At 42.8% G+C, this 112,928-nt stretch overlaps 1 protein-coding gene across 2 annotated transcripts; it reads left to right on the forward strand.

Annotated features, from left to right (window-relative positions):
* Positions 1 to 15,553: 15,553 nt before the first annotated feature.
* On the forward strand, positions 15,554 to 86,143 carry DCX (doublecortin; the record flags this gene model as incomplete). 2 transcript variants are annotated; one of them, XM_082003948.1, is made up of 6 exons in its annotated part: positions 15,554 to 15,932; positions 25,230 to 25,570; positions 70,004 to 70,106; positions 74,071 to 74,208; positions 84,127 to 84,221; positions 86,087 to 86,143. In XM_082003948.1, the coding sequence occupies exons 1-6, from the start codon at positions 15,569 to 15,571 to the stop codon at positions 86,141 to 86,143; spliced, it is 1,098 nt and encodes a 365-aa protein (XP_081860074.1). In that variant the 5' UTR covers positions 15,554 to 15,568. The 2 variants fall into 2 exon arrangements, with proteins under 2 accessions (XP_081860074.1, XP_081860075.1); XM_082003949.1 differs by having other exon boundaries at positions 15,566 to 15,932; positions 74,071 to 74,193.
* Between the last annotated feature and the right edge of the window lie 26,785 nt (positions 86,144 to 112,928).

Genomic DNA, 112,928 nt, shown 5'->3' on the forward strand with positions numbered 1-112,928 from the left:
ACATGTTCCTTCCCTTGTTCTCCCCTCTGTGTATACTGTACCTGCACTCATCGCTCTAACTCACCCGTGCTCTCCACCTCCTCTACAGCAGCAGAGCTATGCTGGCAATGGGCCATCTAGCACTCCAGATGGCTGGCACTTGCTGCTTCTGCCACAGGCTGAATGAGCTAGTTATTCCAGAAACAAATCCAATGCTATTTACTTCAGGGAGTAGTTATATGAGAATGAGTTGTTGCCTGCTTCATTTCTGAGGGATGTGTTCCCTGCCAGTTAAAACATCTTTCTTTAATGTCACTCTGAATCTACTTCCTGACTGAGGCATGGAGCAGACAGTTTTCTTACAAAGGTGTAGTAGCACCTGTCCTCCTTGGTGGTGTTAGTCTGATGATGACTGTTACTTTAGGATGGCTCACCTTTAGTTTTCTCCACCCCATTGCTGTTTTTTCTAACTGGTGTGCAGAACATGAAGAAACCAAAAGCTCTTTTGCCAGCCTGTGTGATGCAGCCCCTCCCAACTTGTGAGTAACTTACTGGTGGTTTTTTGGAATGGTATTACTTTACTCATATTGTGTTCTTTGTTTCAGTGCTCTAGAAATCTTAATTCCTTGGATCCAGGGCTTTAGGTCTTGTATGTCATGATTTTGCTCATGGATCCCATTGTATACCCTGTAGACACTTTGCAAATACAAGAGACTTTACAATAGGGCAGCCAAACCAATGAATTCTTTGCTTCTGGTGTATATGCTGCTTTGTATTCTGGTGAATACTTTGTTCCTGGAACCAGTTGTTATTGATGGGAAAGTAAGTAGAAGCATGTAGAAAGGTCAGTGCATGGGGGGCGTGCAGGGAGAGTCTAGAAAATCGTGTGACTTCTGGGGTTCTGCTGGATTGTGGCTGAACTGGAGACCAGTTTTGATAGGGAGTAGCAAAGTTGAAATTGGATAGGTTATTGCTTTGTATTAATGAGTATAATCTGGGTTAGAGCTATCTACATCCCTTTGGGGCAAAGGGGTGTACGAAGATGTTTGGGAAACACAAGACCGATAGAAGAGCTATTATGCAAATGATAGTCTCAGAAGCAGTTTTGCTGTGATAGGCCTTGAAGAAGTGTAAGAAAAATCTGAGATCTGCCTTTTCTGTTAAGAAGCAGTAACTTGAAGTTAGTATGAGAAGTCAGAAATGTGAGAGGCCTAAGAGGTTGATAAAAGGACTGCTATTTGTGGTGCTGCTTATGAGACATCAAGTGTGCTTGTCCTGGGACTTGTCCAGCTCCTCACTGTAGCAGAAACACAGATATGCCACCTTCCTCATCACCCAGCTGTGAGCTAGCATCCATCCTGGTCATTGCATGGGCTCACTCCTGCTCTGAGACCCACATGACCCCCGCTCTGCAACAAATCCAATGTGCACGGTGACACATCTGACATCCACAACCTACTAAATCCTGCAAGTGGATTAGAAATATATTTATAGGAGTGAGATGAATATTAATAAGCAGTCCCTCTCTGAAATCTAAATGTGTTTCCTAAAATTAGTAGCTTTCAGCCAACATAAATTAACATAAAACTACTGCTAATCTCTATCCTGGGTGAAGGGATGGAAAGCAACCCGCCAACACAGCAACTCCAGATACTAATTAAAAGTACCAGCTCCTTCAATGACTGGGACCTCCTGTCTCCTACACTACTAATTAGCTAGATGTTGCTGTAATCTCCTCCCTCACTAGGCAGATCACTCATACCCCCTTTAATGACTTTCAAATGGTCACTTCAAGTAGTCCTTCCCTATGTGTTTGTCCTGCTAGTTATCACCCTGTGTAGGGATATCTTTCAATTTTTCACCCCTTCTCAAGAAAACTCATGTTGGTGAAACACATACCTGGGTTTAGGGTTTGTCCAAGTGTTGGGAAGACTGAGCACTCTTCACAGTTTCAGATCTAAACTCTCCCCTTTGTAAATGCAGAAGCACAGGCTCAAGAACAGACTGGACTCTTCTTGAATTGATATTGCTCATTTGTGTAGGCCAGGCTGGTAAGGTGCAGTCAGCAAGCAGGCACCTTGAGCTGGGCTCTTTCTTAGTACAGAGCTGAGCTGTTGACAGAAGTATGGATGAACAGGATGTGGATCATGGGTTGTGGCTTGTATGAATTTGTGCTCTAGCTTCAGTCCTTGAGGTTCTGACAGGTCCCTGGGCACCCTGTTCCTGTGGCTGTGGGCAAGCACTGCTCTGGCAGAAGAGGCAGTGCGTTAGCTCTGTAGGGAACATCAGACCTACTACCTAACAGCCTTTGAATATCCAGGAAGACTCTAAATGCCTAAAGCAATACTGAAAATGTTTTCTGCATGTAAACCCTAACCACCTAATACTGTGAGTTGTTAAAGGAAGAGGGAAATGCACCTCAACAGTAATTCAGAGCATGAAGTAGGAGCTTTCCTAGAGCTAGCCAAAAGGAAATCCTGGCCAAGAGGACTTGTAGAAAATAGTCTGTGTGCATGTGGGTTTATGCTGCCTGAAATGCCAATGTGTGTGAACTCAGAGCTGTGCTTTGGCAAGCGCTGCTCAAAGGAAACCACTTGCATCTAATCTTCATCAAGGTTGTGGAAGTAAAAAGGGAGACTGACATTGCTAAGTCATAGCAGTCAGTGACCACGTGCACGTGGTGTGAATTTCCCATGTATTCGCATTGAGAAGCTAGTAAAAATTTTATGAAATGAGTTAAAGGCTATGGAAATGGGTTGCTCAGGGAATATCACAGAGGTGCCTCTACTGCAGAATGGCTGTCTAGAGCCTAAAACACCCAGCTGTTCTCTTTCATCACTGAGGTCCTTCAGAGATTTAATTGCAATGACATGGAACAACTTCTCTGATCCCCTTGCTACTTTGCTGAGGCAGGGAAGCTTTTGGCTGCCCATGCTGCTGGCGTGCATGGCTCAAACAGCTGTTAAAGACAGAAAATCTAATCGGATTGCCATCTGCTGGCACTGCATTTAACTGCTTTTTACTGGGGGTAGCAAAGAGAAGGACACCTACAAAAGGGGGTCAAGCAAGCCTAAAATGGAAGAGCCTGTAACTTACTTTCTTTAAGTGTTTTATAAGTCCTTCAAGCAATTGCTTGCACTGGCTTAGCAGACCCTGTATTACAGGGAAGAAAGCTGTGTTGTTGCGCAGGGAGCCTGTTCCTACTGTCCCAATTTGAAATGGTTTCTTACTATCATCACCCAATGGGCCACATGAAACAAAACAATAATTAGCTTCTGCAAAGCCTTCATTTGGCCTAGCTGTAGTGTGACTTATTTAATTCAAGTCAATGTTTCAATGCAGTATAGACGAAGCTAAAATTCCATCTCCGGGGCTTGTTTTCCCTAGAAATAGCTCAAATGATAAGCTAGTATAGTTTAAGCAAGGGTCATTCTGCTTTTGATGGTCCTATAAGGTGAAAACCAGAGTATGTGTTCCTTTTCCCCTTTAGGGATGGTAAATCCCAGTGTGCAAACTGAAAGGTGTGTATAAATCTATCTGCACCATTGCCAAGAAGCAGTGGTCCAGGCCTAACCATTCAAAATTATTTGAGATGCTCGAAGCTCACAGGCTCAGGTGAGCTTGCTGAGATTGAGTTTGCTTGTTAGGCTCTCTGAAGTGTATGCTTAGTCTGTTGTGGTGGCTTGACCTTGGTTGGAGGCCAGGTGCCCACCAAGCTGCTCTATCACTCCCCCTCCTCAGCTGGACAGGGGAGAGAAAAATGTGATGAAAGGCTTGTGCATCAAGGACAGAGGGAGATCACTCACCAATTACTGTCACAGGCAAAACAGACTTGACTTGGGGAAATTAAATTATTGCCAATCAAATCAGAGTAGGATAATGAGAAATAAACAAATCTAAAACCACCTTCCCCTTACCCCTCCCTTTCTCCTGGGCTCAACTTCACTCCCAAATTCTCTATCTCCTCCCGAGTGGCACAGGGGAATGGGGGCTGCAGTCAGTTTGTCACAAATTTCTGCTGTTCCTTCCTCCTCAGTCTTCCCCTGTTCCACCATGGGGTCCCTCCCATAGGAGACAATCCTCCATGAACTTCTCCAGTGTGGGCCCTTCCCACGAACTGCAGTTCTTCACAAACTGCACAAGTGTGGGGCCTTTCTATGTATCCTTTCCACAGGGTGCAGTCCTTCAGAAACAGACTGCTCCAGTGTGGGTCCCCTATGGGGTCACATGTCCTGCCAGCAAACCTGTTCCAGTGTGGGCTGCTCTCTCCATGAGGTTACAGATCCTGCCAGAAGCCTGTTCCAGCACAGGCTCTCCATGGAGTCACAGCCTCCTTTGGGCACATCTACCTGCTCTGGCATGGAATCCTCCATGGGCTGCAGGGGTACAGCCTGCCTCACCAGAGGAATCTCTGGTCTGGCACCTGAAGCACCTCCTGCCCCTCCTTCACTGACCTTGGTGTCTGCAGAGTTGTTTCACGTCTTCTCACTCCTCTCTGGCTGCTGCTGCACAGCAGTTTTTTCCCCTTCTTAACTATGTTGTCACAGGGGGCTACCACTGTTGCTGATGGGCTCAGCCTTGGCCAGTGGTGTATCCGTCTTAGAGCTGTCTGGCATTGGCTCTGTTGGACATGGGGGAAGCTTCTAGCAGGTTTGGTGGCCCCTGGCTACCAAAACCTTGCTACACAAACCCAATACATCTATGCTGAAACTTGTAAGATGAATAATTGTTATAGGAGTTGCACTGATAAGAGGAAGTTGAAACACAAGACTATCAGTTATCAGTTCCTTTGAATTAAATCCATGATCATTAAATACTAAATGTCTCATTCATCTTTACCTGAATTTCTAATCATAAGGGACCACTTTACTTCTAGCAGGATATAATGTCATGCTGAACAGACACTGCCTATTGATGATGATGAATAGCCATTAGAGTTGTCAGTTCTCTGGGTAAGGGTGAGCCCTATGCTACTGCTCACTGGGTTGGGGGGCAGCGGGTGTGTTTCAGAGCTTGCAGTGTCCTTGTGTATCACCAAGCCAAAAAGCCAGGATCCTTTCCTAGCTTCTTGCTGCCATGCCAAGGGAGTGGAAGGAGAGGTGACTCAGTTTTTTCTTGCCATAGCAGTTCATACAAAAGGTGGACTAGCTGTTGTTCTGTAAGTCCTTCCTGGGATTTCATGGCTCACAGCTACAGCAGTGCTGCTCCTAGAGCATGGTGACTGCTCATAGTCCCCATGTGCCCTTCCTCTCCTTTCTAGGAGCAGCAGCCGCTCCAAACTGATCAGCACCTGAACAAGGATCGCTGTTTCCACTCCTGATGCTGAGTTTTACCACGGGGTGGCATCGTTGTTGTCTTGCAGACACCTATGGCACAAGGAAGTGGCGCTCGGCACGAACCAGGGTTGCAGGGAGGTCCTTAGTGTGATCGCTGGCCGGCACATGAGCTCGCATGGGCGCTCTGCAGGTCTGTGCTGCTTTGCGAGGCACCGTGGAGGTACCCTTTGTGCACTGACTTTACGCGTCATCTGTGCCTCGCAAATGTTTCCTGTCGCGACTGCTAACCTCGCAGCGAGCTGATGTACGCTGGTGTTACTACATCTGAGTGGCATGTGTGCGATTGTGATTAGTGATGCAGGAAGTATAACTACACCCCTCTCTGCAGATCCCCCTTTCACACATCTATGGAAGAGGCAAGGAAAGAGGCCTGAAATGGATATCCCAAAGTGAAGTGAGGGATGAGTGCCATAAAGAAGAGGAGAGGATCTCTGGCATGGCCAGCCTGGAGATGACTGGGCTTGCGTGGGCTAAAAGTGAGACAAGCACTGCCTTTCATAATTCTCTTTCAGGGTTATGTCTGCAGACTTAGCCCACAAATTGGAGATTTGGGCCAGTCAGCAGTGCTGAGGGCTGGATCGTTGCAGGGTGACCACAATGAAACAAGTCATAACCATGCCCAGGAGACGTGCAAAGGCTATTCACGTTGTGGTATGGGCCTTGAGTTAACCTTGAATAAGAGATATTTGAGCAGTGTTCTCCATGTGCTTTCAGGGTTAGTAACTGTAAGGATCAAACTGAAAATATTTGTTGGGTTGCCTAGTGAGTGGAAGTCACCTAATCCAGCAATCAGTTTGGATTTCTAATTGGAAATAAAACTTTAACTCAGAGCAGCAAAGCACTTCATGGGTACAAAGAACAAAACAATGTTTCTGTAGTGGGGTTGCAGTGAGCTGATCTGCCTTTCTCTGGTGGTTAGAATAAAGCAGGAGATGGACAAAAGTAGTGGCTGTACCAATTATATAATAATAGCCCGCTATCCCGTGGTATAAAGGTGGGATGGTGACATCCTGCTGGGACTTAACAATGTACACACAGCACTGGGAGCTGGAGCCTGTTGCTGCAGAAGGGCGCTCGCCTTTGTAGTTTAGCTGATGCTAACAGAGGAGAGGACTGTGGTCCTCTATATAAGCAGTCCTTATAGCCCACAGGGTCCTTGGTAAAGCCAGTCTGCTCTTGATATCCTTTACTTGCAGCTAGCCAGGATAGATAGAGCCTGATTTGTGTGTGTGTGTGCGCTACTGCAGCATTTTATCAGTTGTTTTTTTGACTTGAGCCACTTGCTCCCATGCATCCCAAGTAAAGATTCTCACATTCACAATGAACGGAGAGCAGGTCCCATTTACACACTCAACAGTAAGTGGCTCTAGGGCTTGTTTCTCTGGAGCTTGAGGTCACAGGAAACATCCATATTTCCTTGTGGCTTGCAAGTAGCTGCCTTTTTGTTCTAGCTCTGTGGTGACCAACAACTGCTTAGAATTGAGTCTGAAATGGAAACCTGAGTGCCTGAGCTCCTACTATTCTTGTTCAATTTCAGTGTTTACATAGCTGGTTTTGGGTAGCCCTTATGAGAGCTCATTGAATCAGAAGTGTAGCTGACAGCACCTTCAGAAGAGACCAGAAGTTTCTTTTGATCTGGTTCTTGATGCAAACTCTACGACACTGGTTCTGATGTTCTGGTACAGTTCTTATTCTCCTGTTCAATTATACTGTGGCTCACAAAGTTTTCTAGGCTGGGAATTTCATCTAATGAGGAAGAATAAATAATCTGTGAGCAGTGTGTAATAACTTTTTATCTTACATTGGAAGGGTTTCCTAATGAACAGAACCTACATAATCTGAAGGTAAAATAGCATCATAATCAGCACTGGGGAGTTTCTGGTGTCAGCTTCTAGCCCAATAGCTCCCAAATCATCATCTAGTACTCCTCTGCAATGTTAAACAATGACCTGGTTTTCAGCAAGCTGCAGATGTTCAAAAGAAAAAAAAAAAAGTTACTGTTTTTTTTCCAAAAAGGTCAGCACCAAAGCACTGATAGTCAGTCTCCCTACTGGATGAGATGCTTCTCTCTAGTGAGTCTGCTCAGGAACATTAATGGAGCAGGAGGATGCCTGTGCTTGTCTCTTGGTGGTCACACCGTAAACACGGAGGAGAACTGTCCGAAGCCATCTCTCACTTGTCAGCACAACTTTGGTATGCATGGAGGGAACAGGGGAAGAGCTGCAGAAGTTCAAGTCAGAGTTTCAGTACTTGAAATAGAGCTATTTAGAAGGTAGTGTCTTACAATGTTTCTGTACTGTAACCTTTGTTTTAAAGATAAAACATACATATAGCTCTACATAGGTTCTCAGGAGGTATTTAAAATTCCTGGATACACCAATAGCAGCTGCTAGGGACAGGGCTTTGCATGTCAGCATGTTTTTGAAACCTGCTCCTTTCCCATGCTTGCAGTACTCAAGGGTGCCTAGTACTGGAAACAAACAGGGTATTGCTGGCTTCTGCATGTAAGACTCAGCTTTTAAAAGCCTAGTAGGAATTCTGCAAGAAGAATAATCCAGATTTGGCTTAATTTAGGATGGAGTTTGCAGTGTGGGCTCTGGTTGCTGAAGAAAGGGGATTGGAGATGTCAGTGCTGACCTATGTTATAGAGTATTTTATTGTTTTTCCATTCTGCCTGATCTTGATGAGTCTGCATCTTTCTAGAGTGAGACTGCAGTGATGCAAACAAGAAATTTCAGTTCATTGGTGTTTAAACAATGGTCTTTCAGTGTGCTCATGTATTCTAATTTGCATGAGACTTTGAGCAGATAGGTTTTTCTTTTAATCTAGCTAAATTAGTGTTTTCATTGCTGTATCTACCTTTAAATTTCAATACAGATGCAAAGCAATGATTATCAATAGTTTATTACAGATAAATATATGTGCCTGAAGAACAGTAGCAAAGTAGCTAAGCAGTATCTGCAGCCATGAAAAATCACCATTTATTACTGTTACCTGTGAGATAGATATATATATCTATATATTTTTTTTTTTTTTAGGATAAAACAGATTGGAACCATCCCTTGAAAACAATAAAACACCAGCACAAAAGCACTCTTTCCCCACTCTGCTCTCTTCTTTCCTGGAGAGTGTAAAAACCTTTGAGCTGCCTCTCAGCTGTTACTGCTGGTAGAAAGAGGTGAGTAAGCTAAATGACCATTATTCCTACTATGTAGCTGACAGCTCAAAGCTTCTACACAACAGCTGAGCTCAGCCAGAATCCACACTCTAAATACTGATTACTCATCTCCTGCCAAGAGACAGGTTTCCTTAGAGCTACGCTGGGAGTTTTCCAGTGCCTGCTGCTGCCAGAGGCCAGATGTGTTGGTACAAACACAGGCTGTGCCAGAGTGTGAGCCTTCTACCAGTAACGGAGTTGTGCTCCACAGGAGTATGGGCCTGAATTGAGAGTACCTATGGGCAACGATTTGGAGTTCATGGACCTGACAAATGCTTGTAATATTGAAGTTCAAAATGAGACTGAGATAGGCTATGAGAACTCAGGTTGGTGTAATTTGCCCTCTTGTGACCTCTGGTCTTTGTCCTATGTCATGCTTAACAGCAGAGTTCAAAAGCTCTTAATGTCTCCTAAGGCCACTGAAGGCATCTTTTTGTCTTCTATGTAAAATGCTGGTTTTGTAGATGACTTCCGTTCACTATTGGAGAATGAGAAGGTATTTGCCAAGGGCACTTGTATGGCTAATCCTGTAGCCTCTGTTGGGCTTGGTCTGGGATGACATTGACTGAATGTACTGAGTGGCGGTCTCTTGTGGAAGACAACTTCTGAAAAGGTCTATTGTCATGATTTCTAAGTTTATAAGATGGGCTGTTTGGGTATCTCCTACAAATGCTCCTCCAGTGTCACCTGACTTCACTGTCACTGCCCTGAGAGTGACAGAGACGATCTGTTTGAAAGGAAACATCTTGCATTTCCAACTTGAATGTGACATGATCCCCCACGATGGCTTTGGCATTTTCCTTTCCATCATTTAATATTCCATCAGGAAAGTCCTTCAAACCAGCATTACATTCAGCAGGCATTTTGAGAGTCTGGCAATTAAGTATTCAGAATTACTGTATAAAATGAAATTATCAAGAAGTTATTAAATTCTTGGTCATGAGTCTTCTAACTACTGTGATGCAGTCTATGGACAACCTCAGAGAAAGAAGACATCTGGATTTCTTGTGGTTCCGTTTGTCATGACCTTGGCTGGGTTTTGCTGACTATATATGATACATAATTTGGTCAGCAAAAACGTACTGACGACCTCTGGAGTTCTGCATGTCCCCCAGGGTACAGGCACTGCATGTGGCAGACATTTCCATGGCTTTCTGCAAGCTTTGCAAATTGCTCTTAAGGAAAAATGCTGCCACTGAACTGCCACCAGAATTTGGCTTGTGGAACTTGCTGGGTCTGGCAGGATTTACCCAAGATATATCATGGGGTGTGTGCTGGGGTGGGTGTCCTTCATTTTCTGCTATCAGGGAATTTGGTTTCAGCTGGGAAAAATTTATTGATTGTGGTGATTTGCTTGAGGGGATGAGCCAGAAGAAATCTAGCACAAAAGGTATTTTTTTTTGATGATTGTTGTGCATTTTAATGCTTTCTTGTATCTGGATGTGTTGGGAATGTCTTGAGTGACTTCATCGCATAACTCATTATGAGCTGCATTGTTTCCAGATACTTAAAGGGCTTATCAGCACTGGAAATGGCCTTTTCATTTGCAGCCTGCTTCCTGTTGATCCCTCAGAGGATGTAAAGGCCTCTTTCTCCCAAATTTCATCAGGAGCTTATCTGAAGCCAAACTAATCAGCTGAGATTGAAGGGATCTGCCAAGAGTGCACAAATGCACTGACTCAGCACAGCCTCTGGGGTCTGGAGGCTGGCTCTGGAGGAGTGACAGGTCTCATCCAAGAGGTACTGGTGTTGTGGAGCATAGGTAAGGAGCTGGACGTGGCCTTGGAGCCCAGCTTCTGCTTCCACCCCTTCCTCCTTCTCCACACTGAAAACTTTGTCCCTGCTGCTCCCTGCAGTTTCCAGTGATTCAGGCTGTAGGGTCCAGCTCTGACTTCAAGGTCTGAACAGCCTCTGCAGATGGTTACAAGGCTTGGAGTGGTGAAACTATGCTATGGAGGTATTCCTCCACCCTTCTCTCTCCAGCGGCTGAGCTGACTTTGGCTCACTAGCATTGTATTTAAAAGACTTTCAGATGTGTGTGGTCCCTGTAAAAATAAATCTCCAAAGGAAACAAATGTTATGTGGTGAAAGTCTGCCAAGTCCCTGTTGCTTATTAGCTCATAGTATTATGTAGGAGAGACTTAACTCTATAGTCTGATATAGGATAATTCTTTGATGCTCTTCTGTTCTTCATCAGCTCTTCTGAAGATTCAGGTTTAAAGCCTGTTGCTCTGTAGGGTCAAGGCTTTATGGGCTTTAGGTTTTGAGTGCCTTGACACATTTGACAGAGCCCTGAAATAGTAATTTGTCATTTCAGAGGGTTTTGGCATGTGAGTTCACATAAGCAAAGCTCTGAAAACAGTGAAATAAATAATAAAATATCAGGGATGATATTTTCAAAGCAGTCTGGAAGAACAGAGGTTAAAATAATAAATGTAATTAAATATATACTTCTAAATAGACTGACTTGAAAATGTTGATCCAAGACTTCCTTTAAAGGCAGTCATAACTAGATTTAAATTTTTCTGGAATTGTCATCTGTGTGCAGCCATACCTCAGCTACTTATCACCTTAACTTACCTCCTGGTTGGAGAACATGCTCTGCTATCGGATGCAATTTTTTAAAACAGTAGTCAGGAATGACGTATAGCAAAGCATATCAGGCATTGACATAGAGAGTACTTAAGACTGCAACTCCTAATGATGCTAGAAACTAGATTTTCCAGGTGTATGTGAAGAAGTTAGCACAAAGAAGTCACATCCCTTATACCTGTAGTCTGTCCCTTTCCAAAGTATCTCAGTTGCTCAGCAATATCAACAAACATGTCTTTATATGGATTTAGTTACACAGGCAAAAGTCTAAATGTTAGCTTCCTGGAGGAAAGATGAATCACCTGATTTAAAGCAGATAATTTAATCTGAAGAGCTAAATTTATCTTTCCTTTTTAGCTAGATGAAATTATTGATGGGAAGATGAATTTTCTTTCCAATTCTCAATCACTCATGCTGCTTAAAATAGTTTAGATTGTGGTGTCTCAAGGGGTGCGTCCGTTCTGATGTAAATAGGTTTTGACTAGCATTGATTCCTTAAGGCCAGTAGAGAAGACCTTGTGCCTGACCAACAAGAAATGAAGTCAGGAGCGGGCCCCTGCATTCATCAAGAAAGATATTTCTTTCTATGCCTTATTGCATAGCCCAGCCAATGTCTGTAGTATGAGGTGATCCTGTTCTCATTTGTAGAGAAGCAAATACAGTGCAATTCTACTGAGAACATGTGAAATCATTCTGGCTCCAGGGCTCTTCACCTCTGATGCTCTGGCTGCTGAGATCCTTCTTGCCTTGTGGCAGGATTAAAAGAGGACAACTGTACTGTGGGTGATTTGGGCATATTTCAGGAATAACTTGAGGTTTTACCCAAGATAAGCATTACCAGCATTGGCTATAGAAACCTTATTTGTTCCTTCAGTCAGGAACAAATACCAGGTCTCTTCACTTTTAAAAGGAAGTGCCCACGCTCCAAAAAGCTTCTGGCGGTGTCCCAAGCAGACATGTCCATATAGACATGTTTCATCTTCTCACCAGTGGGTATGGTCTCAGATGTGGAAAGAAGTCAAGAGCTATCTATCAATGCTGTTTGAGTCCCTTTGCTGTCTTCAGAACACTCCATACAAGTCAAACTAGGGAGATGAATAAGCTGTTGTACAATTCCACCGACTGCATGGGTTTACATCATCCTGTCAGGTTGCCCTGGATATCCAGACCCTTAGATATCATCCCAAACAGTCTGCCTCCTCTCTGTGAAAGCTCTGTGCACCACCAAAGACTGAATTTGGTTTCCTTTTCTCTGTTCTTGCTGTTACTGTACTTAGCACATGCATAATGACTTTGGCACATTTTAAAAGTATGAATAAATTTATATTTACAGCAGTATTGTGGTATAGGGAAGAATTGTTTATCCTGGACAGACGAAGCATGTGGTGGTGAATGGCCAGGTATTATCTAGTTCGGAATGGGATCTAATAGGAAGGAGAAGGCTTAAAGTCCCACCTCCCTCTTGCATCTGCATCCAGAGCCTACTGAAATATGGCCTGGAGAGCACAGACCCAGTGCTTTTCTGTGGTCCTCTCAACTGCCAATTCCTGAGGAAGAAGAGCAGATCTGTGGTTTCCTCTGTAGTGATCCCACCAACCACATAAGGGAGCAGCCAACAGCCTTAGTGGAGGATGCACAGGAGCTGTTGAATAAAAGGATGGTTTCAGGGAATATAAGAAACTCTTTACAAATGTCATGTGTAAAAGTTGGTGGCAAAGATGAGCTTTCAGTGGGTTTGTGTCATTGTTGCCTGGACTATCATGTACAGGGCAGACAAAGCTGGAATAAATACTAACTTTTTCTGTGTAAATGTGATACTGCTGTGATATGCCAAAATGACAACATCTGATGTTTTCATTCAAAACAGACAGTGTTGTTAGGAAAGATTTCCTTCTACAGATGGGAAGACCCTCCCGTTTCCAATTGGTGTTCTTTCCTAAAATAAAGATGGGACCAGCACCAGTGGGGTTAGGAGTGGGGTTAGTGGTGCTGCTCTTCTAACTGCAGGGTAGACATCTCCATCCAGAAAGCGGGTGAAAGATTTTCCTATCAAAGTGAAAGAGCCCAGTACAATTTTCTAACAGCTGAGTCCTCCTGCAGTGGGATCAGAAAATGAACTTCTCTTAGTTTGGGATATGAGCCAGGTTGAATCTGTTGGGTTAAGCTTACGTCAAATTGACTCCATCCTGAACCCCTTGGGGATTTGAATGAACTGGGATTCAGAGCTCTGGCTTTGGCTTGTGTCCAAGGTTAACAGAGAAAAATTATTCAGGGGCACTGCATGCTCAACCACCAAGTGAATTCTCCCTTTTTGTTTGCCAGTGTAAACCAGGACTGCTGTGTAAAAACCAATACAGGAGCAGGACTGTGCCCAGTTCCACTGGTCAACTTTTTTTGTAGTTGCTTTCCTAACACACAGCAGTCTCGTGCCAGCATTGTAGCACACTGTGGGATTGTAGCCGTGATCTCCCTGTACTGGTAATCCTATAATATTGGTGCATCAACCTGACTGTGCTCTTTCTTTCAGTGGGGCCAGATGCTTTCTTGGTGAAGTTAGAGCCAAGGGGAAATTTGCATCCTTCAGAACATCACCCCAAAGCTTGCCCCTTTAAACTTTTTGTTTACCCATCCGCTAACATACCCAGAGCTGGAACGAACACACCCTTTTTTCCCCTCAGATACAGAGACGACTACAAGCAGACGACTGATGATGAGAGTACAACCACTGAGGCAAAGCGAAGGGATCGAACAAGGCACTAGGACCTAGGAGGCGTCTCATCCACCCTGGCAGGAATTTCGTGCTTGGAGCTCAGACAACAAAGGCAGAGTGAGCCTGGTTTTCTTTCTCTCAGCATCTCCACCCTGCGCGCTGAAAACCGGTGAGTAGAGCTTTTTTGAGTGACTTGCATGCAGAAAAGTAACAGATGTCAGATAGAAAGGAGGAATCTTTCTCTTCATACCTTACAGCATCTGCAGTTCATTTTAAAATCAAAACCCCCTGCATCCTCTGATTCATTCCCGAAGTTGCTTGGATGTTTCATTGTTCACTGCGTGACACCAGACTGAATCTACCCCAATTGTCATCGTGGGGGAAATGTTCCCAAGTTGGGGTTTCTGTGCAGATGGCATGCATTGTCATCTTCTCCTTTAGTGCAGGCTGGGGACAATGATTTTTCTTGCCCAGGTCACGCTGACATTGTAAAATGCAGGGAAGGAGCTTCGTTCTGGCAAATGTAAGGGGTGGGGAAAGAGATAGCAACAGCTTTTCCCAGATTTATACCTGGCTGCCAAGTTCTGGTGTAAATCCCCTTTCTGCCCTGTGTTAACATGCAAGGAACATGCGTGAGTTGCATGTTCCTGGCTGTGCTGGGGGAGTGGAAGGGTCCTTCTGTTGCAGGATTGGGGGTTCCTCCTCCTTTTGTGTTGGGATTTGGTGCGGGAGGAAGGTTGTTCTTGAGCATAAGCTGGAGACTGTGCATAAATTGCTGCTTGCTGGGTGTCAGCTCAAGTCTCGGCTTTTCTGTGCCTGGCGCTGGGACCCCCTTGGTCAGAACAATGAAAGGTGAGGGAGCAGGGGCGGCCTGTCCCTTGGGCAGGGGCACTTCCAGGAATTAAATCACTTAAGGCTGGAAGGGGAGGGTGGAAATAGCCCCTTTATTTTCTCCTCTTTAAACGGGAGCAGAAATGCAATTCAGAGGAGACTCAGGCTGAAAAGAGCTTATCGAAGCCTCGTTTCAATGACAGATTTTTCTTCCCAGTCATTTCTTCTTAGAGATGTAGGCTGGTCCTGGGAATTGATTGATGGGCTAGGAGGGGGCTGCGGATAGGGGGAAGGGTGGGCTGGATCTCATTGCTAACCCTTATTGAACAGGCTGTCACAAAGAAACTGCTTATTCCCCTGTGACCATTCTTTCATAAATGGCAGTTTATTCTAATGTTAAACATTCAGATGCTCTGGTTTCTTCCGTGATTCGACAGATTGAAGGGCTGACTTAACTGGGATCGCCTTGTTTTCTGTTGCCAAAGGAGACCTCACACGGTTCAGAGGTTTAATTCATTGCCAACTGGTGCTTGGACGAGTTTTTTGGGGCTGAGTTATAGTTCCCATGTATCCCTTTGGCCCCAAATCCCAATTTACTGGACTTTGAAAACTCCCAGGTGCAGCAGCAGACGGCTCTCTAGAAACATGTTCCCTGCCCCCAGTAGTTGGATCCCTTTCAAAATGCGAGGACCCCTCCTACCCTCAGTCCCCAGGATCAATACAAATCTGGGTCAGTGGAGGGGGTGCTTCCCAAATACATCTGTCCTGCTCCAGACACAGCTCTTGCTTTAGTGTTGTTTTTCTCTGGATTGCAGCTCTGCTTGGCTCTAACCTGTCCCTTTGCACTCCTTCTCTCCCCATCTCCTTCCTGCTCAGCTTCAGATCTTTAGGGTTCACCAAACTATGGAACTTGATTTTGGACACTTTGACGAAAGAGACAAGGCGTCCAGAAACATGCGAGGCTCACGTATGAATGGGTTGCCCAGCCCCACTCACAGTGCTCACTGTAGCTTCTACAGAACCAGGACCTTACAGGCACTGAGTAATGAGAAGAAAGCCAAGAAGGTGCGTTTCTATCGCAACGGGGATCGCTACTTCAAGGGGATTGTATACGCCGTGTCCTCTGACCGCTTCCGAAGTTTTGATGCTCTCCTGGCTGACCTGACCCGGTCCCTGTCTGACAACATCAATCTGCCTCAGGGAGTCCGTTACATTTACACCATCGATGGGTCGCGGAAGATTGGGAGCATGGATGAGCTGGAGGAAGGTAATTAGCATCGCTGTCTGGTGCAGTGAGGAGGCGGGGTAGGAAGGGGGCTGCAGGGGCTGCATCACTGGGGTCTGCCGTTAAGGTCACGTTTCCTCGGGCGCGGGGCTGCTTCTGCCCCTCTGCGCCAAACCTGCATGTTCGCCTTCACCTCCGGAGAGATGCGGGAGAGGGTGGCTGTGCAGGGGCTGACACCCCTGGGGTGTCCCCCAGCATACTCGCTTGGGTGCAGATGTGGAGACAGAGGGGTGTGTCTTACTCTTGGCTAAACATGGCTGTGTCCATCACTTGGGGGGCTGTCTGAGGGTGTCCCCGTGTCTGTCCGGGCTGGGGGGGGCGGTCCCAGATGGGTGCAGGGCGTGGCTGGGGAGTGATGTGGGTTTCCCATTGGGGTGGGTGGGTGTGAATGGAAAAGCAAGGGGTGCTGAGGGATTCATGTAGTGCATGTGTAATGGGGGTGGGAGGGATTTATGCATTCTGTGTATGGGGGTGTTCTGGGGGGTTCATGCACAATGTGTGTGCAGGGGTGTGCACAGGTGCTTGAGTGTGTGTGGGATGGGGTGTTGAGGGTGCATGCAGTGCGTGTATGGTGGATGCGTGGAAGGCAGGGTGTTAGGGACTTGTATGGTGTTTGGGGAGTGCATGGAGGGGTGTGTTGGGAGTTCACACAGTATGTTCAGAGGGTGAAGTTAAGAAACAAGGTGTGTGCATGAAGAAGGGTGTTTCGGGGGGTTGCACTCGGTGAAATTTGTGTTTTGATACGTGTGTGTAGAAAGGTGTATTAAGAGAATTAATTGTAGAGGAGGTGTTGGGATTCCTTAAGGGGGTTCATGCACAGGATGTGTGTTGGGGTTTGTGCTTAGGGAGTGTCTGGAGGGGTGTTGGGTGTGTGTGTGTGAGGGGGGAGTCCTCGAGGGGGGTCTTGTGCAGAGATGTGTGTAGAGGGGCCATTGGCAGTTCATGTGCTGCGTCTGAATATGGTTCATGCAGGGTCTCTATGGAAGGGAGGTGTATTGAGATGTTCAGATGGGGTATGTGTATAAGGGGGTGTATTTGGGGGGTGTTTCTGCAGGGACTGCGTGTGGTGGCGTGGGTTGGTCTGACAGGTCTGTGGGGGAGTGCGGGAAGTCATCCCCTGCGTGGCAGGTCTGAGTGTATCCCTGTATCTAGAGAGGGTGTCGGTGTGCCTGTGCCTCCAAGTGTCACTTGGACTGTGGGATGAAGGATGAGTCAAATATCAGCCCTTCTGTCTGGAGGGGGTGGCCTGGGGGCAGGCTTGGTGCTGTGGAGCTCAGCTGCCAGCCTTGTCTGTGCCTGGGGAGCTGCCTCTGCAGCAGTGGGCTGCCGCCATGGGTGCTGCCTTTCTCTGGGAGTGTCAGGAGGACCCCCAGGGTGAAATGGCTACATGGCCAGTCCTGCTTCCTTGCCCAAGGCATGGTCGTGGGCAAGCTCTGCTGGCGGCGCAGCCCAAGTGGAGGATGCACAGAGGATACCCACAGCCACCCTGCTTTTCTCTTCCCTGAGCAATTCAGATATTCCGTTCTTTGTTTGGACCAGGAATATCCTGATTACTCTGTTGCAAGAGGGGGGTTGCTCTTCCCTGTTCCTTGATGTTTTCCTCCAAGCAGATCACCTGGCTGATTTGGTGACTACAGAAAACCCACAAGGCTTCTGCCTTTAATAGAAGACAATGGATTTGAGTGTGTGCCACTCAACTGCAGGGGCAGCCTCAGCAGTGAGTCATTGTGTGACCTTGACTAAAGCATCTCTCCCTAGAATTCCTTATCTGTCAAGTGGGCTACTCATTTCCCCAAAATACTTTGTGGGGACAAGCACACAGGATAAATATTGGTTTCCATAGAGGAGTTTTACTGGGAAGAATTTGCTGCCTTTGAGGGAGATGATGCAGTCCTTGTGGAGTTATTCTCAGCTTAGTTACAGCTGTCAAATGGAGGTGTGGCCTCCCTTAATTTTAGAGATTCTGCCATGTTTCATTCTGATCTCTTAATATGGCCACAGCCTTTCTTTAATGGCAGCACTTGGTCCTGCTTGTCCTAAGATTTATGTAAATCTTCAGAAATAACTCCATGGGAGAAAATGCAGTTCTTGATTTTCTTTTTATACTCTTTCTGCTTTTTGTCAGTGAAGTTAAGAAGCCCTTAGTTGTTATACCTGTTTACACTGGTTTATGCTGCAGGTAAGAAGGTACCTCATTCTTGAAAATATTTTTTACTGGTTAAGGTACAGGCAGGGGATGCTGGCATTTGGGTTCTGGCTTTGTTCTGCCAAAATGGTATCTGGAAACAGCACTGGAGAAGTGGCATTATGACAAAAATAGGATTCTCTGTGTGGCTGTGTCCTCAGCAGAGCATCAGCTAGGAATATACAATCTCAGAAGAGTGAAAACAAAGGAATCCAGTGTTTGAAAATGCAAGAGTAGATCTGCATGCTGTTATTGATAGTTTAATGATAACGATATTCACATATTTCTAGGGATGACCTAGAACCTTTGTTGTAGAAAAGCAATCTGGGAAAGACATTGCTTTTAGTTTATAATACCATGGTTGTAACCAACCTTGTGGTAACTTATACAAACACCCAAGCTAATAGTATAACTGTACTACATACATGCATGGAAAAACGGAACTTCAGAGTAATTGTGCTGTGACATACAAGAACAGTACATACACAAACAGTGTATGTTTGCCATATAAATTAGCTTTCTGGTTGGAGACTGAGGGTAACTAAACCAGTTCTAGTTGCTACAATGTGCCTAACTTATTGTAATTCCCAATAAACAAGTAGAACCGAGGAAAAGAAGTCATCAGAGAGGCTCATCTCAGTAGTTTAGTTGTAAAAACTGGTGGATTACTGATAATATTTCACATCATGTTCTAACTACTTGATTACTTCTGCATGATTTACAAATGTACTTCCAAGTCTGAATGTACTTCTGCAGGGTGGAGGATGATATTGCATGATACCAACACCCTCGAGACAGACATTTCAGGTGAACAAAAACCACTTGGTGTGCTGCTAATTAAATGGGACTTGGAAATCACCCTTTTGGTCTCCAGACCCAGACTTGGTAGTCTTTTCCCTTGCATTCAGGGTTGTTCTCATAAGGTTCTGGATGGATGTTTTATTTCCCAGTCTGTCCAAGATGGAACAAGTGAAGTCTCTCTTACTCTTTGATCACACCCCTCCTATCTGCCAGTTGAGATGTGCCTTTTGGTCCTTTCCTGTACTGAAGTCTAATGCCTCACATTTTGGAAGCTCACCAGGACTCTGAGTTCTTCCTCACCTGTCACTGGCTGCTTTTTCCATACTGCGTCCTGTACCAGAGAGCTGTTTATGTCCATGTCTCCCAATGACCTTCTCTCAAAATCCACCTCTCTGATCACTTTTTTTCTCCCTCCTTTCACTCATAATGGCCATCTTCTGTCACTGTAGTCATTGTCTTAATCTTGACTACTCCCTATTTTCAGCATTCAGGTTTATTATAAGTGGACTTTGGACCTGCTTCTAGTCAGTGGCTGATTTCATGTGAATTGTGTCCTTTACTGTCTATGGTCAGGGTCAGAAATACATGTGGAAATAAACCCATCAAATATAATATGGATTAGACATGGTCACTAAAGGTAGAAATGCGGACATAGATTAAAACTAGAACTTGAGAGACTCAACATTTAGTTGAAGCTGCAGACCTCTTCCCTTCTGAGCTCCTGGTATGCTCAGGCTATTAGGCAGGGCACAGCCCCCCTTGTATTGTGGTCAGAGGGCCCATTGAGGGTGGAATTATGCCCTTGTCCTGTGCTGGGCTACTTCTCTGAAATTTGTTCTTGCCTCAGATTAAGCACTAGAGAAAGCTGAATAGGATTTTGTTTTGCTTGGTGGGGTTTCATTACAGATGTTCTTGGGCTGTGTGAGATATTCCAGAAAGTATTTCCAAGCTTTTTGTATCCTGTCATGCCGTGGGGAATCTTTTCCAAAACCTTATCCAGGAGTGTTTAAAGTAATCATAGGAGGGGCTCCACCCTGGAGCTGTACAGAGCCTGGTGTGTGCTGGGACTGAGGGGTTTATAGGAAGTATATTGAAATCTCCACTCAATGTGTGCGTGTTCCGGTTTGCTTGGAAAACTGAAATTCTTGCAGTCCAATACTGAAGTCTTGGTAACCTGTGGCATTGTTTTCTATGGCTGTTGCCCTGACAGCTTGGCTAATTACATTCTACATAACAAAATGTATCCTTGTGGTTCTGTTTCATTTGCTTGCCCATCCTGGCTGCCACACTAAGACTGGTGTGGTCCCATAAATTCTTGATGGGCACTGTGTGGTTTTGAAGGCAGTTGAAGGCAAAATCACACATTTCTTTCACTTTTTCAACAAGAGGTCCTTTGCTGTCACAAGAGAGCTCCATGTAGAAAAGCCAAAGGAAGGAAGCTCTTCCAGAGTTCATTTTGCCATGATGGAGTAGGTCTTGAGGCAGAGGAAGATCCTTTTTAATGCAGAAAGTAGCAGGAAGTTCATGCATTTGAAACTAAAGGCCTACTTTTTAACATCATATGTAATGAATTCTGCAAGGTGTTAAGTCCATTTAATTCCTATTGAAGTCATAGTAAATCCCATGAAACGTGAAAGCTAGGCACAGTAGCACAATCTCAACTTTGCAACAGCAGAGCTAACAACCAAAATAATTGACGGCAGCTCACAGAGACTGTTTTTGGAATAACTGTTAGCAGTTACGCTTTCAAAATGGCCTCAATCCAGCTTTCCCGATTTTTCTTGCAAGACTTCTGCCTGCAGTTCATTATACTTGAAAACTTGCTGGTGCATGCTGAGAAAGGATAACTTTTTCTGAACGCGCAGCCTGTCACTTTTAGTATTGTCACAAGGAGCTGCTGTAAGAGGGTTGAGGGATTAGCGCTCATCTTGAGCTTAGAGTTTTTCTAAGAAACCTTCTCTAAGGCAAACCTTATCTTTGCTGAGATCATCCCTTCTTTAGGAGCTGAATAATCGCCTTGTGCTTCTACCAAATTGGGAGCACAGTGATGTGTAATGCACTTGTAGCCAGAATAATTCAGTGTGATACAAGCCATGGCTTCAAATGGCAAATATGCTGATAGTGACTTAAGGTCAAAGGTCTACAGTCAGCTCATTTATTGCTAAGGGCAGGATAGAAGGAATAAATAAATGCCTCGCTGCTTTGGTGGCACGATAGGAATTGTGACACCTCTGGAGCACACTGGCATGATGACAAGTGCACATCATCCTGCAGGGCTTTGGCTTCACAGTGCAGAAAGAGCATCCTGCACTGACCTGGCACTGCACGAAAAAAAAATGCTGTCGTTAGCACCACTGGTGTCATGCCCATAGTGTGGCCATCAGCAGCAGATTGGATCTTGTCAGCCTGGTGCTTCTCACTCTTACAAAAGCTTCCCACACCCAATACGTGAGTGTGTCTCTTTGGGGCTCCCATTTGGGGTTTTGTTTGGAAGTAATGACATGGGTGTTCATCATACATTCTCATGGCTTATAGCTGGATTTCTGCACATGTACACAGCTGCTTGCTGTCTAAAGACATCTTCCTGAAAATATTTGTGCAAAGATTTTTATGCTTAGGGCTGGGGGAAGCAATATACTTGGAGTTGTTTCTTTTGCTTTTGACAAAATGTCATACCCACTTCCTCGCCTTTCCTTCTGTTATGCTGTGCATGTCTTCTGCAACCATGCTGTGTTGTATTTCTTTTGTATTTCTTTGACTGGCACAGTTGTACACCTTGACTTCTCATTATAGACTTAGCATGGATAGATGTATCAGAGAAACCAAGAAATCACTCCTCTTTCCATGGTAGCACTATTCCCCATAAGATTTTTCTCTTTTGTGGTATTCTGGCCACAGTACACAGTTCAAAGCTGGAAAGGTCACAGGTTTTCAGCCCATGCTTGCTCAATCCTGCTACTACCTCAAGGTAAGGTTTGGGTAAAACTCAGCTGTGAGAAGTGAAATAGCACATGTTCCTGGCTGGCAAATGGTAAAAGGGATGTGCCTCACTGAGGAACTTCAGGGATAATTTTGCTATTATTTGAGGGCCATAAACTGAGTTTGGGAAGACATCAGTTGAAGTGATTTTATTAAATTAAGTTAAAGCTTCAGGTTATGTGTTTAGGCCAGGGAAGAAGGCAAGAAAAGCTCCTCTTCCCTGGAGCTATACTGCTATAACTGCAGAAGTGATGCTGAGAAGAGCTGCTATTCTGAACTGCTATTCTGAAATGTCACTCCAAGCAAATTTCTGTCCAGTTTTAGAATTTGATAAAATGTTTGCCAGAGTTTGTGTTAAATGAAACAAAGTGAGAAAGGGCAGATTATTTTTTCCACTTGTGACTGTGAGCATAACTTGAAAGGCCAGTGTGTATATATGCACAACTACCTAATGTAGTTCCACATCTGTGGAAACAAAGGCTAGAAAAGTATTGCCTTCGTGCCACTATTGCCTTCAGTGCGTGCTGTTGTAAATACGCTGGACAGCTATGGTGTGCAGTGAAGAACTTCAAACAATTCAGCTGGAACTAAGAGTAATAGTACTCTGCCAAACAGACCAATAATCTCTTCCGCTTACTTTAAAACATGGAACTTATTAATTATTAATGGACAATATGCCCCAACACCTCACGTGTTTATAGAACACAGCACAAATATATACTTTCTTTACTTTGGGATAGAAGACGCCACAAGGATTACATAAACACAGATGAAAGTCAAGCCTTGCAACACTTCAGTGGCAGATATTGCCACTTCTGTTTTTCAGGTAGGGAAGGAGAGATGCAGGTGAGGTCAGGAGCTTCCACAGGGAGGCTTGGGGCAGGGGTGAGAATAGTATTCAAATCACTCCTAGTATTGCATTTAAACATACAAATCCCTTTTCTCAAAGGATAATGCTACAGTTCTGTTGAGCATGCTTATAAAGGCTCTGCCACCCAGGGATTATGGGCTTGGGAGGGCTCAGGTTCTTAGGAGGGCTAATTCCCTGTGAGCATTTCAGGCTCCTCTTGCTGCACTTCACACTCACACTCAGTTCTGAAACTGGAGAGAAGTGTGAGCCCTTTCTGCACCAGGTGTTGCTTGGCTGAAGCAGGGGAATAAACCACAACTTATTAATCATAAGGATTTAAAGTATTCAATGCTTCTGGAAAACAATCAGTATCTCCAATGGGAATTCTTTATGATGTAAGGTACTTTGTGGGGTATCTTTATGCTTATTGAGTCAGATTCAAGAAATGTAAGGAATTAAGGAGCTTCAGCTATGGGTACTACATGGTCAGTTTGAGGGTTTTTGCTGGCAGCATACATGCCACAAACATAGATTTTTATTATTTGTTCAAGCCAACAGTACATCTTGGTGGTTGCATTAGTTTGGGGTACACTAGTTGATAAAATGCCCAACTGACTGTTCATCATGAACCTTGTTAACTCTCTTCTGCCTTCTGTATTTCTGGTCCATCTTCAGAAGGGAAAACAGAGTATCTGCTTCATGTTAAATTATTTTGGTCATGTTATGCAACTGGGGAGACAGAGAAAAGCTGCAGTTGGTGATATAAGCACCATAAGTACACATCACTTTCTGGCAAACTGGGTACAAAGTCGGGGTTAAAAAAAGTTAGCATCCTTCATCTTTTCTATGGCTGTTTGTGACATCAAACACTTAGCAGTAATAAGGACACAAATACTATACAGACAGTTGTTTTAAGCCTATTAAAGCCTTCTGCTTATTGTGTACCTGTTAGTGGTCTCCCCATATGTTCTATGAAGGGATTGTCTCTATCTCCATCAAAAATGCAATTTAGTCAGCAGAAGAATGACTATATGAACACTATACTGGGTATGTTACATGCTTGGACCATAAAATTCTGTGAAAATCAGTGGGCTGCTTGGAAATCCATATTTTCACCTTTGCCAATTAGATGTCAAATCCTGCCCTAGAGATCCTATAATGGAAAGCCAAACTCAGATGCCGGGTAGGCTTTTCAAAGATGTCCAGGCTCTGGAGTTTGCAGTAGGGAACAGGTAAGGAAATGTAGCCAGTCTGTTTATATGAAGAAGGATATTTTTCTTATTCAAAATAGTTAAACCTATATTTTGATTTCAAACCTATCTTAATATTTGAAGAACTTCATTCTGTAAGATGAGCCCAATAAAGCACTGAAAGAAACTCTGTAAGATCCTACAGGTACCCATGTTATGCCTTCAGTTCCTATTAAAATTTTATCTAATGGTGAGACAAAAGCTTCTTCCTCTAGCAATGACTGACTTTTTTTCAGTGCATCTTCAAATGCTCAGCAGTCTGAGTCATTTCAGACTAGACAGCTACATTCCCTTAGGGATACTGGTTTACAGTGTCATTCTAGTAATAACTCTTTTAGCATCCATCAGATTTGCAGGTCCAAAAGAATATCCTACAAATCCTTTAAGGTGCTCTTAAAACCTTAGATAGGGTCCTGTAAATTACAGACAAATCTTGAAACTAAGTTTGGATGGGATAGGGAAGGGCTTTTTTGTGACTTACTAACAAGACTGTCTAACCCTTCTCTACCATGTCTAAATTTGGATTTAATGTATTTTTAGTTGGTACCAGCCATATAAAAGCAAGCAGTGGTATTTGGTGTAGTGTTTTTTCTCAGCTGCCACTAGATCTGTCCTCTAATAAATGACTGACAATATAACAAAGCATATTTGTTATGCCTGCTAGATTTATCAAAGCTGCTTTTGGTAGAGACTCTTCAGTACTAGACTTTCATTATTCTTCAGGCATTACACAAAAGGTACTTTGTGGATGAATGTTGATACCATCTTGGCAGGGGATGACAGACTAAAGTGGTAGCTAGGTCTGAAGCTGGAGAGGAAGCTGGCAAATTTACAGAATCTTAGTGATTAAATGAATTTGGTGTTCAGGAGCCTTTAGATAGCTTAGTTGCATCTTCAGATATCTAAATACCTTTATAACTCTAAATCTTTTTTAACCCCTGGTTCATGTGACTGAGTGGTAGTGCATGTATTTGCCAATGTAACGTATGGCTGACTTGCTTACTTTGGGGAAATACTATTCATATTTTAAATAAGCATAAATATAAAATTTAAAATAGGACAAAATGTTTTAATAACAAGCTCTTATGAAAGTGCTAATGAAAACAGTGATTAGCGACTTATATGTTCCCCAGTTTATCATGTATAGTGGCTGTTTTTCAGCAGTCTTATGGTAATAACTGTAGAATTAGACTGGTGTTCGTTTCTTTCAAAAGGGGAGAGTTACGTCTGCTCATCTGACAATTTCTTCAAGAAGGTGGAATACACCAAGAACGTCAATCCCAACTGGTCTGTCAATGTGAAGACATCTGCCAACCAGAAAGCACCTCAGTCTCTGGCCAGCAGCAACAGTGCCCAGGCAAAGGAGAACAAAGATTTTGTGCGTCCCAAGCTGGTAACCATCATCCGCAGTGGGGTGAAGCCCCGAAAGGCGGTCCGGGTGCTCTTGAACAAGAAGACTGCCCATTCATTTGAGCAAGTTCTCACCGATATCACTGAAGCTATAAAACTGGAGACAGGAGTGGTCAAAAAGCTGTATACCTTGGATGGGAAACAGGTAGGAGATTTTTACAGATGTTACGTCTTTTTCTTTCTCTTATCTTGAGGCTTTGCTGACTCAGAACAATTTTTGAAGGCTAAAATTAACCTGAGATGATCACTGCCATCTGTTCTCTTACAAGTCAGACTTTTCATGCCAGTGGTTAAGTTACTAAATTTTCACTGATATTAATATCAAGTAAAGAATGTAGCCAACAGTCTGAGTGAAACAGATGCTCTGTCCTGCACGCCAGTGTGCAGTGCGTGTCTTCCGGACTAGCTAAATAAATAACATGGGGAGTTCGGCTTACAGCCACCAGTTGATTTGGCTCTGAAGTAACTGTAAGAACTCTCAAGCTTTGGATTCACTGAGTGAAAATGTGTTGCTTTGTTTTCCTTGCTTGAGTAACTGATCCAAGCATGCTCTTCTGTCTAGCTCAGTAATTAGCAGGAAAAGCACAGAGCTGTGTTGCATCTTCTTGACTAAATGCATGAAGAGATAACATGCAGAAAGGGATTTGGGTCAAAAATATTTAGTGGGTCATCATAATGTGCTTCATGTTTCCTTCAGTTCCAGGAAAATACAGACATCTGTCTCTTATTAGCAGCTACATAGTAATAAGCCATTTCATATTCCTGTATCTATGAAAACTTCTAAAGGAATGTGGAGGATAACTTTGGGGACGGGGAAGAGCTAGATTCTTCAAGGAAAATGCTGAGCTTGATTTAACAGTTCTGTGTTGTCTTTAACTGAGGGATGATATTTTTGTCACTATTTTTCTTGCTCCAGATTCTGGAGTGAGGCAGCACAGCTCTTGAGTTGGGGTTGGACACTGGCTATTCTAGGGACTGATGCTATTGCTTTAAGTTAACTTTCTTTCCTATCTCTAGAGAAAATTACCCAAATACTAGCTCTTGAAATACCATGCCAACCGTAGGCAATGCATCCAACTAACATGCAGACTTTACATATGAAAATATTCATCCTTCCAACCCCAAATATAGGCTCATAAAGTGTCCCGCGCAGTCCAGGTGCAGTGTCTGGTTCCTGAAAGTAAGCATGTCCCTCTAACCTGTCTGATATCCTTGCTTTGTCCCAACCTCTGTATATTGCACATCAGTTAGTAGCTGCTTCTAGCTTCAGATATACAAAATTATCATCTGCCTGGCAAAGCTTTTCTTTCTACTTGTCTCAACCCAGCACTTTTTCTTCATAAGATGTATAGTTTATACATGAGTGGGTGACTTTCCAGCTAGACTGTCCATAAATATAGTAGCATGATGTGATGTACTGGAAACTTTGGAAGTGGCTGGGGGAAGATGGAGTCAAATGATCAGTCCTCACTAAGGAGATCATGCATGGGCACATGACCATGTGTTTTGCATCACAGAAGCTTTGCAAAGGGTTTAATAGATGGATCTGGCCTGAAAGCAGTTACACGTGTGTCATGCTGACACACAGTCCTGTGGCACTCTCAGTTGTGAATGAGTATCTTAATCTGAACCTGTAAATTGCCTCAGTTCTTTGAGAACAGCCAGTGTTTTGGAGGTGAGATGTTGCTTTGGACGGTGTGCAGAAATAGGGAGGCCCCATGAGCTTCTAGCAAACTGTTCTGTTCTCTACCTTTAAGCTAGTTACAGGAGTAAGGGGTGTTTTCCTCTCCACCGGAGAGCAAGACTGAATCAGCCCAGAAACTGAACGGAGCTTGTGGCCTGGTGACTGGACCAGCCTGTGAAACTGTGTTAATCCCGAAGCAGGGATTTGGGAAATGCTGCTTGCTCTCGAGTCACAGGTGCTGCTGTGGGGTAGACTGCGATCTGTTGTTGGAGTGGCTGCCTGGGGCTACAGCTGAGCAAGGGGCACAAAGATCTGTGTAATTCAGCAATTCCTACTGCAAACTGTTGTCTGTAGCAGACACCACACCATACCTGACTCTTCTTGAATCAAAAAATAAAAGGCAACCTTGTTTTTCTTATGTCAGGCTCTGATAGCTGTACACTGACTGGTGCCTTAATTCAGCACTGTTTTGACTGGGGCAACCTGACAACTTCACCGTCAGTTTTTGTTGCAGAAATGTGATTTCAGTAAAGTCTGAGTAAAGATATCTCATTTAACTTGTTTTGCTGGCTTTAGTTCACCATTTTATGAAATGTGATAATTCATTGTGTTAAGAGACACCACTGGTAATTTCACTGTATGCAAATGTACATGCAGTATTGCAGTTACTGAAGAGTGAGATTTTGTGATTTCACAATAATGGCATGTTTCATATTTGTTTATGGCATCAATTACTGTTGAAGCTTCCTGAAGAGCAAACTTGGTTCACCAAGGCTTTGTTTTTATTGGAAAGTTTCCTTCAATGTTTGTTTTTATCTGAATTTATTTGAAATTTTCCACCTATGTGTGCTTTTAGTGTTGAAGCTAGAGATAGGAGCTTCTGCTGTTGGTGCAGTGTTTGCTGTTAGGATTTCCATGACATACTGCTCCATAAAATCTGACCTTCTGAGGTTTTTACATGCCTGATTCTGACATTAGAAAGAGATTCTTGAATGCCTAATTCTGACAAACAGTACTTTATTTTCAGGAGAAAATATTCATGCAAAAACACAAGCTGCTCAAAGCTGAAATACTGACAAGAATCCTGACAGTCTGTCTCTTTGAGTGTCATCAGAGGCATGTTACTCCCTCTGTTGTGAAATGATAAAATTTACAAAAGGAACGTACAAAGGAAAATCATCCTTCCTCAGCCCATGAGCTGTATCTTAATGAGGGAAGATGATTATTTTATTTATAGGCATTTCCACAGTGCTCATCAGTAGAGTAATCGATGCTTTAGAAGTACAGAGTAGTGACAATGATAGTGGTATGTAAATAATTGTATTTCTGTGCACTGCAGACCTGCTGCAGTTGGAGTGATAAAGCAGTTAATTGAGAGCTGGATGGAATGTGTTTGAATATATGTAACACTCAAAACAACAGTGAGGTTAGGTTTTTTTAAGGAAATTTTGTTTCTTTTTGTGTCTTGGTTGTCTGTAGAAATATTGCCCTTTTGAAATGGCTAAATTAGCATCTCGTGTTAAAGTAGCTTATTTAACTTGGTCTTGCACATATTTTTAATGCTTTGTGCTTTGTCTGTCTGTACTCAAGCTCCTTCCCTCCTTGGAGCATATGATCACCTCTTGATGGACACACCAGAACTCAAAAGGGGTTTCAAATTGTTGACCAAAACCGACGCATGTCAGAGAATCACAACAGAGATTTAACATTTGAGCTTCCATGGCCATATAGGAGATGGTATAGGTCAAAGCATTCAGTGTGTTAAATAGTGCAGTGGATCAAATCCCGCACTTGGTTTCATGACTACAACTGCTGTTGTGTTGAGAAGTGTGTGTGTATATATATGTAATTAATATATACATATGCAGGATTGAATTTGGTCTGATCTGTGGATCATGTTGGAAAACACTTGTTTTGATAGATTCTTTCCCTTTTTCAAACTCTTAGTTATATCCAGTGTCCCAAATACGTCTGGATTCCTGGAAGCACTGACTACTTTATAAACACGATGACAGTTTCTGCCTCATGTTGTTAAAAAATCAAATTAGAAAACGGAATTTGAGACTGTGGATGAAGTTGCATTCAAATATTTTGAATGCAATAGTCTGAACTAGACTTTGTCAATGTTGTATAGATTTACTGTCCTGTTTGTGCTTGAACTTCTTTCTCACCATGGTGTACAATATCTAGGTGTTTTTCTGGAAGAGGAGGCTGTTTCACCACTGATAGCCCAATGCCCATCATCTGCTTTCTGCACCTTGCTTTGCACGTGGTGTCTGTCTGCATTCATTCCCGCTTTTAAGAAGTGACCTGTAAAAGCTAATGCCTTCTGTACATATTGAACTTTTCTTTTTCTGTGCTGTCTTGTTTTCCAAAGTCTGTGAGTTCTTCAGCAATTATATGAAGAGATGTAATAACAAAAATCAGTCCCTTTTTTTTGAATTGGGGATTGGCTGAGTGGATGTTACTCGGGAGTGGCCAGAAATTCTTCAGGCATGTTCAATTATACTTTAGCATCAAGATATTTTCTGTGGTATGGAATTCCTTCTGCTTTTTCTCCAGCTGATGTTTTGCCATATCTTAACTAAATAACCCATTCTATGACCCATCAATTAGCATCACCAAATAAGCGGAATAAGGTGCTGCTCAGAGGGGAGAGAGCTTGTGTGCTTCTGTTACACATAGATATAGATATTCTGGTCAGCAAGCAGGGAACTGAATGTTTTTTTCACCATGATAACATGCAGTGATATCTTCTGGACTTTGAAATCTTCAAGCATAGGGAGAAGTCACACAAGTGCTATTCATTGGCTTTTACCTAGCCCAGACAAAGTGCTTCTGTTCCGAGTGTTGGCTGTCTCATCAGATGAAATTATGTACATTTTCATATATCAGGGCATTTGTGACTCTGCTCCCGAAAGAATTTCTAGTCTTAATAAAATGGTCCCCTCTAGCAGTCTTTGCTTTGATAAGGATTTCATGTGGCAGATGATGTGAAGTTCATCTTTCTGTTTGCAAAGCTGATGCAAATGCCTAGGAGGCCAGCCCACTTCTCCTGTCCAGAGAAGTTGTTGCCATTTTATTTTAAATGACTTGCATTGAGGAAGGACAGCAGCCGCAGAGGGAGAAGCAGGATGACTAAGCTCACAACAAGTTAAAGGTTGGGATAATGTTGTTAATAAAGCAGCTCCTAGTATTGCACTACTAGTAAAAAAGCTACCTTAGATGCATCTCTACAAGTTGCACTGGAGAAACCAAACCAAACTTTGGTTGGTCAGCTGCTGTGCTGATTTTAAGCTGGTATTTGGAAACAAACTAGTAAAAATTTAATTGCTCAAGTGCCAATGCTAGCAGTGGACCAAACTTTGCCAGCATAGTGTAGCTTTATTGATTATATTAATGAAATTGTATCAGTGTGACATAGAACAAGGTTTGTACCAAAATATACAAATGCCTCCAATGGCTGTAATCTGTAATTGATGATCAAGAAGGTGGATACTGCCATGATGTACCTAGTAACATCTGCATTGCTGAAAGATCAGTGGGAAAATATTCCCTCGAGAGCCCTGGAGATAGTTAACTTATACCCTGAGGCGTGAGGTTCAAGGTTACAAAGCAAGCAAATTGCTTTGTGTTATTACACGTGTCGAGGGGTAGGATGTCAGAAACTTCTTGTCCTTCCGGGACTTCCTAATTGACTGCCCTTTTGGATGCTGAAAAGCTGCATTGAAGTAACCCCCAGAACAAAGCAGTTTCATGCACTTGCATAAAGTCAAGTCCATGGATTTAGCCCCAAAGCAAATAGGAGGGAAGTGCAGGAGATGGGTGCAAGTGTATTTTGTATCCTCATGCAAAATGCTCTGTAGCAGCTGGTGCTAACAGGGGAGCGGCAAGCCCCATCTTCCTTCCCTGCTGCATGAAGCTGTAGCAGTAAAACTGTATCTGTTTTCCATCTTTTTCTCGGTCCTTTCTTCTCAGTGCTTCTTGTTAACTGCTGAGATTTGGCAGACCCAGCATAAATCTCCCATTTTGATACCAAGAGGACAGGTCTGGATTTCAAGCTCTAGCAGAGGAATTGTGCAGGCAGGATCTTTGCCCACAGATGCCTCCCCTGATAGATTGCTCAGGGTGAGGATTAACTCCCAGCTTCACTCCTTCTCATTGCTTTTGCAGACTACTCTGACTTAGGGTGTTTGCATGAGATTATTCCTCTCCAGCAACCATGTGTCATGCAAGGAAGGGTAGTAATAATGTATGGGCTGAAGAACTTCTGAACCCAAATCACTTACACTGCCAGACAACACAGCCTAGTTCTCTATCTTTAGGGAGCTCTTAGTCTAAGCTGGAAATCCAACACTGCCTGATTCATGCAATGACTAGACACTAACACAGACAAAACCAATTAGTCCACAGGTATCCCTTAAGGATTTTATCATTCGCTAGAATGAATAAGCCAAGCTTCCATGAATGTGTTTCTAAGTACTTATGATAAAATATTCAGAAGACTTTCTGAGATGTTATTTAAAAACTTTATGCTTATTAATTTATGTTTACTTAGGTCTGTGGGCCACAGAGTCTGGGTGAAAAGGGTCTTATCTGGAACACTGAATTCTAATTCCTGTACTTATTAAAGCAGAAGAAGCAGTCTGATCTCAGCAGCTAAATTCTTGATCAGATCCATTCTCATGTGAGCATTGAGACTGACCTGGTTGCCATCAGTGTGGTCTCCAATCAGCTCCCCAAGCCATGTGCAGACCAAGGGGAGACAGCAGGGGAGACAGTCATCTTGCAAACTTTGGTGGATGTTTTGCCGTTGCTTGGCCTTGGCCTCAGCCTCAGATTCTGGAGATGTCGTCCTCCCGCCTGCCATCCAGCGGGGCTTTGGTGCTGTGTGTTCATTGGCATTTTGTTGTTCTGCAAATACTGGCTAAAGCTGGGGTGAATCTCTTAAGGCCTCTTAAGGCAGTGAGGCTCCAAGTCCAGAAGCAGGCTCCAGAGTTGCACTGCTGCTTACTGAAAATTGTTGATTTTTCTAGAAACACAAGCCTTGCTAGCAGACTTGTCCTGACCAAGATCCACATGAACACCTGCTACTTGTGTCACAGATGGCTGGCTGTCAAAATTATTGAAAGATGCAGTCAGGTCTGACCTCATGACCGAGAAGTACGTGGCCCCTATTACTGAATCCTGGTGCTATTCACACCCTGAAAAAGATGTATGCTAAAAATTCAATCCTCACTTGCATCTTTATTTTGGCAGTGCTTTCTGTCATACAGAGTGACATGTTCCCCTTTTACTCTGAATCCCAGGGGAGAAGAGGATTATTCACTGTAGTGCCAGAGGGTTTATCTAGGAATAAATGGGCTTAAAATGAGCAAAGGGAAATCAGGCTGAGCATCAGGAGCTAAGACAGGCCAAGAAAGCCTTATAGTTTTTTCCATTGCTAGTTTGTATCATCCCATGAAACTAAGTTTCTGGGTCCTTTTTGGACTCAAGTAGAAATCCCACTGGAGTGAATGGGAGTCCCTCCTGCTCTGAGAGGGAGCCCATTATGCTGAATGTATTCTGAGCAAGCGTCTACCTCACTGCGTGGACTCTAGTAAACGTCTTATTTCTTTTGATCGCATACAATCAAATACTTGTAGTTTCCCTGTTTGTAATAAAGGAATATCTTGCTTATTCTGGTGCACCAGCGTCCTTTAGTCTTAGGCTGTGAGTGGCATCATGCACAGCATGTTTGCTTACATCTACCTGCAGTAGCACGGAGTGTGTGGATACTCCCCTGAGTTCACCCAGTGTGAGACACCTTGAGAATTTGATAGCAGTTGGTACCATATTCCACATCTTGTTGCAAGTTCCACCTCCTCTTGTCTGCCTGAAACCACTTATTCCCTTGCCTTCCCTTGTCAGCTCTTACTGGCCTTTGATCAAAAGTACCTTTCACTCAGTAGTAGGTAAGTTATGACACAGCTCACACTTATGCTTATCTTTAGTAAGAGCGTGCACTAGATGTGGGTGAAGGCATGCAGCCTAATAACAGAGGCTGGTAAGAAATAGTGTGATAGAGCTAAAATCCAGCACAACAGTATTTCCTTCTTTCTTGTCCCTGAAACTGCTCATGGAATGGAGCCAGTGATTATTCTTTTTGTATGTAGTATGTGCATCTTGACAGAGCTTAAGTGTTAAGGAAATGAACCCATGTTGCAAAGGGCCCAGACTGAGTGTGAGAGGCTGTCAAAAGCCTCCTCATCTTGTCCTTTGAACGTGATGCCAGTGTCATTCAAAGGTCTCTGGGACAGTAAGGGAAGGAGTGATAGCTTTTCCTCATGTGTAGAGGATAACAGCTTCCATCCACCCTCAGGTCTGCCAGAGATGACAAAAGATACTGGCACAGAAATGTGTGTAATAAAAGTATGTCTAAAGGACTTGAGAAAAAAGTTGGATCCAATCCATCCAGATTTTCAGAATTGGCTACAGTAGGCCTGCATATGTGGGGAAGTGCAAAGACAAGCCATGAAAGCTGAGGGCTATTCCAGCTTGTGTTCAGGGCTGCTCAGGCTGCAGCAAATTGATTAGCATATAGAGCTGGAACTGAAGGTCTGCTCCTGGAGATTTGCTTAGCTCTGAATTCACACTGAATAGGGAAAAATAAGCAAGGCTAATAACTAGAGCATTCACTGCTCCAAGCTGTAAGACACACCCTCTCCCCTGCGAAGGTACAGCCAGTCCTCTCTGAATTAATAGACACAGTTCTAGTTTCCTGCTTAACAGCAATCAGGGTGTGTGTGAGTGTATCTATCTGTATAAATATGTTTTACTAAGTGTTACAGAACACAACTCTGCAGCTCAACTTGCTGTCTAAGCAATCTAAACTCTCCTCTTAGTTAAAGGATCCCAGGGACTATTGTACTCTGAAAGGGGTATCCTCCAGTTGTGTTACTGGTTTTTTCTTCCCTTACTCTAATAAACCAAAGGCATTTTACTGGAGTTTTTAGCAGTACTTTGAAAATGTTTGCTTGTTTTTAAATTATTCTTTCAGATAAATACAGATCTCATTGTCATTAGCAGTTTTTAATTTATCCACATAATCTAAACTAAATAGAAAGTTTGTATGTATTGGCTCATAATACTTTTCTCTGTCTTGAAAAAATCAAGGATTTTTCAACTAGAGTGGGTGTAAGATATAGTCTGCTTTTTACTAATTCTTTTTTCCAAAATGGGGGGCTTAGTTATGAACAAAATGGACAAAAACCAGACGCGGGGAAGATGAGATAATATGCACCATTCATCAGAAGGATTTTTCTGGCGGATTTTACTTGTCAGAATTGGTGTGAGAGGTCAGTCCTTCCAGTCCTCCAGGTCTGAGCTCTTATCTGGAGGATCATGAACACAACCAGCTTTATTGGCTCCACAGGAATAATTATGCAGCCAGTGAGCCTTCAGGGCAGCAGGGGAGAGCAGGACTCTCGGCTCCTTCCTCAGGTTCCCCTGCCCTCACGGTCTGCTCTGTGCTGCTTAGCTGGTACTGGGTTCCCTGCAGCTGCCAGGGCCCACAGCTCTGGTTCTGCTATTGCCTCGCTGTGGACATCGCTCCCCGGTTGTGATGGACTGGTTCAAGCCACCCCATGAAACACCTAGCCATGCAAACTGTGCTGTTGGGAGAACAGTTTATGGCTAGAGGTGTGTCCTTTATTTGGGTTCTCTGAACAGGAAAGAATACTTGGTTTGGAAAAGCATGCCTGCTTCTGTGAAAGAAATGTTTCTTCACGCTATTTCTGTACCCCTGCACTCTTGACACAAACTCTTGCCCTTCCTCACTCCCTCATGCTCATAATATTGCTGAAAGAGGAAGAGAGGCTGGGAATAGTGACTAATGGGTGTACCTGTTCTCCTCTGCATGTCTGGTGGTGAAAATACACTAGGAAACTCAGCTTCTGTACTAGATAAATCAACTGAAATGGAAGTTAAAAATGTGAAATACACAACATGGCATAACAAGGTATGAATAAACATAACTTCTGCAAGAAAAACTTTCACCTTGATGATCTATTAGTATAGAATAATAGAACAAATAAAATCATGGATAGGGGAGAGCCAGTGGACATTTGGACTTCAAAAAATTCATGAGGAAAGGCTCCTTCAAGAACCTATTAAGGAACCTGAAATAGTGATGAGAAGGGAGAATACTATCACAGATGGGAAACAGGTTTAGAAGAAGAAATGGGAGTAGAAATAACTATCAGAGTAAAAATTAAGTATGAAGATACAAGTGGTGTTTACTATCTTCTTGAGTGATCTGGCTGTGGAAGTACTCGGTGAAGACTATGAAAGAATTACTGTAATAAAGTTGGAAGACAAGTGGGAGACTTACTGAGATGAGCAGGCAGTGTAATGAATGATCAGAAGTGCAAAGCAGTACACACTGGTAGAAATTACTGTTATATTTATCTTTTAAATTAAAAATAACTATTCTGCAGAGAGGATTGGTCTTGATGAGGCAAGGTACTACAGAATATCTTAGCACAGAATCTAAACAACATGCTAAAGTATATGGTATGCATTCAAAATTCAGTCTGAAAGGAACAGCTCTTTAAAATATTGCTGTATTCCATTTGCCCATCAACTTTATCTCTCCACATTCACAAATGCATCTCAGTATGGAAGTAAGAAGTTTCTCCAGTGACTGTGCTGCACTGCAGCCCTCTGCAACTCTCCCATCTTCTCCTGAAGCAGGTAGAAGGGGTGGGGTAGCTCATGTGGGTGCTTGGAAACTCTTTTGTTAATGCAGTATGTTATAACTGGGACTTTGGTGAAGAACTGAGTAGGTTACAAATGGTCAAAGTGTGTATGCTATGGAGTGTTTAGTGCTAAATCACCTAGGCTTACAAGGCTCTCTGGGGCTGCTAAATCTTGGTATGGTTTTGTGCCTGCAAGTATGAAACTGGGAGTTTGCCTGTGCCTGGGGTATCAGGCTGACCTGGCACCCAGTAAGTTAACTTCTTTTGGAGGCCCAAGGTGTCTGGTTATACAAAGATGTTGAGAGAAGCTGTAGCTCTACAGATGGGCAATACTCTTAACTTTCTATAGACAGGTGACACAGGTCACCCCGCTGCATGGTGAAACATTTGAAATGCATTTGTCAAAACTGCATGGAGTGATCCTAGTCTTTACATTAGGGGTACAAAATATAGTGCTTGTAAACACCTTGCTCTTAATGTGTATGTCCATTCTTCAGTCAGGTGTGTTGTATAGCCATTAACTCATTAACATTAACTTCTGTCAACCACTTCTTTGATGTGTCTAAATTTTGCACTCTTTATATCTACAAAATAGTATTGTTGGAGTGGAGAGAAAAATTACGCCGTTCACCCTTTTTCCATACCATCTAGTATTTACAAAAGCCTGTGAAGTATTTTAACAAGCAAAAATGCAGTGCAGCCATTTCAACTTTGTCAAGAATTTTAAATCTGGCAGATAAATTATTTGGGGACAAATGCTGAGAAGGAAAAATCTGTTTGAAACCTTAAACCTGAGCAGCCTTCCATCATGGAGCTCAGCTCTCCAGAAAGGCAGTAAGAGGACTAAACTTCTCTTTCTCGGATGTGCGCATATCAGGAACCTTATCAACTCCTGGCAGGCTGCAGGATTACATGTAAATTAAGTGTATCAAAGAGTCGATTTAGATAGCCAACATTAGGATCTAAGAATATTATTCTTGCCTACTTGAAAGCGCTTCATAATGGATTAGAAACAAGAACTTACATTTCTTAATACCAGCTGAAAATTGAGGCATCTTTTTGCTTCTAGTGAATTTTAATACTTCGAGTATTAAAAGTATAAAAAGTATTAATACAAGTGGTACTGGGGATTTCCTTCATTTTAGACAACCTTAGTCACAGAGGGTTGCAAAATGATGTGTACGTTTCACAATCAAAACGAAAGCTATAAGGCTGCCTGAATTTTGTATGAGTCTCGATAGAGTTGTTGGCGAATGTTATTTTTAGCACTGTAAAGCAACAGAGATCTTAAAAATCTTGGCATTTCTTGCAGTTTTAAAATGGAGAACAGCTTTCGAAATGTCCGCTTTTCCTTGAATTTTTATCCATATCATCAGCTTCTGCATAAAATTTTTGCACTGCTCTTGGCAGCAGGTAGTGATTTATTGCCAAACGGCAGAACTGCTCTATTTTACACCATTTCTGCAGAATGCTTTTTCTTCCAGAAAACAGATGCTGGCAAAAATGCCATCTAATCCTCACGTTCATAGTTTGCGTTGTTTCCAGTTGCACGTGTGAAGCATTCAATTTAGTGTAAAATGGACAGTAAGCAAAGAAAAATAAAGTTGGGCTGAAAGTGGATACGTGAGCACTAACTCACAGATCCCATCATGCTTAATACCGGTGAACACCAGCTTGTTTTTTTCTTCTAAGCATAGTTCACCAAAGACTGTCTTTCTCTCAAAAACAGAAGGTGGTAGTTGCTGCAGGGAATATCTTGTGTCAGAGATGAGAGGCGGTGTCCTTCAGGTACTCAGGCAGCAAGAGTGGGTCTCAGGGCTCCTGGCATCAATCCTAGATTCAGCTGCAGCGTGTGACCTAGGTTAAGGCGATTAATTTGCTGCTTCCAGACAGCTGTGCCTTGACACATTTAAACTTGCAAGGAGGCTGAAGTGAGTTTGTCAATTTGTCTTTGATGTTCAAGTTTGAAAAGTTTTCATGCATCTTTGTCTCAGCTGTTTTTTGGTAAAACAGGAGATGACTCACTTGTAGGACTTATTCGTACTGCCAAGAGCTGGAGGGACGATACAGGTCAGGGATGGTATCAGTCAGGGTTTCTCAACCCTTTTTTTTCAAAGGACTGCCTATGTTCTGTAGGAAGAATGTCTCTTACCTATTTCTAACCGTTTTCTCACAGCTGACATTGCTATACCAATCAGTAAAACACAGAGCACAGTTTGAATGTTCATTTATATCTCTATTTTTTCCCCTCCCGTTTTATTCATTCCCTGCCTGTGTGCACAGGGAATTTGTCTGTTTGCTTTGCTTTCCTTGCCACATTGTTTCAATTATCAGACAATTTTTTTTCACCTCCACTTGACTTATATGTGGGTTTGACTTACAACTGGGACAATATAGCCATTCTGGCAGCTGTATTGTGGCCTGCCTTCTGCTGCTTTTTGGACCACCAGCTAAGTTTGATGAAGAATACCAAGTCTTAATATCACCATAACAGAGTCAACCCTCCTCTTTTCATTGCATCCAGATATTGCATACAGGATACCTGGGTTTAGTACTCCAGGGTTCTGGCTTCTAAGACAAAATTGTGTCCGGTTTCTGCCCCTCAGCGGGGTGAGATTCATTAAGGGTGATCTCTTCTTGTGTCTGGTGCCATATTTAGGCAGAAGACAAAGCAGAGATTGATGCAGTCCCAATCTTTATCTCCTTCATATGTGCTTCCTTTCCATAAGTCATGCTTTCACTTCTTTTTTTGTAGTCTGGCAGCTGCAAGGGCTGGTTGCTTGGTGACGCTCTCAGCAGCACAAAGAGCTCTCAGCTGGGAGGCCAGGTCTGTTGGCCACAAACAACTGGGGTAATTTTATTTGTCTTTCTCTTGTTCCCGTTAATCACAGGGAGCTGAATCAAAGTCAACATAATACAAAAAGGGAGCACCAGCAGATACTATTTATGGCTTCTTTACCATCCACCTTTTTCTCCCTGAGTGAGGGAAGTGGCAGCGCGTGCCAGAAGTGGTCTGTTATTTCAGAAACACAGGAATAAGATTAAAAGACAAGATTTCCACTCCTGGTTCAGGCAGGCTCTTACTAGGTCCTGTATAAAAGCAACATGTGAAACTGTGTTTTGGATATATGGATCATTGTTCCTTAATCCAATGTGTGTCTGCCTGCCTGTTCATTCTTTGTAATAAACATATGCTGTGCAGGTCATGTCTATGAAATAGCTATTAATGGTTTTTCTCTACCTCAGAAGGATGCACTGCTCCTCAGATTTTGTGCAAGATAAAAACAACAAATAACTTCTAGAGGTGAAAGTGTTGTGATTTAATGGTCTGGACACAGGCCTTCGTTTTATGAAGGTTTCTCATTTCTGCTCCTGTGTAGGCTATGTGTTATCCTAAGTTATTTGGTGTTTCAGCTGATTTCTACTTAGGGTCAGACTGTCTGGACCTAGGCACAAGAATGTACAGAGGAAAAGGTGACGGGACATCAGCGCTGCTCGGCTTGCACTTCTGGAATTGCAGGACTTCTCAGGCCCGTGCCAGCATCAGTCACGCGTTGGGTCTCAGTGTTACCAAGCGCTGAGCATGCTGACTCAGATGCATCAAAGCATTTCAGCACGTGAATAGGTCCCTGCAAGTTAGCTTGTGTGGAGCTGCTTTGCAGAGTTTGAGGAGCAGTGTTAAGCGTTAACAGAGGAAAGGCAAGGAAACTGGCCATACCTGAAGCTGGTTTCTTCTTACAAATAGTATTGTATTTAATAGTGACCAGTGACTATATTCATAAATTACTGAAGCTGTAAGCTCTGCTTTTGCAGGACTTTTTTCTTATTTCAGGTATAAATCATAATATATCAATTCTAATCAGTTGTTAATTTTATGCTTTTGGGTAGATTAATTACGCTAGGTGCTATGCGGTAACCAAACAAGTAAACTCTAACACTGGGTATTTACAATTCACTGATGAAGCACACACTAACATGGATAAACTGATAGATGAATATACTAAAGGTTCTGCTGTTAAACTCAAGACCAGAAAGTGTTATTGGTTTGTGCATTTTCTTCCCTGATCAAAAGCCCTGAGGTACCAAGAAATAAAACTGCCTTTTGAGAGTTTGTTCCTAGGGCTAAAGTCAAGGAAGATGGAGGAATGCGAACTGAAGTGGAAATGTACCTGCCTAACGCAGTGCTAAATCTAGCATGCAGAGTTGCTGATGGAACGGACTAAGTTGGTGTGATCATCTGATCGTGAAAATGAGGACTCTGAATTTTAGTGCCTCGCATGAGCTGTAATAGTAGGTGTTACAGGAGACACTCTGGTTTTTTGGACCTTTTTTTTTATGCCCATGAGCCTGCACAGGGCCTTATTACATGAACCTTTTCAGTGAAGAGACAGCAACCCCGGAGGGATTTCCTTGTCAAAAAACATGTGCTTGAGCTATAATCTCTTTTTTGATCTGAAAACATTTTGTCATTCTTATCTGGGTACTTAGGTATAGTTTTCATCCCTGAGCTGGTGTTTCCCAGATATTTTTGTGTGCATTGTATTTATATTGATCTTGTTGATTACAAATCTAACCATTTTTCTTATCAATTACTTTCCAATTTACTACTTCAGATGTAAATGTATCAAGACAATAATCGGGGCAATCCTGTAGCTCATGCTTTAGGGTTTAGAGTGATCACTGAAGGGATCAGGAAGGAATGCTGCTCCAAGCAGCATCATGCAAAAAGATGTTAAGTGCATTTGTGAAGGAGGAACTTCCCTCTCTTCTGAAACATCGGCTGTTAGCCCCCGAGAGGCTGTGCGTCAGCCTGCGTACACCGACCGATGAACTGATCCTCTGTGTCAAATCCTTATGTAAATGCAACAGCCTAATCCCCTTGCACTAATAAGAATTTCACACCTTAATCCTTGCTGTGTTCAGGGGCAAAGTCATTTCTACTAGGCAGTTTGACAAATGCATCTTATTTTGAGAAAAATTACTGTATTTAAGTTTGTGGTAATAGGGAAACGGTAGTCTCTGATATTTATGGAAGACTGAAGCATGTCACTAATGAAAGTGAGGGGATTATGTTCCTAAACTGTCAGTGGATTTTTGAGTATTTGCCACACCAAATGAGGCCATTAGCCTACTAAGTACTTCGTTTTGCTTCTGGCTGGTTCTTTTTCCTTTAGCTGGAAATGCTCTCTGGGCGATAACAGTTGAGTCTACAGGAGCGGGAGGAAAAGGATTCCCTCCTGATCCCTGCAGCAATCCAGGTTATTCCTCACAGCTTGGCACCGCTGGTTATGTGCTGGGCTTCCACTGCTCGAGTTGGAAGAAACGTCAATCGGTATGCGTGGTGTCATTCTGAATAAACCTGTAATTTACATTATTATGTAACCTCAAAGAAGTGTTAAAAAGGCTGAAGGGGGGGCCTGGGCAGTGCCTTAAACCCATCCTCTTCTATATAGATATGTATTAATCTCTCAGTCACGGATACTTATTTCTTACCCAGCTGTAGAGCCTCATCCAAAACTGACAAGTCTATGGAAGACTTCCACAGGCCCTGACCTCAGTCTGATGTTCCAATGTATTTAGGGCCTTCTATGACAAAGGGGAAGACCAGCACTGTTCCTGAATTGCCACCTCTGGAAAGAAGGATGCACCAGTGTGTTTCATGTCACAGCTGAGAATTAATTGCATTACACACAGAGGCTCCTTTTCTCAGGCGGACCATTTTGTATCTCTTGTGCTCCTGGTTGTGAAGATAATTGTGAGTGCAAATCACGCAACTGGATGTGCTGTTATTAAGCATCATTCCCCCAATCTGTTTGCTAGATGCCTCTTCATGCACGCACAGGCAGGGTGGATCTTAATCAGCTGCGGATTAACCACTAACACAGAACACAATGTGTGCACAGCTTTACAAGCAACAGTGGTTAGCTGGCCATTTGGAAGAAATCTGTGTACATGTGTCCTGTTACTTCCACTGCCAAAGCTTTTCCAAACCAGCCTTTTGTTTTAGTTTATTTCTCACTGCAGAAGCTTGTTATTCCATGCCCTGGTCTCTTGTTGCAGCTCCGATCCCTCTTGGCTGCTGTTTGTTTGCCCCATTGTTACTAGATGCTTCAGTTTGGACTTGCTTCTCACCGGTGCACGAATGAGGCTCTTCAACACTCAGGCCTTTATATCTGTTCTCCGTAGAGTCCATTCTACTAGTGCAACCCTTTGAGCATTTGCATCCAAAATGCCAGCGCACTGAGTCAAATCTGCAACTACACAAGAGAGTCTGCACAAACTAAGCCTTGATTTTTTTTTTTTTTTTCCTCCCAGGCCAGCTGGCTGTGGAAAGTTTCATTCTTTGTAACTCTAAATACTTGCGTTGTTTTTAATCAAATTTGACTGTAGACACTTAAGCATTTGTGGCTTTTCTTTAGGAATGATATCACTGTCCTAGCTAGCTCCTGTGGAGCAAGGACTGGAAAATATACTTTATGACAAACTATAATTTAAGAGTCAGCAATGTCTGATGTAGCAAGAAATGCAGTTTTGGAGGGGAAACTGTTACCCAGTTATTTAAATGCTTCTGACATTCAGAATAAACCCATCTGTAACAACCAAGGTTACAGCATCCCCAAGAACTACTTTTTTTTTTTAAAAACTCAGCTCTAGCATGGAGTTGATGACTTGTTGCATTTGGCCCCACAGAAGGGCTGTCCCCTCATGCAGATGTCCCTGTCCTAGCTGCGTCCAGCTTGTGACACTGAGAAACCCCTGAGAAATCTAGAGGAAGCGCTGGCAACTGTCAAATCTCTGTGTGGCTCCCCTGCAACTGCAGCCTTTTCTGGGTTTTTCTAATGGTTTTGGTAATTGCATGTCATTTTTGCAGCCTGACTAAAGCAATTCTGGTATTTCCTGGTTTTGATGCCCTGTATCAGCATTTTCTTGTACTAAAGGTGCCTAAGCAGACTATTTATCTCCACATTTGCCATTTTGTATCTTTACCACATACCTAAGTCAAGAGTTTGAAATAATTCATTATAAAAATTATAAGAAAGGAAGAAGTATATCATTGCGTTTCAGGCAGAAATGACAAAACCCAGGGGTTTCTTCCAGCCTCACTGGACCAGGTCTTGAACAGAGCGTCAGTTGTGTCCAGCCTGCCTCGTCGGCCAGCACATGGAGGCAGAGGGAGTGCAGCAATGTTCATTCTCCTGCCTTTCCCACTCTCATTCCCCAGTCAGCACTTCACCAATGTTGTTCTGTGTTGTTCTGTGCTGTCTCAGCACTTTCTACTTGTTCTCACATAAAAATAATGTATCTGGTTGATTGCAGAAAAGTATATGGCTGTTGTCTCTTCCCTGTGTCATTGTACCAGATTTTAAATGGTAACCACAAGAAAGAAAATATCCTATAGGGCCTGCAAGCTTAGAGACTAAGCTCTGTGATGCTCTGCAAACCGAGACCTTGGCCCCAAACCGGAAGCATCCCTATTGCTGTAGCTGTAACAGCTACTCTGTTCACAAGCGTAGCACCTTAATTCAGCCACCGGCCAGGCTTTCTTAACAAACCCACCTAAGGAATAGCTGGAGTCTGCTACAGCCAGCCTGTCAAATGGAAAGTTACACCAGTTGCAAGTGCTGATTAATAGAAAGGAGACTGAATGTGTGTGTTTGTGGGTGTACTAGCATAAATCAAATTGCAGCAGCTGCTCGGTATTGCCTTGCATCACTTCTCTGGACAGAAATGCGGAAAATGAACACAATAAACATAAATAGCCTCAAGTTTTTAATTGTTTCCATCACGCTATGCTGCAGTAGTAAGAGTAAAAAGGGGTGATGAGCCTGATTCTCAGCATATGCCCATTGGCCTTGTTCTCAGTTATAAAGCAGTTTGAGGCATCATTCTGACTGGGGGATCGATAGTGGTGTGTGCACTGACGGCAGCTCCCAAGGGTGTTACGCCCGAGGCAGGTGCCATGCATCTGGGATCACAGGGGCAGCAGATATTCAAATAGCCACTGCTGCACCATTTTGTGGGACCCGGAGTTCATCTCATTTCGCGCCTGCCAGCTGGCGCAGAGTGGATCTTCACCTTGCCCTCACCATTCTGTCATCTGCTTCAGCTGTCCCCTGCCGATCTGAGGGTGCTAGATTCCCCTGGTCCTTGCACATCAGTAATGCTGATGTCATTTGGGCACCACGCCTCAGTGTTTGAACTCCTTCCTGAGAAGGCTAGCTATGTCTGTGCTGCTGGCAGGGCTAGACTTATTGTGAGACACAGGAGGCTGTATCCTCAGCTACCATCAATTACCAGTTAAGTGGATTTGCAATAACTAGGCATGATACTGTAGGTTTTTAGCCCCTTTCCTCCTTATAGCTGAATAGTTGGGAGGAAGATGCTGAACTCTCAGTGGTGAGCTGTAGAAGAATTACTTGTGGGTAGCACCCACGTAATTCTCCCTGAGCTGGCACAGTTGTAAAGATGCTATTTCTGACAGCACTCAAAACAAACATATTCCCAAAGCACAATGCATGCAGGTCTTGAACTTGCAGAAATCCATTAACAGGGCTGGTATGGGAGTTGCCTGGTTGTCACATTTTGGGTTATGTTTGCAAGGAATCTGTTAGAAAAATAGATCCTTCTTGACAATAGAGTATCCCCAAGATTTTGAGGTGGTGTAAATGGGAAGGTCTGAGGTGCTATTTGCAGAGTAAGAATGGATATAAGCCTGGAAAGCTCTATTAAAACCAGTGCAGATTTATTGATTTACACTAGCTGATAATCTGTTCCTAAAGCTGCTTTTAAAACCAAAGTAATGTAGTTCTTGCCCTTGCCCTTCCTAACACTGTTACTTCTGTCCTTTGCTTAAGTGCTGACAGTTTAAAAATGTATTTGGAAAGGGTGTTCAGAAGATTTTGAACATGATACTGTTAATAGGAGCATTGTTCTACCAGTCTCAGCAATTACCCAATTTCCTCTTAGGGCAAATCTGCCATTTTATCCACTTAGGCACCAGATTACCACCTTGTGAAACATATCTCTACTATTTTCTCCCTGCCAAATAACACCCAATATTGGAGGCAGCTCCAAGCAGGAGGTTTGGTGTTTGTCCCTCTTCATTGCTGCAGAGGAAAGAAAAAAAATATGTGGAAGAACAATCTCTCCTAATTTATCTGGCTTGAGCAAGTCAGAATAATTTCTAAGCAACTGCATCCTTGTAGCACAGCAGAACGGGAGCTTAGTGCTGCCAGCCTGCCTGGTACTGACCGCTCAGCATCTCTGTTGATATGTAGATCCCAGACCCTCCTCAGCAGCCTGCCAGAGCCAGCAGCAATGAGGTAACCCAGCTCCCAGCAAATCCTTTGTTTAAGCAATTGCTTCGGCTCAGTGGAAAAGCTGAGCCGTTTGAGCTGTGGCAAATGAGCTGCATTTAACAGTACAGAAAGGAGCTCCAAGAAATAACGTCTCCTGTTCTCCTTAGAAGAGAAATTTTCCTCGGAGGTGCTTTTCTAGTTATCTTGGTTTTATTCTGTTTGTGCTGTTTGACATGTCAGAGATGGACTGTTAGCCATCCAAGCTCCTGCTCTTCAAAGCTTTCCCTACCTCAGGGTACAGCCCCTTTTCCTCTGCTACATCAGCAGGGGTTAAGAAAAGTAGCTTTAAAGATTCTACTTTGGCTCAGTAATTTACAGGGTGTTCACACAAATGTAGTAAGCAGGACCAGTGAGGCACTCCCGAGGTGTCCAAATCTCATCAGAGAATCTGGTAAGCAGAACTGGACTTTATCAGTCCAACCATTTGTTTATGTTGCAGAAGACAAAATAGACTTCCGATTCCAGGTTTCCTCCATTCCTGTGGAGGTAATTTACAGACTTTTACTTACTGGGAAGAAATCTGCTCCATGTTGCACTTGGCTTGTCCGCTGTGCAGAGGCCATTAGCAAGCATGTGTCATCAGCATGGCAGCAAGTGACAGGCAAATTGAACCTGATCGGAGGAGGGTGAGGTAGAAATCCATTTAATGTGCTGAAAGGAAAACAGGAAAATGGTTGACTAGAGAGGGTGAGGGTGCTATCTTGAACTTCCAAATGTGAATATGTGTGTACCAACAGGCTCGGTGTGCTTACCCCAGAGCCAGCTGTCACCTGTAGCATCAAGCACTGCAAGTTGAGGGCTGGGCCCCAGTCTGATTATTTGTAGACCTGACACACTTATAATCTAGCAAGAGATTTAAGCCTATTAGCGGAGGTGCTTGTTTATTGCTCAGATGGCCATAAAGACCCTGATTTTCTGTCTTCCTTGGCAGTCCTCACACACTTTATGTTGGTGTAAATGACTGAACAAAGCCTGGGGCTGCAGGCGATGTAGCCTAAGAAGAGCGCTGGTGTTGTGGGTTCCCCGGAGTTACAGCAGATCAGAAGTGAATTGAAAGCAGGGCTTTTCTGCCGTGCTATGGTAGCATCACTCTGGAGACAGCCTTGGTTTGCACAGGCGTTTGCCAAGATGCTTCACCAGTTCATGTTAGTATGGTTGGCTGATAGGCAATGAACAGCATCTTCCACATGCGGCTGTGGAGGGAGACTGGTAAGGAAGGATTCATTTTTGCCTAGCCCAATGGGCAGAGAAGTTAAGTCTCTTAAAAGTAAAACATGTATCAGCACTGGTGAATGAAAGGGTGCCTGGGGGATATGTTGCTTCCTTCTTGCAAATTTAAATGTTTATGAGACTTCTTGTTAATAGGTAGCTATTTAGAAACACATCCAGTGGGGGCAAAGTGGCTTTAGAAAATTGTTGTAGAAGGCCAAATCTTCAGGTGGTCTAAGTCCTGTGCATGTGTGCTAAACTAGAGAAGTTTATCTTACTGTTTTGCACAGGTGGGGCATCAGTAAGGTTCAAAAGTTCGTTTGCTTAGTTATAAAAGGTATCCAGTTTGATCATTATTTCAGTCTTATCAAATAAGATATTAATTAACCTGCATTTGCTTGCTACAGTTGATTTCAAGTCTGAAGGGACTTACGGAAAGCACCCTGCACTTGCTCTGCCAGGGCTTTGCTCACTGAGGAGTAAGGAAAGTAAGGCAGTGCTTTTTTGCTTGGCATCTGTGTCTATGGATCTGTGCTGCTCTAAGAGTTATCACAGGATGAATCATAACAAAGATACTGGATCTTGGTAGCTACAAAAAAAAATTTGTAGAAGGCAGATATCTGGTGCCTTATTCACCTAGTTTAGTAGTTTTGGCCAGATTCTCCTCCCTCACTCCAGCACTTACACAAAATTGGTGGACTGAAAACTAAGCTCAAAAAGGATTTGGGCCTTGAACACCAGTAATGTAGTTGTTATATAAGACAACCAACATTGCCTCGTGGCGAGATGTTATAATAACTCCTCTTGCTTTCTGACCCTCTCTTTCTCCTTTTGAATAAGAAAGGATAAGGATATTTAAGTATCCAATTACTGGTGCATCAGGTTTGGATGCTTTTTTCTTTTCTTTTTGGTATCTGCCCAGAAGAAAGAAAGAGTGTGGGGGTTTGTAAGTGATATACCAACTTCATGCAAATTAGTCTTGTTTATTTGCCTGATGTAATGGAATAAAAAGAAAGCAGTGGAAAAGGAGCCAAGTCATTTTCTTGTAGTCTGCAGGAGGGAAGTTGAGTGCATCTGGAAGGCAGCAGTGCAGAGAGAGAGTATATGTAATTGAACTGGCATATGGCAAAAGAAGCGTTATGGCAAATCTGCGTCAAAATAAGGGTGGTGTCAAATTGGGCTCAAATTCAGTAATCACAGGTGCCAAATGGATGAATTTAAATTCAAAGTTTAGAATTGTTGTGATTACTGTGGCATTATTTTAATATAAAATTATTTGGCATTATTTTAATGTGGCATTATTTTAAATATAAAATTGTAATGTAAGGACACTGACAGAGAAAGACAGACTCTCTGCTTCAGGAATTTAGAGTGGGAAGTTCAGGAAATGTTGATGAAATGGGGAAGTACTTGCAATTCAGTTCAATACAGGACACTTAAGTTTTCCAGCCCTCGAGAGCTGGGTGGTAATTTGCATCAATGGACTTATGCGTCAACAAAATGGGATTATTTTGGCTAAGCATACCTTTTAATTTTGGGGGGAAAAAGAGCACCTTCCAAAACAAGCAGTTAGTTGAGCGTAAGAATACTTTAGGCACCTCATGCTTGGTTAAGTTATTCAAGGGCAAGTGAGACCAAAATCCAGGGAAATCAAGTACATTTGGAGAACAGCATCAAAGAGATCTTGGTGTTGGATGCAGGAGATAATGCTGCATCCTCAGGAAGCATGTTACTAGTGCAGCTCAGATACATTACAAAAGAAACCTGTGTTATTGTCCTCATTTTAGGAATAGAAATGCACATACTGATGTTCAAAGTGGCCAGGTGCTCTTCCGTCATTGATCTGTCTTTGCCTTACACCCTCAGTCTGCTTAGCTTGTCGAGGTCACCCAGCAGGTATGATAGCTGAGATGACTTCAGCATTCCCCTTCCACCCCTCCCCAGTTGAGTGACCCTTTCCCACACCTTTCTCACTTCCCCCACTAATGTAGCCTTGCTCCCTACAGTACCTAGAAGGTTTATTTCTGTTTTTCCTTGTCAAATAAACTAAACTCCCAACTGCATTGTGCTTAACTGCTACACTATGTGCACTCCATACCTGTTCAAAATTGCCCTTCCTGGACAAAGCATGTAGGCAAACTTCATTTATCAAAGTAAGGACTTTGGGGAGAGTGCAATTAATCTTCACTTATCCCTGGAGACCTGCGAGGTGGCAACGGGTCTGTAGGTGCAAACAGCTGAAAGAACTTGATTTTTTTCACAGCCGCAAAATGAACAAAGAATTCCTGTGGGAAAAAAGCATGCATGCAGAGTAATACAAGAGGAAAGAACAGGGCAGCAAACAGGTTGGTCACCTAAGACTTGGGGTCATTACTTGCCCCAAGCGTGGCTAGGTAGAAGACCCTCTTTCCTACATCATTAGTCTGTCACAGGGATCATAACAATTTGAAAGAGCAGGAGAAATGAGAAGGGAATTAGCTAAAATGGAGTCAGTAGTACTTTTTCATAATCTTTTGCAAATATTGAAGATTACTATTTATTATAGAAGAGTACTAGAAGAAGATGCTTTTCAAGCTTTCTTGCCAATTAGATAAATGGTGTTACCTGTTACTGGGAGCACCTGGATGCATAGGGAATATCCTGACCCTCCTGGTCAATTCTGCTGGCAGTGGGAAGGGCTGGATATCTGCGCTCCACCTGCCCCAGGCGGGTACTCGCCGAGGCACTGTCTGCCCACCCGCGAGGGGTGGGGAGAGGACACCGCTGCTCAGTGTCGTCATCCTTGCATTTTCATGATAGATCTCTGGAACTTTGTGTCAGTCCTCCTTAGTGCTGTGTAGAGTAGGATGTAGCAGTGGCTGGTGGGGAACAAGCTGGGTTACGTTACCTTCCGTGAGAGAGTGAAATGCTTTATTTTAGCCAAATTCAGTCAGTTTAGTACCTGCGCTTTGCTGACTAAAGAACAAACTGGCTGAAGCGTGTCCAGACAAGATCCTGGTCTGTAGTAGGGCTGTGGAAGGGATCTCGACCTGTTCTTGGTATGCACTTGTCACAGCAGCAAGGCCTTTGTTCCTTGCTTTGCCCAAGAGGTTCAGTGTCTGTGATACACAGTCCCAAGGGACTTCTGTGGCCATCTGCTTCTGATGAACTGGGTCTCAGTGCACTAATCCATCCCTTTGTAACCTGTGAATTTGCTATTTGTTGTCATGTGTTCTGCTTAGAGAACGTCAAGACAGGAGAAAAAAGTGCAAGGCTGTTGCTTATTAGTACACCTTTTTTTTTTTCCTTCTTTTCTCTTCCTCCCCTCTCTAATATTTGGAGTGCAAATTTGGGGTATTGATTTCAATTTGCAAAACTGTAGATAGTTTGGGGCATGAGTTCCTAAGGGGTCCTTTTTGGGGCTCCTTTTACTTAGAGTGCTGAGACACCAGCTAGGTTCAGACAGGTGCCCTGAATGCTTCCTAGATCTAATCCCTCGGTGGTGTCTTTACACTGAGGGCCCTCATATTGGGAAGCTGCCTTCCCCAGTGGCCCAGTCACCTGAGTCTGAGTGCCTGAGTCACTCAACGTTGAAGAAATATCAATAGGACCGCTCTCTCTTGTATTTCCCTGGGCAGGGTTGGGTGACCACAAAGATGGTAACTTTTCCCCTTACACGGAAGGAGCTATATATGTGCGTGCGTGTGTGGATTTTTAATTAGTTTGTGTAAATCTGCCCTGAAGTGTGTTGGGAAGAGGATGCGTTTTGTACTGCTAAAAATAAATACGTATTAAATTTGTATATTACATTTCCCTTAGGGAAACATGCTAAAATTCATGTGTTAAATATAAGTGCAAAAAGATAAATGGAATTTGATTAAAAAAACATAACTCTGCAAGTATACTGTTTTTAATGATTTTGATACATTCATGGAGCTTTTTTTCAAATGCTTTAAATCCTAACATGAGTCATTAAAGCCACTAATGATTTCTGTAGACAGTGAAGCACTTCCTTATAGGAACTAATTTGACAGTGTAGCAACTTAAATAGCTGGTTTAACCTCTCGTCCTTGAAGGTCTGATGGTGAAACCATTTCATCATTTCCTCTGTAATATTGTAAAATTTTACATCATATGTTCTTTCAAGATGTGAAATTACCTTTGTGTATGGGTACATAAGTGTATAAACATACATACACACGTACAGCTCTGCAGACACCCACATTTATGTATTTTCAGACACCTCTTTATAGGATTAAATTGGACTGTGGAATGAGACAGCTGAATCATTAGACTATGCTATATATTCTTCTTGCAGAGCTCTCAAAAGCCAGGAGACTTCTTTGGCGGGTCAAATAACATGTTGGAAATAATGTACTTCACAAATGTTCATGGTTTCCATTGCCTAATTTTTCAGAGTATGGTGCACGGCTAGCAATGGCCAGCCCATGAGCCAGTCTCTTATGTCAGAAATAGCAGCTCTGAAAAAGTTTGATGGTGAGCTTTGGTTTATCTTTTGTGCAAATATGCATTTTTCATATTATTTTACCAAGCAGTAATCTGCATTTCTATGAATAGAACTTATTCCAACCAGGAGGACTGGGGGTGAAAGTAAAAGTTACAAGACATGGCTTATATGGGTAGAGTGGCCATAGATGTTATATCTAGAAAAGCTGAACGGTGTTGAGTTTGTGGGAATGGCTTGAGTGGAGCTGGGAAGATGTGGTATGGAGTCGTTCTTGTTATAGTGGAGAAACCCAGGAAGGCAGAACTAAACTGGAAGCAGTACATCGCAAGAACAGGAGTCTGGAAAGATCAGTCCCTCCTAGGGACAGGAGGGAATTGCCCAAGTCACAAACATGCACACATGGCTATATGCAATCCTGGGTTATTAGGCACCATTACAAAAGCAAAATGCTAGAGGAATTGGTACAATAAAATATGTATTAACATGATGAAATATGTATTGGAATGAATACTAAGTGGGATAAGCGTGATTCTCAACTGAAACAAATCTGGCAGGCTATAACTTTGGCTTATGGAGAAGCCCCATTGCATGTTAGCCCAGTGCAGATGTTGGAGAGCTTCCACGCTGTGTCTTACTGCACAAAACACTCCTTCTCTATGTTGAGACTATGCTTTAAAGGGTAATTTAGCACCCTCTGATTTCCCCTTCAAAAGGAGGGCAGGCAGGGAGCTGTCACAGCCTCCTGGGGAAGGACAAAGTGCTGATACAGGCTTCAAGACAGAGGGATGTCCAGCCTGGAAGTGAAGTATGTTGCATGCGTGCACACAGTGATAGTCTTTTCTATGCACTCTCTTACAGAAAGAAAGGAGAGGAGGTGACATATTTTCTGTAACTCATTCCCATTCCAACACATCGAGAGAACAATGTAGAAAGAATGAGGCAGACCCCAAAAGGAGAAGCCCTGGGCCCAGTTCAACCAGGACTTATGTCCTCTTCAGTTTTACCAAAGGCATTAGAATTGCACAGGGAATAACGGAGGCAGTAACTTAGGATCCTGCAGGACACTGCAGTTCTGGGAGTGCAGTGCAACTCCAGTGCTAAAGTCTCTTATTACCAACTCTTCAGCATGATGTTAAGGCTTGCATAAGTCTCTAGCACCGTGGCCAAAGTGATTCAGAGGATACGGAGCTCTGAATACATCTCCACCAAACAAGATCTCTTTGGGAATGAAACTCCAAGGGCTCCTGTGGTCATGTTTCTTAGTAGCTGTTTATGGTTTTGGCCATAATCCTATTGTAACTATTACTATTAATGATATTACTATTATATTCCTGCAAAGCATCAGGGAAGGTTTTCCAGACAGATTAATCACTAATGAATTTGTCATCTGGCTTTGATCAGTCATTCCTTTTGAATGCTGGTAGGTGGAGTTTACATGCCAAGATTTTCTGAATAATGCAGATGCTGCCTCTAAGGATCCTTTGGAATTAATTTTTCAAATTTGGATGTAATATGTAAGCTGGGCTCCCATGGTTGTTTTTCTCCCTATTTAACATTGAGCAGAAAAGACTTTGGCGAATTGTACAGATATGTAGACCTCCACATGCTTCTACTGAAACAAAAAGCAATATTTTCTCTGCTTTTGGAGAAAGTTGGAGCAGATAGGTAGAAGTACTTGCAATCATAAAGGCAGATGGAGTGTTATCAGAGGAGTTCGAGCAAATGGGCTCTTGAAAGTGACTGACAAAGCTTCAATCTCTAATCCTTCCACACTGTGGTTTACAGCATTGAAACCTTTTGCAATGTCAGCAGCACCTGACATGAAGTATCCAGCAAATAATTACAATAAATAATTGACATGGCAAAGTATAAATCTTATTTCTGGTGAAGTATAAATGTCAGAATACTGTCTGCACAAAAGCCAAAGGCTGTGCAAATTGTAATTAAAAGCATTTAATTTAAGTTAATCTTCATTAGGAACATAATTATGTCCGCACACAAGTTGCTTCAATGTAATTGTCACAGTTGTAAATAACTAGTTATATCAAGCAGCTTTTCTTCAGGATAAACTAGCTAAGAGATTATCAACTGTTTTAGAGCAAAAGCAGAGGGTGTCTGTTAGCGTATCTGTAATGCATGCATCCATGGAATTAAACCAAATTTGCCATCCTTGCCCCTGCAGGTACTGCAAAGTGGTACCCACTCACACATCCCCCAGGGCTCCAAGTAAGCTGTTGTGCAGAGATGAGAGGATTCTGTCTTGGAAGTTCAGTAATTTATTAGAACTCGTTGTAAAGAAGCAGAGCAAAAGGTCCTCCCCCCAAAAAATGGACCAAACTTGGTTTTCCAAGGGGTGTTTTAGTCTGCAATGGCACTGGCTTCAGCCTTGGCCCTGTCTTGTAAGCATGGGAAAAGTGTACCTTCCATAAAGTTGTAGTTTTCTAATCAGATTATCAATGGAATTTATACATGGACTTTGCTCTCCTGATGCCCACAGGAGAACTACACATGGCAGAAGCCTGGAGCTATATGCTAGCAGCAATGTTCCTCTAGTGGAGAAAGGCGGAAGTCTTCCACTCGTCAAGTGGCATCTACCAATAGATTACTGTAATTCTTTCCTTCAGGTCTCTTGATTGCCATGGGAATTTAGGGCCTGATCCAATGCATGTCGAAGTCAATAGGGAATTTTCCCACTGAGCTCTGTGTGATCAGAATCACATCTGCTATAGAAGACTGAAGAATGTAATGTGTGTTGGATTCTGCTGAGAGCAACCTGACCTGAATCCAAAGAGGTTAAGAGTAGCTACTGCAAGACTTAGCTTAGAAAAAGAATGATTTCGTCCCCTTCACTGCCTCAGGAAACAATGCCATGAATGCACCTAAGAAATTAAATAGCACTTGGGAGATGCGTAAAACTAGTCTTATAAGTGGACGTGAATGCTTGAAATGGATGTCCTAACAACATAGTTTAAAAGTAGAAGGACTTTTTAACTGCTGTCAATGCTCTTCCCAAATAATCTGTACTGTTACTGCTAATTGGCATAAATCTTGCTCATAATACCCATAGCGGAGATTTGCGCTGAATCCATTGCTAATCCTATAAACGGGTGAGTTTGATAAAGTGGGTTGCTCTGGGCATTGCTAATTTTATTTTCATGCTTCTACTTGCTATCATTCATTAACCCCCAAATGGCAAGCTGGTCTGTATACAGAAACAAGAGAGCAATAGTCATCTTATTAGTGGCTATAACCATGAGTGGGAAATGACAATCAAATAAATACATATACAATTTAAATAGGATGCCTTTTTTTGTGTGTCGGTATGATGCTAGCTGCTAAAAAAGGGCCAGGTTCTCATCAGCACATGCAAAATTAAATCTAGTACAAGGTAATTCTATACCGAATGGCAATATATAACAATATTGATGCTTTATTTTTAATTCAATGTAGGTGAGCTGGGAACCTTTAAGAGGATTACAAAAACAAAGGCTCAGGCCATAAGATAAGAATTCCCAGATTTCCAGTTACATCCTGAAGAGAAGAAAAATCTGTTCAGGAAAAGACTGGAAACTTTATCTGCCAACCAGTAGCCTAAATTTTACATCTAGTAGCCAGAAAAACATAAAAATCCACTTTTTCATATAAGTCAATGTCTTATTGTGATATAAAGCTTCGTTATATGACCACCTGGTAGTCCTTAAATAATCGTATATTGATAGTCTGGGTTTGCTTCCAGTGAAGGAAGTTCGGATGCGAAATCGCATCTCACTAAACTAGTAGTAACCAGAACAGTTTGCTTTGTGTACGACTACCAATAAGCTCTGCATTGGAGAGCTGCCCACTGCTCTCCCAGTAACGCATGGCTCCCGAGCACCACGGTCCTGCACTCGGCAAGAGCCCCGTCCAAAACAAGTTGTGTGTGCCCAAGCCATGATTTCCACGGTCAGAACTCAACCGAGTAAAAACTGTGACTTAATGCAATACATCAGAGGGACAGTGGCTGGATCTACAGAACCAGATCAGATAACTAGGGAGAATGGACAGCATACTCCTTAGAAAAACTTTTTACATGTAAGTCAGCTTGGATAACAGAATTTAATACTTGCCTAGGTATTACAAAGAAGCGAAAAGCAGTTGCAGAGAAAAAGATACCATTTGTTATCTAAGGCAAATTTTTTTCTTTTAGGCAGCCAGAGTTAGTTTTTTTCTTTTATCCAAGAAAGCTGCCTTGGAACAAAAACAATACAATGGTGTGGATTTGGTATCCTCTTGAGGAAAGAAACAAAATATTTAGCCTGGACTACAAAGGAAAAACAGTGTCAGGTTTTTAAAATTACTTTGGCATGTTTGAGTTCAAGACAGCACAGAAAAAGCAAAATGCTTGTTAAATCATTCTAGTGTGCAAGTATCATAGCAGATTTGATCCACGAATTGACTTGCACGAGTATGCCAATTGTCAGGATATGATTTTTAAATTCTTTTTTAAAGGATGTTCATGTGTTGCCTTATTTGGTCACAGATGCTTTACTGCCTCTTGGTACAGCAGAGAAAAATAAGGGAAAGAAAAAGGGCAACTGGTTTAATACAGCGACATCTTAATGAACTCTAACACCACATTCCCTAAGGAAATATATATTCTGGATTGAACAGTTTTTCTTCAGAGACACCAACAAAAATATAACACTGGTCTTGTTACAATTACCTCTCTCCACTTACTGCTGCTATCCTGTGCTTCAGAGATGCTGTGTTTCTGTTATTGTTCTTGAACTCGACTGGAATTGCAGACATTCAGTGTTTTTTTAAAAAGCTCAGCCTGCACTGGCTGCACTAGATGTTTATTAGAGTGCTGGAGCAAATTGAAAGCATACCACTGTGGTTATGGAGCACATCTCCACGGAGAGGCTGATAGTGCTGGATTACCTGTCGAAAGTGATCTGAGATGAAAGAGGAAGGGAGCAAAGGGAAACTATAAAACATTTGAGGGGAAAAAGATAAAAATACAAAGTTTTAGAAGTGCTGTCAGTATAATCAGGGAGTAAAGTGAGATTGATGCTTTGCATAATTCTTTTGACTTCAGTAGATTTGTACCAAGAGGCTTGTATGCCAATACAGGTTTGGCCCTTTTGTTTACATTTCTTCTCATAACTGCATGTTTAGTCTTTCTGCAGTGTCTACATATGAGTTTCTGTATGAGCGGCATTTCCACCATGAACAGACAGCAAGCCTTGGTTCTTTCTTGGCCTCCACAACAGAATTTAAGAAAAACCCCGCGCAACAACAAGCCAAACAAACAAAACACCCGCATCTTTTAACTGATATTAAGGTCTCAGCTTTGCTGAACCTAACAAAGGTTTATTTAACATCCTTTTGTTTTAACTGTAGTTGCAAAGTTACTGATCTCCACAGTCACAATGAGGACTCGGAATCAGTGCTTTGACCCAGGGTTGTTGGGTGCATAAATGAGATTAGAAGCTGACTCAAAATCTGCAAGGAACAAGAAATACCTTATTGTCTGCAGAGGTGAGGATCGGCAGGAAGGGTCAGGGAGGCACGAATCTATAATATCTGGCAAGATGAAGACTACTGCAAGGTGCTATCTGTGCTCACGCCAGAGTGCCACTGAGAATGAATAGTGCAGTCCAGTTCCTGCGAGTGTCGGCGGCAGCAGAGAAAAGCCCTGTGTGGGCAGACGCCAGGCTCCTGTTCCTCATACCGGCAGAAAGCATCCATTTATCGTGGAAATGACATAGTCAGTCTAGAGGGGTGAGGGCTGGGGAAGAGATGGAGAGTGAGGGATAGATGAAGAGCTGATCAATTCATGCAGCAATGGAGAAAAGAGGAAAAAATCCAGATGTGTTATTTCTGTGGATCAAGGAAGAAAAGCGGTACACAATTATCCCAGAGACAATGCACAAAGGTAATGTAAATGTGTACAACTGTCTGCAGCTGGCTGATCTGTGAGCTCATGTAGTCACCTCTGCACATGAAGAAGGGGAATTTGCTATTTCTTAGACATTGGGAAAGAAACAGATACAGTTCTGCTTGTAAGTCTCTGGCCGTCTCCTGTTTCTCTTATCACATATCTCTTGGGGGAATCTCATAGCAATTACTTTCTAATTGCTTCAGTAGTCTACAACTCATTTTATGAGAAATGCCATCCAAATATAATGGTTCTTGCATGTTTCACAGAAGCAGAAATTAATTGCATCATAATTTTTAAAACTCCTTTCTCTTTGCCCTTCTTCCATCACATAATACTTTGTATTTCAAAAAGAAAGGTAAAATATTAAAAATGAATTTTATTTTTTCTTAATCAGGTACTCTTCTGCCACTGCTTAATGGCAAAGATTCACCCTGATGTACTATACTTTTATGATAATGATGTCATTTGAATTATACTCCCAAAATTAGTATGGACCCTTTAATACCTCTCCCAGGTGCTATTTAGTTGGGGCAAGAAAGCTTTAACCTTCTGCCTTTCGGAATCCCCCTAGTAAATCAACTGCATCTTGGGATCATCTCCAAATGAAATTTGCTTGCTACACAGCAGCAAGGAGACGTGATAGGATTATAAAACAGGACTATTTTTCACTGCAGAAATGCTTGAACTCACTCCAGACAATTATGCAGCCTGCCATTTTACACATCATCTATTTCAGTATTCCTGCATCAATTATTCCATTAACATTACTGCATACTAAGCTAGAACTTGTCACTGGTCCTGTAGACATGGAAGGGATGGGATATATTTCAAATTAAAGAAAAAAAGAAAAAAAAAGGAAAAAAAGCATTTTCATGTGAGAGGCTTTGGGACATTCATTTCGGCAGTCTTGCCACATGTTCTGTACTAAGTATTTTTATCTCACAGCCTGCTTAACATTGTTAATTTCTACCCTAATATGGTTTAGCTCAGGACATAATGCTGAATGTTCCATTACTCTGTCAGCTGAATTGAAAAGACCTGTTAATTAGAAAAAAATTAATAGCTTTATTCAAAGATTAACAGAAATTAGGGTGAAAACAAAATTGTTGCGATAGGGGGGGCATATGCATTTGCAGTAAATTCAGGAAATCTCCCAAAACACAAAGAACATGCTCAGAATTATAATTAAGGAAGACATTTTAACTCCCTGAAAGAACAGCTTGATGGCAATTGTTACTTTCTAGATTTAACGTAGCATCTGTTACAATTTAATTTTTAAAGGACACCATTTTTAATTCCCATTAATCTCCAGAATTAACACTGTAATAAAGATCTTTGCAAACACTGAAATTTAACTAGTCAAAATGCCTTTAGGAGCCTTTACAGAATATTTGTGCACTTGAGCAACAGCTTTGATGCTATGAGTGGGGTGAAATGCAAAGCCAATGTTAATTAGATACAGAATTGGTTGTATTTTCTCATCTTCTTCAAGAATTAGGCTGACTTGGATGCATAGGCTGGAAATGAAGTCACACTGTTGGAGGACAGGACGGCTTGTTCACTCTCAGGTTTGGAGACGCGTATTAGGAAGGATGACTTGAAGGTTGAATACTTTATATTTGTGTCTTTTTTCCATCAACATTGATAGCATGAGGTAAAAATGTTAGCTTTTCGACATCTCCTTTGATGCAAAACTGTTTTGGATTTTGCGGATGTTGAATAAAACAGAGGAGATCTGTACAAAATATGAGCTCAGTGACCCATCCAAGAATTAATTCATAGAAGAAGTATCTTTAGATATGTTAAAAAAGCATAGATGTTTGAAAGTCTGTGTAGTGGGAGACCTAGACCCTGAATAAAACCAGTGCAGACTAAGCTACAAATATGTGCATAAGCTGAATTGACAGAATCATCTTGTCTGGGCAGAAAAGGTTTTTAATTACAGCTGAGTTAGAGTGCGTCTTCCCCAGGAAAAATTGTGATAATACATTGCCGTAATCCTAATTAACATACGCTGTCTACCACAAACACTAAGGAAGACAAGGTTATCCAGAGTGAAGGGTGTTGGTGTGCTGCTGTGCTAGGGGAGACACAGCCAGTTCGAAACGTGCTGCCTTTGAAGTCAGTGCTGATGCCTGACAAACTGAAGGGTCCTCAAGCTCTCCTGATGCACTAATAATAATGGGAAGTCAGACACTGATTTTTCTCTAGCACTTATTTTGGAAGGAAGTTACTGACGTCAGCAGGACTCACGACCATGTGGAATGACTACATTTCTCAAAGAGAGGCTGCCTCAGTGAGTAAAACACATCCACTTGTTACATGGAAACCAAATCTGTTCATATTTAATATGATTTCTTTTGTCACTCTGGGTAATTATGGAAGACAGAACTTCCTCTCTTATGTCTCCTTACACCACATCACAAAGAGGCTGTAGGAACAAATCCTGCTATTTCATAGAACTGTATAATCCTCTTCATTTTGCCAGAACGTTATTCTGCCCGAAAGCACTGTGCAGGCATCCTGCCCTCTGCTTCCATGGCTACATGCTGGGCAGTAGTTAGGCAGAATGGGTGGGTTGCAAGACAGTGGACTTATCCCTGGAAAATGGAAATGCATGAATAAATCAGTTTTGTCCCCCAGTAAGGGTTCATCTTTGGCCACTGCTGTATTGGGCTGAAGTCTATAACCATAGATGGGTGAAAGTACAAAGGGAGCTCTCTTTGGTAGCTGGCCAATGTACTGTTCTTTGAAATGTTTGGGCTGAGAATTAAGTTCTTGATGCACCTGAGCATGAAATAATTAACGGGAAGAAGTATTTTTACATAATGCTGACTGATAAGAGCAAAGAAGGAGCAGGAGCCAGGATAAGACATTAAGGGGGAAAAGATTCTCCCAGGGCACCCTTCTAGTGGGTAAGGAAAGCAGAGATGTTGTCTTAGTCTTTTAAGCAGACAACACACAGTGCATGTGGGGATGGGAGCAGTTCTCACAGCTACAGTTTTACTTCCTCCCCGCCATCTTGCCTAACCAAAAGTCAGCAGGCAGAGGGGTGGCTGTGGGGACACTGGTTCTGACCTTCTCATGCACCAGGTAGGTGCTGTGGCATGGGTACAGAGATAAGGGCTCCTTGGGGGAAGCAGGGACCAGCTGTGAGACAGTCAGGGTGTGACTACTGGTCTCCTCCAGCTCCTTACAGCTTGCTTACAAGCAGTAAATGCTTGGTGAAGCTTTTCACTCTCTGGGCCTGTTGGTCAGCTGATGATAATATTCTTTCTGTGCTCCCTGAAGATGGAGGAGGTTGCTTGCAGGCACACACCAAACCGTTCAATCCTGGTACAGCGTGTTTTGTGTATTTGTGTTTTAACCAAGGTGAGGATCTATTTACCAAGCCTCTCCATCACCATCAGTATCGTTGTTGCAGTTAAAGAAAAACCCACACAAAGCTGAGCAAGAGCCTTTCTCTTTTATGAAGATATGCACAATAGGATCAGCAACAGCTGTAGGTTTAGGAGCTTGTTGCTAGAAATCCCATTAACTGGAAATTCCAGTCCGTTGGTTCAATCAGCCTGACCTTGAGTAGGTTGATAGGCTCCCTGTGCCCCTACTTTCAAGACTCTCGTTTCAAGTAGTGTTGCTTGACCTTGACCACATAGTCATGCTACTTCCAAAGTCTCTGATGTTCTTCTGTAGTCCAGACCTACCGTTTCCTCTCAAGAGTGATGGCGGGGGGACAGTTAGGAAGAATGGTTTGACCGTTCTCTGAATTCTTAAGTGCTACCTGTTTTGGGGCAATTTGTGCTGGAAATCTTTCCTTTCATAGTCTTAATTTGTCACCTAGAATTTCTGGGTTTATGATTTTCTGACTGGAGAAAGGGTGTTTATATATTGGTGTCGATGGCTGTGCTGCTTATGCCCCTGAACTGCCCAGCACATTTATCCTCAGCCTATTACCCTCATGAATGCAACGGCAAGCCTTTCTTCTAGGTAAAAAGAATCAACAGCCTGAATATCTGTTTCATAGTCCCCTCCATACATATAGGGAATGGGGATAACGAACTAACCTTTCTTCCGGTGGCTAATTGGATTTCACACAGTTTGGAAGCACCATTAATTCACCAGACATATTAAATTCAGCTTTAACATTCCTACTGGGTTGCTTGGCTATTGACCTTCCTCCCCTACCCTACTTTTTATTCTATTCTATTTTAAGCTTATCCATTTCCAGTACTTAAATAAACAGGCACCTTGTGCTGCAGCCCTTTCGAGAGCAGTGTTTCTTCATGCATGATGTCTTACAAGCTGCTGTGCACATACATGCATGAATATTTCTTATTCCACTTAAATAAGCTTCACAAATGCTTATTATAGAAATAATGCATATTGGTCAGAAGCTGGTGTCCCTGCTCTGGTTTAGTCGCATTATGACAAAATAGTCCAAGTGGACATAAAGCATTCATAATCAACCTACTGTAGTTATACAGCCTAATTAAGAGGATCTGCATTTTTCACCAATAAAAAGGTGTAGAAATTCCCTCTTGCATCAACAGAAACACCTGATCATGCTGACTTGCCCAGAATTTTCTCTTCTGAAGGTGAGAAAGGAAGAAAAAATCTCTACACAAGGGTGGAATTTGATTGTTTCAATCAATCTAGGCTTAAACGTAAGCCATGGCTCTCCGTGAATACAAGAAAAAGTTGAGATCTCTGAATAATGTTTTAAAGAATGGAAATTTCACTGCATGTTTCTGTTGAGAGGTTGAATTATGGGCCCTGAAGCCTAGAGACGATTTTTCCTACCCCTCATGATGGCTCACTGAAAACACAGTAGTGAGGGGACAGCATGACCTTGGTCTTGCCAGGTTTCCACATCTATGTCTGGTGGCACAGGAGAGCAGAGATGGAAGAGCAGATGACAGAGTCCTTTTCCCTTACTGATGGGTAGCTCAGAGAGGGGCTCCCCAAAGTGTAATTGCACATACTTCCATGGCATGGGCTGGGCATACAGGAGTGCTCCTGATCCATTTTTGAATGTCAAAATCCGTGCTGCTTCTGCTCATCTTTCTATTGCTTATCCACTTTAAGCAGTATTTTTTCATAAAAGCGGATAAGTAATTCTCTTTCTGTGAATGCAAATGTGGAATCTATTGAGTGGGTGTGTGCATACTTTATAGAAATAATTGAATCCAAACATCTCTTCTTTTTAAATGCAGGAAACCAGAATCTAATGAAATATAAATCAATTCAGTGTCTGCTTTGGGCTTGCAGTCTTCAGACTGTTAAAAAAAATGTATTAAGTGCTGTGCATTCCAATATCAACATCTTTATTTTCCATCATATCCTCTTAACCCCTTAGGTCTTCTGAAATCTTTTTCTTTCTGGACATGTGGTGAAGGGCTTGTCAGAGAAGAGAAAGCAGTTCATTTAAAGTCTGCTCTGCATGTTCATTAATTCCCGATATTCACTCTAGCGCATGACCTTACTGAGTCTTCCTGTGGACAAATCTGTGTTTGGTTTCTGTACGGTGCTTTATCGATTGCAAATGCCCAACTGATTAATTGTAGAGCACAGTTGCCTTTGTGATTTAGGACTTGGGCTTCTCAGACCTGAAATAAACATACCACTGCCAATTTGACTTGGGGTACAGTTCCTGGAGTATAAGTAAGTCCATTGGATTTCTGGTTCGAGTTTAAACAGATTTTAGTTACATTCGCAGCTCTGTTAACTCTCTGCCTGTCTAGCTGCTAGTCTGACTTCCTTCGCTCCATGTAGCACCTCGTGCTGAAAGAGAAAGGACATGAGCAGGCATCTAAAATATGTTAATTGTCTTTAGCTAACAGATGGTCAGATGTGTTCAATTTTATAGCATTTATCAAAGCAATTGAGAGAATACGAGGATGTCTTAATTCAGTTCTGCTCCTGATAGGCTTTATATGTGTATGGCATACAAATTGTCTTCTATGGTCTTTTTGGTCTTAAAGGAAGCTGTTTCTGAAGCCAATTTTTCCTCTGTTCTGAACTCTGGAAGCCTACAAGCTGAAGAAGTATGATGATTTGAAGAAACCAAATGGACATCTCTTTTCTTTGAGCATAACTGTTAGATCTGCAGAAATTTAGGGAACAGTTTGAAGCTACCGATGTACTGGTATCACCTTCTGTTCTGTCTAAATTCTTAAAGAGGAGGGATATTACAGAGAGAACAGTGAACAAAGTCATTATGACTAAGGGAGAGAGGAGCAGAGGAAAGAGCTTTGCACTGGCCCTCAATTATCCTAAGACTTGCGCAGAGTCAAGCAGTTGGTTAAAGATGACAGTCCCCAAGATGGAAGACAACCTGCGGTGATATTATTCCAAATCTCCTTTGCCAGACCTCTGCTGGCCATTTAGGCAGAGTTTTTCTTCATTCCATGACATAAGGAAGAGATGGAAAGTCTGGAAGCAGGACTACGTACATAAATCACTGTTCTGAATAATCACTAGCTACAGTGTCTGATGATTTATCATTCAGCCTCAGCTGGCTCCATCAGCTAAAAATAGGAACCTCTGATAAAGACATTTCTCAGAAAGGTGAAAGGACAGTTCAGTTAACCCTCCTGGTGATGTATGCCAGAGACATGCTCTGTCATCTTGGCAAACAGCGATGGCCAGTCCGGGCTACTGGGGGTCTCCTACTAAAGTGGCAGCCGAAGGAGCTGCAAGAGCTCCATCCAGCAGCAAACGCAACCGAAATGTGGCTGGAGCCTTTGTTACTGCTGTGATGATCTTCATACTTGTAGAGAGTGACAGTGAGGGCAAACCATTCGCCATGCAGACACAGCGAACTCTGTCATTCTGCAGATTATGAAAGGGAAGAAAAGGAGCTGGTTAATCCTAACACCCTCTCAAAGCTGCACTGGTAGGTGCTTCAGACTAAGGCTTAAGTCTTCATCTCGACTCCTAATTCTTTTCACTTGTTTTATTTATTAATGATTTACAATTTTTAAGTACTGCTGCTGCCTCCTGGAGGATGGTAGAAATAGCCAGTGATTCACAGCTGTGCAGGTATAGATCCTGCTTATTTAACGGCTCCTTTTCCGGGTGAATGCAGAACGTCTGTAGCATCACAGGTATTTCAGCAAACTGGGAGCTCACGTGCCGGGAGATGCTTGAGGCAAGCTCCATTTTGTCAAAATCCTGAAAAATGCTTAGTTCTACAAGTATTAAAAAGAACAAGAAGGCTGTGTCTTTCCTTTCTGCAATTAAAACTGCTGCAGCAGACACTAATGGACTGTCACTGCAGAAATCCCCTCTCAGAAATCCTAGCTATATTGTCCTCTCAGGGAAGGTTTTTCTAATACAGGCAGAGAAGAATTTCACTTAACGAGAAAAGAAGCTGTGCTTAATGAAAACCTAAGGAACTTGAAACAGTTTTGTACTCCCTAAAATCTCTGTTAATCTGTACCAACTTCTATTTCTTTCATAATAGATATTACAAAGTTTTTTAAAAAACAAACCTTGACACAGAGAAAAATGTTACCATTAAATCCATTAGAAATAATTACTTTGTAAGGAATAAATTTGTGTCTCATCGACTGGAATATGAACGTTTAACTTCCTTCATTGGAATTGCTTAAGCTATAGGAATTGAAGGAAAAACATTTCATGCATTATGATCCTTTTTAAGTCAATATTGTCTTTTTAATCCTGAATTACAAATTAAATATTATCCTCCTTTAAGCAAATGCATGGACATATGTCTTGGAAATCAATGCAATTTATCCTGTCTACTGTAATTATATATACAAGTTTAATTCTTGTTATAAATAATGAAGTTTGTAGACTTAAAAATGGAAAAAGACAAAGTCTTACTTATTTGATGGTTTCCAGTGTCATTGCTAAGGGTGCATGATAACAGTCACCAACAAAATCACCACTTTCAGGTAGCAGCATAGGTCCTTGCACTAGCAGGCTACTATTGGTTTTTGTCTTGTGCTCTAATAAATTTATAGCTAAGAGCAAAATGCAGCATTTAAAAACAATGATTTTCAGGTTATCAGCTGGGGTAAATTTTTGTTGATGTGAACTTTCTTTCATGGTTTTCATGGCATTCCAGAAAAATTATTGGATATAATTAGAATAGTAGGTTAGAGTAAGCTTTTTTTTTTTAAAAAATGAGAAAACATGAGAAAAAAGACTTTTAAAGAATGGAGATAAGAAGACTTATAAGGTTATTCTGGAGTCACTAAAAAACCCTAAAACTATTAATACAGGGTAGAAGTTTGGCCTTGTTTGTCAAGAACAAGCCTGAAATATTCCATACTGGCTAATAAGGTGTTGACCCAGCTATCCCAGCAGAGCAGCCCATCGTCCCGCTCCCCGGCTTGTGTCCTCTTTAGCTTCGTGTCCTTCAGGGATGAGCATATCTAGGGCTTTCTCCTGGTGGTGTTCCTTTTTCTATGCACCACTTAGGCAAGCTGGCTCTGGTGCTCTAAGATCCAGCATTTAAGTCGCATGTTTTCACAAAGGAAGTTTACATCAGCGACTTTATGTAGACAGCAATACATATGGGGCATGCTTCAGGGACATACAGTTATGATCAAGGATTTAACTTTAATAAACAAAAGGTGAATAGAAAATACCACACATGTGGTGAACATAAGCAACATAGCTAAAACTGCATAATATGTGACACCTGTTATTTTCTGAATTTTGCAATGTTTTGCACTGTTTAATGAAAGTGGGGTTGGTTTTTGACTGTCTTTTCTACCATGTTGTGGTGAGTTCTTAATAGTGGACGTTACAGCAGGGAACAAAAGGGAACAAATAAAGCAAATGCAGAAGTTAATTTTTTCCTGAATATTAGGAGCTCAACAAGTAGATTATCTAATTTCTCTACCAGCCTCCAGTACTCATCCAGCCAGCTGTTCATAATTATAAAATACACATAATAACCTACTATCTGAAGGGACAAGAATGCAGCAAAGTGAATTGCATGTACCTCTGCTTGGCATGTAATCAGGTTTCTATCCTTGTGCATGCTGGTAGTTTTCCATCATGTTTGGACCCTGGATCTGAAGGCTTTCTTCGTTGCCTGGACTTTCTTTTTGTTTGAGGTGGTTGGGGGCGTTCAAGAACAAAATATACACTTTGACTTATGACCTGGAGAAAATAAAAACACCTGTGGGTTCTTTCTGATTTAATCTAAAAGTCTGGAAAATTTTTAAACCCTTATGCTGTGATCTAGATTTGCACCACGTTTAACTGCGCAGTGCTTTCTATACTGAAGGGTGAGCTAAGCAGCCCATAAGTCTTTTCCGTGGTATAAGGATAGTACTTAGCATTCAAATGGGAACTTGTGTATTGAGCCAAACACAATTATTTGCAAATGAATCAGTGCCATGCATCCTCAGGGGGAGGACTGTAATACCAAGTGCTGGTTTGAAATGTCATCTTTTCTGTGGGAGAATTGTCTATAGGTAACATGTTAACTATTTTCAACGTAATTTTAGGCAAACAGAAATTGCAATTCACTGAAGTTTGCAAAGAAAATTCTGGCTTTGATCAAAGCCACAGCAGATTTCAGCTTGCTCCATTCTGAAAGTCATGCTGATGTGAAAAGCAAGCCTTTCAGTAATGTTTGGCATCTTAACCAGAGCTGGCACTCTTAGGCAGTGCTTTAATTATACATTATATTAACCAGTGTGAAATACTGAGCCTTATTAAGATATCCAAAAGCCTTCTTTATAGTTGGTTTATTAGAGCTTGAAATTAACTTTTCACAGTCCAGCTCAAATGGATCAGTAGATACGGAAATTCAGCTCTGTCTACAGCAAGTTTCCCCACAGTTACCTCCAGTGCTCTCTCCAGTCCCTTGCAATGCATCTACCCTCTGTAAAGACCCCAGTGCCCAGACATGCCAGAACACTGGACATCAGCTGTCAGCCTGGTACCTCCATTATAGATGTCAGTGCCAATCTTGCGGTTGCTTGGAATAGTCTCCTGAAAAAATGGAACTTTAAAAAAAGCATGTTTACCCTGGGCTCACCTGGGTGCTCAGATGTATGGCTGGTTGATGCTGGAGATGTTCCACTCTGGTGTGTTTGCAGATGAACATTTTTTCTCCTCCTGACAATGTGCTTAGTCAGTAGGTGGCTGGGATGTCAGGAGCTCAGGTTGAAGTTCTAGACAAAGTCAATTGGATAGAGGTACTTTGTTGTCCCTCTAGCCCTTACAGGCAGGTGCTGTGCTGAACACTTGCCTCTTGAGTACCTACACAACGGCTTTGAAGTTGGGCCTTCCAACATTTTCTCAGTGGTATTTTTCTCCTCTTCAAAATAACAGTGTTACTTTCCACTTCATGTGAGTTTTCAAAGCATTTTCTGGAGATGGCAGAGCATCATCTTTCTTTGCCTCAGAAAAGCACCCATCAGCTTGCCAGGAGCCTGAATAAAAGGCAATTTTCTATTAGATACTGCTCACAAGTCTGGGTGTTTATGGATCTCTCCAAAGAGCAATGACGTGCACATTTTCAACTAGTTGTTGCACTGAGATGATTCAGATTTTTAGGTCTGTGGAGATAACACAATAGTATTATCATCAGTTACTGTGTGATTACCACTGGTTCCAGTGGAGTTACCACTGGCATAGTTATCTTGCTGTTGCTGTGTAATCCCATCAATTATTTCACTGGTAACTGTGTAAATTACTACAACTGTAACTGCGTAAAGATCTGAATGGCTAATTATTCACACTGCAGCACCTAGAAAAGTGAATGCTGAATAGGCACCAGCAATACTGTCCTGGCTGGTACAAAAGATGCACAGCAGTGCTCTCAGCTTTGCTGGCCCACCCCTTGCACAAGTGGTAGAGAGGAAGGCAAGTGGTACTAAGGTCTCCTGCCCCTAAGTACCTGCAGGTACAAAGGTATTACCTCCTTGAAGTGCTAATGGTTAGTGGAGACACTTTCTGTAGGAATGTGTTGCTTTTCAGTCCTTCTTGATATTCCCACTAAAATGAGCAAAGCCATAAATGTCCTCAGCAGACATTAAGGAGTCTGCTGGACTTGGTGTCTTACTGTCTCCCATGCCCATCTGGGCTGGGATCTGGACAGGAGAGATCTAATGATACTGTAGCCACAGTCTTTTTTCAGTCAGAGCAAAATGTGTACATCCTTTCATTTGTCAATATTTAATGCCAGATGGCAGGAGACAGGAATGAGAGGCTGTACCTCCTGCAGCATGCTCCATCTGAAAGTGAGCTGGAGCAGAACAAGAGGTCTTAACATGTCCCAGAATATCTTCATGTGGCTTCAGTTCTCGTTAGGATGGCAATATTGGACAGGATGTGGTTGCAATAGCATGCAAGTATGAAGTAGGTGTCTGTAACCAAGAGGCTTAGAGAATATCCATTCCATGTACTTGCATGCTCCACAAGAACATTTCCTAACATGACATAAGAAATCTGAGTCCTATTTCAAACAAACCGAAATATAATAACCCAGGAACAATGCCTTCATGTATTATTATTATATTGCAGAAGAAGAGTAGGAGCCAACCATGGGCATCACTATTGTCCCAGGTCACTCAGATATCCCTAGGGAGTTTGTAATGCACCACACTACGGGAAAAAATTAAATAAGACCCTCTAACTGTATAGAGAGATGAGTTGTTCACCAGTCAGTGAAATGATATTCCTCAGCCAGCTGGGAGGAAAGTGGCAGATGGTAGTTTCATCCTATATTTCATCTCCCAGCTAATTACAGACAAGTAGGAGAACAGAAGACAAAGATGCAAGCCTGATGTGCCCTTGTTTCCCAATAGTCAGCTCACCCTTTGAATAAGATTTATCGCTAGGATGTTCTTTTCAAAATCTTTAGAACTTCCTCCATTTTCCTTGTTCCTGTACCTAATCAGGTTTTTTGCTTGGGTTTTTTGTGATGAATATTGGTTGTTTACCTCTTGATTTTGTTAAAAATATTGTTAAAACAACAAGTCCATTATCCAGTAGAGCAATAGGGAGAGTTACAGATCTCTGCCAGTTGAATATAGGGGCTAGCTCCCAGTGCGAAGGCATTTTAAGCTTTTCTCCTGATAGCATGCTTCCAGTCACCTGCCATGCATTTTCAGATTTCCAAACTCTCAGTTATCAGGTCTCCGATGAAATAAGTGGATCTGCAGCTCCCACATCTTCTGCTTTGCTTCTATTTGATGCTGCAAGGCAAGGCATGGGTCTGGAGTTATAGGTACTACAGGATATTATTTCTCCCGGTTTAGGATGGCAAAAAAAAGAGAAGCAAGGTATTCAGAGCCATTAGCCAGCATGACCATGTCTTCTGTTTATCTCCAACAGCTTTCTACATCCTGCTCTTGTGGTGTCCCCAGACAGAGGTCTTAGTTTTAGGTGACTGAAAGTTACTGCTTTTCCCACAAGGCTGTTCTGGAGCAGAGCTCCCACACCCACAGCTGCCGCACACTGTCCCCCCCCCCGGTTTGTGCCCTTCCCACTTGGTAACCACCTTCCCCACCACTCGGCCTTCTGTAGGATGGGCAGCTCTGCAGTGAGGAACAGTGCTTTATCATCCCGTATCTGGGTGGCAAAAGCAGGGAGAAGGAGAGACAACATCTGGAGTAAATCTGTGGATTTAAATGATGCTTGGGTAGGAAGCGTGTCCAATGATCCTTTGGGCTTCTCCCTCAATGGCACAGATAAATCTTTTGGCTTTAAAACCTCTCACCAAGACTGCCTGCTCAGCAAGAGTCACATTTCTGCACCTGTGCTGTGCCCAGCAGCTCTTTGCCTTCTTAATGGTTCTTTGAGATTTTGGACTCTGTTGGTACTAAGATACTCATCAGCATGGGCAGTGGTGTCACAGCCTTGCCTACCAACCTGGCATGGGGGGCACCCCTGTTTTTTACTTTAGAAGCAGCTCAGGAATGCCTGTGTCATTCATTAGGGTGACGAATGTATTCTGTCAGCTCCTGAATGGGTTGGAAATGCCATACTTCACAGAATTTGCAGGGTAGTCGGGATTTTTTTTTTCTCTCTTTTTAATTACACTTTTACGCTTGACTTGCCCAGAGAAATTGTGTGTTGTGCACCAGGCTTCCGGGAAGCAGGACTGAATTAGCATGGGACAGGGGGAACAGCAAAGAGGCAGCTCCCTCCTGTTTAAATCAAAACTAAGCCACATCAGAATGTTGCCAATTAAAAATAAAATTAATGACTTTGCTTTCTCTGTAGGTGACCTGTCTCCACGATTTCTTTGGGGATGATGATGTGTTTATTGCCTGTGGTCCAGAAAAATTCCGCTATGCACAGGATGACTTTTCTCTGGATGAAAGCGGTAACATCAAACACACACTGCTCTCCAGTTTGTGTTTTTATTTCCATTCAGTTGCTTCTATGAGATAATAATGCTGCATGTTTGTTTTGTTTTTTAAGACCTAGTACATGGAATTTAACATCCTTTTGTGATACTTGTACAGCCAGCGGATATTATAAGCGAGCAAATACTGATGAGGTAGCCCAAGTCAGAACAGGTGGACTCCTACACTGTACCACCATTTGACATTTACTGCAAAATCTGGTCGTGTATATCCTTTCAATTTTATCCAGTTGCAGCCAGATAGATACATTTTTTTGAGTACTAAATCTCTACTTTTTTGTTTGAAACACACATATGCATACACACTGCCCATCACTCTTGTCCTTACATACACATGTGAATATTAAAAATTGGGAACAAGCAAAGTTAAAAGAAAAATCACTCCCTCCATTGCTTTCTTCTGCTGGTTCAAAAAGCAGGGTGGTAATTAGCTTTTTGACGAGAGATTGGGACCGGGACCGCACCATTATTTGTCCCTGTTACAACTGCAAGCACAGATCTGTAATAAGCGAGTCTCTGTGATCAATTAAGCCATGAAATCTTTGATTTCACAGAATACATAAAGCTTGCTTGTAGGAGTTGCCACCTACCCCACCTGGCAACCGTATGCACCCAACAGCGCAGGCTGTCTGCTGGTGCCAGTGAGCGCAGCAAGAGTAAATTAATGTAACTTTGACCATTTAAACTAGAAGAAAATGTGGTCTCCAAACATCAGGCTCATTTCCCAAAGCTCTAGGTATCCTGTCTAAGGAACAGGATCCCCATGAGGTCTTATATGCTACAAACTGCTCAGCATTGAAGACCAAAGAGGACTTCTGCTGTATACCAGTAAGTCCAGCAGCCTCTAATCTTCACTGTATTTTTATCACTCCTTTGCAAGCCTGATCTTATTTGATGCTGGTACTTTTGACCTGTGTACTCCAGATGAACCCATTTGGTGGTCTTGGGTAATTCAAAGAAAGTTTCCAAGGTTCAGCTGAAAGTTTGCAGACAGAGAATAAAGCCTGTGTCAGGCTGGGGAAGCAATCTGTAACCTGAGCTTCCTATTTTTTTTAACACTGGGCAGTTGAGTCAGCTCCATGGGGAGTTCCACACTGTAAAACAGTTTGGATGCAATCCTAACAGAACAATTTGATGGGAAGTCCAGCTCTCTGCCTACACTCCTGGTTACTACTGATTTTTCCAGCTTGGATTTCTCTTACAAAAATAAGTCAAGCCTGCTATTGGGAAGGCACCAAGTAACTGCAGCTCTCAGTGGTATTTTCAGGGCAGTAGCGGTGCCCTGCACCTCTCAAGAAGCATATGAGGAGCTATTAGCCAGCAGCGTTTTCCCATTATCCACCCATCATCCTTCCTTGTTATGAGTCAGATGTTGCAAGGAGAACTGTGAATCCTGAGGTCTTGCAGAAGAATGTCACTTATTAAAATCTCCTCTGTCATGGGGTACTTTTTCTTGCCTATTTGGATGACATGCACTTGGATTGCTGGTTATTATGTTCATTCTGGCAGGACATCAGGAAACAAAATGAGAAATAGCATGAGAGAGGATTATGTCATCTTTTTCCTCCTGACTGCTCTCCGCAGCTTCCGCCCTATAATCCCTGTTGCTGAGCACCTTCCAGATGATGTTGCTCTGTCTCATCCGTACCCACTGGTTTCAGCATCAGCCCACAGAAATGTCACCCCCCATAATGTTAAGAGGCCTGTTTACCCTGACGTCAGCACAGTCACGTTTCCACCTTTAGAACCTTGTTCCAGGATGTGCAAATGCTCGGTGATTGCATTTGGTGTACCTGCCAAGGACTGAGCTGGAGGAACTCCTCCGAGTCAGCCTTTCTGTGCTGGAAAATGAAAAGCTGAGTTTCTTTTGAAGGAATTACTCCCCTGGGAAGAAAATAAATTCGAAAGCACTTGAAAAGACGCAACATAAAGTATTTTCACTTTTTAGATTTTTTTTTTTTTTTTTTTTAGGGATTAATTCACATGACTAAACACAAATATCTGACACCCTTTGAGACCCCCTTGGTTTCTGACATCACACAGGGGCACCAGGAGACCCTGTACTCCAGTGTATCTCACATAGCGTTTGGTGCCTATGGCTGGGCAAATGAACTGTGCTCTCAGATTGAACTGTTGCGCTGTTTTTGTTAAATAACCATGGGCAAGAGCCTTGAAAGATGTTACTTCTGCAGTGACTGAGGATGATTTTTCCTCGTGTTTTGGCTTGACTGGAGCACACTGTCCCTAGTGGCTATTTCACAGTGTCTTATCAAACTTTATGTTCTTTAGTATCCAGGAGGAATAGTCTAACTTCCACACCTCCCCCTCCCCAGTCATTACTGCTCTTCATGTATAAAAAATTGGGGTTATATCAGTACTGGAGTCCTACAAGCCCTTCTGTGGCATCATCTGTGAGAAGTCAAGTACCTTTGAAAAAAAACCACACACAACTTTTTCTATCCCTGATTTACAGTTTCCAAAATCCATTTAGCAGGAGGTAGGCTTAATTATCACCATGCAGTATCCCTGGAGCACAGGGCATCCTCTCTCGATATTCTTGTACCGCATGACCCAACAGCAAACTCTCTTGCAAACCATCTGGAAGAAGAGACTGACTCTTGACTGTCTGAAACTGAGAAAAGCCTGGGGGAAAATTTAAGGCAATTACATTTTCATAGATATACTGATATAAATAAATAACACATACATTTAGGTCAGACAACTTGGTTTTGGTTGACCAATTATTTATCTGCTATGTGCTACCTTAGTTGATTCCCATTAGGGAATCTAGTCAAGGGAGTTCTCAGTCCAGCCCCTGCATGCTGAGCTGAACTTTTCCATAAAATACTGTCTGTATGTGGAACATCTAATTCACGCCTGTATAAAAGACCTGTTTTTCACATCTTGGTGAGGATAATCTGTTGTAGGAAATGAGGTGAGACCAGTTAGCATTTGACAAAAAGGAAATCCCCTTTTTATTGCCTTCTTCTTAACTGGGTTAAGTTAATAACTTGAGGGGTGGAAAGTGCTTTTTTTGTTAGCTCTCAGTGTAAATAAATCCTGGTTTTGAAGATCTGGCATGCCTGAAGTCCTGGGACACACAGAGGTTTGTTAGCATTTCAGTTCCCTTCTGCGGGACACTGTAGATCACGTTTACATTTTCCACTCTTCCTGGTCTATTTATTTTTTAAGAAAAAACAGTTGAGGTTCTCATCTGCTCAGTCTTTAAGTACATAAATCTCCTAGACTTGTTTATACAAACCTTTCAGAAAGGGATGAGTGGCCAGGATAGAGGACATGTTTTGTAAAACCATTCCGTCGTCTTTGCCTTCTGCATCTGAAAAGTTGCAGCTTGCTGAAACCACAGAAGAGGTTGATTCAGGCTGGGTGAAAGCCTCCTGGATCAGATGTCCCATCTGCCACTTAGAGACATCATGCCATGAGCTCTTTGCTGGCTTTCTGCACCTGCATAAATTGCACTCATCATTCCTATTACTAGGTCTTCCTGGAAGGGTTGTAGCAAATTAACTGTTTTTTTGGCCTGATTCTTCCCTCAGTCAGTGTTGTCCATTTTCATTGTGCTCACTAGTTGGTGAGAACCAAGGCAAGGGGAAGGGCAGAAAATCTTTGGTAGAACACAGGTATGGAGATGGGCCCTGCTAGGAAGCCAGCCTGATCTTGATATACAGTTTCAGCACCTCTTCTAGAGGAGAAAATCTGTTCTTCTTTTTGCCCTCCCACTAAAAAGTCTCCTTTACGCTCTGGAGAAAATGTGGAGATAGCAGCTTTTCCCTTGCTGTTGATGTTTTCTGTAACTCTTTGGAGACAAAGCACTAGGTTGCCCATGGGTGTTTCATACCTGGTGTCTACAGGCAGCGAGAGTAGGTAGGGACATAACCACGGTTGCTTTCTGTTTCCTTAGAGTGCCGGGTGATGAAAGGGAGCCCTGCGACTGCCACGGGCAGTAAGTCATCCCCCACCCCTCAGAAGAGCTCAGCAAAGAGTCCAGCCCCCATGCGCCGGAGCAAGTCTCCAGCCGATTCAGGTAACCATCAAGATGGTGAGTGATTGTTTTCTGGTCTCTGAATATTAACTGTGCTCAAGAGAAAAACACATATTGTGTGTCTTTGGATACGTTGACCTTGGGTGTTTGCATGTGAAACTTCGGCATTTTTTGAAAACAAGAAGCTGGTACTAGTGTACAGGGCCACTTTATAAATGTAGGAGAGAAACTGTCTGGTAGGTTAAGTGCAGTTGTGGCTTTAGGTCATACCACCCAGTCTCACAGCCTCCTGCCCTAACAAAATTTTAAAAGACGTTTCCATTTCACAGGCAGGAAATTAAGGCCCACAGTGCTCCCATATGTCCCCTATAGATACAGACTGATTTAGAATAGCCTCCTATGCAATGCAAATGTCAATTATTGTACAGGTCAGAAGTGTCCCTTTCTAATTGTTACTTAAATGTGACCTTGCACATTCTCCTCTCCTTGGAGGAGAACTGGTGATGGATTTATTGATGTGATACTGAGACATTCATTCAGTAATGGAAGAGAGGGAAAATGGGAATCCTGATTTGCTGCAGCAGCTTGCACCATTTCAAATGTCTCCCTCCCTCTTCAGTAGCAACTGGATTGGTGGTGTAGCACACCTGGAGAGCCTGTAAATTAAAGGCTGGGCTGAATATCACACTTCTGGTAATTGATAGTTTTTAGAGACATGATGGAGAGAGTGAATCTCTAGGTGTGTCATCTGTCTGCCTGCTTTTTTCCAAAAGAGAACCAGACATGGCCTTTCACTGAAATGGCCAAATCACCATATAAGCACTTCAGGATTCGAGGAGAATTTCATAGTTTAAATTCAAGTGACACACAGTATTAACACAGGTGATATAAAACAGAAATTGCTTTTCACTTTCACGGTAACACATTGCATATTGCATGTGAACACCACACAATAGTTGACCGTCACTAGATACTGGATTACTGGATATAAAATTCTCCTGACAGTATTCAGAAAGATTTTCCCCAGGAAGCAGTTAATTTGCTTATGGTCTCTTGATGTTCTTCAGCTAGTTAAAGAGACAATGTGAAACTGGTTGGCACATGCCAAGACTCTGTGATTTTAAAAAGTTATTCTTCCGTAAGGTGACTCTGCATTCATAGAGTTTTCCTTCAAGATTCCAGTGTTTGCTGTTCTTAAACTCAGGCTTGCTATAATCCAAAAAGCTTTTACAATATGAAATACATGGTAGGGAAAAAAAAAAAAAAATCCAAACAACTCCTGTTCAGTGATCTGGGAGTGAGCTCATGCATGAGTTGTGAAACAGCATCTAAACCTTCTCCACAAGCATCAGGTGCTAATTACCATCAGAACTAGACTTTATTGCATGAACATATAGTCTAATGTGAAATGGCAACTATTGTGCTCCTGATTTTAGCTGATTGAATGACTCACAGGAACAAAATGGTGAGTCATCTGATGAAGTTTGATGAACACAGTTAGTAAAGCCTTTCAGGAGGAGATTAAAATAACCAGAAATGCCGAACAATAGCCAGCTCCTGGAATTAAGGCCAGTAATGAAGGACAAATCAGGTTTCTTTAATCCATCTAGACAAGGGTCTTTCGTACTTCCCTGTGATTTCAATACAGAAAAAAATGGCAGCCTGTCCTGCTTAATGAGAATAAAAAAATGACTGAACTCTCTCAGCACTGGAAAGGTAATCAAAGACCCTTGTTTTCTCAGGACAGAGAGAAGAAAAGAATACCATCTTGTGTTCTTGTCCCTTGAATTTGTAATCAAGAAAGTGGGTCTACACATTACTTAAGAGTCAATATTTACATAAACAATCAACAGGCTTAGCTAGATTTTGAAGTTATTGCATTAAAAAGGCAAGGAATGCTGAATCAAGCCTGATTAATACAACATGATCTGACCCATTTTTTTCCCAGCATTCTCACCTATTTCATTTGTGAAAGGATTTAAAAGCAGTTTTACTTCAAGTATATAAATATTTTTGCTATGTGTTTGATCTGCTCCCTATTTCTACCTTCTGTCTGTGCTGTCTTTCACTCTGCTACGGTTGTCATGTCAGAACTTGGAGTTTCCTTGATTCTACGTTACTGGTTTCCGTTCTTTTCAGTTCTTTTCCATGTAGGTTTCTTTATTGTTTTTTTCCACTGTAGTCTCAAAGGCCATTGTAACATATCTGGGCACTAATGTAAATGCAGATTTTGAAGTAAATCTTCACGCTGCTTGAGTGAAAGAAGTCTGAACCCTCCTCATTCCAAGCACACTGCAATTACAGAGGAGGATGTTATTTTCTTCCATTTCTCATCCTAATTATTCCATTTCCCTGTTGAAGCAGGAATGGGAAAATGGCACGTTATTTTTCAGCAGCAAAAATGAGAATGCAGTGGATTTACATGTGGGCAGTGGTTTGCATGCATTGCCCACAGAGGCAGCTAAGGCTTAAAGCAGGTTGTGCATGCACAACTGTGCCTCACTCCTTGGCAAGAGCTTCGATGCTGCCAGCAGACAGTGGACAAAAGTAATAAGACACTGTTATAGCACAGAGAGAACAGAAAAAAACTGCTTCAGCAGAGCTTGCTAGTGCTCATTCTGAGGATGTAACGCTGACAGCATGCAAACATTGCATCCGCTTTCTCTGTCCGCTTCTTATTCACTGTAGGAATGCTTCTGATCTTTGTGTGTCAACATAAATAAAACACTTCTCATTCAAAGCAGCAGGTATCCTCCACACAAGCTGGGGTACTTGGGGACTTATGTTTTATTCCAGTCTCCTCCACTAACTCACTCCGTGGCTTTGAGTCCATCATTTAAGCTGTTCATGCCTTCTTTCCCAACGGATCATCCAAGACAGCGATAACCAATCTGTATACAGAGCTCTGTAACCTACCCATGGAATCATGCACAGGAAGGAGCTTTGAGGCTCTTTATTTGGACCTTTTTGTGTATTCTGAAAGCACTTGGAGAATGAAGTTGCTAAAAGCAAAGCTATTATCTCACAGATTGCCAGAGATGAAAGACATCTCCAGTGGCAGAGTGGCTGCAGCATGTGCTCCAGACCTTCCAACAGAGGCAAGCCATACTCTAGCAAGGTCACTATCTACACTCCAGTGGATCAGAGGCTGCTCCAGCAACCTGCACGCTCTCTAACGCATTCAGTCCTGCCGCAGTAAACTGTCAGGTTATACAGATGAATGAATACAACTGTGTGGCCCGATGTTAGTGATGATGGTGTTAGCCATCATCATAGACTGTGTAGATCCCCATCTAAGTTGATTTGTCAGCCTGGAAACTTTGCATGTAGGGAACTGCCTTCTGTGCCAGGTAATCCCTGTTCATCTTTGATATTCTTTGCTCCTTCTGGTTTTGGTTATGGATTTAGTGATCTGCTTCTCAATGAGAAACATAATTCCAGGTATAATTAGCATTCTGGGGGAGCTGTAGAGAGCACATACTTCTGGCTGGAGTCCAGTTTCCCCTGATGGCACCCAAAGCTTTGTTCTTGACTGTGGTCTCTGGGGCTATGTCTGAGTAAGAAAAACAGCAGAATACAGAAGGAAATATATGTACAAGTCTGTAAATCTAGCACTGAAAAGGAAGCAGCTTCTAAGCCATTTAATTGCTCCTATCACCAGCTAGATGAGAACTGTAATGTATTCTTTGACTGTCTTGTTACAGCAGTCCTGGTAGTGAGCTCACTTAAGTAAGCCCCCATTCCAAAATAACATGGATTAACATGGAGCAACAAAGAACACATAAACAAAACATTTTGTTAAAAAACGTCAGGACAAAGGGCCGTGCACAGAAGTGCAACTGCACAGAGAGCGCCAGCTCCCAGCTGGAGCGATTCAAGTTCACTGGTTGAATTGCTACCTTCTGCTGGAGGTAATTTGCCTCCTGCCTAGATGTGTCATGGCCTCACTGTGAAAAGCTCAATTCCCTCCAGGCAGCCAGAGCCCTTCAGCTCCAACGATATTAAAAAAAATGCGGTATCTAATCCACAGAAACATGTTAAACACTGTTTTCTTGGCACGGTACTTTTATCTCTTTATTTACCATACAGTCATTTAAATGAATGAATGATTGAAAATTAAATGAATGAATGAATGGAAATGAATGAATGAAGAATGAAGAAGTGTCCTGCTGTAAGCAGATGGTAACAGACCACAGTCCTTATATTCCCAAGGAGAATCTATTCTATCTATCTTCCTTCTCTCATTAACCGCCAACCTTCTCAGCAATGCCAGTGTATTTCTGTTTTGATCCAGCTGTTCCTCCAGACACTGTGCTGACCATTCCATCATGGGGCTGTTTCGACCTCTTGGTTCAGTTTGACTGGAAGGCCCTGGCTGCTTTGCCAGCAGTTCCCACTGGGCTTCCAATATATCCTTTAGTTTCCCACCTCTTTGGTGCTGGAGCTGTGATGCAGTCTTTCATCTATATCCTCCACCTAACTCCCCCAAAATATTGCTTCCAGCAAGGTGAGGTTAGGAAAATACAGCAGGATTTTACTTCTCCCTCTACAAGAATGTATGCAAGTGCCTTTCTCTTCTCTGTCTCCCAAATCTTAGCTACTAGAGCTGAACTAGTTTCCCATATACCATATATATCTCTCATATAGGATTGGTGTCTCTATCTGGCCTTAGCTGAGCTCAGGTTGTTATGTTTTAGTATGGACTAAATATGCTAAGAAACACATAAGTAAACTAGAGAAAATCCAGAAGACATTTCGTCCTAGGGTTCAGAAAGGTTGAAGAAAATGAACTGATTCAGCTTAGAAAAAAGGAGGATTGAGAAGGGACAATTTAACACTCTTCAAATGCATATGAGGTATTAAAAAGAGGATAAGGATCAATTTTCCTGTGTATTTATCAGGGATAGGACAGGATATTGGTTTAATCTTTAATAAGGGATATATAGATCAGATATTAGGAACACTTTTCAGTTATAAGCATCTTAATGACTGAAGCAGGTCTCCTAGGGAGCTTGTGATTCCCTGTAAGACTTCGTGCTTTTAAAAAATAAGATCTCTATTGGGGATGACCCAAATATGTCTGATCCCAATTTAGAGCAAAGAATTGGGAGTTACAAAGCCTCTGTGGTTATTTCTAGTCTCTATTTTTCTTTCTGTGAAGTCAGCTTTGCTGAATGACATAGCTTAGAGCAACAAAGTCCAGACTAAACTACACCTGAAGTATACCATCCAATTCTTTCTAACATGACAGAGGAAAACCAGGCATAAGGAGGTAAGTCTCTGTGCTGCTGCTATGGTCCATAAGATTTAACTGAGGTAGGGTCAGCATGAAGTTTGGCAAAATTTTTTTAACAGACCAGTCCAATAAGAAGTCAAACCAAAAAGACAGAGCTAAATCTCAGGGGAGAAATACAGGGGAGAAAATAATGATATCATTTGCCATTACGTCTTTGTTGTAAAAATATTAATTACGGTAACCTGCATAAAAAACAAGGGTTCAGTTGTATAAATACAAGTTCTGTGGTAGGAGAGTTTATGATTTTTAAAACCAGCATGATCTTTGTCCATTGCAGTACAGAGCCACAGGTACCTGAGCTGAAATTTGAAAATGTCTTGCCCCAGTTTTGCCTTGATTTGGCTCAGGGAGCCTACGAACAGGGCTCTGAGGCACTGCTGCAGGACTCTAATTTCTCAGTTCTCTAATGGAAGGATTTGGATAGAGGAACAAAAGCATATTCGCAAGGCAGCAGCAATTAGAAAAACAGATATGGAATGTCAGTCTGTCCTGACTGCAGATCTGGCTCCCCGGGGTCATTATATATGAATGTGTTAAAAAGGCAGCAGATGTCTTTTGGATTGCACACAAGGTAGAGCAGCTTGTTATCCCACTTGCGCACAGTTACGTTCTGCTAGCTGACAATCCACAATACGCATCCAGCGTAGAGATCACCCTCACAAAACGTGATGAGAAAAGGGTGCCAACACTGCAGAGCTGAGTTCTTGAAAGTTAGGAGGTGCCTGAGCGAAGGATGCGTGTGCAATCTGAATTCTTCCACTCCTGAATAAACACTACAATGGAGTCCTTATTTTTCCCACAGGCTCCTCTGTCCTGGAGGGCAGGATGGCTTGTGCTCCCTAAATGAGCTGCTATTTCTGCATTTGCTTTATGCTGTCCTCGTTCGAGTTGTTGCCTCTCTTTATTTTCTTGGTGGCAATTTGAACGCTGACCTGGAAACATAACTATCCACTCTCTCACTCTTGTGATGTACGAGCATGTGCTCCTCAAACTAGGAACTCATCTGCAGAACCCTGGGAATCCCAATGGAGCAAGGAGTAGTAACCTTATTTTACAAATTGATAGAAAAAGAGATCTCTCCACACAGGTTGAGCACTCACTGTGATCCTCGGGCCCTGCTTTTTCCAGTTCTGTTCATTGATAAAAATGTGAGTTCAAAAGACGGACCTGACTAACCTCATTTACAGGTCTCAGTGCTTATCACTGCTGGAAATTCAGATCCAGAGTCCCAGTCATCCAAGCAAACCTGAGCAACACTCAAGGAACAATCACATATGAGAAGTTTGGCTGAAATATCTGTGGGAGAAGCAGGCAGAGAATTCAGTTTACCTGGATCTCTCATAGCCATCTCAAACATGACATTATGCTGCATGCTCCATCTTCCCTCTCATTTGCTGGACAAGCCTGATATATCTCCTGAGTACAGATTGTCTTGTGCACTGAAGGAGGTAAGGATCCTATGAAACAAGGTAGTGCACATGTTCATGCAATTAAAGGATGTGTCATATGCACAAAGGGGCTATAAGGTAAATTGAGGTTGCAAAGCAAATACAATGACATAAATAAGACATAATTCACAAATAGTAATGCGGTGGAAAAAACCCCAAATGAATTAAAATGAAAGCTGGTTATAAAGAATGGTTTCCAATAGCTGAGCTTATGCGAGATCCTTCACTACCATAAGTCATCAGCAGATTTTAGTGGAGCTAAACACCATCTGGGATCTGCTCTTTACCTCTTGGTATCTTCTTGCATTTGAGTTCAAAAGAAATGCATGCAAGTTTGATTATGAACACTATTCTTCATTATCAGACACAAAGAAAATTAAACTGGGCTTCTTAATTGTTGCTCCTGCTGCAAACCTCTTTCTGAGTATTTGTAATGATATACATCCGTCTCATTGGATTTCTGATTTGGATGTCACATCTGTTTTCTCATTGGTGCTCATAAAATATTAACATCCCTGCTGTAGCACTTAAAAGTCTCATTGTATTAGGGAATTTATGTCCTTCCCTGCAGCAGTTACATCTATTTGCCGCACACCGACTGTTAGCCGTTCTTCCAGTCTTCCTGTTTGTGGAAGGGAAATTTGGGTTCTTCATAGAGTTGTTAAGTGACGTTCTTCATCTTAGGAAGGATTACTTCCTGCCTCAGGATCAGTGACAACTGGAAATGAAGAAAGAAAGAGGAATTTTAGAAGTTAGAGATGGATTCTAGCTAATACAGATTATATTAGTACTATTGTACCCCACATTTTCTTTAACAGGAAACCCAAAGTCATTTGGTAAAAAAAAACCCCAAAACCATAAAAGAGATCCAAGTTCTTTTTTTCTGAATTGCCTTCATTATATGGCAGATAGTTAGTGAGCTCTACTTTTTTTCCCACCAACCTTGAGGGCAGCTCACTTTGTAGAACTGGAGGAAAGTGAAAAGCAGCACGTCACAGTGTAGGGACCGGTGTGTAACAGTTTCTGGGTTTCCATAACTAGTTTTTTGCTCCCACCAGTAAAGAATGGTCTGAGAGGAATGGGGAGGTGAAGGGTCACTCTGTTCCCCAATTATCTAGAAATCATTATTTCTACCACCTTTTAAGAAAGATCTATTTCCTCAGTGAGGTGCATTTGTAATGGGAAAAAAGCTATCTGTGATGAATGGCCTCCTCTTCCCAATAGTGCTTCTGCGTAGAAATGATGGATATGAAGACAGAGAGCCCACGTCACCATCAATCTGTTAAGTCTGAGTTACTTTAACGTGCCGGCAGCTCTTCTTTTGTCCCCTGACTTAGAGCACACATTTCTTTACACTTACTTGAATTCACATGCATGAGCTCCACATTTGGGCCAGTGATACTATGGACCTTAACTGTCCCCCTCTTTCTCACAAGAAATTAACAGAGAAGAGGAATGAGGCTTAGCCACTAAAGCATGAGTTATGCTGGTTTTACTCTTAAAAATACAACATTCGCACATCTTCTTCTTACTGTAATGATATTTTACGCGCTTCTTAGGTCTCCTCCAGACGCTCAGCTACTCGCTTAATTTTAAGTAACTGATTTGCATATTCAGCTATTACAATTGAAAGCATATGTCCCATATGTTGAAATCATCCACCCTCCTGTGCGCATGACTTTACAGTTAGAGTAATGGTATAGAGAGAGATTGGGCACTTAGAGAGCAGGACAACAAGCCTGGATTATTATATGCTTGTCTTTCTCTATGTGAAACATCAACACAATTAAAAATGCTCTCTTTAAAAGGGATAGTGATTTGTATAGTTATCTGGAGGGCTGGCAACACTCTTGCCATTTAAGGAAACGACAATCAAAATATTTGGGGTTTAGTTTTGTGGCTTGTGCTGAATATGTTAACATCTGGAGTAGGTTTTGAAAATGTCACTTTCTGTAGACTTGATTGGGATATGTAGTTTAATGCTCATAAGGCCTCCAGCTTGCTGCTGGATTGCAAAAAGAAAAGGCCAGAAAAGATAATATACTTGGACACAGCCAGCATGAGTTTGAATTTCCTTCCCTCAAGTAATGCTGCTTGTGCTGATGGAGCTATGTGTTTACAACCCCTGGTAACAAGAGCGTCTATATCCCTGGAGTTGATACACAACCTATGAATGACCAAGTTCACTATGCGTAAGTATGTCCTTATGAAATACCTATTGTGACACCTGGCAATTATCAAAGACATTAGCTTACTTCAAAGAACATCAGTGGTAGGAAAAAATTAATTTATCCTTATTCCATTTTGCTTCCCTTCATTTTTCTGCATAATATGCTATTTCCTTTGATTCCTTTTTAGTCCAATAAAAGCATAATAGCTTTCCCCGACATAGACCTGGGGCCCTTCACTTTAACTAAAAGCCAGGTCTGTGAAGGCCTCAACAAACAACCCTTCCAAAAGCCATTTGGTTTAAATGAGTCATATTTTTTTAAATGGAGAATAACTATGTTTTCTTCAAAGCAACGTGAACAAACAAAGCAACCCAAAAGGCCAGATCTTGATCTTTGCAAGAGGATCATCGCTTGATGTGATTCTCTGTTCTTCCCCCTGATGGACCACGTTCACTTCTCTGGTGCAGGTAGTGGAGGAACAGCAGAGCCAGCTCTGGCCTCTCCCCAGAGAGGTGAATAGGGACATTCCACTGTGCTTACACCAGAGCTTCAGAAAGGTTCTTTTGGTCATTTTTTCCCAGCCACAGCTAACTACATCCAGGGCATTCCAGGCAGCTGTTTGTTTCATTTGTAATGTGTATAGTTGACATCTAACATTTCTTGTGTAGGGCCCAGGATATCTGCAGCCTCTGGTTTCCACTCATGCCCTTAAATGCCATGTGGTTTCAATTGTGTTCAACTGTTTGAGAACATAGAAATTGTCTTTCTGTTTTTCTGGTGACGTATATCTTGGATCAATTTGATGAATATTTGTAGCGTAAAATATTGCTCCTTCAATATATTTTGTATTTCACTGTATTCTACAGTCTATTATCCTGAAAAGCTGAAAGCCTCAAGTTGGGTGAATAGCGATGCTGTTCACTTGGTTTTTCTCTCCTGCCTAACATGAATAAACTATAGAGTTTCTGCATTGAATGTTTGGATACCTTCCATCTCCCCAAAGGAGAAAGAACTTCCTCTTGCTTGTCTGATTGCTAGCTTCTGTCTTGTTTTCTGACAGCAAATGGGACCTCAAGCAGTCAGCTGTCTACACCCAAATCAAAGCAGTCCCCGATCTCTACACCTACCAGCCCAGGGAGCCTCCGTAAGCACAAGGTATTATGTTTCTTATACCTTACTACACCTGTTTCTTCCTTAGCCTACTCAGATTTGTACAACATTTAAGTCACAGTCATAATCTCTGGAAGCAAAACTCCTTATGTTGAAACAGTGGAGAATTTGGCCCGTTACCTAAAAGGGTTGTCACTTTGGGTTCTAGCAAGTTGGTCAACATGCCACATGTAATTTACTGGGGTCTAGATTGCATGGGTTGAACTCATTTTGTTTGAGGATGTTTTTTCTCAAAGTGAGGAGTGGTAGCAGCAGCTGGACTACTGTTACTCCCATGGTGGAACAAAGCACAGAGAAGTCAATGGGAAGAATCCCCAAAAGTCCATTCTTCCCAAAGGCTTTGGATTACACCTCTTAACATGTAAGATTTTGGATCGCAGACCTTTGGACATTGGGTGGAGTAGTACTGGGGGAGCCTGAGGTGGACTTCTGGCTTCTCAAAAATCAGATCTTTAAAATATTCACAACATATTGAAAGGCTGTAGTTATTCAGCTTTATTGGACTTTCTTTAACAAAGACATATATGAATCCAAACAAAATCTGTGTTTTCCTCAGGACTTTACTCTGATCTCAGCTGCTTAGTCTAAGTCTGAAGAAATGCACCAATTTTAACACAATGGGTCCAGATTTATTACTAATTTCTAACTGAGAACAGGATCCGGCCCATAGTCTGAATTCAACAAGTGCTTGTGTATATTTCAGCAAAAGTAATGCTGTAAACTGCATCCTTTGCTTGAGCCGTCAAGGACCTAAAATACTTTCCAAACACTATCTCGTTTAGGACTTTGGAGATGAGTATTTGCTTCCTGGTGAAGACAAGTAAAACTCACCTTCTTTAACATTTTATGGATGTTTTCAGCTGGCTGATTTATGACCTTCCCAGTGAAGGCCCTAGAAAGTTTGTAATAGATGGCAACTGCTGAGGGCAAAACCAATCCATCTATGAGCTTCTTCACTAACTAAGGCAAATCAGCAAACATGAATGTAACATTTTAGGTTACCAGAAGATTCATGTATCATTGTCTTCCTCCCAGGAGCAATTTCCTGCTTATGATGAAATCACTTCTCTTTTTTTCCCCTAAAGCTCAAATGATAGATGTTTAGGTTGAGTTCACCACAAAGTCATATTTTACCTCTTCTTATATCAAGATTGTTGTGAATTTCCTTTCTGTGTATTTGGGCTTTTCTTCATTTTGCTCACAATTATTACCTGTGTGTGTGTCAGACTTCAAAAAGGTCCAAGGAGAGCTTTAGCCCTTGAGCAGGTTTGTGTACCTACTTCCATGCAGAACTTTAAGGAAGTGGGATAACATGGTTACCCCACAAGGGAACCTTGGAAAAGCTTTACATTCAGCATTTGATCCAAATAATAAACTTGGAATTATCTTCTTAACTTTTCTAATCAATCAGAAATGACTTAATAAATCATGGAACATGTGATTTTCCTAGAGATTTGTCCTAAGGCTAGCTTGTCAGATCAAGGTAAGACTCTTTATTGTGGACTTAAGTTCAGAGAGACCTGTTTAAGGAAAGGTCCTGCTCTTTCATGCATATGCTATAATGAACACATTGATCCAGAAGCAATACAAAAACACTTCTCAAACTTATCACTGAACAGCTATCTGTCTTCTGGTACCAGGATTCTCTTGCTCCACCCTGCAAGTAACCTGCCTTGATTTTAGCCTTGAACTACCTGGACAACTGGTCAGTCCATCCAGTAACCAGTGCACAAGTCTTCCACTGTGTCCCTATGAACTGCACAGAACTGGACCATTTGACTGCTTCCTTACACATGACCAAAGATGGAAACTGATTGTGTGAGTTAACATTTTCTTCTTTCTTCCTACAGGACTTGTATCTGCCTCTGTCTTTGGATGACTCTGATTCCCTTGGAGATTCCATGTAAAGCGACACGAAGCTAAATGTCCATGTTGCAAGCTATGTTTAAGATACAGTAGAGTACTTCTGCCAAAATAAGCAGATAGGTGACTGGTGCTTTCAAATCAAACAAAGGACACACAGTTATATGTCATTTTTTTTTGTGATTTACTCTCCGTGCCACAAATCAACACCTACCAGTCTGTAGAGATAGAGGGATACCATTCTTCTAAGTTATAGGGATGCAAAATGGACATTGCGAGTGATTTGGGGCCAATATGCCAATGATCCTGTGCATTTCCCATTTTCTTCTATTATTTCATCTTCTGCTGCAACTATGTAATTTTCCTAGTGATAGTAAAGTAGCTCCCCAAAAGTGTGCAAATGGGTCGCTTGCTGACCAATTTGCAAGCTCAAGTAGAGCAAATGATATTCTCCACTTGTCCAAACTGCCAACGTTTGCCAGCTCACCTGCTCCTCATTTGCAGCCCTGATTTTAGCACTTGCATACTAACTAGTACTGGTTTTATTGTTGGAGGGCAGGAAGGGAAATGACTTACTAGTTTGATGCTTAATATGCCAGCAGAAGCTTGGATGAGCTTAGGAATGATTGCATAAGATGCTAAGTAAGGTTAGTGCAATAGTGATTCAAATATTCAGATTTTTTTTTTTTTAATGATTACGCGCAAAAAAAATGTAAGTCAGCTGAGTTATCTGGAGTGGAACACCTTTCACATAAGATCCAAAGATACTGCTAGCTGGTAACAAATTTTTATACCTACCCTATGGTATCTCTCTATCTCTGTAACAGTCATGCCTTGTGAACAGCCAACACTGAAAACACTGTGAAAATTTGTTTTCAGGTTTGACACCCTATAGGTCACTTTTTATAGCAAAAAATCAATACACTTTTTATAAAGGAAAACCTTGTATCTGTGTTTTGGGAGTAAGGATTCAAGCTCCTTCTTTTTTATAAAAGCTGGTAATTTTCTTTTGTTTAAAAAACATGTTCAGAAAAATGTACAAAAAAACCCAACCAACAGCTGCAGAACAGTAATAGCAATGACTCAGCTGAGAAATCTTGTCATCACTGCCAAAACAGACACATATAGGGGAAAAGAAAAGGTCAATTCAAAATATTGAATGTTTTGATAGTTTTTGTAGCGTTTAAGACTACATATTTGGTTTTTTACACTTCAGTATTCCTAACTATGGCCAGATTCTCTACTTATATAACAAATGGAATTTTGTGGTGTTCAAAAACCCGTATTTTAGGAAACTCTTCTATCTGACAAAAACAAACTTACTGTATTTAGAGAAACCTTTTGCTTTTATTAATCAGTAATGACTCCTACAGAATGCAAAGTTCATCTATTCGCGCAGGGCTGGTGGTTTTTACTACGCCGAAGCTTTGTCATAGGCTAGCTGGCATTGCCTCCCTTTCTCGTGGAATAAGCTTTTGATGAAACTGATTATTACAGAACTTTACCTAGATGAAATCCGTGCAATTAAATCTTTCTTTGTTGCTCTGTTTGCCTTTGTTTCAACATATGCACCTACTCCCTTGCAACCCCTTGTGATTAGAATGACTTACGACATTGTGATGTTTGATGCTACATGAACGCTGGGCTGTTCCCAAAGCCACTCCACATTTTGTTTGCTTGCATTGCTGGTATGAAACAATCTGTGCAGGCTGCATTTTTAGAGGTTCATGTGATGATACAAATAATGCAACTTAAAAAAGAGATTTTTCTGTGAGAGGCCAGAATTGGGAATTATCAAGGGGTCAGAGTTATCATGCACCAAATTTGCAGCCAGTATTCTTAGTGCCTGATCATTTACACCCAGAATTTTTGCACAAGAGATATTTTTTTCCCCCAAATAACTTCGTGTAATTGAATAACTCTCTGACTATACGACTGCTAAATGATCATTTCACCTACTGTATATAGAATCCTGGTTTTAGTTCAAAGGCTAAGGGCTCATGTTGAAGGGTTGTGGGGGAAAGGATGGTAGCGTGGGCACAGCATAGGTCCAATAGTCAGGACACCTTCATTCAGCCCTCGGCGTTGCTAAATTTATTGTCTGAACGGGAGCAGGTCTCTTAGTAACCCTGTGCCTCAACCTGTCTATCTGTCCCTACAGGGACAATACTGTTCTACCTCACTGGGGTTTGTGAGGCCAAATGTTGGTAAACATTTGTAAAGTGCTTTCAGATCCTCTAACAGAAGGTGCTGAAGTATTCTGGGTGCAGATTTGGTTATGGGTGCTAATTTTCAGCTGTTTAATCCTGTGGGTGCTACTGTAGACGCTGGTCATAAGAAAATATGACTTTTTAAGCATAAAGATGTTGAAGGCCATGGTTATGCAAACAGTATTATTCATCAGAGCTTTTGTCTGTAAAAGCTGTAGTGGGACAGATAATTTGACGTGCTTTTATCCTGACTTCTGTTCTGTTGATGGAGGTCTCAGAATCCCTCCTCAAGTCTCTGCCTTTCCAGGGTCCCTGACTCGTAGTCATGACCCTGCCTGCTAGAGACGATGGACTCGGACTCCAGTCAAAGTGTTGTCACTTCAGTGACACGGGCCATTCCTGTCATAGTCAGGGTTAGCATGTCCTGCCACCTTTCCTCTGAGTCTCTGCTAAACCAAGAGACCAGCCATGAAATCACATCTAGGTTCTCTTTGCTATTCAGTACAGGACACTCACCACATATCTACCAGGAAAACCTAAATCTTTGATATCCATAAACAGACTGAACTGCTAGAGCTGATGGTGGTAGGAAAGGAGTCCAAGCTGTGCTTTCATCTAGTATCTGTGCGTTCAGTTTGTGTAAGATGAAGTAGGATCCCAAGGGGTGAATGAACCTTTAGAAGGGTGGTTGTTGAGGTAGCTGTTGAGAAGTGGCTCCTTTCCTTCCTGCCACAAGTAGTGTTTGGTTATTTGGAAGATGCTCTTCCTGGTGGAGCATGCTAAGGAATCACTGAGGCCTTCTTCCTGAGCTGCACCTAAGTGTCACATCTAAAACCTGATCCTGCAAGTGCTCTCTTGGGCGCGCAGTTTTGTTTGCATGAGGATCATCCTGGGGTGGGGCTGAGCCCAACAATTCCCTCAGGGAATTAGAGGGACCTCGAAAAGGCCTAAAAGAAGAAAAAAAAAAAGATTGTTCAGTGGGAAAAATAGCCATTCAAACCAGTAGAAGCCACAAAGAAAACAGGGTATGAGGTCAAACTCCCAAGTTTTAAAAGGCAATTTTCTAGGTAGAAATGCCTGGGCAGTAGAAGTCAGTGAGCATTTCAGCTGTAACGTATAGTTAAATCTGTATTAATGCCAATATTGCATGAGTTCTTGTACAGAAATGCATGTGGAATGTTACCTACATTCAAGACTAGTTATCTGTGGCTTTGTAGCACCCCTAACATAGATTTGAATACAAAGAGAAACAATGCATAGGCAGCGTACCGTAGTCATTTAAATATAGGGACAGCCCTGATTCAGGAAAGAACTTAAAGGCATGCTTAAATTTTAGCATGTGCTTTACTCCCGTTGATTTTTCATGAGATATAAGCTTGCGTTTGGTCAGAAAGCTTTCCTGAACTGGAATGAATTAGTAATTACTTTCAATATACTATAATAATACCAGACCCTATGAGATCCTGGAGCAGATGATAGTAATTCCACTATATATTCCAGAGTTTACCTTTTATATTTTTTTCTACTTTTACAAGCACATAAAACTCCACAGGATATGAGGATTTGCCATATTAATTCTGCTATAAAAACCCTGTCTAATTTCCCTCATGAGGCTGCCTTTAGTGTTTTCAGAGACTAATTGAATCACTAAGACTACATTGTTTTAAAACAATACAGTATTTAAAAACAAACTGGAGAGACTCTTAAAGTAGTAGGGCTTTGTTTCTTCAAAATCTGCCTTTACTCAGTAACCAGTATATTTTAGCAAATTTGCATAGACAGTAAAAAATACCTGTTTCAGACACACAATCATTAGGAAGGAATTAGAGCAATCCTCCATGGATAGACTGATGTATTTAGTATTCATACATTCCAGTGATGGTCTTGACTGTAGAAGATCAGGGCAATGCAGCAAAATCTTCAGCCTTAGGATTTTTGTGACTTGTAAAGCATTTATAATCCTGAAGTTTCTGGGTTAAAGCCTCATCTGCTACAAGATTTGGAGCTAGTTCAGTTCCACCGGCTAAACAGCCAACCAAGACTCTACACCTTGAAGTAATTTTGAAAGAGTTTGGTAATGGGATTTTACCATGGTCCACTCTGCAGTGGGAGATGGAAGTAGCTTTTGCCTACCGTTGTCTGTGTTTTCTGTATCTGCACATTATTTACAATCTTCTCAGGAGCTAGAAACACTAATTGTGTTATTTTCATAGACAACAGAAAAGTAATTCTGCTTAGAAAACCACTTCCACATCTCATATTTAGCTAACACACATGTATGCATGCAAAAAATTGCACACATAGTCTATCTGTTATTTCTCTCTCATTTGCTTGAATAGTACTTTTGAAGGGGAAAAAGGGAGGTGGGACCAAAAATTGTGGCAAACACCTAGGCATTTTTAGCAGGAAATAACGGCATAAAAGTGTTAGTTTCTCCTTATCCATATGGATACTGATGATGTTTTCTAGGATGCCTTGTGTTTGCTTTTTCATGCCTTTGAGGGCAGTGCTGGTCTTCTTGCTACTTCACAGAACACCTTGTGAAATTGCTCTGTAAGGCCATGCTGAATCCCTACATAGATGCTGTTCCAGCAAGAGCCACCCCTGGGAGCTGCACCCTCTCTGCAGGGGCACGGTATGGACTTTACAGTATAAGACTTCTTTATTGCTGTGAGAGCACGAGTGTATTTTGTCACTGACTTCAGTGGTATCCCACATCCATTCAAGGCAATTGGAGAGTTGTCTTTTACTATAGTAGAGGCAGAATAATTTTTAGAGAAAGGAAGAAAAATTAGCCAAGTAAAGTAGGTATAAAATTAGTCCAAAAAGTGTCTCCTCAAGCTAAGACAATCCACAACCAGAGAAAAGCTATGTAGAGGTGCATTTACCACACGAGGTGCTGATCATGACCAAGACAGAACAAAACAGCTTCTTTTTTCTAGTGGTGATTTAAGCTCAAAGTTATTTTTCTGGTTGCTGATGGAAGCAGGCTGGAACGGTATTTGGGACTGGTGAGGTTCTCTGTAGAAGCAAATGGATGGCATGAGATGAAGATCTTTTTCTATCTACCTAAAGACTGAGGTCAGTCCATGCAACAGGATTAGTGCTTTACGCAAGATACCTAGAAGACATCCAGTTGAAACACCACCTTGGTGTAATGAGACCAAGAAGGTTAAGACTTTAAGTGCCTTCCACTGTGCTTTGGGCTTCAGAAGCAGGACTATGCATGTGCCCAGCAAGGCCTAGGTAAAAATGGCCTTGACAAAAGGGCATAGGACAGACTTTGATTCTTGAGATGTTTAGCCCATCTTGCATTTATTCAACCAGCTCTTGAAAATTACTGTTTCCAGAATCACAGATTTCTTCTGTGAAAAGAAGAAATTGCCTCTGTCCCACCTGTATGAATTTGAGCAGGCCTCTCCGTGGTATCTCAGGAAATATTAAAGCTGAGTCTTGTGTCTCACAGTGTAGCCCCTCACTGTGGAGTGAACTGGGCTGGGTTCTGCTGCACTGGTTATCGATTCTGTCGTTCAGATATTCTTCACCCTCCTCCTTTGCTCCTGGCTTGAGATTTGGCGTCTCTCACTCTGGGTGCCCCAGGTGAAAGGCTGGGGCCAGCAATGTGTATAGACTCCTCTTTTTGTTTTGTTTTGGTTTTTTTCCTCTGGAACAGATCTAGTCATTTGATGTTTGTCTGAAGGTCTTGGGCCAAGCTGACAAAAAACATGTTTTAATAGGGCGAGGAGAGATGCTCAGAGATTGTAAGTGGGTGGATGGAAAGGCTTTTCTTTCAGCAATGCCATTGCATAGCTGCTCTGGCAGAATCCCAGTTGCAGGGCAGGCTATGAATACTACATCTGCAGGTGAAAATACGGAGTTTTGCGGTCACAGACCGCTATCTACCCCTCAGGACACTCTAGTTAAAAACACTGACACCCATTTTCAGCCAATAGATGAGCTTTTGAGAAAATGAGAATCAAACCTAGTGGATTCAGCAGTGAGATTTCAGAGTCATTGGGATTTCAGAGCTATTGGTCTTTGGCATAACTGTGAACAGTTCAGTTCTCCTTGTGCCATGGTGTCCCAATGTGTAAAGAACCGATCATAGTACTTACCTCCATCTGTAGGGTGCTTTGAGATAAGCTGATACAAAGAGCTATGGAAGAGCCTGCTCTTAAGATTTATTCATTACTTAGGGAAGTCTGAAGACCTTATAGAAGCAAACTATGGTCCACTGTCTTTGGCAAGTCTTTTCATAAACGCCGGCTCTATGCTATAAAAATGCTTCATTACTTTACTAATGGTGAAAGACAGACACACCATTTTTAGTTGTGCCAAAACCCATGGAGGAGCCAGCAATAGACCCGAGAGCAAGGCCATATCCACATCCAGCAACCCAGTTCTCTCATCTGGAGTTGCCACCTCTGGCCTGAATACAGACCCCTGCCTCCCCTTTTTGTTACATGTATGTGTATGTATTGGGGGCAATTCTTGTTACCATTCAAAACGTGGGTCTTGTATTTGTAAACAATGAATAAGTCTAATGACTTCAGTGGCCTTCTACCAAGAAAACAGTGGGCCTGTTGTTGAAAGCTTTCTTGTTTAGAAAGTGTTCGTGGCCAGATGGCTTCATGGGAAAGAATTGCCTTTCAGTTTCATTGCGTAACGCACTTAGTTGAACTAACCTATTCTGGCTCTTGCTCTGTATCTCAATGAACTGTAACTCAGGACTTTTGAGCTAGTTTAGAGCTTCCCTAGGTCTGACAGTTTTACCACTCAAACAACTGAAGGAGGTTGTCCAAAGGGAATTAACAAATCTTCGCAGTAATTAGAGTCTGTCAGATGAAAAAAGAAAGTTGGCATCTTTAAAGAAAGATGCCATGATGGCCAGTGTCATGGGAAACAACGAAAAAAGACTTGTTTCTAAGAGGAATGGTAGGGGGCATGTTAGGAGATATTTACTAAGTGATGAAATGAGTTTGAACTTCACAGAAAATCAAATGGAAGGGAGTACATGAGGCAGAGCACTGGAAACGTCACTGCCATTGATGTGTGGGAAAAATAAAAGACAAAAGCCAAGAAATACCAGGGACAAACAAAAGGGGAGGCTGGGGCTAGCTGAGGATCTACAGCTCTACAGCTTGGTTCTGAACAGAAAAGCAGCAGGGGTTCCTGGCGGCATGTTGAGAGAGTTATTGCCCCTGCAGGTATCTAAGCCAGGATGCAGGCTATCTGCCACAACAGTGTGTGTCCCACTCCCGATGGCAGCAATAAGGTCACACTTGGCCGCAGGCAGGAGGACATGGTTTAAAGTTCCTCCCATGCTCCTGTTTTACTCTCCTGCCAGCATGTGCCATTCCTAAAAGGGGGAAGGGAAGATCCAGCCCTTTGCTGAATGACAGCACTAACCTGTGATTTGGTTTTATTTTTATTCCTCCCTATCAGACCAGAAATAGAAATTCATCAGCATGCCCTGGCTTGGAGAAGGACAGGCCTGGCACACTGGGGAATTGCAAGACATGCAAGAGAATAACGAGGGCAGCTCTGAACCTCCCATCCCTTCCCATAGAGCTCAGCACACTGCAAAAAGTAGCAACCCACTTGCACGAGGGTGAAAAACCAAGACGGGCTCCTGGAGGAGGTTACCTTGATCTGCTGCACAGGCAGAGGGGCTGATGATGGTCTTGTCCATGAAATGCCTACCCATGCATGTGAGAGCTGCTGCATTCCATAAATCAATAGGAAGCCCGTGCTGAGCAAGGGGATCTGGGTTTAACACTGATTTTCTCATGAGATCTTTTTTCTAAATTCAGTTGAGTTACCGTGCTTGTGAATTTAATCCTAAAAGGCAAAACAACAGACTTATCTGAACATATTTTTTTCTGTTTAGTCTCAGATTTTTTTTGCATAAAGATTGCACCTCTTTGTTTCTGTAGATTCTCAGATGCTCAATAGAACACAAGTGAAACCCAATACAGCTAATTCTCTGCTGCTTTAAACAGGCAGAAGCCTCTCTGTAATTAAGGGAGCTGAATCCATTTGGTCCAAGGTTGGTCTCCTATTTCAAAGATTGATTACTGTCAATAATTCTTGTGTGATTGATTACTTAAGTGCAGATTCAGTTTCCTGGGTGACAGCTGCAGACTTTGCAGAGAAAACCTCACTGACCCCAGCTATAAGGTGATCTCTTGTATGAACCTCTAATAGCAAGTTATATATGGGAGATATTTGGTATAGTTTTATTATAGTTAATGATAAAGCTGAAATAGTTTCCTTTTTTGAAATATCTTAAAACTTTTAGAATTGAAAATTAAACAAGGAGCCTCAGCAAATCAGGGTCTCCTCTGTATTTTCTGGTTCTAAAGAGTGTTGGCTTTATCTCACTTTACTCTCACTTCAGTCTACTAATAGACATGCCCTGAGCCCAGCAGGGTTATGGAACTAAAAATATCATTTCTCTTTCTTCCAGTATTCTTCTACTCCAGTCCCAGCTTGTACCAAGCAGCATAGAGATTTATGGTTGGCTTGGTTTTTAGAGAAAAATATTACCAAATGTCTCTGAACATAAAAAGGAGGGTTCAGTTCATTTTAGGTGACTCATCTAAATCTAAAGGCTGCTTTTGATTTTTATCCAAGCTGGTTCTTCCATCTCTATTTGCAACAGTTGTATACAGGAAATTGAGATTAATTTGAGGCACGTTTGAACAGCGGGGTTGTTGCAAAGTGATTCACCTGGCACGTGCAGTCAGCACAAAACACGTTGGTGGCACTTGGTCAGGGTGGACCTGAACCAAACCCTGGTTCTGAACCCCCGAGTTTCTGAGAAACCCACGCGCAGAGTCAAACTTTGGAAATGTCTGTAATGGGCCAAATGGACCCTGAAGTGGTGTCCAGGCCCAGTTCTTGAAATGAAGAATTTTACCTTCAGAGAATCCCTGTGAAACATTTAGTGGTTTTTTTGTTGTTGTTGTTTGGGTTTGGGGGTTGTTTGGTTTTTGTGTTTGTTTGTTTGTTTTTAAATTTCAGCATGGCTGCTTTTCTCCATCCGCTTCCAACCATTGCACAGCAGATATGGATCCATTTTTAACTCGCTTCCATTTGCAGGTGGCAGTTAAAATGTAGTGATATTCTGTCTCCCCCTCATGCTGACCACACACAGTCATTGAGGGGTTGCAGAACACAAAGCTTTTTTTCTTTTTTTTTGTCCCCCCCTCTTTACAACAGAAGAGCTTTTTCCAGATTTAGTGTGATGTCTAATGATGCGTCTCCTTAAAAATAAGAATGTCTAGGGAATTAATTGCACTGCTAATTGGTATTTATAGGTAAGGTGAAGCAGAAGTATTGAATGTAAGAACAAGAAAGCCTGTGAGTTATAGTTACATGCTTAATTCTGACATGTAAAATTGTTGTTAGTATGCTTCTTATTTAAGTGATGTGTGATCCAAGCAGCTTATCACCCTGGCAGTACTAGTACGGCTGCGATTATCAATTTAGAAGACACCCAGGGTCTTTCAGACTGAGGAAACCTGTCTAGCCAAATCTCCTTCTATTCTCTGAAATGATGACACATTCCCCTCCATGATACTCTATTTTATGACACTGTCTAGTCTAGAAGCACAGGAAAGGACTATCAGCTTGCTGACTTTGCTGTTAACTAGCCTTTGCCTATTTTCTTCATCACAAGCTAGGGTTAGCGGCTCTCACCACATAAGCCTGAGTTCTTCACGCCACTCTCCTCTGAGGAGCATGAACTGCCTTCGCTCACGGCCCTGCGCTCTGCGGCTCGCTCTGAGCTGCAAACCTGCCGACAAGTTGTGTTGAGGGAGGGAGATATGCAGCTGAACTGGAACCTGATCATGGATTACTGTCTTAGGTCATTCATTGAGTTTGTATGATTTCATCATTAATAACAAAGCTGCAATATAATATAACTGAGAGGCCACGTATTTTCTATTGTTGTTCAGTGGGTGGGGGTTGGAGGGGCAGCCGGGTTTAAAGTTTAGCTGGTATACTTTAAACTCTGTGTACATAACCTTGGAGGACACGTGGGTGGTAAGGGTTCGGTTGTTATTTTGTTGGGATTGGTACATTTCCGTTTGTTTTTGTTTAAATAATAACGTATTTAATTAATGACATTGTACAAAGAGCTATTAATTTAAATGGTGCTTTTGTTCTCCTAAAACAGATCTATCTAACCTTTCTTTTTGGCAAGCCTGCAGCAATGCTAATCATGTTGACTTTTGTACCGTGGGGGAGTACATGGAAGAGGAGGGGAAATGCTTTTCTCTTCAGACAAATAATGTTGCCCATAGTTAACTTTCTGCTTGGATATATATACTTTTAATTCCCTTTACGCCGAATTTTTATGTGAAGTTCTCTTAAAGGGACAGAACAAGCAGAGGTTATTCCAAAAGATCTCAACTGTATCATCTTGTAATATATTGCAGCTTTATGCCAATGATTCCTTGCTTACCTGTACACAGTCCATGCATGTTTTGAAATAATTTTGCATTCTCCATTTGTGGTGAGTTATTTAGCATTTTAACCACCTTTTGTGCCATTCAACTTGTACAGAAAACATTTTTATTGACGTTTTAAAGGGAGGGGGAAGAAAAGAAAAAAACCCCTTCTGCTCCCTAGTTGTAGGTAGAACTCAGTTACTTAGCAAACAGATGTAGATGAGTGGTTGTAGTGTTAGAGATGTTAGCTTGCTTGTGAACAAGCTTTTGAGAGTAAATGCATGGTCCTGTACCTCTCTTTTCTTAATTAGCTCTTCCTTTCCTCCTGGAAAGATTCTCTCTCTCTCCCCCCCCCCCCGCTCTCTTACTCTGTCTTTGTCTCTCTCGTGGTTGTAATGTACAGATTTGGGCATAAATTAAATGACACACGATGAGGTTTGAAAAGCAGTTCTCAACAGGTTCTCTCGGGGAACTTATTTCTCACAGCGCCTTGCCTTGGCACTTTGATTAGACTCTTAACTTTCAAGGTAAAACAGACAGACATCAGTCAACTGTTGCCTCTGCTTGAACTGGGGAACAAGTTAAATCTTTGGAAGTTTGCGTCACTAGTAAATGATGAGATCTTGCTGATCCATTGCAGCTGAGGCATGTGGCACGTTGTATATTGGCCGTGGCTTCCACACCTGGTGGTTCTACATGGGACTAGTCCCGCGGCCCCTGATTTGCAGAGTTTGCACACACTTTTTGATTTTCCTGGATACAGAGCGGAAGGGGGTGGGGGATGGTATAGAAGAATTACGTTGTTAGGGGTTCTGCAGGCAACTCCTTCTCCACACTCCCAAGCTCTGAGTTGAGTACGCAGGGCTTACTGTTTAACAGCTGTGGTTCTGTTGGCAATGGAGGACAGAAAACAGTCAAAGTCTTGGAAAAGAGGGGGTCACTCACAAAGGTGGATTTTGTAAGAAATGGACTTTTAAAAAAAACAACCCACAAAGCCCTGCCACAAACCCACAAAATGTACCTATATCCACACATCTATCCCCCATGCCTCTTCTCCCTTGACAGACTTTCCTTTTGTTAGAAGATTTGACTTTCTAGAAAAAAATTCCATTTTAGTGAGGTGTTGTGAACTGTTTTTACTACTTGTAATAACCATCCCAGGTCTGAGTATTCTTGTAATGCAATGCCATGCAGCAGAGAACATGTCCACTTTATAGCTTTGCTCTCAATATTTGTTACTCATTGTTTTCTCATCTAAATGTACATTTGCAAGATGTGTGTAATGTCATTTTCAAAAAATAAAATTTGGTTTCAATATTTAGGCCGATAAAAACCTTTCTGATGCATTTATTTGGCAAGTGTGTGTTGACTGTGACTTGTGAATTATAGCAGTACTCATCCATTTTTATTCATCAACTTTCCCAAATCAATCCCACTTGTACAAATGCAGAAAAAAGACTGGGGAGGAATTCTGATGGCCTGGATTAATTAAGACCCACATTTGCCTGATCAAAACAGCCCAACCTGTAGAAGACCTTTTGACTACAGGGTTGAGGTCAGTGTGGGTCCCACTGTAGAAGACACAGTGCAGATAAGGGCAGCTCCTTCCCTACGTGCAGCACTTCAGTCAAAATCATGGATTCAAAACAGCAAGATCTGGCCCCCATCTGAACTCTGTCTTGGCATCCAGGGCATGGGCAAGGCCTGTAGGGTCTCACATTAGCTTTGGGAAGTTTGGTGAGATTTGAGAGAGACGCTGTGTTTGTCCTGCCTTCCCACACAGGCCTGAAAAAGGTCCAAGTTCTTCTTTCACAGCTACCCTGTCAGAACCACAGCGAAGACAATAACATTCTTCCTTGTAAGCCCTGAAAAATGTTAGTAAGGCTTAGACCTCCTCATTTGATTATACAGGACAAGCCACTTTGCTGTTTGGTTCTGCTTCACATCTGCAGAATTAAAAGTGAGTCAGCTCTGGCCATCCCTGCTGTAGACCAGGCTGCTGTGAAAGAGCTCAGATTCTTTGCAACATTTCATGCTCAGAAGGAGCCTTTATCCTTTTTTCCCTGTGGTCACCGCACGTCAGCCCAGAGAGGGCTGTGCCCTTTAGATCCAGAGGAGATGCCAACTGGCAAACAGCATCGGGGTGACCAACATATCGCCCCACTTGGTCAACTACTGGCATCCACTTGTGATTATCATGCCCTGCTTGGGCAGGCCAGAAACAGCACATACAGTACAGCTCTGTTTGCAGTGAAAGACCATGCTTAAAAAAATTGCAGTTCCCAGAATAAAACCAGTAGAAGAAAACCACCCTAAAAACAGCCTTTATCTGAATGTGCATGAGCTGAAACTGAAGCAAATGTTATCAGAAAAGCAGAACAAGTACTTCAGAAAATGCTCTGCTTGTATCTTTATGCACCCCAAGAGCAAACAAAGCAAACAAAGCACACTGGTGTCTTTTCTAGGAGCTACGATTTAGGGGAGCTCAATAAAAACCGTAAGAAGTAGTGCCCCTGCCTGTGCAAAACGTTCTGAAAATAGAAGATTTAAAACCCTCAACCGCTGTGTGCATCTATGACAGCTATTCCAGGGATGCTAGAGAGTGTTAAGAGGAAACATAGATGGTGATAGTGTGGCACCAACAACCAGCACTGCACATCAGTGGAAATACTGACATCTTAGTATGGATCCCACTGACACATGAAATTACTCCAGATTTACAGTCATGTAAATGAGAGCAAAATTAAATTTCCAAAGTCCAGCCGGGATCTATACAGAACTATACATCAGGTATTGCCGATTCTGTTGTTTCATCACAGCAGCAAAACAGTGTTTGTTTCCAAAAAGTCTAGGTTCAAGTGCGTTGGCCCTATGGGGTGTCAGTTGTTTGGACTGAAATAAATGTTTTGGCCTGGGTGGAAAACCTTTGGCTGGCCTCTTGACCTAATCGCCATCACTTGATGCTCAGCCATTGCTCGCCGTACAGTCTGGTTCCAATCAAAGAAAATGTACTTTTTGCCTGTCAGGCTTGTCAGCTGCAAATGATCCAAGTTTTCTGTGGATGCTGGCTTTGAATTGCAGCCCAAAATATGGCAGCCAGATCCATGTGTAATAGGACATTTACAGGGCTCTGTCAGCTTAGCTCTGTGAAATGCTGAACATGGTTGTAGCATCAACTCTATGGCTCGGAGTTTATGTAGTGATGTTTAATCTTATATTTTCTGTAAATAAAACACCTTTAAAGTCAATGAATCTAGATAATTTACATGGTTTCTCCTACAGTCTGAGCTCTGCCCCTTGTCCTCCACTGCAGCCATCTGCTCCCCCACCCCACCTCTCTCAAATACACCTAAACTTCAAAGGTACAGGTTTCCGTGCAAGTATCACCTTTACCATAATGCAGGCCCTGCACACCTGCAAACAGATGTGACGGTCCAGATGTCCACTGGAAAAAAAAGTCATGGTACAGCTGTTTGACTTTTTTAAATAAAGCACCAAATCAAAAAAGTTCAATTTTACAGCCCCCCAAAGTAAATGAGAACTCCAATGACCTGAAATTGTAGGCACTTGGCCCTGTACTTGCAATCTTGTTAATATGAGTAATTCTCACCTGGGCTCTGTATGTTGCAGCAAACAACTGGACTCCTTGTGTTAATTCTCTGTAAGATTATCAACTGTTTGTGTACGTGCAAAGGAGCAGGAGTAATGTTTTATGGAGTATGCCTTCAATTACCATATTCACACCTTTGCCACTGAAAATAACAATAAACATCCATTCAATCCGCTGCTTGCTTGTGCTGGAAACCCATTTATTTTAAGTGTAGGTCTTCCCACAGTTGGTGCACCCAAAGGAGTGTTGGCAGTTGAACAGCTGTTTGGAAAAGATTTGTTTCTTCTGACAACTGTCCTCCAGCCACGATGCATGTGTCATCTTCTAATTTAAGTGTCCAGAGTGTGCTTTTAGCACCCATATACAGTTGTGGGAAGTGCCACTAAGCTGGTGAAACCTCTGTTCTTCTAGTCACCGTCAGAGAGTGACAGCCAGGAAGGCAACCAGAGCCGAGGAGAAAAAGATTATTTCCGAAGGTCCCTGGCAACATGTCAGTTCGGTGACACAGGCTGCCACTCACAGCACTGAGGTTTCACAGCAGATTCACTGCTTTTAATGGTATGTGGAGACTGAGGAGGATTTTAGGTGATGATGTTCAGCATCTTCAGATCTTGATCTTCTTGAGCCCAGGGCAACAAATCATGAGTTTGACGACTTTCTCAGGTGCACCCTTTCACCATATGTCGTAACATTTCGTGATTTAAAAAGTTTCTCTCAGAGGTTGTCACCACAGGCTGGCTGCTTGCTGCTCTCCAGACCACACATCAGTCAGTGTTTGTCCACCTTCTAAAGCAGAGATGTCCAAATGGATATGAGTCTTCATAACCATGGGGAGATCCTCTGGAGAGCTGCAAAAACATATTAGTGGTCTGAACACCCCAGTGGCACCACTTTGATTCTATCAGTGCTTTATCAGTCCCATTAGGCTGACCTGCATCTTTAGTTGCCTTAAAAGCTTATGAAAATCTGGACACAAGAGACGTGACTAAGAGCCTGTGTACATCATACAGTGCGACACGGTGCAGAGACCTGAGCCGTGCAGCACCGCAGCACTAGCTTGGGTCCTCAATTGCTCTTTTTGGGGACAGGAGGAGGACAAAGGTGCCATTCTTTGACATGTATGGCCCCAGCTTTAATGAAAAATAAGGCAGCAAAGCCAGCCTAAGCTTGTATTAACACAGTACAGCAGCCTGACCGAAATAACTAGAAAAATTCCCACTGAAGATGCCTACACAGCCAAATCTGTAATCAGCCTGTATATTATGATTCTTGCTATGCTGCCTAGGAAGGTGACCGGCATCTACAGTAGGATGCAGCAATAAAACCTTGATTTTAAATTAACAGATTACCAGCCTGGCCTTTGGAGAATAACGCCTTTGTGCATCCAGGAAAGAAAATCTTTGGAAGATGCTGTTCTGTCACAAATTGTCCATGCTTTAATTAAGACGTCCTCATCAGGGAAGAAGATAACTATGAGATATGTGAGGGGAGGAACACATTTGATCTATAATGAAATCAACTCTCAAATGAGGTCGCCCACCCATGTACTACTGTGCACATGCAGCAGGAAGACGAGCCAAACGCAGTGAGATGAGGCCAAGCTTTTGTAGCTCTGCAAATGAATAGGTTGTCCTTTGGGTGGGAGGGGAACCGAAAGGGGAGGCAGTGCAGTTACGTGCCGCAGAACTTGAGAATAAGGGCAAATGTGTCCTCCCGTGCCCTCCTCCTAGCTCCTTTTAAAGCACAATTTCCTTGTGCTAGTGTCTCATGACAAAGTACTGCAGATGGGCAAGTACAGCATCCCCCTCATGGCTTATTCCATTAAAGCAGAAACTAAAAAACACTTTTCTGTCCCCTTGACACAGATTTAGATGCAAAAAAACAAGCCTGCCCTTAATATCCTTAAATCTTTAAATCTAAATGACTCGAGATACTCTGCTGCTGGTCAGAAAAGTAGATCAGCCGTGACTTTTAAAAATGTCAAGCAATAGCACTAGGAAACAAGTAATTAGACCAGTAGGCTACAACCCAGGAGAGCTGGTTTCATCTCCTGGTGTGGCTACAGGATTCTGTGTGACCTGGGGAGTCACCTAAGGGCCACAGCCAAAACACAGGGCAGATGCCCTAACAGGGCTTAGAATTTCTTTGGATTTCAGGTGCCAGCCAGAAGGATAATCACTACTCCAGACTCCATGTAAAGAGTTTCACATGTGAAACTAGCGTAGCTGCTAAGAGTTACCAGCACCATCTGAGCCACAGTCTGAAACTGTGAGGAGGCAGGCCTTCACGGAATTTTAAAAAAGTCATTATGGGGTCAGGTGTTCAAGGTAAAACGTCATGAGCTCCAAAACAGACGTGAATTGCAGTGAGCATTGCTAGGGCAAGAGTCCTGACTAAAGTACGCTGCCCTGGGACTTTTCCCCAGGCGTGCGGCGCTGCATTGCACGCTCAGGAGAGGCTCAGACGACGTTCCTGCAGCAGCGTCATCCCACAGACGGTGAGTGACAGAGCAAATGTGACCGAATCCCCTTCCAGCTCCTCCTAATGTTAAACGAGGCTTTGATTTAAGCCTGTTTCAGAGGGGCAGTGCTCCTAGAGGTCTCAGCAGCTTCGATGGAGAAGGGAAAACAGTTCATCCCGAGAGCTTTTCTCATGACCTTGAGACAGGAACCACTCTATCCACATCCCACCGAGAAGCAAGAGTGCTACAGGCAATGTTTTAAATATTTCATGTTTACACAACACTCAGAATACAAATGACAATTCAAAGAGAGGGAAACTCCTGTCTTCTGTAAGCTCCTCAGGGAGTTTTCTCTTCATGTGTGTTTTTCAGCATGATTGATGTCTGCCTACACAAATGGTAAATGGCAGCGTATCATGCTTCCTGTGTGCCTCTCAAAAATCTCACTGACTTTCTGCAGGGCCCTCACTGCCAGTGAGAGCTCCACACTCCCACGGAGAACATATTCCACGTCACTCGTGGGGAAAAACCTGCCTCACCCATGGGACCACAGGAAGACAAAACGACTTGCCCAAGGTCCCCGTTGGCTGTGGAAGAGGACCCAGCCTCTTCCTCCAGTCCCTGTGCCATTTTCCTCTCTGAACGCTACTGCTGGGCACGGCCTGCTCGCACAGAACATGCCCACAGCCCAGGCCCAGGCTGAGGTCAACTCAAGGGCCACGCAATGGGGGCTCTCCTGGCCCTTCCCATGGCAGCGCCCGAGTGACCGCCACGCAGAAATGGCGAGCCCCTGGATCTGGGTCTGAACCCCTGAACCCCAGGTCTGCGCTCCCGCCCCCACAGACACCCCGGCACTGCCAGCACGAAGATGGCGGCGGGCGGCTCCCGGGGCGGGGCGGGGCCGCCTCGCCTGGCGCCAGCGGCCTCTCGCGCACCGTTGGGCGAGGCCGCCACCTAGCGGTCCGCGGCGGCGCCGCCCGGCCAAGCATCCCGATCCGGGAGGCGGCGGGCAGGCGGGCGGGCTGCCAGGCTCCGGGATTAGCCTCGAGGCCGGGGGCTCGATCGCTTTCTCCGGGCCGCGGAGCATTTCCCGAGTCCCGACCGCCCTAGGCAGGACTCCCTCCGCGGCAGGGATCGGGCCGGGTGTTGAAGGGACTCCTCTTGTAAGCCCGGTACTGAGCGCTCCCGGGAAGGTGATGGAGCTGCGAGTAATGTCCTTGACTTACTCACAGCTGCTCGTGGTTCCCAGCTGGGAAGGTGTGGGATGCGCTACCCGCCCAGCCACCCACCGGCGCCGAGCTGAAGAGAAGCCGCCTCAACTCGCTCCTCCGTGAGGCCGCTTCCAGGCCGGCGCGCTCAGCACGCGCCCTCACCTCAGCGGAGGCGGTTCCCGCCAGCCCTTCCCTGCGGAGAGAGGTACCGTCGGTGCGTACGATAGGCTGTGCCGCTCCTCAGCGGTCTGCAGGACGCGGCCGTGGTGCCCGTCAGTGAGGGGAAAGCTGGTTTTCTACAGTGCTGAGCGACCGTTTTGCTGCTGGGACCCGGGGGAGAGCTGGGCTGTGAAGCTCTCGCGGGCGAGCTAGGTTTGCGTCTGTTCAGGCGGGTCCCAGGGCCATTCCCTCAGGCTGTGTCTGCTCTGGAGCCATGTTCCTCTGCTCCTCTTCAGTCTCCTTTCCCCCATGACCAGCCTGTTTGAAAAATAACTCCAAACGCCCGCTGCAAATCTTGCTCCTCCAGGGAACCTGAGAGATGGCAGTGCTGCCTTGGTTTTCCCTACTTCTGTTAAAATGATTATTGCCTCTGAGTTGTAGAATTGGGCCTTTTATTTCTCAAAGTTTAGAAATTTTTTTTATGATTGTGGTGAAGGTAGTCGGGGGTTAAATCCTGCCCTGTACACTCAGTGGGCAAAAAAGCTCTGACAGCTGTAGACAGGGGCAAAGCACAGCCCCTTCTGTGCTCTCTGTTTCAGGGGTTGTCTTCCTTTTACTCAGTGCTGTGCAGGAGGTTCACTGCCAGCAAACCATCAGTCTGGGATCGATCCCTTAACTCCAATCTCTCCTGTCATTTATGCTATGGAAGAAAGTATGAAGGAACCGATTATCAAAATCCCAAGATGCTGGGCATGAGTGATCTGGATTCAAAATGTTGTTGAGCCAAATCGGACTTCGGCTCTGAAAGTTGTGAATCTTGGTTAATTTTCAAGGTCTGCCTCTCGGGCTCTTCTCTGTACAAAACTGCTTAAATTAGAAAGAGTAAACATGTAGGATTTAAGTAGACTTTCTGCTGGAAACCACCTAATGTTTTATTAACAAATTGCCCCATGAAATTAAGTGAATAATAGATGAATGTAGCTCTGGTGGGACACAAGAACCTGACAGTGGAGTGTGTTTGCAAGGTGATGGGCAGGTTGCAGGCTTCTGTGATAAATAGTCATGAGTGGGTCAAAGCTACCTAGGCACCTTGCAGTAATAGTTCTTCTGCCAGGCCTGAGAACAGCTATTGGAGCAAAGCAGGCTGGAACTGAACTGTGAGACAAAAAAAAAGTCCCTGGGCGTGAAGAAGACCCTGCTAGTGCATCCCTGTTTGAGAAGAGAGTGTTTCTGCAAGAGTAGCTCTCCTGGATCAGGGTTGGGTAGGAAGGGAGGAGCAATGCTTAGTTCTAGATAGCAGGATGCTGCAGATACTGAATAAGTAAAATGGGGTGGCTTTGGACTGTAGCCTGTTCAAACTCTGCTGCTACTACCAGCTTTGGGCATTGTTCCTGATTGTTAGGATCTTGCTAGTATTTGCCTTGTTCAGACCTCAGAGATATGGCAGCCCCAGCAGAGCTGAACCAGATGCAAATGGGAAATGTGCCACACTTACTGCTTGGGATGAAGGGTCAAGTTGCTCGCAAAGGAACAGCTTCTTGTCTGATCACTACAGTTCATTCATTCTAGTAGCCACAATTAATGCTGATACCCACTAGCATCCTTATTTGGGACACCTCTTAACCACTTTAAGAGCTGTTCAGAACCCATTGCCTTGGTAAGACCATAGCTGTTCTGTGTGTCCTGCTATCAAACCTTCTGCTGATGGCCCAGAGCCAGAGCACACTGCCTGGGTCAAAACAGTCCCTTGTTGTCTCTGGCGGCTGTGTAATAAACTGCCTGGCTGTAGGACAGAGCTGTGTCCTCTCTGCAGCTGTGAGTGATTCTGCATTAGGCACAGCTGGCAAAGCACTGATTAGGCCACGTGCTGCAGCCTGGGCTTTTGCTGCCCTGGGAAGGCCAGTGTGCTACAAGGGGACAAGGAGTGGTTCTTGAGGGTGCAGGGCTTGAGGACTGAGGGGTGTTGGCATCGCTTGTGGATGCGCAGCTGTGCAGATGGAAAGGTGTCCCCTTGCAGAGGAGGACAGGTATTTATGGAGGTATGGATGGGTTCTGAGCATAGGGGCAGAGCTAGGTGCTGAATGCACCGATGTGTGGCAACGCTGCCTTGTGAGGGAGCACGTTCTTTTGTTTACTTGTGCTGCGATGTGCTTTTACACAAGGGGCCAGCTCTGGGCTCTTGTTGGCCTGCTGAGGGGTGGGCATCAGTCAGGTTTGGAAAGCAGCCAGTCTAGAGCAGAGGAGAGTGTGGTGGGTCACTGCTCTGGGGGGTGTTAGCAGGCTGTGCAAGACCGCAATGGGGACATCAGGGACACGACACAGTCACTGATGTAAACCAGCGTAGAGGAGTGTGTGGTAATGATGCTCAGGACGCTTCCAACAGGGAGGCTAAAGGCTGCTGGGAACATCCAAGCATTTCAGGTACTGTATTGGAAGGTTAAACTGTTCACAATAAGCAAGACCTCTTTCCAGACCACAGCAGTATGTGAGTTATGTCCCTTTGAATGCTTTGGTGTAGCCCCACTGAATTATGAGCTTTTTCTGCCATGGTTCTATAGTGAGACTGGAGCTGTCTGATTGCCCTTGGTTGCTGCCTGTGTGGCTCATCTTGCTGCCTGTCTAAAGGAATTCCTGTTTCTGACAAGAATTCCAGCAAGAGCTCCTCCTCGGCCCAGACAAATTGCGTACAATTCTTGGATTATGCCACAAGATTTAATACTCATATGAAAAAGTTCTCATGGTTTTGTTCCACATTGGATCAAAGGCAGCTACTGTGAGAACACATCTATATAAACTGTGAATATTTATTATCGGCTCGCAAAACGTAGAATTTTGTTGTACTCACACAGGATTTTTCATGTTCTTCCCTCAGCTACACAAATCAATCACAGTGCGCATGGTATACATAGGCAGCTGTCAGCTTTTTATTATGACTTAAACTCTGGTCTGCTTACTCAATCATGAATTGAAAACACATGGCCTTAGCATGTAGGGCTTTTTTTACTCATTAAATGCTAAAACTGTAGTGGCAGTTTCCAGGAATTTTCTGTCCAAATTTCAGCATGCCTTCAAAGGGAGGCTGGGTAAGTGCTCAGGAGAGCAAACAGTCCTGCAGCGAACCTTGCAGTTACAGAAATTTATGCTGCTACTTAACACTTCATCTTCAGAGTGTTTTCTGGATGTAAGTCATCCCCTGAGATCCAAACTACCTTAGGTAAGTAGGAGATTTGCTGAATAGCAGGGTTTGGGAGAAGGAATGGACCTATTTGTAAACTTAGACCAGTTATGCTAAAATAAGGAGGACTAAATGGAGGAAGCAAATTGAGGAGAATATTTAAAACTACTGGTACAAATGAAATTTTGTAATGTATTTTGAAATGGTACTTGTTCAAAAATTGGACTACATTTACTAAAATATATATTAAAAAAAGCCACATAATGGTAAAATCAAGGTGTTATAATCCTCAAATGAGAAAAATTTTATGTCAAATTAATCTAAATGTTTAGGATTTACCCAAAATGAAATTGGGGCTCCGGAGGGAAGTTTGTTTCACCAAAACCACTTCTTAATGAGAATTTATATTTGTCCTATATTTTATTTTGCCACAGCGCAGAGAAATGTATTGTTTTCTGCGCTCCAGGTGATGTTGTTATCCCCATGAAGTGATATATCTTCTTTCACTAGCACAGGGAGGGGAGCAAGACAGGGTGAATGCTTGAGTGAGAATCAGAGATGAAGAGAGATGGTTCGCAGTGGTGCAGAAGCCAGGAGCAGCTCGGCCTCCGTGGGGCTGAGGCTGGGGACCTCTGGAGTCTCTTCTGTGGCTCTCCCAGACAGGGCTTCTTTGTCATTCAAGTTGTTTTCCCCTCCACAAGTGAAACGGGAACAGCAAAATTAGGCCATTTTAGACTGTGAACAGTCAAGCCGGGAGAAATTCCCCAGCAGCGTGCGAGAGCCGGCCCCGAGGCTGCTACAGGCTCGCCGCAGCGCTCGGAGTCAAGGGCACAGAGCCACCCGTTGGGTGTTGCTGCATCTCCTGGCCTGCACATCCCCATCCAGCTGCGAGTCCCACAGCAGCTGTGTGTCACTCTTCCCTACGGCCTGGACGGGCCGTCATCGGAAGGCACACGCTGAGGCAGAGGCATTGACACTGACTTTATGCAAGTGAGGAACTGTGTGCAGCCTAATAAGGAATGTAATTTTTTTCATGGTGCACGTTAATCTGCCCTGTTTTCCATACAAAAAAAAAAAAAATGCCTGCAACTCTTGCCAAACAGCCTTGCCTCATCTCCTTCTTTAAAAGTTCATCCCCAGTTACAGCCACAGCCACGGCTAACAGACCACTCACCGGGGGTAAACAAGGCTCTGCGTTTTGGGTCAGCTGCGAAGGTTTCCTGGTGTCCCTGTGACTCACCACTGGAAGGGTCATCCCGAAACACACCCCCCTGGTGATGTGATCTTGGTACAGTCCAAAGAGTTTCAGGTTAAGAAGCCGAGGGGATCTTTGTTTGCAGGAATCATTTTGGAGTTTGATGTGCCTCAGAGCAGGGACAGACCCCAGCCAGGTAAGTGCCAGAGGTAGCCTGTAAACGTGTTTACTTGATTTGCACCTTATCACCAGGGTGAAAACTCTGTGTCACTAGTAATGAGCGCTTCGGCCAGCACAGTGAGAAAATGCTTTTGTCTACTGCGGTAATGTACATTTCTTTCAGAAAGTCACATCTTGACTGTATGCTAACTCTGAGCCAAGCACTCGTGATTTATTGTGAAAGCATGGTTGCTCTCATTTCTTCTGGGATAACCAGCCTAACATTAGCCTTCTCTCTACAGGCATCATTAAGAGTTGTACCAAATAAAGGGGCCAGACTGATAAAGTGTAATTTATCTCAGTGCTGATACAATTCCATTCTCCATCCTGTTTCTGATCTTCCAAAATACTGTCAGTTCTCTCTGTGGATTCTTTCACTGTGAAATTCAAGTGGGTATTTTACTTTTGTTGTTGTTGTTCTAGCGAAGGAGAGATTTTTATACTGTGTCTAAAATAATAGATAAGTAGATAAGTAAAATAAAGGGGTGGCCTGATAGGGAGTTACCCATGAATTTGCAATCGTGGTCGTTTTTTAAACTAACTTCTATGAAAACGCAGAACGGGGAGATACAGGAATTCTGAAGAAATTTGTTTCCTGTGGTTTCAGCACAAAAGCTTGGCTTGAACAAATCAACTGACATTGCTGTTGGTTCTTTTCTATAGAGCTTGTTATAGATCTCTTGACTTGGATTAATGTTAATTGTAACAATTGGCATCTACCATACTAAATTACTTTTCCTTTTAATTCAAAACTGGAGTTGTACCTCTCTGTAGTTAGCTGCAAATCTGTCTGGTCCTCAGGCTATACTGGAAGCCTCTGAAGGTGAAGTTTTTTGAACTATGCAGACACCTGTGCACTTTGGAAAATCCTGTCTGCCTGCATACCCTTAAAAATGTGTCCCATAGCCACTTTGTGTCCTCACTAAAAAGAGAGACTTTATATCAGTTTAGCTAAAGGACCAAGCTGTACTAAGACTGTGCAATATAATATATATATACTTTTATATATATATAATATAATAACTGTGCAATATATAGAACCCGAAACAGAACTCTTCTCACAAGTGAAACAAGGTGGCAGCATAAAATGAGCAAGTGGCAATTGCTGTCCTGAAACAGAAATGACCACCCTGAGTACTTGCTTCTGTGTCCCGTTGAAAAGGTAGCACGTGTGCACGGCGCTGGTGCACGGTTGTTTAGAAAAGCATTTTAATCTTGCGTGTCAACTGCAGGCAAACGCGCGCATGTTGATCTGTAGTGCTATATATACATCCTTGTACTGTCACCCTGGCTGCTCTAGGAGTCAGAGACCCTCAGGGTCCGGATGTGCGGAGAGTTTTGAATTGCTGAACGCTGGCTGAGATGTAGTGAGGGACTTGAGCATCTGCAGTGGAGACGGAGGCAAAACACTGGGACCTTAAGGCTAAGATGTAGTCTAAAAAAACTTTACTCAAGCTATTGCTTAACGTCTAAGCTGTTAAGTGCCGCATATACCTATAGCTCGTGGACTTTGTGTGCCCTTAACTTAGTACATGCTCAGTACAACAGAGCTGCTTGGTGCACTGCGGATTTTCAGTTGCGGCTCCCAAAAAAGTTGTGCCTCTGGCTGAGCCCCTTGGGGTCTCGGTGCCAGAGGCCTTTCAGCAATTTGCTGCTTATGTGTGGAGAGGACTGAGCGCCACACAAAACACAGTTGCAGAAACCGCCGCTTTTCTAGTTTGGTTGAAGGCACCGGAACAGCATGTGCTGCTTTTTGACGGCAGTAGCCTCTGCCTGAGAGCACTCGCCAAGAAGTAATTCTCTGTTCGGTGTGAGCAGAGTCAGGCTGCTGGGCTCCCGTCGGGCGACCAACCTTGGCACCCAGCTGCAGCCCTGCGTGCCGCAGGCGTGCGTGGCAGCGGGGAGGCGAGCTGGGAGCGTGGCCGAGCTCAGTCCCTGGTAGCCTGGTCCTTACAGCATTCACTTGAATTGAAGGCAGGAGCCCTGGGTTTTTGCTGCTGCTTGCAATGATTTTGAAGCGTTTTAGCTATTGAAGGTTTCACCTGGAAACTCATCAGTTGGAGGCAAAAGTCTGCTCTGCGGCTCACTATGTTCCCTTTTAAGTCTTTGCCTTTGCGCAAGGGGAGAGAGAAAATGCTTAAAAGCTATTTCATAGGCAACTACACTGGGATAAACTCACAGAAAAGACAAGGAGGGGAGAGAGGGAGTAAAGCCAGAGTTCACTCTGAGTGTGTTCTGCCAGGACGTCAGGTGGTTTTGACCATGAAATCAGCATTTGAATAGAACAGAATAGACTATTTCAGTTGGGAGGGACCTACGATGATCATCTAGTCCAACTGCCTGACCAACTCAGGGCTGACAAAGTTAAAGCGTGGTGTTAAGGGCATTGTCCAAATGCCTCTTAAACACTGACAGGCTTGGGCATTGTTATGCTGAGTAATCTTATGCACACATGCGTGTTGATTTTGCTCAGTTTTCAAGCTGAAAAGATCACACACACCCCTGACCATCAGCCCTACAAATCCAGCCTCCTTCTGCTCGTGCCAGATGGACTCCTTCCCCCTTGGGCGTACTCACCTGCAAGCGCTTTTCTCAGCTGCTGTTGGCTTCACCTGTCCAGCCCCAGCACCACCAGTCAGCTCATGGCCCTGAGCGCTGGGGCAGCTGTGCTTCTTACTGTGGCATGGGGGGCTGCAGCATGCACACCCCAAAGGGCTGCAAGGCCTTTTCGCTGACTCCAGCACTCTCTTCCTGAAGGGTAAGAAAGGGCTTGTGTTTTATCTCACCAGGAACTGACTAGAAGAGAGGTGGGAGAGAGAAAAAACTGTGAAAATTAATGACAGGGTTCCTGGTGGAGCTCCTGCTTAGCTCCTGGGCTTGTGGGAACAGCAGGCTTGGTCCTGAACTGACACCCATCCTCCTGAGCCATCTTGCTTGGACGCAGGCTTTGCAGTACAAACTGCATGCTGGCTCCCAGCTAAAGTGCTACAGAAAGTCTGTCTGTCCCAGTGAGACCTGAAAAAAAACCTGGTTAAGCACTGTGATGTTGCAGTACAAGTGTTGTAATTAATTTTATTGTAGTAAAGCTTAGGTTTCTAGCCAGATGATTCTGCCAGTCCTTGATGCCATTCATGAAAACAAACAGGTTGTGGCCAGTCCTGTTCCTGGTGTCCAGTTAGTCTCCTCTGCTTTTCTGCTCAGAAGTGATAGCATATGGGCAGATATTCTCAGATGAAAATACGTGAGTTTTCTCCTCTCAATTTTAATGCTAAGTATGGCAAAAGTGCAGAGCAGAACAACGATGGCACCTTCCTGTTTCCGAGAAGACAAATGCTTGTGTCTCCCTGAACCAATTCTTGAGCTGAGCTAGACAGAGAAACCTTGATATGCTTATTAAAGTACTGAGTTGCAGAGGCCATAAAATAGTCAAATTAACTTTATTTTGTTGAAAAATCCAAAAGCTGGATGAAAGAAGGGCTAATGCTGTACAATCATGGTATCCCCAGGGCCCAGAGCACACAATAAAACTTGGTATTTCATCCAAGCAGGGAGAGCATTGCTATCCAAAACAACTGAGAAGCCCTGGGACCACAGTCATTAATACTGGACTGGGTGCTATTAAATTATCCTGTGTGGCAAGTTTGATCCAAATTGAACATGCTCTTACTAATGTAATTGCATATCCACACAATACAGATTTAAGGCTAACTTTATACTTTTATATTGGCTTATGCAGAAGAAGAGAGGATACCCAATCCAGCATAAAGACTCCCAGTGCAGTTAGTGTGCTGAACTGTTTAAAGAATTTGAATGAGTAAATTTCTCCGGTAGCGATACTCTGTGTTACAGGGCAGTGGTGTTTCTGATGCATCAGTAGCAGTGGAACAGCCGAGATCACGAAACTGCAGCGTATGTGAAGTGGAAGCTTTTCAACTGCTTTACATTCCCCCACACTCTTAATACAAATTTGCAAAGTCACTGCTTTGTAAGGAGCTGTGATTGTTCTGCACAGGAAGAGAAGGCAATAACCTTTTCCAGCTGGAGCCCTGGAAGTTACTTTTACAGAAAACCAGTTCATAGTAATTTAAAGCTTTTGGCTGTAGGGCTGCTTTTTTGGAAGCACTCGCCGA

The sequence above is a fragment of the Phaethon aethereus genome (genome assembly GCF_964289735.1).
Source record: "Phaethon aethereus genome assembly, chromosome: 10".
Taxonomy (NCBI): Eukaryota; Metazoa; Chordata; class Aves; order Phaethontiformes; family Phaethontidae; genus Phaethon; species Phaethon aethereus.